This window comes from Scleropages formosus, chromosome 8 (genome assembly GCF_900964775.1).
Source record: "Scleropages formosus chromosome 8, fSclFor1.1, whole genome shotgun sequence".
NCBI lineage: Eukaryota > Metazoa > Chordata > Actinopteri > Osteoglossiformes > Osteoglossidae > Scleropages > Scleropages formosus.
The window spans coordinates 16977121-17120010 of record NC_041813.1 but is presented as its reverse complement, the minus strand read 5'-3'; the positions used below and the strand labels follow the sequence as shown (position 1 = coordinate 17120010).

The 142890-nt window shown below is 42.8% G+C and overlaps 9 protein-coding genes across 12 annotated transcripts in view; 6 read left to right on the top strand and 3 right to left on the bottom strand.

Annotated features, from left to right (window-relative positions):
- The window catches only part of LOC108935741 (antigen WC1.1-like), a 5735-nt gene extending 3276 nt beyond the window's left edge, over positions 1–2459 (top strand). Inside the window, exons 4-7 of the mRNA XM_029254123.1 lie at positions 582–731; positions 872–1168; positions 1702–2022; positions 2131–2459. Of these exons, the coding sequence (XP_029109956.1) occupies positions 582–731; positions 872–1168; positions 1702–2022; positions 2131–2459 (1097 nt within the window). The remainder of the gene's footprint in view (positions 1–581; positions 732–871; positions 1169–1701; positions 2023–2130) is intronic.
- Positions 2460–14040: 11581 nt separating this feature from the next.
- Positions 14041–17836, bottom strand: atp5pd (ATP synthase peripheral stalk subunit d). Of its 2 annotated transcripts, none has more exons than XM_029254355.1 (6): positions 17759–17836; positions 15582–15714; positions 15111–15207; positions 14561–14632; positions 14374–14436; positions 14041–14244 (listed from the first exon to the last, which is right to left on the bottom strand). In XM_029254355.1, the coding sequence occupies exons 2-6, from the start codon at positions 15701–15703 to the stop codon at positions 14113–14115; spliced, it is 486 nt and encodes a 161-aa protein (XP_029110188.1). In that variant the 5' UTR covers positions 15704–15714; positions 17759–17836; the 3' UTR covers positions 14041–14112. The 2 variants fall into 2 exon arrangements, with proteins under 2 accessions (XP_029110188.1, XP_029110187.1); XM_029254354.1 differs by lacking the exon at positions 17759–17836 and adding an exon at positions 16737–16815.
- Positions 17837–18468: 632 nt separating this feature from the next.
- Positions 18469–23372, top strand: kctd2 (potassium channel tetramerization domain containing 2). Its single transcript, XM_029254449.1, has 6 exons — positions 18469–18887; positions 19929–20037; positions 20145–20236; positions 20420–20515; positions 20619–20744; positions 21727–23372. Exons 1-6 carry the CDS (start codon positions 18558–18560, stop codon positions 21754–21756), a joined length of 783 nt encoding a protein of 260 aa, XP_029110282.1. The 5' UTR covers positions 18469–18557; the 3' UTR covers positions 21757–23372.
- A 9729-nt stretch (positions 23373–33101) lies between these two features.
- Positions 33102–37168, top strand: LOC108935739 (monocarboxylate transporter 6-like). Its single transcript, XM_018754565.2, has 4 exons — positions 33102–33477; positions 35290–35433; positions 35873–36724; positions 36969–37168. Exons 1-4 carry the CDS (start codon positions 33102–33104, stop codon positions 37166–37168), a joined length of 1572 nt encoding a protein of 523 aa, XP_018610081.2.
- A 4739-nt stretch (positions 37169–41907) lies between these two features.
- acsf2 (acyl-CoA synthetase family member 2) lies at positions 41908–54470 on the top strand. Its single transcript, XM_018754548.2, has 16 exons — positions 41908–42404; positions 44246–44441; positions 45701–45829; positions 46116–46169; positions 46512–46630; positions 46862–47024; positions 47339–47434; positions 47741–47892; positions 48199–48290; positions 48501–48577; positions 49063–49170; positions 49250–49401; positions 50397–50538; positions 50739–50849; positions 50985–51053; positions 53847–54470. Exons 1-16 carry the CDS (start codon positions 42295–42297, stop codon positions 53895–53897), a joined length of 1821 nt encoding a protein of 606 aa, XP_018610064.1. The 5' UTR covers positions 41908–42294; the 3' UTR covers positions 53898–54470.
- A 1359-nt stretch (positions 54471–55829) lies between these two features.
- Positions 55830–67736, bottom strand: LOC108935718 (nuclear distribution protein nudE-like 1-B). The gene is made up of 9 exons (XM_018754545.2): positions 67625–67736; positions 63541–63637; positions 61872–62025; positions 60311–60459; positions 58112–58248; positions 57593–57766; positions 57295–57386; positions 57020–57159; positions 55830–56604 (listed from the first exon to the last, which is right to left on the bottom strand). Exons 2-9 carry the CDS (start codon positions 63624–63626, stop codon positions 56511–56513), a joined length of 1026 nt encoding a protein of 341 aa, XP_018610061.1. The 5' UTR covers positions 63627–63637; positions 67625–67736; the 3' UTR covers positions 55830–56510.
- Positions 67737–69052: 1316 nt separating this feature from the next.
- LOC108935819 (RING finger protein 222) lies at positions 69053–70411 on the top strand. The gene has a single exon (XM_018754699.2). It carries the CDS (start codon positions 69415–69417, stop codon positions 70078–70080), a length of 666 nt encoding a protein of 221 aa, XP_018610215.1. The 5' UTR covers positions 69053–69414; the 3' UTR covers positions 70081–70411.
- A 6806-nt stretch (positions 70412–77217) lies between these two features.
- Positions 77218–112179, bottom strand: arhgap44a (Rho GTPase activating protein 44a). Of its 3 annotated transcripts, XM_029254282.1 has the most exons (23): positions 111872–112179; positions 97565–97604; positions 97096–97215; positions 96916–96992; positions 96668–96779; positions 96143–96219; positions 95435–95552; positions 95229–95297; positions 94927–95008; positions 94539–94666; positions 94303–94414; positions 94039–94120; positions 93728–93808; positions 93406–93519; positions 92625–92716; positions 91787–91967; positions 90354–90371; positions 89526–89702; positions 87581–88111; positions 85574–85719; positions 84880–85251; positions 82768–82819; positions 80974–81051 (listed from the first exon to the last, which is right to left on the bottom strand). In XM_029254282.1, the coding sequence occupies exons 1-22, from the start codon at positions 111922–111924 to the stop codon at positions 82812–82814; spliced, it is 2790 nt and encodes a 929-aa protein (XP_029110115.1). In that variant the 5' UTR covers positions 111925–112179; the 3' UTR covers positions 80974–81051; positions 82768–82811. The 3 variants fall into 3 exon arrangements, with proteins under 3 accessions (XP_029110113.1, XP_029110114.1, XP_029110115.1); XM_029254280.1 differs by lacking the exon at positions 82768–82819 and having other exon boundaries at positions 77218–81051; XM_029254281.1 differs by lacking the exons at positions 82768–82819; positions 90354–90371 and having other exon boundaries at positions 77218–81051.
- A 20164-nt stretch (positions 112180–132343) lies between these two features.
- Positions 132344–134853, top strand: LOC108935737 (zinc-binding protein A33-like). The gene is made up of 6 exons (XM_029254122.1): positions 132344–132742; positions 133195–133290; positions 133381–133611; positions 133868–133890; positions 133989–134101; positions 134309–134853. Exons 1-6 carry the CDS (start codon positions 132344–132346, stop codon positions 134851–134853), a joined length of 1407 nt encoding a protein of 468 aa, XP_029109955.1.
- Positions 134854–142890: the final 8037 nt, after the last annotated feature.

Here is a 142890-nt window from a genome sequence, read left to right as displayed (position 1 = left end):
CATGGAAAGATCTGGGGAACAGTGTGTGATGCTGACTTCGACTGGCAGGATGCTGAGGTGGTCTGTAGGTCCCTGGACTGTGGGGAACCTGCAGAAGTGGTGGGAACATCCAGGTTTGGTCCAGGAGAGGGACAAGTGTGGGCCGAGGAGTTTCAGTGTCGGGGAAACGAGTCTCATCTTGTTTTTTGTCCAAAGGCAGCACACAATCAGAGTTGTGCCCATGACAAAGATGTTGGACTGGTGTGTTCTGGTAAGAGTGTGCTGTTCTGACATCCTAGCAATCTAAGATTTTAGACCAAGTTAACAAATTTAATACAGTCTATATTATGTTAGTAACTGAGAGTTCAACAATGTTGCTTTAAATACAAATGTAGAAGTTGAAAGATGTAACTGCATTTAATTCTGTTTCTTCGTGCTGTGCCAAGGATACACAGGGGTCAGACTATCAGGTGGCTCCAACCACTGCTCTGGTAAAGTGGAACTGAGATACAATGGAAAATGGGGGACTGTTTGTGATACTTCATGGGATGTAAGAGCCTCAGCTGTCCTCTGTCATCAACTGAAGTGTGGTCATGCTGTAGGACAGGCCTGGTTTGGGGAAGGAAGTGGTCCCATCTGGCCTGATGTATTTCAGTGCCATGGGAACGAGACACAACTCTCCCAGTGTGCTGTGTCCCCATGGAGTCGGGCAGCCTGCTCTCATGGACAGGATGTAGGAGTCATCTGCTCTGGTAAGGGACCAGCATATAGACTAAGACTTGGACACATGAAGTCTCTTTTCACTGAAATCATAAAAGCATTTATAGACCGTGTCAAAAAATTGAGCGATGCCATCTTCATGTGTTTACAGGCTCATCTCTGTCCCTTTCAGTTGGGGGAGTCAGGCTGCTGTCAGGGGGGAGTGACTGTGAGGGCTGGGTGGAGGTTTTCTATAACCAGACATGGTGGAGGATCCATAAGAAGTCCTGGAGCTTCACAGATAGTTCCGTGGTCTGCAGACAGCTCGGCTGTGGCTCTGCAGCGAAGGTCCGTCCATCTGGGGCAGGTGAAGGTGACAGGTGTGTGACGGGATTCCAGTGTTCAGGAACGGAGGCTCATCTGGGGACCTGCAGCTCTCCACAAATACTCACCTGCAAACCCAGAGACCAGGTGTTCATAATCTGCACCAGTGAGTGCTCCCAATGAGATCTGATTTCTGTATTGTCATTTAACAGATCATATTCAAACCACACACACACACACACACACACACACACACACACACACACACACACACACACACACACACACACACACACACACACACACACACACACACACACACACACACACACACACACACACACACACACACACACATTTTCAGAACCGCTTGTCCCATACGGGGTCACGGGGAACCAAAGCCCACCCGGCAACACAGGGCGTAAGGCTGGAGAGAGGGAGGGGACACACCCAGGACGGGACGCCAGTCCGTCGCAAGGCACCCCAAGCGGGACTTGAACCCCAGACCCACCGGAGAGCAGGACTGCGGTCCAACCCACTGCGCCACCGCGCCCCTCATATTCAAACCAGACCAGTACAATTTAATGTCAGTTTACTGTGATCTAGGAAAGCTGCTGTTCTGATTAGTTGCTATTTTTACAATCCTAAAATAATTTAGCTGAAGTCAAGTTAGTTTCCTCACACTGTCTGTTCTTCCAGACCACAGGTCTCTCCGCCTAGTTGGGGGTGGTGGAGAGTGTGCTGGGAGGCTGGAGGTTTTCCACAGGGGCTCTTGGGGGACGGTGTGTGATGACTTCTGGGGTCTGGCAGAAGCTCAGGTTACCTGCAGACAGCTGCGATGTGGGACAGCCCTCAGAGGGCAGAACCCGGTACCAGCCTACTTTGGCCCAGGATCTGGACCCATCTGGCTTGGGCGACTGGGCTGTACAGGAAGCGAGTCGTCCCTGTGGGACTGTCCCTCAGCACGGTTTGAACAGCAAGATTGTGGTCACAAGGAGGACGTGGGGGTTGTGTGCTCAGGTACAGGATAGGAGAGATTTTATTTTCTTTATCCTCATCTTATCTACTGGATAAGCCCATGATGACAATATTCCTGGTTCAGCCTTCTCTTCTCCCTTTCATGCTCAGAGCACAAGCTTCTGCGTTTGTCTGAGGGCTGCTCTGGCCATACAGAGGTCTACTACAATGGAAGCTGGAGAAGTTTGTGCTTCAATCACATGGAAAAGACTACGGCAGCAGTGATCTGTCGTCAGCTCGGCTGTGGAGACAAGGGGACAGTCGATGAGACAATCTCCAGGCTCAGTCCTGAACCTACAGGAAATGATGGTCTCAAATGTCGCCCCCATGACTCCTCACCGTGGCAGTGTCCATTCTCACTATGGGGACAGAATACTTGTACTGATACCAAGGTGGCTAAGATCTACTGCTCAGGTGAAGTTTACACTCAGTCAACATAAAGCAGCATGTACAATAGGTGTATTTGTTGATACGTTATGTATAAATTGTAATTTTCCTACCTTGCTTCCATTTTCAGAAGGAAAGCATCACATCCCTTTTGACGTCAGTGATTGTGGATCTTCCAACTATCAGAGCTTATGTTCAGGTAAGTTTTGAGAAGGAAAATCACTACTTGTGATTTTTATGGCAAAGTAATGTTTCCATGGTTTAACAGATTTTAATAAACCCTTGCTTGTTATTTTATTTACCTCAAATTTTTTTTAACACAGATGGAAGTTACAGACTTCTATATGTGCACACATTTATCATAAAAATAAAAATTTGTGATCCCATCCACATGAAAAGAGTGCAGTCAGTTCTAGTATAGCACCCATTTAAATTATGCAATTTAAATATATGGAGGTGGATGAAAGGAAACATTACAGAAATTGATGTTATAAAGCACTTTGAAAGAAAAGAAGAAAACATCACAAACTGCATTTTTTGTCACTATTTGGTGTTTTGTATTTTATTTACAGTACATTATTTTGGCAAGTTATTAAATGTTTTTAAGAATTTTAGTAAGTCATACCCCTAATGAAATTTCAATAGTTAACCTTTGTGCTGATTGACATAATATCATCATTATGCTCTTATACAATATCAGATCATAGCAGAACTGACTGTCTCTACAGAAAGTGTTGTATAAATGTGATCCACTCATTAATGCAAGCCTCTCTCACCCTGGTAGGTCATTTGCCCCTGAGACTCATGGGGGGCACAGACCCCTGCTCTGGCAGGGTAGAGGTGTACCATAATGGCTCCTGGGGAACTATATGCAATGATTTTTGGGACCTAAATGATGCTGCAGTGGTGTGCAGGCAGCTTGGCTGCGGACCGGCCCTCAAGACAGAAACGGGTAGAAGTTTTAGGAGAGAAGATGGCCCCATCTGGGTGGATGAGGTTAACTGCAGGGGCAGTGAGCTCTACCTGTGGCACTGTTCTTTTTCAGTGCAGCAGAGCAGCTGCTCACACAAACAGGATGCTGGGGTTACCTGTGCAGGTAAATATCTAAAGGACACTTACACCTAACTGACAAACTGACTTTAATAATACCATTGATGCTGCTTGATATATTGACTTTTTTGTTTCGTTATTCTCCAAAAAATTTGTCCAATCCTCCAATCAAGGTGCGACTACTCCAGACAGAAGTGAACCTCCCAAAGCTACAAAGCCCACAACCAACTATTCTGTCCCAGCAGTGCCTTCTGTGGTGCTTTGGTCCTTAGTCTCTCTTCTTCTGTTGCTGGTTGCCGGACTGGCTTACAAGAACCGCATGCTAAGAAAAGGTAGGAGGTTAACATATAAGGTTTGTTAAAAAATAAATCAATATGTGCTATGAAACGCATGAGGTTTGGACTTGACAAAATTAAACAAGTACAGCTATATGTGGCCAGTTGTGGGGCAGAGGCAGCCACATGGGCAGGGTTCAAGGGCACTACCACAGGTTTTCCCCAATACAAGTTTCATTTTTAAACCAAAGTAACAGTTACAGGTAAAACAGCAACAAACCCAAAAACACTCCTGAAGCAGTACTCCCTCTTTGGTCTTCAGACCAGTTGACTCTCAAGTCCTGGCTGATTGCCCCTGATGTCGCAGCAGCTGGTCTTCATTAAGCCTTTGCGGCAAGTCAGAGGCAGGCAGCGGGGCACCGTTCATCACCTGAACCCTGTCCCTACCAGGGTAGTACTGACCATCAGCTCATATATGCATTACACCAAATTCAAGCAAGATAAGAGGGGGTAACAAATTTGCATTTATTTTTGCATGGCCAAAGCTGTTTCTCATAGCTCTTCTCTTGTTCTATGCCCTCTGTAGAACTCACAAAGAGTGAACACGACCGACTGTATCCAGCCATCTATGAGGAACTTAATTATGAGTTCAACAGATACACAATTGAAGGAAGTGAGAAAGGTGAGTTTAAATAAAAATTTTAACTATGAATAACTATGATGACACATTCCAGTGACCACACAACAAAAATATTCAAGTTGATTATCATAAAAACAATTTAACTGCAGGAACTGGTACAGGTATTTGCAAATGTAGCCTTCAAGAGGGAGGAAGTATACAGTGCCTTCAGAAAGTATTCAGAGCTCTGCACTTTTACCACACTTTGTTGTTTTTTTACACTTATTTCAAAATTGATAAAATTGTTTTATTTTTATCAGCTGACACACAGGACCCCATAATGACAAACGGAAAAAGTTTCAGAATTTTTTGCAAATGTATTAGAAATAAAAAACTGAAATCCTTAATTCACCTAAGTATGCAGACCCTTTACAATGACACTCCAAATTGAGCTCAGACACATCCTATTTCTGTGAAACTCTTTTGAGTTTTCTCAAGAGCTTGATAGTAATCCATCTGTTGCAAATTCACTACACTGGGCTTGATTTAGAAAGGTACACACCGTACCGTGCATGGCAGAGTGAAAACTAATGGCAGTGTGATATCAGGAGGTCGGAGATTTCAGATTTGGAGAGCATGACTTTGCAGGGAGGTCCAGTATGAAACAGGCAGGGTGATGCTGAGAACTTGTCCATGATCGCATTGACTTTGTCTCTGAAAAACGAAGCAAGTCATCGGCAGTGAGAGAAGAAGGAGGAGGGCGATGGAGGACACAGAAGGGATGAGAAGGTAGCAAAGAGTTTGTGTGGTTTTTTAGGTGCAGATTGTATTTTGTTGTGGAAGAAGGTAGTTTTAGCTGAGGAGACAGCAGAGTGAAAAGTAGGTAAGAGTAGTTTGTAGGTATCCAGGTCTGAGTGAGTCTTGGATTTTCACCATCTTCGCTTTGCAGACTGGAGTTTGGTCCTGTTAGCATGTAACGTATCAGTCAGCCATGGGATGGCACTTGTGCTGGTCTGGAAGATAGGGGACAGAGAGAGTCAAGGGAGGAAAATAGAGCCCAGAGGAAAATGTAAGTGGCATTGTTTGTTAATACATCTGAGATGGGTGCAGCAGAAGGGAGAGTGGACAGTGTGGAAGAGGTAAGGCAGGAAGGTGAGAGAGATTTTAAAATGTTTTCACTTTGCCATTATGGGATGCCTTTGTGTCAACAGGATTGCAAAACAAGAATGAATTCAATCCATCTTGAAGTCTTTCTACAACATGATAAAGTGTAGACAAAGTGGAGGCGAAAGTGGAGTCCAAATACTTTTACAGGGCATTGTACGTGTCTCTGTAAAACCTTGCCTTGTCCTCATTAAGTTATTCCATTTCAGTTACAAGAGTCACTGGTGACTTTAGATGTTTAATAATCAAATGTTTTGTTGATTAAAACATTTTTGTGATGCAAATAGTAAGGTAATTAAGCAAAAGTTGAGTCTCAGAAGTAGCTCCAGGTTGTCTGAATACCTATTTACTCTTTATTTATCATTATTCTTTTCTTAATGCTATTATTACTATTGTTATCCAAAGAATCAATTCAGATTAACTACTGTACCATTATGCATAACAGACAAAAGCTTAATTGAACTAATTCCTTTTCTGATGATATGTGACCTCCTAGGTCAGCTACCGTCAGGTAATGAAGAGGTGGAGGAAACTGAAGGAGACCATCTGTCAGGCAAGTGATGACTGTTTTAGACATTTCACATTTATGAAATAGGTATATCCTTCAGCTTTCATTAGATTTTAAAAGGGGGGAAGTCAGAACATAAAAAAGGTTAAGAATCTCTGGTTTAGATTGTTTCCATTTTTTCAAATGCTGTGAAAATCAGAACCTTTTTTTCTTGATAAATACAGTGGAGTACTACCATGAATCCATTCCACATTGGACTCTTGAATATGATGATGTCGCTGTACACCAGACCATTGATTATGATGATGTTGCTGTGGGGCAAAGTCAAAACTCTCAGTTGGGTAAGTTGGTGTAATGTATATGGTCTTCTATGGTTATTCATCTTGCTCAGGAAATTCTATTATGCAAACCACTGTTGCAGTTAAAGCCATATGAATCTCTGACAGATTTCCATCCAAGTAATCCTATGGGAGACACATCTATTCCAACATCACTCATCCATGATGGAAAATTCCCTGAAGCTGACGACAGTGACTATGATGATGTAGGAGAAGAGCTTCTTTAAGTTAGCAGGATATTAAAATAACTGCTGACATGCTTGCCTTATAAAATGTTATTGCTTCTGAAGTGTGAATATTTGATACCTTTTATTTTCATAATTCTGTCAAAACTGAATCTTGCTATAGCTATTTCACCTAACTTCTCAAAGAAAATTGGAAAAGATTTGTGTAACTTTAGAGAACTTAATGATCATTTAATAATTTCTCAATAAATGAATTAAATTTTTTCCTTCCACTTTTGGGTCTGAGAACATTTACTCATCAAATTAAAGCTTGTGAAGATAACATACACATGTCCAGTATTCTGTTCTAAATCTTTTCACTGAAACAATTTACTAAAGGAACCTAAATGTGCATGTGAAAATGAACAGCTAAATGTGAGGCACTGTAATTCCAAGAGTCTAGAGATATACTGAGGTAAATCATGCAGCTTTGAAGGAGGCAGGGTAAAAAAAGGATAACTGGTAGCACACTGGCTAGAGCCGATACCTTTCGACTCAAAGGTCACAGGTTTGAATTCCATTTTCAGCTGTAGCACCCTTTAGCACAGTATTTACAATAAAATAATTCCAAAAAAGTTAGAAACAGCTAGATAATTGTAAGATGCTTTGCAACTAAATGAATATACGTAAATTCAGTATTTACAGCGAGCAACTGAAGATTTTATATCTCACCTAGCTATAGAATGTGGACACAGGCATAAAAACAAAATTCCCAGAGCTGAAGGTATTAAGAAGTATACTTTTTGTTAGCAGTCATTTTTCAAAGTGGCTGTCTGGCCTGTCTTAGTTTATAGTTATTCCATTTGGGTTACATAAGGCAGGGATATCATTACATTTAGTCAAGTTCTTGATAAAGGCATTTATGAGGAAACAAGAAGTTAAGACAAATCAGTGAGTCACTTTATCTGTATACTGAGACAAAATTAATCAAATTACCACTTAGTTAAACTGTGTTTTATAACATTGAAAATAAAGGTTAGCACAATGCAGGCAATGTAATTAGAGTCACTGTGTGAGAAAAGCACTCTATAAAAAATTGAATAATTAAAGTTCAGGGTTGTGTTAGTGTGTTACGGAAAGGTGATGCCAAGCATCATAGAAATATTGTTGCAACGCGAGGGAATATCCGGTTCAAGCAGTTACAAGGCATTGAGTGTATTTAAGTCACACTATATATCGCTTTAGAGAAAAGCGTCAGCTAAATGTAATGAAATGTAATATTGAATAATAATTCTCATTTCACTTCTATGTATTAAGGGGAAAAAATTCACACATAAAAATGAGTGGCAAAGACACACCCCAAAACAGGAGAAACAAAATAATGTAAAAACAACACAACAAATGAACATTAACCAACTACCATAAACTGAAAATGCTAACATCAGAAATCAATATAAAATCTACAATAACATGCACAACCAGCACCAAAACTCTCAACATTTCTATTCTTCAGCCTCATCTTCTCTTTAGTAGTGTTTTTTAATTAGTTTCACTGGGCCAACCTGGTGCTCATTTGTTTGTTCATAGTAAGTCCACCCCAGGAGCTGCATCAATCTGGGAGTTAGAGGTGTGGCCAAGACTGTTGCCTATAACAGTCATGAAAGCATTACAATTTAATGAATTTGCTTAAATTTTAGAATACTTTTAAGAAGTTTAATGACTTTGAAAGTTGATTGTGATTACCGTTCGTTTACTTTGATGAGGTCGTTGCACATGAAGAAGATTATGTCACTGACAACTGGATCATTGACTGTAATCCTATAATTTTAAGATGGGTAAATTGAGCTAAAAAAAGAAATTATTCACCATTATGCTATGAATTTGGGTTTTTCTTGAATTGTTTGATGTTGCCCAAGCATTTCTATGTTAATATGAATTAATATTACTTGTGAAGCCTATGTAGGGGGGGCGCGGTGGCGCAGTGGGTTGGACTGGGTCCTGCTCTCTGGTGGGTCTGGGGTTTGAGTCCCGCTTGGGGTGCCTTGCAATGGACTGGCGTCCCATCCTGGGTGTGTCCCCTCCCCCTCCGGCCTTACGCCCTGTGTTGCCGGGTAGGCTTCGGTTCCCCGCAACCCCATATGGGACAAGCGGTTCAGAAAATGTGTGTGAAGCCTATATGCATGTCTGCCACATCACCTGAATGACTGCATTTGACATAGAATTGTACCTTTACTCAAACAAGACATTGATTTTGGCATCATTGATTCAATAGTGCAAGAAGGAATTGCTATGAAAAGGTAGGACAAAAAACAGACAAACAGGATGCAAATGACTGCTAACAAGTGTGTATGAGATGGTCTTTATGGCTTTTAAAATATGTCAGTATTTCTGTATCAGCTAATGACTTTGAATGCATATGTGAAGATAAAAGGTAAAAAAGTGAGCTGCCATACTTCCAAGAGCCTGGCGATGAAATAGTGAGATAATGAATCGTGCATCATGCAGCTGTGATATGAAAGGAATGGGGGAGATGTTGTACCAGTCAGAAGCATGAGATTGTGCAGTGAGATACATGGGATGGAAGGTAAATAATTTTTTTGTAGCACTGCATTAGACGATGTGACACTTAAGGTTCCTGATCTGTGATTGTGTTTGGCTTATTGATTCAGGGATTTCTGGAAAGTTTGGGAGAATGCATAGAAACACCTTAGGTGTTGGTTCAGTTTGCTAGTGTATCAGACAGAGGCAAAGAAAACTGAGTAAAATGAAAACTTCTATACATTTCCCTACAGTTTTTAAATATTATGTGTTTTTCATTTGCACAATCTCTATTTAATAGTTTGGTTACATTCAGATCACACTTCACAGCCCATTCCCTATTCCCTCCATTCTCTTACCGTTATCTTGTCTCTGTCATAGTCGTTTCTATCTCTTTTGATCTGTCTGTTTCCACGGTATCAGGTCTGTAGGACTTATGCGTTATCGATATATATGGCAAACTCAACAATAGTCCTTCTCATTAGCTGTTAAACCTGTTTGAGGCTTTACAGAATTTCCTGTCCTGTGTCTAATAATGTAAAACTCAGTGTGATTGGTTGTGTTGGGCTTGGTGGAGGGCTGTGTCTTCACTTGGGTGCTGGAACATTGAGTAACAACTCAGTTTCTCTAAGAGCTCTAGGTGAAGGTTAGTGTCTCCGCATAACACAGAATAGTGTTTGTCTATTCTAATAAATATGGGGAACTCTTTGCTTCTCATCTTCCTCTCTTTGCCATTTCTGCTCTTCTCAGCAGGTAAGGCCAATATTTGTGTTTGGAATCAAATATAGGTATGAATCAAAAACAAGGGTCAAAGTAAACAATATGTCATCATTTTATATGAAAGTTATATGAAAGTTACCATGTTTCAGATTTTATCTTTAACTGTGGATTTGTTGTGCTTTTGCTTGTTAAAGGCACTTAAGCAAAACTCTTCTATCTTGCAAATTAATTACAATATGTCAGACAACAAGCACTCCCACAGCTTTTTTGTATACATCAGATGTTTTCGTGTTGTCTGAACTGTTGACAGGCTGAAATCATTCCTCTGACAGATAGATAGATAGATAGATAGATAGATAGATAGATAGATAGATAGATAGATTAGAACCTTTTGGATTTTTAGAAGATTTAATAGATTTAATAAAATGTCTTTCTTTTAGGGGGGGTGCGGTGGTGCAGTGGGTTGGACCGGGTCCTGCTCTCTAGTGGGTCTGGGGTTCGAGTCCTGCTTGGGGTGCCTTGTGATGGACTGGCATCCTGTCCTGGGTGTGTCCCCTCCCCCTCCGGCCCTACGCCCTGTGTTACTGGGTAGGCTCCAGTTCCCCGTGACCGTATGGGACAAGCGGTTCTGAAAATGTGTGTGTGTCTTTCTTCTAAAAATATGGGAAAAAAAGGTTTTCTATTATTAATTCACACTTGTTTATGCAATATTTTGCTAGTAAAAGTATAAGGTTGGTTATACAGTACATACCGTACTTTCAGGTATGGCCATAAATTAATACGTTTGAAAGAAAAATGGAAACAAATGCAAATTTTTGCTGAGTGAGGAGAAAAATTGTGTTCACCGCATCCTGCTTGTTGACTCGTTTTGTCACTTTAATAATTTGAAATGTATTTCTGTTACTAGAAGAAATATTATTATAAGTACGCTTCGCAAATACAGCCAGTTAAAAGAGGTGTTCTCTAAAGCTTCAGGTTTGTGTCTTTCTATATTTATTTTAAGCAACAAACAGCAATGATGCAGAACATGATACAACCATATCAAGAAGAGAAAAGAACAACATTGGAGGTACATATTATTACACAAACACAATATGAAAAATTGTAAACAGAGTAAAGAAGGATGAGGTATGCCTCATTTTCATGTTTATACAGTTTGAAATGACTTACAAATAGACTTTTACATTTATTTTAGTGTTCAACTCTTCCCTGGTCATTTTACTTTTTGTATGTAGTAAAGTTCCAATACGATAATTAAGTCAGTTACCAAAGATTTTTTTAATTATCTTCAATGGAACTAAAGTTTATCATCACATTCATTTCTTTAATATTTTTATCAATGTTTTTCTCTTTTTTAATAAGACTGCAGTTCAGTCCAAAGAGTTTTTACCAGTGGTCATAACCAAAATAATTGTTACATGGTTTCAGGGCTACTTTCACAAAAAGGGCATTTATTAGCTGTATTCATCTTAAATTGTTGCACAGCAACGGTCTTTACCAGGTAGATTGGATGGAGTAACTTTTATGAAATCTTAAGCTTATTAGTTATACATTATCTATTGATTTATTGATACTCCTTGTGGACGAATCTGTTCCTAGTCCTTCAGAAATAATAACAGCTTTCTCTTTCTTTCAGCATGAGGTTGTCACCACACCTTATGTTACTGCTTATTGGAATAACTTTGTTTGGAACATCCCTTGGAAAAACGTTTGGCTGCTGCCTCACAAATACTTTGTAGAAAATAAGGTTAAGTAAATCACCTTTATAATTAGAAATAAAATGTATTCTGCAAAACATTTTCTCTGAAAATTCAAGAATGGTATAGGTGCAAATTGTTCTTTTTTGTCAGGTGCAGCAGAGACTGTGCCCCACCTTTCCTGGCACTGTTCTTACGCTAAAAAGCCGTGGTAAAATGAAACTGAGTTCATTGTTAATAAACAGTATAAGGATTTTTTTCTTTGCTTTATGAATATGTGCCGTTCGGATTCCTACGTTATGATCGAAGCAATGTGAAACAGGCATGTATCAACAATTATCTCAGCCAAACATTATATACAAAGGTTCAAATTTGCTTACAAAACCCCTCTTCTCTGTTTTAAAAGAATTTGAACAGTACATAAAAACCATCTTCATTCTGTTCCCCTCCGGCGCGGCAGGTGGCGCTCTATCATTTCCCAACTTAACTGTCTCCTCCTAATTTGCCGAAGAAGAAGGTGGTCGACGAAGCAATATCAGACGTTAAAAGTATTACAGATGTCAATAAATTTGACAAAAGATATTGGCGCTGTGAACTCCAGTATAAGAACATTATTTTAAGCCTCGTCAGATAATAATATGCTACAGTTATTCGATATGCAGGTCTATTACATTTCATTTCAATTGAATTGAATTGAACACTTGTCATTGCTGCAGTGCAATATAACGAAATTATTTACTAAGTTCTTCACACAGCCATATAAAACAACAATATAAAACGCAAACATTTAAGTATAAAAATCGAAAATTAAACAATTTACATTTATTCATTTAGGAGACACTTTTCGCCAGTGACTACATCTCAGAGAAAACTTATAAATTCAAAAATCACAAAACAAAACACAAAAAAAAAACAAGATAATACACTAGACCAGTAAGACAGTAGGAGAAAACAACATTATGAAACACAAACACTTAAGTGTAAAAATAGAAAATTAAATAATTTAAACAAAATAATGCAGCAGAACAGTGAGACAGTAGGACAGACAATAAAGACAAAGAAATAAAAGACAGACCATAAAGTGCGTGTGTAGTTGCATGTTTATGCATGTATTTGGGGGGTAAAATCTGGCAGTATTCAGCTGTTGTATTGCTCTAGGGAAGAAGCTGTTTTTTATACTAGTGGTATGCGGGTGAACTATCCTGTATCACCTGCCAGACAGGAGCAGTTTAAAGAGGTGGTGTGTAGGGTGAGTGGAGTCCCTGATAATTTTGGAGACTCTGCTGTGACATCTGGACAGATGAACGTCTTCGACTGCTGGTAATACAGCAATACTATACTGCCAGAAGGTTAAAAAAAAAAAACTCTGAAATCTTCCAGAGGTGACTCAGGTAGGATAACCCAGATGTTTTTCAAGAGTGAATTCCTGTGCTGGAATTGGACTGTCAGCATGAGAGATTCTTCACTATACCACACTACCAACTGTACTGTGGTGTGAGCAGGTAAACGATGCAACATTGTAGTTTTTCTTCCAGTATTTCCACATGCTGAGTGAGACACCAAAGCATTAAAATACCTTGCATTTCTCACCTTATATGCCTTTAATACTGTGTGATTGAGACATAGGTGGTCCAAGGAGGGGAAAACCTTACCTTCACATCATCTAAATTTGACAGGTGTTTTCTTCCATCTTAATAAAAATCAGGATTGGGTATGTTTTTGTAATTTAACAGTTATACTTGGTAACTGCCATATTTGATATAATGTGGTAGTACAATTGTTTGCTGGTTCACTTTTTGTCACAGAAGCAAACATCTTCTTCAGGAAGTTCTAATGAATTATGGATTTGCGGTTGTCAGTACAACTTGTAAACTTCCAACTAACTGTTCCCAATATGATTGAACCCCTCAATGACATCCAGTCCAAAAACAGGTCATTGTTTCCCAGCTCTCTGCCATGTATGGCTGCTGGTGACTTGACATATGCTCAAGAACTGGGTGTCAGGAAAGATAGGAAGAAATTTGTTTATCATCAATAACCACTTGTCCATTGTCCTAGTGGTCCAGAGCCTATCTCAGAAACATAAGTTGTAAAGTAGGTAGACCTTGCATGGGACGCCACTCCACCATACAGCAATCAAAATGCACTTAATCACTTACATATACTAGGAAATTTAGTTACCAGTTCACCTGAAAACACTTTTTGGCTGTGGAGAACCTGAGCATCCCCGACTGAACAGAGGGAGAAAAAAAATCCAGACTGGATTTGAACCCACACATAAGAGCTGTGACATACTAGCGCTACCCCCCCCCCCCCCATGTCAAACTGGGATGACATAGTTGAACGCTAAAGTATAGAATGCCGAGTATAACAAAAGCACTAAAAATAAAGCTGGCAACTTGGAATTTTGTAACTGTTGTAAGCTACATAAAGCTGCATGTTTTCCACAGCTGCTCCTGTATTTCCTCTATAACCTCTGTAAGAGGCTGTTAATGGTGAACAAATCTGACAACATTCAGCCATCTTTGAGGAAACTAATTTCCAACAGATTACACAAGAAAGACTGTACAATAACTTTATTGAGAAACGTGATGTAGACAGATCAATATGTTGGGCAGCTAAGATTCAGCCAATTACAGCTCAGAAATGGGCCTGTGCGGCCAGTATGGGTATTTCTCTTTGTCCAGCTTGGTCTCAGGGAACAATTCATTCATATCGTCGATAGTCATCTGGTCATAGGGAATCATGTTCTTGAACTTCTCGAGCTAGAGCCATAAATAGAGGGAAGAAGTTAGTTTACAACCATTTTCAACAATCAACATACAACTTATCGCAATCTTGTTAACATGTATCACAACAGGTGTATGTTTTTGTGAGACTAAATGCAGGGTTACCTCCTTCTCGTACTGGGTGATACGAGCCTTGGAGGCCTCCACGTGGGCTGCAGCACTTTTGTTCTTGGAAAAAACAAAAGTAAGAACAATTGAACAGCTATTCGGAGTCTGTCCACGTCCACAGGGACTGCAGTAGTCACATTTCAACCGATAATCAGGTTGAACAAAGAGGGTCTCATCCACTCACTGCTTCCTGCTCCTGGAGGTCGATACTGGCCGTCTGCGTGTCCACAGGCTGGGGCACTTTTAAGGCGTTAAACTAAGGGGAGAATGAAGGTATGTCACTTGAGACATTTGTGGCAGTGGTCAGAGGCCTGCTGAAGACTGACAGAGCATGAATGCACAAAAAGACAGCACCAAGGTCAAAACAGCATACCTATACATGTACACACACAACTCTAATGGCGTAAACTTGGCCAAGAATCACTGCATTTGATCACTTCTAGCAGAAGACCTCTAACAGGGACAGATGGCAGAACAGCATTAACAAGAGTCCCAACCTCTCTCCCCACTCCTGCCATAGTATACTTGAATAAAGTAATTACTCCTTATACTTCTAGTTAAAATATCCAGCTGGATAAATGGGTCAAAAAAAAAAAAAAAAACAAATCACTTCAGATAAATAAATTAATAATAAACAATGTGTTGCACTTTAAAAAGTGTTACAAGTACATATAAGACTGAAAACAAAACAAAGGGCTGGACACATGGACAATTAATCAGGACTCAGACCTTACCTTCTTCTCAAACTCATCCACCATTCCTGCCTTGGCCACCGCACTCCTGTAGTAGCTCCAGTCGATCGAAGGGGGCTTCTCGGGCAATGAAGCGAGCCTGTGAAATCAAAATCCATTCCATTTATTTCTATTCCAAAGGTCTTAGAAAACCACAACCAGATGCTGAGTTTTCAGAATTGCTAGTATTTTCTGCTGGCTTCTGCTCTGGAATTTAAACACATTAGCAAAATCTATCTTTGTTTGGTCCAGTAATTATGTCAGGTTCTTTCTGCATTATATTCTCACAGCAATTACAACACCTCATCAGTACAACTTCACCTGATGAACTCAGTGTATCTGTCAGCTAGTTATTTGAATTCACATGTATTAAGCAGAAGAGCACTGTTTCTCCTGACTGGACTTCCTCCACTCTTGGAGTGACAGCCTGTTCCAGAAATTGACATTTTTCTTAAAAATAGACAGAGAACTCACTTGGCAGCAATGGCATCACTACGTGTCTTCAGGTTATTGAACATGTTCCTCTGGTTGGGTGGCACCCTCTCAGCAAAGGCCATCCAGTCAATGGCCTTCAGGGCTGCGCGGCGACCTGCCATCTTTCTTGGTGCTGTCAAGAGAAAGAGGGTGAGGCAGGGAAAAAAAAAATAAAAAATACATTACCAAACAGCCTTTTTTTCTATACAAACACAAAGAATACTAATACAAAATTAGCACTGAACAAAACACATATAAAGCACAACAAATATGAAACATATCAACAAACAATACTATAGCTTCAAGAGTGTCATTTTAGTTTTGACAAATTAACAGTAAAGGACATGGAAATGTAAACAAATGTTGTTGGTTCAAGCCCCTGTTAGCCTTTATCAATGACAATGTACCATACTTAACAGTACATTGCAGTAAAATAACCCAGCTATACAAATACCCAGACAAGCCAAGGCCAAGGGAGTCAAGGTTATTTCACCCCTTGTAATCTGGTTCTCACCCTTCAAGATTTTGAATAGAAATGGGCTGAACTGCACGGGTCCATTTTATAAGACTTCTAACACTTAAGCATATTTTAGGCATTTCGAATTTTCAATGAATGTCCAGTTTTTCTGTACAGGAAATCAATCAGCAAGTGAAAGACTACTGGAAGTCAGTGCATAAGTTTTTGGCAGTTGAATATCAATGGTCCTTTTAATAATATGCAAAATGTGCAGCTTTAAAAAAAATCATACAGTTAGAGAACGAGCAGTTTTGCTGTCGAACATGATTAACAACCTCTGACAACCGGGAATGGGAAGGCCTCGACGGTACAAAACTCGAATAGCTCGTTTGCCTCAGCACATCTTTACTGAAAAATACGCATGCGCTAATCATGTAGCTACTGAGCTCAAAGAGATCATCTAAGAACGGTATTGCGTGAATAGTTACAATAAAAGCCAGTGGACCGCTCGTCACGAAGCCGGTTTTTAGGGTTTAACACAAGGTCAGACTCAGATTGAGTCAAGAAGAGTTTCCATTCTAATTAGCGAATGCAAATTAACTGTAGTAGTAAAAAAAATAAGCAGCGCAAACTATGAATAATTCAACAGAAATACCTTATAAATCCATATCATAAAAGAGAGCCAAAGAACCACTTACTTCTGTATGATTCCGCTTAAGCTAGACAGAAGGACGTTGACGAAAAGTAACCGACAAATAGGGTGCACGAAATATATTCTGCCACCTGGTGTACAGGAGTGTAAATGCACTTTTGACCGTTTCTAGCCGGAAACGGAAGTTTCTACTACTGTAAATTCTTTGGGAAATGTAGTGCTCCTACACTGTAACGCTTTGGTGAAAACTTCAGAAGTTAAACTATGAAAATAGTCGTGTTTACAAGTCATTCTTACTGTGGTGCTATTATGCGTATTGGTGTCTCGATTGCTGCAAGGAGGACAACAAACAAGTTTGCTTAATTTCATTTCTTATTGTTAGCCAAATTTCTGACTAAAGCAATCTAATTAGAAGTCAGGCTTTACAACATTTTCAAATGAAATAAAATACTGCATTATTACTCTCAAGGACTCATTTACATTACATTTATTCACTTAGCAGACGCTTTTCTCCGAAGTAACTTACAGTGGATGCTATTAGTAATAGTGTTACTATCCCACACACCTAGGTGACTTAACACTGTTAGATACGCTACTTATGGGTCACCCATCCCACAGCAGTGGAACACACTCTTTCTGTCACTCTTATACTTTGGGGGAACCTGAATAACATGTCTTTGGATTGTGAGAGAAAACCCACGCAGACAGCGGAAGAACATGCAAACTCCACACAGACTGAGCTCGAACCTACGTTCTCTCGCACCAGCCAGGCGCTCTAAGATAACGTTGCTCCTCGCTGTGCCACCGTCCCGCCCGCCTGATTAAGCTCAACTCAACTCAACTAATTAAAGCTGTTACACTCTAACTCATTCAATATTTTCATTTAAATTGCAACCGGTTTTTTTTTTTTTTTTTTTTTTTTTTTTTAACTGTTCTCTTCTTGTTTTTGGTCATTTGTTTCATTGCCTCAGAGCAGGGGTGGCGCGGCGAGCTTGGCCAGGTTCCGCTCTCTGTTGAGTCTGAGGTTCAGTCCCGCTTGGGATGCCCTGTAACGGAGTGGCGTCCTACCCTGCGTGCACCCCCCGCGCTACCAAGCCAGGCTCCGGCTCACCGCGACCCCTCTTGGGACAGGCGTATGTTGTATTGTATTTTTTTAAGAAAAAAAAAGAGTGATTAGAGTTCAGGACACGTAGATGCTGCCCCCTGGTGTACTAATGGGGAGTCAATTTTGACACTTTAAACCGGAAATGGAGATTGTAGCGCCCCGTATAAACATGGTGTAATGAAGCCCAAAAAGAGGGAAACAAACGAATGAAATATTTCATCTACTTTTATTTATTAATGTTACAATGGAGACGGCTTATAGTACACGCATAATATAAATAGTTTTAGACATCCATCTGTGTTGAAGATAAGAATTTTCAGAAAGTGATAATATTGCAGTTACTGAAAATATGAGATATTTGGAACACCGGCATAGCATTACAAACAGCCACCGGTATAAACATGTCAATGTAAAGTGACCCTCCTGCTCACGCGGGTGACCCGGAAGTTCCGCCTCTCCACTGTTTGTGTTTTATTAGTTAGCTAGGCGGCTAAAGCAGGCGGACCCCACGGCGCGGGAGCGACTCCTCGTTTCGCGGAATGAAAGCCTTCGGCGGGTCGGCTCGCGCTGGGGCGCTGCGTGCGTAGCTGCGCGGCTGCATTGCCGTTCGCAGTCGGAGTCGGCGCGATCTAGGAGTCCGGAGAGGCGCGAGGTGTCCTCTGCGCTGCTGCGCTGCTTGCGAGCGGCCGATCCAGTGTGCTGGGGGTCGCTGCTCGGGGGAGGCGCGCGGACGCGCATTTGAGCGCCACAGCAGGCATCGTCATGGCCGAGCTGCACATAGAGCCGAGCGGCACGGGCCCCATGGATCAGACTGAGGCCCGATCGCTGCGCCACGCGTCGCCCACCCTCGCGGTGCCCCCGCGGAGCGCCGTGTCCATCCCCGGGCTGGTGGCGCGGCCGACGTTCGGCTTCCCCGCGCGCGGCGGCAGCGCGAGCTCTCCGCCCGAGGCGCCGGAGAAGCCGGGCTCGCGCTGGGTCCGCCTCAACGTGGGCGGCACCTACTTCGTGACCACAAAGCAGACGTTATGCAGGGACCCCAAGTCGTTCCTGTACCGGCTGTGCCAGGACGACCCGGACCTGGACTCAGACAAGGTGCGCTGAGACTCGGACCCGGCGGGGACACACAGTCCGAACATGTTTGCGGAGAGTGTGGATATCATGACATTTAGACAAACACTCCGGTCCGGAGTAACCGATACGTCGTCAGAGAGAGAGAGTGATGCAGTGCGAGGTCGCGGTGGTCCACTGCCTTTCCCGCCCGGTAGCATAGGGTGTGTGTGGCAGGGGCTACACTCCATCGCAGGCCTCTCTCTCTTTCTCTCACACACATACAGTGTTGGTGTTATTTCAATGAATCATTGTTCAAGTGTACTACACAGCAATAGGTGGGATGCAAATTTGAATGGTGGTTCTTTGTTACTTTCTCATTTGATAAAAACTGCTTTAGACTAGCGGTTCTGAAAATGTGTGTGTGTGTGTGTGTGTGTGTGTGTGCGCTTTAGAGAAAATTTGGTTACTTAGCTATTTATCAGTCTCTGCAGCTGGAGAGCTTTTGTATTAATTCAGAGAAAGTACCTTACTCGAGGGTAGTACGGTAGAAGTGGGAGTCGAACCCAGGTCCTTCGGGTGGAAGGCAACACCCTAACCACTGTGCCACTAGTAAGTATTATTAACTGATATTTTGCTGACGCTTTTACCCCGGGTCACAAAGTGCAAGATACACCACGCTAAACTTCATACAATCGTATATGTACAACACACACACACACACACACACGTCTTTGGGCTGTGGGAGGAAAATCACAAACATGAAGAGAATGTGCAAACTGTAGAGAGGGAGAATGGGAATCAAACCCACATCCTTTTGCAGAGAGATGCCAGCACTAACCACTATGCCACCTGCTGCCATGATTAATTATCTTTCTGCATTGTTTGAATCATGCAGTGTGGAGGGTTCTGTTTGCATGTCTTATGAATCATTTTTTACCTGGCCAGAGGCACCACAGATGATGAATATAAATGCTGTACTTTTTGGTCGCCAGATGGGATTTATGTGCCACTGCACAAAGAGATCTGCCATGCCTTTGTCTTCCCTGACCCCAGGCATCTAAATGATCTGCCCTTGTATTGCAGGATGAAACGGGCGCTTACCTGATCGACAGGGACCCCACCTACTTTGGCCCAATCCTGAACTACTTGCGCCATGGCAAGCTGATCATAAATAAAGATCTGGCTGAGGAGGGTAAGGAAGGTGGAGTTGGGGGCATGTCAGCTGTCATGGGGGAATATGGCCTCTGTGCCCTAGCTGCCACCAGGCCCCTTTCTCACTAGTCTGATGATGTGTTGCAGGCGTGTTAGAAGAGGCGGAATTCTACAATATCGCCACGCTGGTGCGGTTGGTCAAGGAGAGGATTCGAGACAATGAGAACCGAACATCACAGGTGAGCAAGACGACCACGAGGTTACCATGTTCTCAGCGAGGTTCAGCTAGAGGAAAGTGAGGACAGTAGCAGGTCCTGTAGCATGAAGATTGCAGATACCCTGGGTATATGTGTGCTCTTTAATTACTGGTATAGTCAGCTGTAGACACACAATAGCACTCAAGTGCGTGTTGTGCCCTACAGGGTCCGGTGAAACATGTATATCGAGTGCTGCAGTGCCAGGAGGAGGAGCTCACCCAGATGGTCTCCACCATGTCTGACGGCTGGAAGTTTGAGCAGGTTAGCCCTTACTCCCCATCAGTGTTTCTCTGAAAGACTGTCTGTTTAGTAGGATTTTCTTTTTATTATAATTAACCTGTAAAATCTTTTCCTCAAACCTCAGCTCATTAGCATCGGCTCCTCCTATAACTATGGTAACGAGGACCAGGCAGAGTTCCTGTGCGTGGTGTCCCGGGAGCTCAACAACTCCACCAATGGCCTTGTGATTGAGCCCACTGAGAAAGCCAAGGTGAGATACTCACTTTTTTCGTTGAAACCGCAGAACTAAATCCAATTGAGGGTGAACAAAAGTGCATTTCAGAACAAAGAGATTTGAATACAGTTTCAAACTTTTCAGAGCACAGAGTTCTCTCTGATAGCACAATTTTTAAAGATATACATTGGCAATACAAAGATGATCACAAAAGATAAAGTGAAATAATGTATGTAGGTATTAAGAGATCAGCATAGATAGGGTGTGATAGATTTGGGTATGAGACTCCCCTTGAACGAAGGGAAGGATTCAGCAACCCTAAGGGGCAGAGGGAGCTCTTTCCATCACATCAGGGCCAAAACCACGGCCACACAAACTTTCAGTTTTGGACCCACTCAGAGTGGTGAATCGAGTGATCAGTGATGTTTGCTATCCTTCAGTAAAATATTTTTGTTTATGTTTAAGGAATTTTTAAAAAAAAAATATATAGTTCCCACAATGCGGTGGTGCAGTGGGTTGGACCGGGTCCCGCTCTCTGGTGGGTCTGGGGTTCAAGTCCCGCTTGGGGTGCTTTGTGACGGACTGGCGTCCCGTCCTGGGTGTGTCCCCTTCCCCTCCAGCCTTATGCCCTGTGTTGCCGGGTTAGGCTCCAGCTCCCCGCGACCCTGTATGGGACTAGCGGTTCAGACGGTGCGTGCGTGCGTGCGTGCGTGCGTGCGTGCGTGCGTGCGTGCGTGCGTGCATGTGTGTGGTTCCCACAAGCTGCCAAATGGGGGGTGCGGTGGTGCAGCAAGTTTGGCCAGGGCCTGCTCTCCGGTGGGTCTGGGGTTCAAGTCCTGCTCGGGGTGCCTTGTGACAGACTGGCATCCCGTCCTGGGTGTGTTCCCTGCCCCTCCAGCCCTACGTCGTGCGTTGCAGGGTTAGGCTCCGGCTCGCCACAACCCTGCTTGGGACAAGTGGCTTCAGCCTGTGTGTGTGTGCCTTTCGCTCTTCTGACGTGTACTTTTGACTCTCCCAGATTCTGCAAGAACGAGGGTCACGGATGTGAAGAGGTTTACAGTTTGGAGCTTCCCAGCACACGCGCACACTCACACTCCCCATCTCCCTCCGCAGAGGCGGAGGCGCCGTCATCACAGCACCACCCCCACTTTCGGAGACTTGCATAACAAGTCCCAACCACAACCCCGTCACTCCTTGTGCTTACAGGTGTTCAGTGCAGCCTCTTGAGATGCCGTTTTTCATCTTCAGTATTTGTAACTACTTCAGCAAGATGGCCAACAGGAAAAAAGGATGTCGTTAAATGGGTTCCTGATTTTGGGGGAACAAGATGTTTTGGCGCTGCGTTTGGTACTAATGGCGCCGATCACTTAACGAAGACGCAATGCAAAGAAGAAGCTTTTGGTCTCTGTTCTCCCTGGACCTCCCAAACTTTCCAGTGCCCCGTGCCTTTTCAGGCTCTCACGAGGAGGAGGCGCTACATTCTCAGTCACTGTCGTGGCTGGAACAGACAAAGGAGGAAACAAAGTAAAATCAGAGTTATGGTTCAACAGTGTCAAGCCCAGGCTCTGTTCTCTTCTCCACCGGTTGGCTTGTGGTCCCCTCTCGGGAGAGAATAACACGACTCGGACCATGACCTGGTTTGACCCTCTCCACCCACCCACGACGACAACTCGGTCACCCTCCCCAACCCTCTTACAGGAGCTTCTCACACTCTTCTTCGTGGTCACAGATTGAAACCATCAGGTATTGATGGATGTCTGAATACAGACTGGAATTTTAAGTAACATACATACTGTATGTATTTGGTGTATTTGTGTGTGCCCCTATGTTTCAGATCCACATTATGCAGAAAGTATGTGGGCACAGAGTGTCATAAGGAGCTTGTTTGTTCGCATCTACATTTTATTTCACAGAAAAGCATTTTCTTCCAGCGCACTTGAGGAATACGTTTTCCCCCATTTGAGTATCACAGCTAAACATTGATATGATAGCTTCCAGTAAGGAGATACAGCAGGCATTGTGTTTAAGTGTTCTTGTTTGTTTTTTAATTGTGGATTTTATTGCTGATCACTGTCATGTGAGATATTAGTTTGTTTTGCGCAGGCCATATTTCATGAAGTGTCTTAACGAGACGTATCTCTAAGAGTTGCCAGAGATTAATTTACTTCTGTGATGCTTGCAGCATCGGTACATATGATGTAATTTGTGCCCTCTGAACTCATTATGTCACCGAGGTTTAAACAACTAGAGATGCAATGTGATCAAAATGTCAAAAGTATATTCTCTTTTGCTGCTAGTCTCAGAAGTTCGAGGTGGTCAGCAAGGGCAGGTCAGGGTCTGGAGGGTTGGCAGCGCGTGCGTGACTGCCATCACAAGAGCAGTTCGAAAACCCACATCTATGTATAATTCCTGCCTTCCAATTGTATAATTACATGCTCATGTTGAATGCATCCTCAGTTTACCTAAATGGGGACATTTTTTTTTTTTTTTTTTTTTTCCCCTGTTGTAATCCTTACCTTTTGTCTTTTGCATTTCAACATGTTAGTAGACATATTTTCATAGGAGTGTTTTGTTCCAAAGGCTCGGTCGTTACTGTGCACTCCCAGGGTTATGTACTATACATGCCACAGGTAGCTGGCAGCTTCGTGGTTTTTCATGTTGGGAAGTGGGGTTTTTTTTTTTTTTTTGGGTTCCCTTTTTTAAGTAAAAATGTACCACTTGTAACTGTGGTATAAGTTATAGCATGAATACATAGAATGCATTATATGAGAAAGTTAGAATTTGGTTGGTTATTAGCTAACAGCAAAGCCACTGGTTCAGCAAAAATGTTATTTCTCCAAGCACTTAATGTTGGTTCTGGAGCTCCTAGAATGCACTTTATGACAGTGCAGCACTGATCCGCCATGTTCTGGCTGTGCTGTTGATGTGCTAGGACTGTTGTGGAGATCCTACGGCTTGCTCTGTTTTCAGATGACATTGTCCGTTCTGTGTGTCTCGGTGACTGCCTGCTGCTCCTGCCTCCAGCAAAGCTTGAAGAGAATGGGTGTGGACCGAAGACCACAAAATTTGGCCATTCTTACCCAGAGTACTTACGATTTTTTGGGGCGGGGCATTTTATACTGTTAATTGGTTGTCACCCTTGAACACTTGCAGTGTTGGGTGTTATAATATTCTGCCTTGCCATTTTGATCTTTTATATCTCCATGGTGCCTGTAGCCCACCGTGTGTTTTGGCCATATTTTGGCCCAATTTTCACCACAGCTGGCAATGCATTCGGTAAGCTGTGGTCTTGTACATCACCATCCATCTTCATTAGTAGTGTCCCGCAGGCAGTACGCTGCTCCGACTTCACCCATACACACCTGGGTCAGGTCAGAAATTTTGCAGTGTCATGTGGGCGTATGTCTTTTATAGAATTGTTACTCTTTTAGATTCATGGGTGAGGATTTGGCATCCTTTCTCACTCTGTTTTCCCCCATTTTATGAAATGATTTAGAGATATTTTAATCCTTAGTATTGACTTATTGCCTTTCATTGTGCCAGCACTCAGTGTTTGACCTTGTTTTCCATGGCAGCCATAAACCATGATGGTTGAACTCATCTTCACACTTACACTGTTACCCTTCCTGAAGAGCCTTAGCATCATCACGTTGTCCCTGTTGTAATTAAGTTATGTATTATATTTCAGCCCAGTCTCTGTCATTGGTCCAATACTGTACCAGGTAGGGAAGTTTAGAAAATGGGGGGGGGGGGGATGGTGACAGATGGAAATATGATGGAAAAAGCACAGCAGCACCAAAAATGAAGGAACTGTCTCCTTGTCATTTCCAGGAAAATGGGTAAAACTTTTCCCATTACCAGACAGAGTATAGAGTTCAGTCTTTGCCAACTTGGACACCTTTCTAAGAATCTGTCTCCATTTAAAAGAATGACTGGCTTTGAAAATACATATTGGAACAAACCGTTACAAACTCGTGTGAAATCAGTTCATTCTGAGAATTTATTTACAGCAAATGTGAGTGCATTGTTAGTAGAAACTTAAAACCAAAATATGCAGAATATATTTTGAAGTGTATATCAAACTGTGTCAAATTTAAGTGTATTTGTTGGTATTGATATTTGCAATTGTGAGCATATATAGTAGTATATATATTTATTTTGAGTTATATTCCTATTGGATTTTCATAATATCTTCATGTATTTTAATTAAAACGATGGACAGTGAAGGTTCTTGATGCATTTCCCTGAAGGCCATTGCCTCTATCGTGCATGAACTTACCTGTGTTGTCTTGAGTGGATGTCAGGTTTCTTTATTCTCCAAAAAATGGGGACAAAGACCAGTAGGTGACCAAATGTTTAACAGCGGTTTGAGGAAAAACGATGCACTCAGTCATAGTCAGCACTAGGTACACGGGTTTTTCAGGCAGAGAGTGACTGAACACCCTTCCCTCAAGGTACTGCAGACGCTCATACCACAAAACGTTTAGGTCTGTAAGTGTGTGTCTTGCTAGACCAATTGCAGCATGAAAGAATGCAGTTTGCGATTACAACTTAAGCACTTATGCTACAGGTGGTCCTCGACTTATCACAAAATGCAATTTATGACCACCTGAAATTACGATATCTGTTCCGTCAGCCTTATTTTCAAGTCCTGACATTTGATCATTGAGTCTAACACCAACCACTCCGTCTACTGTACAATAACGTTGCATGGTTGCATTTCGAAAAAGCACCATATTTACTGACTTCATGTGTCTGCTAGCAATTCCGTTTCATCTACAAAAATTTAATTTGCAGAATATTTTGACTCCAAGTTACTTTTATTTAAAATGGCTTGCAAGTAAAAACTAGTGTTCTAGTGGTGCAAAAAAAAGCTAAACAGATTTAGAAATAAAAATGAAAATAGTGCAGCATGAAAATAATTCTGTATTTGTATTTTTATTTTAACACGAATGTGTGAAATTAGTGAAAATATAACAAAGACCTGTTGTACAGCGTAGCATTCATACATGTTAGTTTGTATATCCTTATGGTTTATATAATACAGTGTAAGGGGATTTGTGACTTAAGGGGTTGTCAGAAGGGAACCCCATCATAAGTTAGGGACAACCTGTAACTCAAGATTTTGGGCTTGTTCTTATCAACTAACATCCTCGAACCCACGGACAACCAGCAGACGTTCTCCTTAACAGGCCAATTCTCTGTCTCTGTACTTAGAGTAGATTTAGTATTGCACACATGCATGCAAGGATATACTGTCAAAATAGATGGTTCAATCATGGTCAAAGGACTTTTATGTAAAAATGTCAAAACTGCCAACACTGAAGAAGTCAGTCCCCCTACCCCACCCCAAGGAATATTAAGATGTGCAACTTGAATATTAAGATGTGGACACTAATCATAGGGAAAGGGTCTGATGGGAAATGTAGTCCTGAGTGCACCAAGTATATTTCACAAGTTCACATGCTGGACTTCACCTTCTGTCACCCTCACTGCCAAATATTTTGCAGTTCTCTCCACTGGGTTCAGGTGAAGGACCTTTGCAGAAAGCAGAGAGCTGTCAGCAGGAAAAGTGAAAGCAGGCTACGCAAACACTGGCTCTCGCACCCATTCCGCTGCATGTCAAACATTACCACATGCATGCCGCACTCACACATCCATCACACAGTTTAACACGTGCAAAAACTCTAGCCTCTTTGTAACAACTGTTTGAAATTCAACTCTTTCTTCTCTGTGTTTACGTCATCGGGTCGGTGTTCTTGCACTGAACCGACTAAGTCTGAACATCCTATTACTTGTACTGATTTTCTTCTTAAGTCAATCTACTGATGCAGTTTTTGTAACATGTTCAGTGTATAGATTTAAACTGAAATGTGCATTTTTAATATAAAATGTGATGCTGTGTTTAAAAATGACATGTTCTACTCTTGTCTCTGTCCACCTCATGGAAAAGTTGTGAAATAGGGAAATGGGTCCGCCCAAAATTACCTAATCTGGTATACAATGTCTGCTAACCAAGCCGTATAACTGAATCGTCAGATTTATCCAGGGTTTTAATAGAACCCCAACTCTATCACACTATTTCATTAGCACACCCATTAAAAAATTAAACATTTACAGAAATTTTCAACACCGTAGTTGCCACATACCTACATTTCATCCATTTCTTCATATAGCATCCTTAAATTCATGTTGAATTATGTACCAAGGATTTTTCTTATTAGCTGGAGGATAAACAGTGGGCGAAGTTTTAATATGTAGCCAAAGTTCTAGACTCAATAAGAGAAAACTGGATCAGAATTGCATATTTAAACATACATGGATTAGGAATTGGGGGGTGCGGTGGCACAGTGGGTTTGGCCTGTGCCTGCTCTCTGGTGGGTCTGGGGTTCGAGTTCCACTTGGGGTGCCTTGTGATGGACTAGCGGCCTGTCCTGGGTGTGTCCCCTCCCCCTCCAGCTCTGCGCCATGTGCTGCCGGGTTAGGCTCCAGTTCACCGTGACCCTGCTCGGGACAAGGGGTTTCAGACTGTGTGTGTGTGTGTGTGTGTGTGTGTGGAATAAGAATTTTGAAACAAATTTAAGAGCAGAATCCATATTCTTGTGGGACTAATTCATTCTTCAGAGCTGAGTGACCTTAACTTTGAATGATTGTTCTATAGATTTTGAATTCAGATTTCGTATCAAAAGCTCACCTGCAATTTTAGAAAAAAGTCACAAATAAATTCTGCAATTTCAAAGAACCGAAAACCTGACTTAAATGCTCCTGAGGCCCAGCAAGAACAGATTTTGCATGCATTTCTATAATTTTTAGGAAATTTGCGTGATCATTTAAATGTCCTCTATAACGTGCATTATAGCATCTACAGTTTTTATTTATATATATATGCTTTAGATTTTCATGTAGTCTTTATTTTTAAAAAATCCATAGTCACCAGCATTAAAATATTGTAGCTCAAAAAATGCTGGTTTTCTGATACCACCCTTAGTGATATTTTAATTATGGGAGGCATCACACTTTTACTGTCCATATTTACTTCATTAGTATAGAGCGGTATGGATATTATTTAGAAACAATAAGATACATATAAATCCAGAATCGAGGCCTTCTTTTCCACATTTTGATATCCCCGCCAAAACTCATGAGATGTTAAGTTACCAAAAAAAATAACTCATACCCATAGACTACTGCTGCATTATGACCTGTTCATCTGTGGTTTAACAGAGCTACCAACTGTTGGTCATTTTAATCTATTTTAAAGATAATTTCTTCCTAAACACTGATAATACACATGCTTTTAATTGGTATGTTTCATTATGATTAAAAGGACTGCAATATGTACACAAGACATGGTGCCAGTTCTGTACTATGTGTGTGGTCATTTCACATGCGTGTCCGAAGAACTGAGTGAAATCAGAAATTTCTGACTGAGTCAAATTCAAAGTGAAGCAAGTTCACTCATCGATCCAAACAGGCAAGGACCAGACACTCTCCCAAAGTGAATTTAACACGGACAGTTTTTCTGTGTATAACAGACATTTCATATATAAAGGTGCCAATGAAAGGTATGGTAAAAAATAAAGCTTAATATTTCACAAGTCTTACTTGCAAATTCTTCCTTTTTGATATAAAGATCAACTGGATATTTTTTCCCCCTCTACCAAATATTGAAATCTGTCTGATTGCTCAATAGCAACATGTTCTATAATTAATACCTATTTCTATTGATTCAGAACTGATATTTGGTGAAATATTCTAGTTTTTATGCGTCTTGTTAGTTATTCTTAGAAAACTTCCGCTGTTCTTTGGTTGTTCTTTGCTGTCAGCAATTTTATTTTGAAACATAATTGCTTAAAATGTATGAATTGTTTCAAGCACAGGACCTGCTACCAATTTCACAGCAGTATTAAAAACTGAATTACCCACATTTTGTAAGTATGAAATTTAAGCATTTTGACATGACTTTCCACTTGTTTTTGGGCAAGGCCACAAGAACTCTTATAATGTTGTTTGCATCAGCTGTGTGCAAGTAAAATATTTCTTTATAGTTTGGCAGGTGTTCATGAATGTTTAGTAGGAAAAGTATTATGACATCTTGCCGAGTGATCAAGCATTCATTATACAATTATGCTCCCATGTGTGATTCTCTTCTAGAAAAGTGGCAACTTTAAAAAGAATAAAAATAATCTCACACGCTATGAGAAAGTGGTAAATGTAACTTACTGCAAAAGCATTTTTACTGGTGAAACACTCTGAAGGAACAATTGAGGGTTAAGAGGTTGTGAATGTGTAACTTTATTTTTCATTAGCACCCTAACACACACACACACAGTACACACCAGCTAGTTAACACTAAAACCGGACAGTTCCTTTAGGAAGCCCCGGTACTCAAAGATCAAAAACAAAAAAGCCATGAATCAATGCAGACTAATGTTCTTTGTTGGATCCGTTTGATCAAAATGTTCAAACTCTATGACAGGAAATCTTATCTTCTCAGACGCAGAACACAGTACTATGGCCATCACGATGGCACCTAATTCTTGGCGGTTTCCGAACTGGGCCTACAGGTGACAGGTAGGAAATGTGAGGAGTCAGTCATCTTGGGCAGATACATCCTGCATAATATCCGCAGGAGCCGTCCTTACCTCACAAGCCACTCTGCCCAACTACTTTTCCAGGCCGTGGTGACATCCCGTCTGGATTACTTCCACTCTCTCTCGTGTGGCCTTCCCGCTACTGCCATCAGACCTCTGCAGCTGACGCAGAATGCTGCTGCATGAGTTGTGTTTGACTTGCCAAAGCGTTTCCACGTATCTCCTCTACTCGTTTCTCTGCACTGGCATCCCATAGCTGCCCGGATCAAATTTAAGACCCTGGTTATTGCCTACAAATGCATCAATAGAACTGTTCCTAGCTATGTACAAGACTTGATAAACTGCTACACCCCAACCAGACCCCTTCGCTCGTCTACTTCTGCTCGCTTGGTGGTCCTGCGCGCAAAAAGCACGGACGTTCTCGGGTCTGGCTTCGTCGTGGTGGAATGACCTCCCCCTCTTACTCAGAACTGCTGAATTTCTGTCTACATTCAAGAAGGGTCTGAAAACTCACCTTTTCCGGACCCATTTCACCCAAGATCTCTCAAGCTCGTGTATGGCGTAAATGTTCATGTACCGTAACTTTATGATCATGTCCAGATAAGCCTTTATACAGCCCCTCCTCCTGTATTGCATGTAAATGTTTATGTACCTTTTTAACAAAAAAAATTGTAGGAAGGTGATCAGGATTAGTCTATGCTGAGTTTTGCACACCTACTCGTGCGATGAGCATTGGTGCATAGTGGAAAGAAACAAACTAGGTTTACTTAAGAATCACATGTCTGCAACTATGTCTCTAATGCACAAATTGTGTTTTCTCTGAGATGTACATCGCTTTGGAGAAAAGCGTCTGCTAAATCAATAAATGTAATGTAAATGTATGCAGTGTGTCACTGAGTCCAGAAACCCGCCAGAAGCTTCTTTTTTCCAGGTACTTTAAGTAAAGGTCAAGGGTAAAACGCCCAAACCGAAAACTACCCGATAAATTGCAATTCAAGTACAGTGTAACAATGTAACAATTAAACAATGATTGTTTAAGTAGGAAGCACTTGCTACAAACTTGCATCGCTAACTCCCATGACTTACATTATTCTAAATATTTGCTGAATTAAAGAGATTCACACTCTTGATGACTCGCGATCTTGTTAAAGTAGAGAAGCAGCGGTCGAAGCACAGACCTGCCTGTGAGCCAACTCGCCCGTTTGATTATTCACCTTCAGAGCGAATGATTGACTAAGTGGCCAAAATGGTCATGCCATCTATCCAATCCCAGTAAGCGTTTGCTCTGATCAGGGTGACCGTGGTCTGCAGCCTGTCGGATTCACTGTGTGTAAGGCTAATGTTTTATTCTGCCTCATCAGTAAAGACAGACAATTCCATTCTAAAGTGACTGTTTAATAAACTCAGAACACTGCACTTATGCACTCACATTGTCTGGGTTAGTTTTCTTCCAGTGCCCTCTCAAAACTGGCACTTACTGCAACAGCATATGCAACAATACTTCTCATTGTTACAGCTAGGGGGTTATAGTTTATATAACCTATATATATATATAAAATCAATTAACTTCACTTAGATGGATTCCCTGCAGCCACAAGCAGAGCTCCCTAATATGGTACATAAGTGATTGCCTAGAAGCCCGCGACCACCAGTGCGCCTCAAACTAACTCATTCCTCAATGGAGCTTGCTCAGTGTTCATATGGAGAGACATAATTACACCCATTTTGTTAATAGATATAGTACTTCTATTAATTCTGGTCAAGATTTTATTGGAATTAATGTGATTCCTAAGGAAATGTTGACACTGTTAAAAAACTGCAGTAGTAACCTTGGAAAAATTTACAGCCTATATGAGACCTGTGCAGTGATTTAAGATGAATGTAGATGATAACTGTGAAAGTAGCTCTGAAGCTATTCAACATTTATTTTTTATATGTACCATAGTAAAAAATTTTGTATCGGCTTTCAAACACATTAAATAGAGGACAATACTGATATTACTTTTAAAGAAATGGATGTCATGATACATTTTGATTATCATGTGACAAAAAGAACATACCTGTCAGGAATGGAGAAAGGAAATAAAATAAAAGAGGAGGGAAGAAATTCTGCTTAGGGCCCTCAGAAAGTATGGGCCACCCCTACCTATAGCACCTACTATCTTAGGAACATTTCTACAGAGCCACCTAGAAACAGCTGCATTATTTAATGATGCCAAACCCTAAATTAATAAAAATATATATCTGAAGTTTTCAATGTATGCTTTATATAAAAAACATCTAATGACCACTGCAACTCTTAGTTATAAACCTGTGCAGCCATAAAGTGCAACTATGAAAACTATTACATGTTAATGACAACTAAAGATAATTGTGTTGCCTTCCCTTACTAGCGCTCATGTCCGGGAACCCAAATGTGTCAGACTTTAGTTTAGAAAGTGAAAACTAGAGTCTAGTGAAAGTCGATAAACCACCTGAACACTCTCCTTTGTGGGACAGATATTGGGGCATGGCAGAGGATAAGAAGAAGCTTGGAGGACATGGGAAACTTGTAATGATGCTTGGAAGTGTCACAAATTCTACAGTAAATATGCTGTTAGAGCTGTTCACCTCATATACACACACACACACACATATTTTCAGAACCGCTTGTCCCATACGGGGTCACGGGGAACCGGAGCCTACCCGGTAACACAGGGCGTAAGGCTGGAGGGGGAGGGGACACACCCAGGACGGGACGCCAGTCCATCACAAGGCACCCCAAGCAGGACTCAAACCCCAGACCCACTGGAGAGCAGGACTGTGGTTCAACCCACTGCGCCACCACACCCCCCCTCACCTCATATAGCGCAGCTAAAATGTCAATAGAATTTGTTTTGGCTTTACATCTTGTATTCATGTTTTATCCTAATTGACCATTTGGGTAATTAATTTACAAATGTGGGTGGTGCGGTGGTGCAGTGCCTGGACTGTTTGGGCATTGGTTTGAATGCGGCTCAGTCCATGTGTAGTTTTCATGTTCTCCACGTGTCTGCATGGGTTTCCTCCAAAATTCCAAAGGCATGCAGTTCAGGTCAGTTGCTGAAGCTAAACTGGGTGTGCATGGCTACCCTGGAATAGAGGCTACCCTGTAAAGTTATTAGCATCACTTAAAGACTGGTCCAGATATGCTTCAATACTAGTTTACTTTGTTTCCATAAGTTTCATAGATGATCACATAACTGAAATTTTTGCTGACGTGTGTATTTGTGCTGTGAATATATTGGCTTGTCCTCCATAAGCAGTGAAGAGCTGATGTCCAAAAGTTTTGCAGACAGCATTTATCTTCGCAGATCTTGGTAGTTGGTAGGTATTTCAATAAATATTACACACACACATACACACAGTCTGAAACTGCTTGTCCCAAGTGAGGTCGCAGCAAACCGGAGCCTAACCCAGCAACACAGGGTGTAAGGCTGGAGGGGGAGGGGACACACCCAGGACAGGATGCCAGTCCATTGCAAGGCACCCCAAGCAGGACTCAAACCGCAGACCCACCACATAGCAGGACCCAGCCAAGCCCGCTGCGCCACCATGCCCCCCTTCTATGAATATTAAAACTACAAAAATCATTTTCAAAAGAACAAGAGTGCAACCTGTTGTAAAAAGTTAAAAACAGACCAGCTGATACCAGATCAAGAGCCTAGCAGTAGTAATTTGGATAAATTTTAGCTTAAGGTCCCTCCCCCTGACTAGTCATAAGACAAAGCACCACAGTTGGACAGATTTAGCAGGCAGCCCAAAACTTCAGAGGGTGGAGATGGCAAATGGCAGTGAATATGTGTGGACACAAGCTGGGATTTCTCTGCAGTCAAGCCACACTGAGCACCTGGCCAAAGGAGCCCAAGACCACAACTCAGAAGAGCATGATGAAGAGAAGCAAGATCAACATCATGGTATCCATCAGAACGATGAGGCGAGGACAATGGACCCAGCGCCCAGCACCCAGCAAGTGGCACCCGATGGAGGTTGGGGCTGGGTGGTGCTCATGGCCAACATACTTGTGCTGGCCCTGACAGTAAATTTCCCAGCCTGCCTCAGCATTTTCTTCAAGGACCTTCAGAAGGAGTTCAATACCAGCAATTCAGAGACCTACTGGGTGCCCTCTATCATGACAGCAATGCGACATGCTGGAGGTATCAGGTTTGATGCTTAAATAATTTGTATTATTTTAAGAAAGCAGAACCATATACATGACTTTGTGCATGAGACACACACACACACACACACACACACACACACACACACACACACACACACACACACACACACACACACACACATTTTCTGAACTGCTTATCCCATTCAGGGGTCACAGGGAGTCAGAGCCTAACCTGGCAACACAGGGTGTAAGGCTGGAGGGGGAGGGGACACACCCAGAGCAGGACACCAGTCTGTTGCAAGGCACCCCAAGGGGGACTCGAACCCTAGACCCCCCCGAGAACAGGACCCGGTCCAACCCACTGCACCACCACACCCCCTGTGCATGAGACATTTTTTGTTAATACTCACATCTATATGCACATAAATACACTATATGTACTGAAAATATACCAAAAGGAGTTGTCATGTTTGGGAAGTCTGTTTACTCATTTCAATTTTCATCCACATGCAAAGCACAAGGGGAGATTATTTAACTGGTTAATGAGTTATGCTTGGGTCAAGCCATGGCTCAAGGTTAGTAACTGTATGACTTAAGCTTGACTCAACATTGCAAAGACATGTGAAAAACATCTTTCCAATAATGACTTTACAGACCTGTAATGGAGCAACTTCTGTGAAAGAAAGAAGTGATGCAGCGTTGACGACATGTAGTCAATGCAGGAAAGCAATGGCACATTTCCGCTTCTCCTGATCTCTCATCACTTTTCCGAAAAGAATCGAAAGTAATTGAAGTTTCGGGGAGTGAAATAACTCAGCATGCCGTTCAGTGGACTTTGATAGCGCCCAGGCTCAGTGAAATGCTTTTGAACCCTATTGCTGCAAACCTTATAAGTGAGCAGGGTGTCCAGCAAAACTAGCATAGTAACATGGAAATTAAACCATTTCAAGTTATTCTTTGAGCATTCAATTGTTTATAATCGAGAAAGGTGTGCAGTGTGGTGGGGATCTAAAAAGCTATGTGTCTGTGCATACACAAAATATGGATATATTTGTATAATGTTGGGCAGGGGGTGCGGTGGCGCAGTGGGTTGGACCGCAGTCCTGCTGTCCGGTGGGTCTGGGGTTCGAGTCCCACTTGGGGTGCCTTGCGACGGACTGGCGTCCCGTCCTGGGTGTGTCCCCTTCCCCCTCCGGCCTTACGCCCTGTGTTGCCGGGTAGGCTCCAGTTCCCTGTGACCCCGTAAGGGACACGCGGTTCTGAAAATGTGTGTGTGTGTATAATGTTGTATAAGGTGCTTTCAGAAGGTGTACAGATAGTGCTTGATGTACCACAGTGTCCCATTCAAACAGCATTACATACACCATAGCGATATATATAAACAATTAACACGCACGAAAGCTACACTGTATAAGGCTTTGTTATGTTTTTCCACACATTCATATTAAAATAATACTAATACAGAATAATAACAAATAATATTATCTTTCTTTTCATTTCTAAATGTTTCCATCACTTTTTCTTTCCGAAACTACAATTTGAGTCGTTTTTTTCCTTGCTAGTCATTGTAAAATTATCCTGAATGTAATCATTAACAAAAAATTTTGTAAAGAATACAAATTTACTGTTAGACACCAAAACACTGATTAAGACCCAAACATTGAAAAATATGGGTTTCTTGCAGCAACACAACCAACCGGTGTTATTGTACAACAGGTAGAGCGGTTGACGTTACTTTAAACTGATATAATAAGGTTTACGGTATGGCTGCTCACCGCACATTGCATATGTCGTAAGTCGAGGACTTCCTGTATGTCTAATCCATGTTCTGTCTGTACTCCTACAGGTCCCCTGTGCAGTGTGTTGGTGGAGCGGTATGGTTGCCGCGTAACAATAATGATAGGCGGAGCCTTTAGCGGGCTGGGCATGGTGGTCAGCTCCTTAGTATATGATGTAACAGACCTTTACATTACTGCCGGCTTTGTCACAGGTCAGATGTCAACCATCACATGTCCATCTCATTTGTTTACACAGCAGTGCTGTATTAATGACTATACTGTGGTGCAGCTTCTGCACGTTTGATTGCCACCAGTGGACAATAGGTCTACCATCTGCTATTGCTTTGGTTTTATCCAATTCTTTAATCTTGGAGTTACGCAATTCTTTAAACTAAGTAAAAAGGTAAATGATGTACTTCTTGAAAAACTGTCTAACTACTTTCTTAACATAGGGTTGCATCTTATGGCTCTGGGAAGTAACAAAGTCCAATAGCGGCAATGAACCCTCATAGACGAGCCCATTCTTGAGCCTGAAATGCAGAACAAAACCTGGAAAATCGAGGTCAAGCTAAAGGATGTAGAGACCTACTGTGATTGTGAAACTGTCAAGTCTGTTGTTCTGACCATTGAAAGCATCTGGTATCTCTTCAGGACTGGGATTCTGCTTCACTTTCCAACCAACAGTGACAATGATTGGCTACTACTTTGTGCGCCGCCGTGCATTCGCCAACGCTATGTCATCCGTGGGTAGCGCCATTGGGATGACCATCCTTCCACTGCTGGGAGACTACTTACTCAACCAACTGGGATGGAGAGGGAGTTTCCTTGTGCTGGGCGGGATGCTACTCAACTGCTCTGTGTGTGGAGCTGTGATGAGGCCTGTTGGGCAGACCCTGGGCAAGCAGAAGGGCTCAGGGCAATCTCATCACAGTAACCATAGTCCTACACAGCTGGAGGCAGCAGGGACGCAAAGGAGAATGAGGATCAACTTGAGCATTATTGTGGACTTCCTGCGCAGGCATCTGGCTTTTGACCTGTTCTGCAACAATCTACGGTACCGGATGTTCTGTATTGGTGCTACCTGGAACATGCTGGGTTTTACGGTGCCTCTGATGTACCTGGTTCCCTATGCCACCAGCCAAGGCATGCCTCCCAGTAAGGCAGCTGCTTTGCTTTCCATTCTGGGGATTGTCAGCATCTTTGCTCGCCCTCTAGCTGGTGTGGTCTTCAGTTTGAACTGGTTCCAGAAACGTTGCATCTTTCTGTATGTGTGCACTGGTTCCCTAATCATCAACGGACTCAGCAACTGCATCTGCTGCTTGTCAGCCAGTTTCCCTGTGCTGCTGATCTACATACTGACCTCCGGCCTGTCCATCAGCATAGTGGGATGCCTGGTCTTCACCGTGCTGATGGAAATTGTGGAGATGAGCCGATTCCCTGCCGCCCTTGGCCTGATCACCATCATGCAGAGTGTTATGGTCTTATTAGGACCACCTCTTGCAGGTATACCCTCCTACCCTGGCATTTTTCTGTGTGTGTGTGTGTATGTGTGTGAAAATGTAAATGCATTCTTTGCTGCCTGTCAAATCCTGGTCTTGTTCTCAGCATTACCGGGGAAACTGGGGAAAATTTCTTGTCTTCTGGGTAAAGGTAACAGAAATATCGTGGCTTGGAGATTACTTTTCACAGGCATTTGATACCTGTTGTTGTGCAGCTTTACTCAGCTTTACTCTCTGTTTGGTTTCAGGGCTGCTTTTGGATAAAACGGGTCAGTACACCTACATTTTCTATGCCTGTGCTGCCTGTGTGTCCTCATCTGGTCTCTTCATCATGGGCTCCTTCTACTGGTTGAACAGACGAGATGAAGCAGCAAAAGGCCAACACTGTCAGCATCCCACACGACCCCTTGATCCCAGTGTTGTGCCTGCAACTGGATACATTGCCTAAGAGACAAACCTTTAGAATATGACCAGTGTGAATGGTCTGGAGGCACATGCACACACATACAGAGGTAATATAATTCCAGTATTTTAACATTTACACAGGGGGTGCGGTGGCGCAGTGGGTTGGACCACGGTCCTGCTGTCCGGTGGGTCTGGGGTTCGAGTCCCGCTTGGGGTGCCTTGTGACGGACTGGCGTCCCGTCCTGGGTGTGTCCCCTCCCCCTCCGGCCCTACGCCCTGTGTTACCGGGTAGGCTCCGGTTCCCCGTGACCCCGTCTGGGACAAGCGGTTCTGAAAATGTGTGTGTGTGTGTATTTTAACATTTATTGAACATTATGGAAGTGGTACACACAAAAGCAAACTGTAATGTTACATATGAAGCTGTGGCTCAGTCTATTCTAACTGTGATCTGTGCTTGAAGGATAAAAATTTAAAGATATATCAGGGAAAATGTTATATGAATGATATTGATAGGTGGTATATAACACAACTGAGCAACATTTTAAAAATTGTTTAAACATTTTTGACAGTTACTGTAGTAAAGGTTTTCAAATGAATACGTTCAACATTTTAAGAACTAAATAAATTACAAAGGTTTGCAAAGTACCAGTTCAAAGGTCTGTATTATCTGCACTTGTTTTTTTTCTCAAACAGGTTGGCCACAAAGTCATGCCAATTAAACTTTATCAGAAACTGGTGCAATGGCACAGTGGGTTGGACTGGGTCCTGCTCTCCGGTGGGTCTGGGGTTTGAGTCCTGCTTGGGGTGCCTTGCGACAGACTGGTGTCCTGTCCTAGGTGTCTCCCCTTACACCCTGTGTTACCGGGTTAGGTTCTGGCTCCCTGTTCCCCTGAATGGGACGTGTGTGTGTGTGTGTGTGTGTGTGTGTGTGTGTGTGTGTGTGTGTGTGTGTGTGTGTGTGTGTGTGTGTGTGTGTGTGTTTTTTTGTTCTTCTGGGCATCTTCTTCCACGAAACAAATGGAACATAAACAAATGATTTACAAAGGACACTCATGCATAGGGATTTTGTGGCCACTCTATAGGATGTGTACATACAATATGGTCCTGTAAAACATAAAACCACTAGAACCAAAAGGTTTAGGGTGTGTGGAAAACTTATGCCAAAGCTGCAGGACCATATGTGCTTCACTATTACATAAACGTGGGACTACAGTGGGAATGTTTTACACCTGCATATAAACTTTTTTTTCGTCACGAGGGGCCGTGACGCCATGCGCCACCCCGTCCCCTCCCTCCACTAGGTATACATAGCACTGGATCCCCATGCTGGACCTTGCAGGTGGTGGGCCCACATGGCCCCCCCACGATGACTTTTCAGGCTGAGCCCGGCCGGGCTACGTGGGCTGCCCGGCCACCAGGCGCTCGCCTAGGAACACTACCCCCAGGCCTGGCTCCAGGGGTAAGTCCCGTTGACCCTATTCCAGGCAGGGTAAACATTCTCTTGTTTACTTTTTTCATGGGGGTTTTTGGATCGTGTTAGTCTGGATCTTCACTCCAGACCTGTTCGCCTTGGGAGACCCTACCAGGAGCATAATGCTCCCGATGACATAGCTCTGGAGATCCCTAGATCACGCAAGCCCTTCCGCCACGCCAATGCCCTGATCCAGGAAGGGTAGAGTTCCACGTGCAATACTAGCTTGACTTACTGCTGCAACACCTTCCTCCGAAATACTGAACCTTTCCTCACCATTATCCGGGTTCTCTTCACACATGACACATTTCATGGCCACTTCCAGGTTTTCAGATGGGACAACATCCCTATTGTTTACTCCGTAACAGAGTACGGAGAAATTAATTCCTGATGGAAGCATCTGATTTGTTATACTTATGAAACAAAAGAGAGCATTTAAATTTCCTACCAGTAGGCATACTTATAGCTCTATAAAAGCATTATATTATGATAGTATGTAGTCAGCTGTCTTCTTATTTGTTTGTTCTGATGTATTTGTTTTTCTTGCCTTATGCCTGTGTTAAAACGCTCTGCGTGAGAAGAGTGCTGTAATTTAAAAAAAAAAAAAAAAGAAATCACAGTTACACTTGTTTAAAGAAGCTACAATAGATGTCTCCAGTAGGTACTAGACAAGGTGTGACCAGTATGATTGAACTCCAAGCAGAATAAGAATTTTAATGTTGTTTAGCATTAGAAAAATCCTTTGTAACACATGCTTTTGAAACTGGATGTAGGAAATTACATTACCCTTTGTACTCTTCTAAAACAAGGTGTGTGAAAGTACGACGACAGAGTGTGACAACAAGGTAGCCTTTTGTAATCATGTTGACATTGTAGAAAATATTTGACAACATCTAAGAGTCCTGTGGGGTTATATTCCTACCAATTTGTAATACATTTACAGGGTCTGAAGCGAATAGTTAGAGACAGATGATGTCAAAAAGTTGATTGCTGGTCATATCAGATTTATACTCATTAGTTGCTTTTCTTAGGGGGATTTTGGGAAACTTTATATTTTTATAACATTTATGACCCATAGAACAAAAAAATTACACATGCACACACAGTCTGAAACCGTTTGTCCCATGTAGGGTTGTGGGGAGCCGGAGCCTAACCCGGCAGCACAGGGCATAAGGCTGGAGGGGGAGGGGACACACCCAGGACAGGACACCAGTCCATCACAAGGCACCCCAAGCAGGACTCGAACCCCAGACCCACCAGAGAGCAGGACCAAGTCAAACCCATTGCACCACCGCACCCCCCACCAAGAAAAAACCTTCTGTTACAATTTGGTCTAGGTCCATTCCTATGAATGAGATACCCATTCCAAGGAGCTGACAGAGAAAAGTTAGGTACAGGCTTACCCCCGGTTGTCCAACTAATTTAAACAGCTCTCCAAATTACATCCCTCTATAGATCAGTAGTTTACCATTAAATTATCTTGAAACAGATTTATGTAAATCTGTGATCCATACCAAGTAATTTGGAGAGTTGAACTAAAACATCAATGCCATGCCAGTTTAATTCAGACATGGATTGAACACAGAGGACGTTTTGCAAAACACTGTTGAACATGAGGATGGAGACTCAGTCTGTCCATAATGGCAACATCCGTCCCTAGCGAGCGACTATTTTCCAAAGCCTGTGAACTTATATAAAAACACTCGCTTGCCTGAATAGCTCCAATGTCAAACCTATAATGTTCTTGCATTTTAATTTGTAATTCCATTAAAGCAGCCGTGATAGACTGTTGGTGAGAACAGAGAATAATTTTGACCTGTGTGCCAGATAGTTTGGTGGTCATAGTCCTGTTCTTAAGGACAGTGTGCTGCACAATAAACAGAGATAAGTTGAACAGTTCTGCAGTATCCTTAAATGTTCTTTATTAAACTACACGTCTATGATGAGGTATTCAGTATGTAATGTATAGAATTCTGGGGTATATGTTTACAGCAGTACAAGTTATACATTTGATTTACTCAAACAAAAGTGTCAAGTCAAGATCCCTTCATTCACAATACTGAATTGTTTGTTTTACAATACCGCTTTCCCCCTCATTTTCAAGTTTTTGGAATCGACTGAAATTGAATCGGTGGAGTCGCTAACTGTAATTTAGTGTAAGTAACTCTTCTAAGGCTAAGTGACTTCGTAACAGGCTTTCAGTGTTTCTAATTCATGCGAGACTAGCTGTGCAGCTACTCAGCGAATGAAAAATGCATATAAAAGTCCACGCTCTACAACAATTTCTCATATCCGCTCATGTGAAGCAGTTGCAGTAAGAGAAAACTTATTTCGACTAGAACACTGGGTATTAAATCAGTGCAGGTTACTCACTAATACGAACGTCCGTTGCTTTTTTTCGAGTCACTGTGCGCTTCAGTTCTTACAGACCATTGGCTTCCGTGACTGTGGTGTCTTTTCCTTGACCAATAAGAAAAAAAATGGCCAAAGCGCGTAGTAACAAACACTGACCGTTAGATGTCGCTGCTGCAAAATAAAAGCAGATGTTGACTTTAGATAAATTGGGTGTGTCGCTATTTACTGTATGTATATAAAAAGCATTTGATTGCTCGAAGTGGACAGAGTTGTAACGCTAACTTTTTTATTTCAAGTGGAAATTCAAGATGAAACCAGTTAATCTGGTTGATCCGAACCAGAATCGTAACAAGTTGTCAAATATTGCGAAAACCAAAAACATTTGCTATAGTTCTTGGAGTTTTATACTAGCGAGTTAAGGCTTGCTTGCCAGAGGGACATGCCCCCTCGTTACACCTATGATTGGAAGTGATAAGATCTTGTGACTTCAGACTTGTCTGTAATACTCACTCACTGTACTACTCAGATGTGTTATACTGTGTACACAGACTTCTAAAACAACTCCGGGACAGATCAGTTCAGTTGCATAAGTATCTGTTTTAGGCCGCTACAAAATCCTCAGTGATTTTTCTAATTGTCTTTTCGGGTGCATTTCATCATATTTCTTTGCAAATCTGCAGATTTTCCGGCGGCTAAGAAGGAAAATTCTGAAATGTTATAGAGTCACTTTCTTCACTTTAGACGCCACCCCTCCTTCCCTTCAAAAAAAAAAAAAAAAACAGAAGATGGCTAAAAATCTTGGAACAAAGTTACGTCGTAAAAGCGCTTACTTTAATCGTGCGCTACTTATCTCACCACACCATGTCATTAATGTTGATTCTAGTGCGGTTTCATTATTAACTCGTCTGTTTTTTGTTCACTATGTCAGAGAGTGAAACAACGGGCTACTCGCATCGCCTAGCGCGTAAGCAAACCTAGCGTTCTCGCTCTGAAAAAATTATGAAACCAACCACGGAACTTGGGGGCTGTGCAACACAACACGGGTCTCCCATCTGGCTGCTCCTCCAATAAGACGCGGGAACCACACAGCCTTCCTACACGTGTCATACAAGGAAAAACATTCCTCCGATCGCCCCACAGGCGACTCGGAGCGCACGAAGTATATAAACCGCGCACGAGATCTTTGGGCGGCAGCGCAACTCCTATCGCTGATTGACGGCTTTTTTTATCCGAATTCCTGCGCGGCAGCCAAGGCTTTGTGTGTGGTTTGCACAAATTGCTTTCCTTCCATTCATCCTGCGTGTAGTGAAAAAAAAGTGCACATACACGATACGAGCGCGCAGATGTCAGGGAGCCTCGCAGTGAGATACTCCCAGTGCTGGAGCGCGCTGCTGAAGCGCACAGAAGCGCTGCGGAGACGTTGGAAGAGCGCGCCTTCCTGCCTGGGCTCTCGGTAAGAACTCGGTACCGCGCACAACTCGCAGCCCAACAGCAAGTTCTTATCTCGAGTGGGATCGTTTCCCCGGAGTGAACTCGGGCCTATATATATATATATATATATACACATCGAAATGCATTCTTAAGGGAAATATTGTTTTCTTCTCGACGACGTAGGAGGATAAGGAGACTAGGGGTATGTTTGCAAATCATGGCAACTTCATGAAACATGATTATGATCATTAACCCTAATTTGCACTCAGCTGCAAAGAGACTCTACGCAGAAAAACACTTGGGAGCCGCTTCTATAATCCATTATTCTTCTTCTTCTTCCTATTATTATTATTATTATTATTATTATGTAATAAGGAAGCAAACATAACCAGAAGCTTTAAATGATGTGCACTGGATTTTCTACTTCCTAGCCTGCGGTTCCACATCCATGAAATGCGTGTGGTGTTACTATTATAATTAGAATTATACTAACTTCTAGTACGTAATGATTAGTAATGTTACGTAAATGTTTGTGTACCTTTAAAAAAAAAAATCGGTGCATAAAGTGGAAAGAAACAAACTAACCGTACTTAAGAATCACATGTCTGCAGCTATATCTCTCTTTCTCTTAATGTAATGCACAAATTGTATTTTCTCTGGGATGTACGTCGCTTTGGAGAAAAGTGTCTGCTAAATGAATAAATGTAAATGTAGGGTAGGTGGTAGTAGTTACATTGCCTTGCAGTCAAATAACTAGGTTCGAATCCCATGCTTGTTGCACCCTTGAATGATCAGGGCCTTTGCAATTGCAGAGCCCAACTTGAACCACTTTGGCGGGGCCTCCTGAATTTAAGATTGCCAAACACACACACTCTGAAACCCATTCACACCCTAGGCATTTTAGCATCACCAGTCCACCTGGACTGCATGATCATGGACTGTGAGAGAGTACCTTGCTCAAGGTTAATACAGCTGCAGGTGGGAAACCCACACGGACAAGGGGAGAACATGCAAACTCCGCACAGATTGAGTGGCGATCGAACCCACGTTCTCCCTCACCAGTGCTGCCCGCTGCGCCATCGTGTCACCCCAGTATCTATTTGTATTCATCATATTTATATAAACAAAATATCTGCCGCCCCACATATCCCCAGGTTCTTATGTAAGGCGGTCCTTAATTTTCAAGGCTGGAGATGGCAAACCTGTTGTTGGGCCCCTGTGGGTCAAATACTTTCCACTGGCCTGAGGCCAGACCTGCCCTTGATTAATAGCTGCAATACCAGCTCACGTGTATGAATGGGTAGATATTATGTAGCTTAGTGTACAAACATAGCACTTGTCACAGCCTTGGAGAAAGGTGGCATGTAATGGTTAAATAATTTGCAGTTCCATCCATTGCTGGGTAGATTTACAGTATTTGATTACAGAAATCGGGGGGTGGTGGTGCAGTGAGTTTGGCCCGAGCCTGCTCTCTGGTGGGTCTGGGGTTCGACTCCTGCTAGGGGTGCCTTGCGATGGACTGGCGTCCCGTCCTGGGTGCGTCCCCTCCCCCTCCAGCCTTGCCCCCTGTGTTGCCGGGTTAGGCTCCGGCTCGCCGTGACCCTGCTCGGGACAAGGGGTTTCAGTGTGTGTGTGATTACAGAAAGTATGAATTTTCAGATTTTTGTCTCCGAAGTTTTGACAATTACATCCCTGGAGGAACTTGAACTGCAAGGTTTCATGCATCTTTCCCACTTTTTTCAACACCTGTGTGTTCATGCAGAAGAAAGGAGACTTTCACAAATAACTGCATATAAACAAAGAAGGCTGCAAAGGCCCACATGAGGGCTGAACAATTCTGTGCCACTTTCCCTTGCATCACAGTGCCATCCATGTGGACAGTCCGCCTTGCATACCCACGATCACCACCAGCTATGTCCATGGCACCTCCTCCGTCTCCCTTCTCTCCTGTACCATGGCTCAGGCCCTGCACTCAACCGTCGAGCGCTGGCCTGACCGAGAAGCAGTGGTATTCCTTCAGGATGGCATTCGGAAGACCTTCTCACAGTTTCAGCAGGATGTGAGTCTCTGGTACCCCGTGACCCCTTCCTCACTTCTATCCTTAAATACCTTTGCTATTATTTTTTTTTTTTTCTCGCTATATCAGAATCAGAATGAGTTTTACTGGCCAAGTGTGCTGATGCACACAAAGAATTTGCTGTGGTTCTAGATGCCTCTAGTATTTACAGAGAAATGAACAGCTGACACAGAATAACATAAATAAATAATGTAAGGAATATACAAGCACAAGAGTATAAATAGTAGTAAATATACTAAAAAAGTAAATAAGAAGTAAATTACAAAAAGTGGTTGGATAATGTTGCACTGATAGGTGACTCCCATCACTTTTGTAATTTACTTCTTGTATATTTACGTTTTTTGTATTCCATATTTACGGGTAAAATTCCACATCGCCACCATTCCTGCAATATCTGCTCTTTAGGCTGGTGTCATTCAACTAACCTAAGGAATCTTCAGGATGACCAAGTATATTAATGTATAGAAAATTGAAGTCTTCATTACCCAACAAATATATCATGTATTAAAATCTACTGATTAAACAACAAAAAATTCTTGTTAACAAGACTTCATTTTTTTTGTGGGTTTCCATCATGTCTTGTGCAATGGTTCAAAGATCTTTAAACCGTTTGGCTGCAGTTCAGTATCAGTGGCATATCCTGAAGCTTGTGTTTATGAGGAAGAGGACTGATGTCCTGAGACCCAGCTATTCATTTTTGTCACCTACAAATGACACGTTCAAGCGTTTCAGCCGCAATGCTTGTGCTATAATGCCGAGTCCTAATAAAATTTGTAGAAAACATGCAATGCTTTTGAATGAAACCACATGTTTGGGGGTGGAGCTCGGACAAATTCCCACAAATCCTGTAAATATATCCAGCAACCGTTTTTTTCCTAGGTCTCCAACAATAGAGCAGAAACCAGCACCTAGACTTGCTCTTGGTCTTCGGCCATATTAGGAAGAGAGTTGCATTTTTAAAATTGTGCTTTTGAGTTAAAAGTTCTCACCTTCTTTCATGTGAGTGTAAGAATGAATATGCAGCAAACCACCTGTGCAGTTGATCAAGATTGTCATTGTTGATCCCTCTTGTGATATTTATCGGTTGCTGCTCTGCTGCAAGTGTCTGCTACGTACAAACATGCCGTAACACGTAGGCTACATGAAGTGACTTGTGCTGACGTGGATAAGACCCTGAGAGCTTTTGTCCTCTGCTTGGTAACATAAAAGGAGATGCAGCTGAGATCTGTGGGCCATTGCAGGTAGACCAGACTGCTGCAGGCCTCCTGGCCCTGGGGCTGAAGAAGGGAGACAGGCTGGGTATATGGGGGCCCAATACTTACGAGTGGGTCCTATTCCAGTATGCCACGGCAAAGGCTGGAATCATACTGGTGAGTTCTCACAATCTTGGCCACTAGAAAAGTAATACAATAGGCGGAAGAGGATAATCTTTAGAAGAGGTTTAAGGTCACGTTCCCAAGATTTCCTGAATGAAATATGAGTTGCCCTTCAGAGTTACCAGAGTACTTGAGGTTTATTTGAATTACATCAGAACAATTTAGGGAGTAGAAGTATAGGGTTTACTGACAGTTCTGAGGTACAAAAGAGTGTGAGAAACACACGCATATACTCAAGACACACTGTTAGGACCATACCTTTAATTGTTGCTCTGTCTAGGTATGTGTGAACCCAGCGTATCAGCTGCAAGAATTGGAGTTTGCACTGAGGAAGGTGAGCGTGGGCTTGATGGGGAGCTGAGATAAAGCATGTGTCAGTGAAAATGTAAAAGGATTTCTGCTTTAGTACCTGTAACAGGTGTTACACGACCAGAAACTACCATATAAATTCTTGTATTCTTGTAGTAATGACTTTCTTTTCCTGCGTATGGTGCCCGCAAGGAGAGTTACTTACTTTGCCCAGATGGCCAGATACCAGCTCATCATTGCACTTTTAGTTAAACATAAACTTGTGCATAATTTTCCCCTTCTTTCACTCACTCTTAGGTCTCATGAAGCACCATAAAATTCCCTTCTGTTATCTAAAATGTGCGCCCTCATGACACTGTGGCTTTAGGTGCAGTGCAACGCTGTGGTATGCCCAACCAAGTTTAAGACCCAGAAGTTCTATGAGATGCTGAAGCAGATCTGCCCGGAGATGGAGACATCTGTGGCAGGAATGTTTAAGAGTGCCCGGTAAAGCAGCTCCGACGCTCATTTCATCCAACAGAACTATCAGCACTGTAGAAGTGCACTGACACAGCAGAAGTGACATGCAGCAAGCAGCAAATATTTATACACTTGATAAGAGTTGCAGAAACTCTCAGGCATAGGGCCAAATATGCAGCCCAACAGACTAAATGAGAGACAAACCAAGGCAGTGCTGTGAAATCTGGAGCAAAAAATGAATGTGCCCCCTGTCCTCAGGCTGCCAGACTTACGCATGGTAGCCCTGACCGACAGCCGCCAGCACGGAGCGCTCCACGTAGACGATGTGCTTCAGGCCGGGGGCAGCCAGCACCAGAAGGAGCTGGAAGATCTACAGAAAAAATTGTCCTTCGACGATCCCATTAACATCCAGTTCACGTCGGTAACTCATCTGCTTTAAATTTTAAAAGCTCGAGGTATAAATGAGTAAGTACTCGGTCCTTATGCATTTGGAGAATTTTCAATCTACATGTATATGAACATCAGCTTTATTATATTGCAGCCTCCACCAGGCACACTCTCAGTTGTGCAAATATTTTACATGTACATATATAGTTAGATGTTCACGTTCACACTATTAGACGCTAGTGTATTTTCCACAAAGCCGTACTGATCGTCAGAGTCGTTTTTAATACGGTGTGGTATTCGTCCTCTTTCACTGATTCCATCTGGCCTTGCTGCCATTTGTACCTACAGGGAACGACAGGGAGTCCAAAAGGTGCCACTTTGTCCCACCACAACATTGTCAATAATTCCTATTTTATTGGATTGCGCCTTGGCTTTCACTGGAGGGTGAGGCAATCACATTTGTGTGCATATATACATACACAATTTCATTGCTGCAAACAGTCATCATTTGTCTCACCTTTTTAATTTGCTCGTGTTAAACATGTTAGGGTTTAGGCCCACAAAACACCAATAGCTGCTGCCCAAACATCCAGGCTCAAAGTCTAACTGTTCTGTATGCTCTAAGGATCCTCAAACATGTGACAGCAAACATTTTTCAGCACAGACACTACAACTCGGTCGTTAAATGAAACAAAAATTTTACAGCGCAGCAGAGAATCCCATGTGGACCCGTTTGCCTTTGATCTCCAGCCACAGGTTCGAGTGTGCCTGCCAGTACCTTTGTACCATACATTTGGGTCTGTTGGAGGAGGGGTGGCCATGGGAGTGCATGGTGCAACATTGATCTTCCCGTCGACCGGATACGATAGTCGGGCCAACCTTGAGGCCATTCAGAAAGAGAGGTACAGTTCCTCACAGCCACCTCTTACCTTAGACAAAACCACATTGTGCTGAGGTAGAGAAAGCCTCTTTATCATTAATTCAGTGTTTAAGCAATTGGTTTCTAAAGCTGAATAGTGAGGCATTAACAGCAGTGTGGCCTCTGACACCTCCCTTGAGTTACTCCGCACTCTTTTTTTTTTTTAAGATAGTCGATGTTCTTCCTTATTCATATAACCTGGGTTGCTGTCTGTGTTTTGTGTCACTGGATGTTTTTTTTTTTTGGTACCCTGCTTTCTGAACAATGTGCATCTTCGCTGTCAACTCAGGTGCACCTTTATCTACGGCACCCCTACAATGTATATAGATATGCTAGGCCAACATGACCTCCAGAAGTTTGACCTGTCATCATTAGAATCAGGTAAGGGAATGGAATAATTTTCAACTTTAAACATTGCTTTTTCTAAGAATAAATTAATACAGCTAAGTCGAAAAGGGCAATTAGCAGTAGACCCACTGGTTCTACATTGTTGCAGGTATAGGCCCTGAACAACTTTTGATAAAAATTTGCATAACTGCCCTTTTATTTGCACATTGAGAGTAAGTGTGTATATCCATGTGTGATTCTCAGGAATCATGGCTGGATCTCCATGCCCAGCTGAAGTCGTGAGGAAGGTTATATCAGTCATGAAAGTCAAAGAGATGGTGGTGAGTTCACTCATAAAAGCAAGGTCATATCACTTAAAAACAAGATGGATGTGTAGATAGTTACATTCTTGGCTAGTTCTGAACTTTTCTGTTGATTTATAGAGTATAGTTTGCCAATAACAGAACGCATCTGGGTTATTCAGCTACAGTCCTGGAAGTTAGAGTCTGCAATATTTTCTGTGCCAGCCAAGTAATGAACAACCCATTATAAAACATTATTCCAGTTGACCCTATTCAGCTGCATATTGAACTCAAACCTGAAGAACCTTAGCTGAATGTCACTTTTCTTAATCCACAGCCTGCCAGAAAGATTACTTTTGATACAAAACATGTCAAAGCAGATCTTCATAAGCCTTTCAATTTGATATGAGCACAGAACATGACATGAAAACTTAGTTTCACTGCGCATGAGATGTACATGACATAGGCTTTAACAATGAAGAGTCAGAGTGTGTGTGAGGTATCATCCTCATCTTGTATGTCAGATTGCATATGGCACCACAGAAAACAGCCCAGTGACATTCGTTGGCTTCCCACTGGACAACATGGCGCTAAAGACGGAGACTGTAGGCTGCATTACACATCACATCGAGGTGAGTCCACTGCTGTCTATCGTTCACTTATGCAGACACCATCCCGTCAATGGTTTGAGTACTGTGGCTCTGTTGCCAGGCAAAAGTTGTAGACCCCTCAACTGGTGAGATCATGCCCCTTGGGGCCTCTGGAGAGCTGATGATCAGAGGCTACTGTGTGATGTTGGAGTACTGGGATGAACCGGCCAGGACACAGGAGTGTATCAGCAGAGACCGTTGGTACAAGACCGGGTGAGTTGTTACAAGTGGTTAAATACCAGAAGGCTGTAATCTCCATCAGAGTCACAGTGGGTCCATTATGATACTGAAACAGAACTGCTGGCCTTTTTCACTCTGCAGCAAAGAAATTTTAGAAATTGGAAACGTTTGTATCTTTGAAAATTTAAGCTGGATGCAGCAGCAACTACAACTGTATTTTTTGAGTCTTGATATTTGGTCATAATATCTAACTACCACTTCATCTGCTGTCTAACATCAGCTGGCTGAGTGGCTGAAAGGTACCCCTATTTCTTACTGACTCAGTGTGTCTATTTTATGTACAAAAAATGGAGACAAAGACCAGTGGGTGACCAAAATGTTTAACAGAGGTTTGAGGGAAAACGATGCAGTCAGTCATAGTCAACGCTAGTTACCCAGGTTTTTCAAAACGGAGAGGGACTAAATATCCCTGCCTGAAGGTACTGTGGATGCTCTTACCACAAAAGATTTAGTTCTCTGTTTCTTCCCCTAGGCCAAATAAACCATGCAGTATGTGATTAAAAAGTTGTAATCACGCATTCTAGACCTTATCTACTGTATGATAATATTGGTTGGCTGTACTTCCAAAATGCACCATTATTTGTTACTGACTGCATCTCTAAGTTAAAAGATTTTGTAAATAGAATGAAATTGTTGGCAGAGCGTTTTGTTTATGAACCCGTTTAAGTTTTTTTTTTTTTTCTTTTTTTTTACAATGGCTAGCAAGCAAAAAAATTTTCTGGTGGTGCAGAAAAGGAAAAAATTTCAGTGAAAATCATGCAGCATGAAAACACTTGTATTCATATTATTTTAAAATGTGAAATTGAAGTTGGTGATCTACAACAAAGCTATTACACAATATAGCATTAATCCATGTTGTTTATCTGTAAGATTTATATGACACTGGTATATGATATTTGTACAGCAAAAACCTGGATATTAAGAGATGCCACTACCTGACCAAATATTCCTTCCCCCTCACAACATAGTGACATTGCAAGTCTGAATGCCTTGGGGTATTGCCGCATCGAGGGTCGTATCAAGGACTTAATCATCCGAGGAGGAGAGAACATCTACCCAGCCGAGATCGAGCAGTTTCTGCACACCCACCCCAAAATTCAAGAGGCACAGGTAGTGCTGAGAATAAGCTGCCAGCTTTGTCATACTTTTACATGCAGACCAGTGCTGATAGGGGCGATATATTGTGGGAGCAGTATGTGAGCACTGAGGGACTAAAACTCAAGTATGTAGTATGAGCTTAGTTGAATGTCTCAGTGATGTAACTTTAGTGACATACTACAATGCAGAGGTAACTCTTCCTTCATCTGCAGGTCATTGGGGTAAAAGATTCAAGAATGGGGGAGGAGGTATGTGCATGTATCAAACTCAAACAGGGAGTGGACTGCACTGTAGAAGAGATAAAAGCTTTTTGCAAGGGTCAGGTGAGTTAAGTTGTTTGCAAAAAGGTATTTTGACTGAGCAATCAGAAGCCAGTGAACTGCTGATACCTAATAGAAGGGAAATTACTTTGTTATACACTAGGATAAAGGTCTGTGTGTGTGGTTCTGTTCCTGCAGATGGCACATTTTAAGATCCCTCACTACGTGGTGTTTGTGCAAGAATATCCTCTTACTGTTTCAGGAAAGGTAACATTTTTAAATTTTGCTAATTTTTTTTTGGTGTGCAAAGGAAAATAGTAAAATATCCAGCTGTTTAAATGGCTCAAACTTTAACTAACTCTTCCTCTCTTCCTGCACCCATTGTCACCTTTTGCCGCAACTTAAAATCTCACCTTCCTGCTTTGCCTCTGCTACTCTGGCCACTCTCCCCTCTGCTCCGTAATTCTCAGATCTATCTACAGATGATGCCACTAACGGTTTCCTCTCTGCCTTATCTTCCTCCCTTGACTCTCTCTGTCCTGTCTTCTAGACCAGCACGCCCCATTGCTACCCCATGGCTGTCTGATACGTTACGTGCTAACGACCAAACTGCAGGCTGCAGAGCGAAGATGGCATAAATCCAAAATTCCATCGGACCTGGATGCTTACCAGTCACTCTTGGCTGCTTTTCAGTCTGCTGTCTCTTCAGCTAAAACCTCCTTCTCCCACAACAAAATACAGTCTGCATCCAAAAAAAAAACCACACACTCTTTGCCACCTTCTCATCCCTTCTGTGTCCCCTGCCACCTCCTCCTCCCTCTTCTCTCACTGCTGAAGACTTTGTTTTTCAGAGACAAAGTCAAAGCAATCACTGATAAATTCTCACCATCAACCTTCCCAGTTTGCACTGGACCTCCCTGCAAAGCTATCCTCTCCAACTTCAAGCTGCTCTCCAAATCTGAAATCGCTGACCACCTGATATTGCGCAGAGCCACGACCTGCTCGCTTGGTCCGATCATATCATCACTCCTTCAGAACATTTCCCTGCAGCTCTCCTCCCTCATCTCTTTTATCGTCAACTCCTCACTCTCCTCTGGCTGTTTCCCAGCTGCCTTCAAAACCCCTCTAATTTCACCTGATTTAAAAAAAAAAAAAAAAAAAAAATCCTCCCTGGACCCCAATCTGGTTGAAAATTACAGACCGATCTCTCTCCTCTCCTTCCTGTCCAAAACCCTTGAGCGGGCAGCCTGTGATCAACTGTCTGATTTCCTCACCTGGAACCATCTCCTTGATGGTTAGTCTGGTTTCAAAGTTGGTCACTCCACTGAGACCGCCCTGCTGGCAGTATCTGACACTCTCCAAGCTGCTAGAGCTGCCTCCCTCTCCTCGGTCCTCATCCTCCTCGATCTGTCTGCAGCATTCGACACTGTCAATCACTGGATTCTACTTTCCTCTCTTAACCAGCTTGGGATCAAAGGTGCGGCACTAAGATGGTTTGAGCCCTACCTCTCTGAGAGATCCTATCAAGTGGTCTGGTGGAGCTCTCATTCTTCTCCTCTACCTCTCTCAACCGGTGTTCCACAGGGCTCAGTATTGGGTCCTCTTCTTTTCTCCATATACACACCTCCTCCCTCGGTCCGGTCATTGCCTCCCATGGATTCAAATACCATTGCTATGCTGATGATACCCAGCTCTTCCTCTCCTTTCCACCTGGTGCATCAGACATCTCCGCAGGAATTGCTGCCTGCCTGTCGGACATCTCTTCATGGATGTATAATCACCACCTCCAACTCAACCTCTCCAAAACAGAGATTCTTTACCTCCCAGGAGGATAGGCCAGCTGTCACGACCTCTTGATCAATCTGGACAACTCACTCATTTTACCTAGTGCCTTCCCTAAGAGTCTGGGAGTAACAATTGATGCGAGTCTGTCATTCTCTCAACATATCGAAGCCACAACCCGGTCCTGCAGATACAGCCTGCATAATATTCGTAGGATCTGTCCCTACCCCACTACTGACTCTGCCCAACTACTTGTCCAGGCCATGGTGACTTCCCGTCTGGACTACTATAACTCTCTCCTGTGTGGCCTTCCTGCTAATGCCATCAAACCTCTGCAGCTTCTACAGAACGCTGCTGCACGAGTTGTGTTTGATTTGCCAAAGCGCTCCCATGTATCTCCTCAACTCATTTTTCTGCACTGGCTTCCTATAGCTGCCCGAATCAAATTCAAAACCCTGGTTTCTGTGTACAAATGCATCAGTAGAACTGCTCCCAGCTACTTATAACACTTAATCAACCGGTACACTCTAGTCAGGCCCCTTCGCTCATCTACTTCTGCTCGCTTGGTGGTCCTGCGCACGAAAGGCAAAGCTCAGAGGTTCTCTGTTCTGGGTCCGTTGTGGTGGAATGACCTTCCCCTGTCACTCAGAACTGCAGAAACGGTCTATTTTCAAGAAGGGTCTGAAAACCCACCTTTTCCCGATCCACTTCGCACAAGATCTCTCCAGCTCATTTATGGTGTAACTGTTCACGCATCGTTAACTCCATAAGCATCCCCAGATACAACCTTTATTCAGCCATTACTCTGGAATTGTACTTGCTCAATTTGTGTATCTTATATTTATTAAAAAAATCGGTGGAGGGGTATCGGGATTTGTTTGTCCTGTGACTTATGCACCTACTCGAACGATGAACCTCGGTGCAGCAAGTGGTAGGGAACAAACTAAGTTTGCTTGAAACTTTCATGTCTGCAGCTATGTCTCCTCTTAATGTAATGCGTAAATTGTACTTTCGCTGAGATGTACGTCACTTTGGACAAAAGCATCTGCTAAATGAATAAATGTAAATTTACCATTGAAATAAGCATCAGCTGAACAATGAAATGGAACCATAAAGTGTATTGAAATATTCCAGTTTAATAATGCAGATTTTCTAAGTGTAGCAGACAAAGCAGCTATTATACAAGTGCAGCACCTGGGGTAATAATACAAGACATTATTAAAATCACTTGGTTAATACCATAATAAATTAAGGGAAAATTCTCATTGCTTTCCTCAGATTCGTAAGAATGTCCTGCGTGAGCAGATGGAGAAGACTCTAGAACTCTAATAAGATGAAATCAACTGATAATGTATATTGGAGAAGAGAATAAAGGAGAAACTTTTTTTTTTTTTTAATAAACCACCATTAAACTGAATATGGACATGTGGGGGAACCACCTGCATCCTAGGAAGGTTTGACAATTCTATGAAGCGATCACAATATAATTCTTCACCCCATTCATGGGGACAGACTATTTACTACTATAGATGCTTGATCTGGTTGTTACAAAATAAATTTAACCGATCACAAAATATACATGTGCTTTGAAGAAAAAAAAATGTCACTTCTCTTATTACTAACTTTACCTACTCTTCAACTGTTTACATTTATCTTTTACTAATTATTCACGCAACAACTGAAAACAATCCCAATACAATATGGCACAGAAAATAGTTTGCCCGTAGAACTGTGGAAGGGAAACCTATTACCTCAGCTCTATGTTTCACTGCAGTACTTTTAATGGGTTGTTTTGTATTCACAGGCCCTTATGTATATATAGGTCAGTACTCACATATTTAGAATTGTGATTTTGTAATGTTGATATTTTAAATATACCAAAATAAATGTGATAAGCAAGCAGACTGAATTGCCTGTCCCACAAAAGGTAGTACCTGAAATGCTGAAGCTGTCAGTACAGTTGTCTCATGTTGCCATGATAGCATCTGAAGAGAGCCCATGTTTTGCTTTAGCAGGGTATCCGTCACATCTCCCTTGTGTGGTAAGGAACTCATTCTGCTAAAGGAAAACCACTTTGACTTTGCATTTGTAATCAGCCTTAAAACAGAAGAACAGAATTAATCCAACAAGCACTCTAGTAAAAGTTTTTAAAGTTCTATGGCTTATGCTGCAAAAGTAAGCAAGGCACTCACGTTCATGCTAGCTTTATTCTATAGCCTCGCAGTGGGAATATGGTACATTAATATTGCTCTTAAAAAAAAAAAAAATCAGTTTAGCAAGCAACTGATACCTGATGTCTAACTGTTGTAGTTAAAACAATTAATGGGTTAGAGGGAGAACTTGGAAATTACTTTTAATACCTTTATTAACAGACAAACAATTTTACATCTGACAAGATCTTAATGTATAATTTACAGTATAAACTCTCATATCAGTACATGCCATAAAGTATCTCAAATAAATAAAGGTCTAGAGCTCAAGTTCATATATACAAATGGTTTAAAGTGAACTCACTATACTTACAAACTGTATACAAACCAAAAAATAAAGGAGCAACATTATGTTCTAGGTGTCAGAAATATGCTGGATATTATTTAAAATAACAGCGGACACAGATGTTTCTAACTGTATGACCAAAATAAGAAAACAGATCACCATTAAAATATCATGTAAATTAACTGGGTTAACAATGGGGTTCAAAAAATGTCCAGATTTATACACTACTGCAGGGAAGCAATGTGGAACTGGTTGTTTACACAAATGGGACAAGTGCATGGACTATCTGGATTGTATGTTTAAGCTACAGGAAGTCTGAAGGAACAAGCCTAAATTTTCTTTTTAAGTCACAATGAGAGTGGAAAAGCGGGTCTGGAAATGCATTTAGTTTGGAACCTGCATAGAATCACAATCTATTTTTGGCCAACCATGTAATGCAAATAAATGGAAAGAAAAATTAGCTTGAATAATTATTCAGAAAAAGAGGCACATAGCAAAGACTGACCTTACATCTGCACAATAAGGACTTCAGCACACATGAACTGAGGGCAAAAACATTGTCATTAAATTGGTCAAAAGAAACTTTTGTGGGATAAAAACACATATACACAAACAACTTTTGACCACACTCAAATGAGTTGAATTACTCCAAACAATGGTGCTGAAATTCTTAGAAACTGCCTTACTGATAATGTCTTCAAGTATGAGCTGATTTCTTGCTGTTAAGTGTATTGTACCAGACCGGTAGTGAAAAGAATTAATGGGGGGGGGGGGGGGGGAATTGTATAATGTTTTCAAATAGTAGCAAAAAGTAAATCTGTGTAGCTTTCAGTATTTATGACCGTGCTACAAGGTGACTTGTGATGCACATGATATCTTACCAGGGAGTTCATTCGATATATTTAACACTGACACCAAAGTCACCACTCAAGGTCTACTATCTGCCAGGATGTTACAGAGTGCAGAACTGACAGCTAATGCTGGGCTGCGAGGTGTGTCTGTTCACAGGACGGACTTTTGTTTTGCACATAGACGTGCGCACACACAGACCCTTAGTCGGTAACGGAAAGAAAAAGAAAAAAAAAAAAACCTAATCAGACATAACACAATTTTCATTAAATCTACTGTGAACAGTGTCCAAATATCAATTGTGCAAATATGTGGAAACAAACAGGCCGCTGCCAGCTGCTTGTCTGACTACTTGCAAAAAAAACTGACACAGGGATTGTGCACTGTGTGTATATATGGAGGGAGGCTCTTGAAAGTGGATCATTGCTGGTCCCGTCTTGTCACACAAGCACGCATACACAGGCACCAAGCTGCATGCATGGGCACGCACACACACACACAAATAAATACATATTATGTACATATATTCAGCGCTGCCTGACCACCTTACACTGGTCCATGTCATTTCAAAGAGGTTGTGGTCAAGGCAAGGATCTGTCACACACTCAGTGGCAGTAGACCAGGTGGTGACGCTGTTCTTGGGGCAGAGGTGATGGTTGCCAGCGTGGTAGGATCCAGCCCGTTCACCGCCCTGAGTTACACATAAGACCCCAAGAAGACACCCATAAATGAAAAATAAATCCATTTTGTTACATTAAAAATAAATTTCATGACATGCTCATGATAAACATCAGCATCAACTCAATTCATTGCATCAACTGTTGGCCCACTACACAGAGAGGATTGTGTTTATGTATAACCAGCAAGTTGTGGACATGTTTTCCTAGTTAATCTATTTGTGTCTTGTAGAAAGCCAGGGAGGGATGTGCTGTAACATTGGACCCAGTCTACATACAGTGTTGAAACTCTCAACCACATGAGTCCAGAGCAAACAAGACCCTAATTTTCCTCATCTTGCACGTTTAAGTATGGTCACAGTTTTTCACGAGCGGACATTTGTCCCGCACACTAGCAGCATCTCAGTAGCCTGCAGAGGATACACTCACGCTTTGTCAAAGTAAGTGGTGTGGAGCGAATGGGAGAACTTGGCAGCATTGCTGTTGATCAGGCTCCCATTGCCATAAGTCTTCCTCGCTGCCTGGTCCTTAGTAAAGTTCCTGTAGGCCGCCAGTTTGGACTCCAAAGCCTTGGGTACAGAAAAACATCAAACATTAACCACTGGAATGTATAGAAAAGTATCCCTACTGGGAACATGCATCCTGGAACAGCACTATATGAAACCTGCCAGCAAACCCAAGTGAGTCCACGTTCGCACACTTACCCCAACTTTTCTCAGAAGGTCACTAACAATATTGAGGGCTGAGATTCTTGCTGATGGTGTCAGAGGGGAGTTGCCAAAGCCATTGGAGAGAGCTGTGAAATGAAACATGAACACATATGTACTATCAGGACCATATGACATTTAAACAGCCATACTATTACAGGAACAACTTGATCTTTCTCATCACAGCAAACTGACTGTAGGTTATCATTCATGCATTTGTGTGCATGAAGTGGGGTATAATGTGAAAGAGGGAGAGAAAATTGATATTTTGTTTTACAAGGAAAAAAGGGACCACCTTTTGAACTGGCAAAGGCATTCTCAATGTTCTTGCCAACAGGTGTCGCTGGGAGGGAGAGTGATGCTTGCACAGCGGAGTCTATCTTGTCAATGTCCAGGGTGGGTGAACTTGGTGCTGACATTCGGGTAATGTCTGCATTTCGCTCCCGGACAGCCAGTTCCTGCCGCAGATCTGAAGGACAGAAAAGGAGATAGCACTCATACCAGCAACTGCAGCTTTAACTCACACTTTTTGTTCCTGCTCAATAAGTCCCCCTGATACCTTCTGTAACTTAGTTTTTACTGCTAGTTTCTGTCTTCAGCAGCCAAAGAAAGACATTATCTGTGGTCTGTAAACGTATTTAGCAGGAGTGAGAAACCTCCTCACATTTATATTGACTGTGGTGAAACATCAAGCAAAAGTCTACTTCACAGACCATTAGCTTGCAAGGACACACTTTTCTTAACATCAATGCACAGCAACAAATCTCAAACATTTGATTTTCAGTGAAGGGAATGAAGGGTAGTCAATATGAACCTCTAGCTTCATCCTTTAGCCTCTGCACTGAAACCAGGAGAGACTCCTTCTCATCCAGCTCACTCTCCAAGAAGGCGTTCCTCTCAATAGCTTGGTTCAGACGCTGTTCAAAATCTTCCAAGGATACTATTGTTGCTCTGTAGAAGCAGATACAGACATGGGACAATGAGGTGGTGGTATCACAACACAAAATAGAGCAAAAGTAGAGAACCATTTTCCACCTATCTTCAGTTTCTCATTCAGGAATGTCTTGGATCAAAGCCAAACACAATAAATTGTACATCCTACACAAAGACAAGATGCGGAACATAGCCATGCTGCTCAAATGTTCTAAGACAGCATAGTCAGCTAAAAAGCATAATCGGCTATAAATAAAAAGCTGAAAAACCCTCCACTTAGTAAACACTCCTGGGCATTAGAAAACAGATTAAAGAGAAGAAACTTTTTGGATTGACTTCAGGTAAACTACAGGACCTTTGGGAGGCATTCAAGTACCTGATGACACTACTAAAACTTTCACTAATGACATTTTTGCCCGTTACGTAGTTATTTTACTTCCACTATGGGCATTTCTACAATGATGAATGAATCCTCTACAACGGCTGGTATCAGAGGTTTTTGGACAGATATATATATATACCAGGTATCTAAAACCAAAAAGTTTTTGTCCCTCAGTGGTATCAACCTGACTACATCATCCCAGAAACAATGAGGATCACAATTCTTCCACAACAAAACCAACTATATATTTCTTACTTCTTTTCACATGGGCAGTCTGAGCCAATCACAACCATTATTTCAGGTTAGGATAAACTACAACTGAAAAAGAACCAATACTATTACATTTAGCTAATGCTTTTCTCCAGACCAACTTACAATATTAAGAAACTACCCATTCATATAGCAGGAAAAAATTTTTACTGAAGCAATTCTGCTGAAAGTTACCACAGTTGGAGCTGGATTCAAACCAGTACTTTAACACATAAATTATGAACCTATAACTATTATCTGAATATCTATTGCATCAATAGAACTGCTCCCAGCTATTTACAAGACTTGATCAACCGCTACACCCCAGCTAGACCTCTGCTCGCTTGGTGGTGCCGCGCACGAAAGGTAAAGTGCAGAGGTTCTCGGTTCTGGCTTCGTTGTGGTGGAATGACCTTCCCCTCTCACTCAGAACTACAAAAACACTGTCTACATTCAAGAAGGGTCTGAAAACTCACCTTTTCCAGACCCATTTCACCCAAAATCTTTCCAGCTCATGTACGGTGTAAATGTTCATGCACCGTAACTTCATGAGCATCACCACATAAAGCCTTTATTCAGCCACTACTCTAGCATTGTTTTTGCTTGCTTGTGTATCTAATTATTTAAAAAAAAATTTGTAGGAGGGTATCAGGATTTGTCTTTGTATGCACCTACTTAAACGATGAACCTCGGTGCAGCAAGTGGTAGGCAACAAACCAGGTTTACCTGAGTCACATGTCTGCAGCTATGTCTCTTTCTCTTAAAGTAATGCATAAATTGTAATTTTGCTGAGATGTACACCACTTTTGACAAAAGCGTCCGCTAAATGTATAAATGTAAATGAATAATATAAACATCTTAAAAGACAAATCCTTAGTAGAGTAAATTGTTAATTTTACAATCAAATGTAAACCTAGCATTAAATATTTGTCAATTCTACAAAATCCTTCTAATCACAATGTCTCAATGCATTGCAAAATGAAAGACAGACTATACTCTTTTTAAGCATAAACATCTGTGAGCTAAATTATTAGTCTCCAAGAAGGGTGATATACCTTGTACCCTATTCTTTCTGGATAGGCTCTAGACCTCTGCAGCCTTGCACCGGACAAGCAGTTAATTATTCAAAACTGATGAATGAAAAAAATGTAAAATTAAAAGGCAATCTGGAATTAATGTTTGTTGTTACAAATATTAAATAAGTTGGTGTTACTATTGTCGGTCATAAAAATATATTTTATTTTGGTATTTAAATAAATTTTAGGCAATATTTTTTGTCCTGAAACCAAATACCATTAGAAATAAAGGTAATTTGACACTCTCACAACAGGAATTTGCCTAAAGCTGTGATTTTACTGAATGAATTAAAAACATTATGTGAGGAATTTGTGTACTTGCATTGTCTATGTTGTTATAGCTGCTAATTTCTAATTCTTGGTTTGTGCTCACCTCTTAGCCCGCTCCAAGTCATCGTTGGCTTGCTCCAGCTCCCGAACATATTTGTGGAGTTGCTCTTTGATGCTTCTTGTCTGGCCCAAGTCATCCTCCAGCATAGCTATCTGCTTGTAGCTCTGGGCATACTGCTGCTCCAGCTTCTCCTGAAGGGCCATGTGAATGAGCAAGAAATCACAAGTAATCACCATCCTGGAAGAAAACTTCACATTCCCTTATTCTCAGTGAGGAAGAAGAAACTAGCATTCCTTAACTCCTTTGTCAAGAACTGAAATTACTAGATACATGTGAATCAGAGTGGGGGGTCAAGTGTAACCAAACACAGATTTCTCATTGCTCCTTAGTCAATAAACCAATGACATGGAAGTGCTTCCTGGGAAACAGTGACTAACTGCTTAAGAGGCTGGAAAAGAGGTCACAACTACACAGACAATCCAAAAACGTGAACCACTTTTTCTGTCTCTACATCAAGCCTACAGCAACCTCAAAGTGCCTATTTACAACTGATCCCCAGAGATACAACAGGAAAAAAAATCTCTCACAGAGGAATGAAGACCTTGCCAACAACCAGATACAACATTTAAGGAAATACTGACAGGATACACAACCTGTACAAAAATTTACTGGGTTAATTAATAAAAAAACTGAAGAAATATTCATCCTTTCTAATGTAACATCTTCATGCATTGCTATTCAATAATGTTCAAGATATCTTTGGAAACAAAGTGACTGAGTAGCACTTCCCTCAAAAATTAATCAGGTTATTATGGGGACCCACCTGCAGATTTGCACTCTAACTTACAAAATTATATAACTTGCATGTTTTAAATCCTGTAACACCTGAAAATGCCTTCTGGTACATACAAGAGTTCAAGCAGAGAAAATACCACAAGTGTGTGGCATATCAGACAATTTGTGAAATTGCCTGAGAGAACAACTCCAAATGCTGTCTGGAGAACAGATATAGAATGTTCTGCTGAAGGGGCCTTACCAGGCCTTCTGAACTGTTGCCAAATGAGAATGGAATGAGTAAGATGGGAACGGGGTTAAAAAGGCCACCGAGACAATGTAGCTTAAGTAAATGACGTAGGCACTGATAGTGAAGATACCAAGATCCTACCAAGGGTCCCACACTCCAGACAGTTGTATGATGATCAACGTGAGGGGTCCCAAAGGGGGAGGAAAACTTTCAGTCTCAGCACTAGGTGGTTTCATAATGATCCAAGAATAGCAAAATCATCTATTTCTGTTCCTTGATCTTGGCATCCTATTACAGAAGCTCTCAAGAGATTAGGGTGTAACTCACACAGCCTGCTGTCTGCACTGTGATGTGTTAGGTAATAAGGTAATCCAAAGTGTACCATTCACAAAAATTCTAATTAGTTACTCTACTGCTGAGAAATTTGTTCTCTGCAACTCTTCATTAGCAGGACTGAAATTTTAAAATAATGGAAAAACAATAATTTAACCCCTCTAGGTCTGGGAAAAGACATCTGGCCTGGTGAGGTGGGTTGTCTTCCACACCCATCCACTCCATTCTTCACCACATATTTCATACCTTCAGTACCTCCACCTCGCTCTTCAGCCGTTGATTATCCGCCTGGAGGTCTCGGATCCTGTTCTCTGCATGCCCCAGCTGAGTTTCCAGCTCTGCCTCGAGCTCACGGCTGCCTTCCTGGAACTCCAAGAGCTCTTCATGGGCCTCCTGATAACTGGGGAGGTGGGGAAGATAGGGGGAAGTTAAAAACCAGTCATGTAAACACTGCATCTGAAGTTGCAGAGTCATGAATCTCAACTAAGGGACAATCTACCTGATCTTTAAGGATTTGAATTTTAGTGAGACAATTTCTAGGAGTATGTTTGCTTGGTGTTTTGAAAGACACAGGGCAATTTTAAAAAACAGTGAACAAACGATTGTTGCCAAAAAGAAAAAGTCAAAATTGTTTTCAGTTTTTGTATACACAAATTTGAATGCACACTTCAAAACCTGAAAAACAGTTGTCAGAGTCTATTAACGTTAGGCACACTGAACCACAACACCAAATATCTTACACAGAGAATTGTGACTGTTGCAATAACTAGAGAACAGTGCACAAACATATTAAACAGGAATCACCAATGAACACCATAAAATATGCCAACCTTAAACACTGGCAACACATTCAAAATATACAGGACAAGATGTTACACCCCATGCGTATATTACAATGGCTGTACACAAGGACCCAATCCAACAGATTTCACCATGAAGCCACAGAGAAAAACATCCAACATTGCCATCAGACATCTCCATGACTCAAACCTAACTGGTCTAACTTCTCCAATATGTAAATGCAACACACTAAAGAAGTCTCACGGTCACTTTATTTTCAACAACAAATCCATAATCACCTTGACCACCATATATTAAACAAGCGCTCACAGTCATCTACAACGTTACTTTACCTCGCCTTGTACTGGATTGTAAGGGCTTTCCAGTAATTGATTTCTTCATCTTTAGAAGTAAATTTTGGAGACATTCTGTTCCTTTGAAGCTGTGGCTTCAGCGATGTGTCCCAAGCAATCTTCCAAGCTCAGACAGCTCAAAAGCTTGAATAATTAAGTTAAAATAATCTCCCTCTCATTCACCAATAATCTTAACTTTAAAATTTACTCATTATAACAAAAAGACTGTTCAAGTGCTACCGTAAGGAAATGATGGCCTCAATGGACCAAGATAAAGTGCTTTGAGCTGTACTGCGTCTACTGGTTGTGTAACTTGCATGCCTTCTTAAGCCTGTTTTCTCTTTGGCTGGGAAAGCAAAGTGAAAAGCCCCTTAGCACCAGCCAGTCCACACCATCTTACCACCATTCACAACACGGGATACACGTCATTTGTCCTTAGAATATGGACTAAGAAACACAAAAGGTATTACTATATAAGAACAAAATATGAAAAAAAAGTCATGTGTCTCACCACTGGTATGTGGCAGAACCATAGATCAGAGACTGCAATTTAGGACATACAAGGGAGACAGACTCACAGGAAATTAAAGTCAGGCTATTTGCTGTCTTCAGGAAGACTTACAACATTTAGGTAGCAGAAAGGTGTTTACTTATACTAAAGCTACATTTTTGAAGGCGTATTACAGACCTTGCTGAGACAAGCATTTCTCAAGGTAGGGAAAGAAAACTTTCACAATCAGAAAATGCAGTGTAACAGCAAGGATGCCACTGGAAGACGGTACCTCTTCTTGTACTTGAGAGACAAGGACTTCCAGTAGTCAATCTCCTCATCTTTTGAAGAGAATTTTGGTGACATTTCTGTTTCCATGGCAAATAAACCTGTAAGGAAAGTAGAGGTGAAGTTTTAAAGCACTACTGGCAACATGCTGACTGGTCAGAAACAAAAACTCACACAACAAATATCCTCAGAAACATACATAAAGACAGCTGAAACTGTCAGAGTCCTTTGACTAAGAAACATCTTGATTTACTCCACCACTTTACTAAACATTTTGATGTAAACAAGCTCATGAATGCATATAGCTCATTCCTTAAATCCCACCTTTAGCAGTAGTACTGTACTACCTTAGTAGTACCTTAACTTACCCTAAATTGCTGAAGTAAAATTGCCCAGGAGTATAAAAGGGTAAATAATTATTGATAGTTGACTTTACAAGTTGCATCAACTAAATGAATATCTGTAAATCCTGTAACTATGTCACTTATCTTCCATTTAATGGAGCATTTAGTGCAAAAAGCAAGTATTATAGCATGACAAAGGCAAAAATAGGACTAACAGTCAAATTCTAGTTTCATTTTTGGAAAATTTATATGATAAATAAAATCTTATGACTATAAGCAGCCCGGGGGTGGGTGCAATGGCACAGCAGGTTTTGCCTGTGCCTGCTCCCTGGTAAGTCTGGGGTTCAAGTCCCGCTTGAGGTGCCTTGTGACAGACTGGCGTCCTGTCCTGGGTGTGTCCCCACCACCTCCAGCCCTACGCCCTGTGTTACAGGGTTAGGCTCCGGCTCGCCGCGGCCCCATTTGGGATAAGGGGTTTCAGTCAATGTGTGTGTGTAAGCAGCCCTGATATGTGGTTATAGTACTGAATCAAGAAAAATGTCAAACAAAAAGGACTCTTTTCAAAGAATGTCCTTGAGCAACCCAGTGAACTCCAGTTCAGCATATTGAACGCCAGTCTTTACAGCCCAAGTACTCTTTCCCCACCTCAAAGGCACAGATGTCCTTGTTTGCCCCTTACTCCCAGGAGAGGAACAAATAAATACATCTGAATAAGTATTGTGCATTGGTGCAAGTTGCCATGGGTCATTCATATCAGTGACTTCAACCTCTTCACCTATTAAAAGGTCACTCAGCACAATGTCAGCAGTCACACTGTCTGACCCCACAGTAGTTTAGCTTTACCCCATAAACTAATTTTGGTCTGGAGGACTTAGTTTCTTTGCACCCAAAACATGGAACAGTTGTGGTACTTTTAAACCAAAATAAATAGTTAAATGAAGAGAGTATCATCACCCAACAGAACTTGAATTGTAATACTGTAGTCTGTAGTATAAATACTGTATTCTCGGATGTACACTGCTTTGGAGAAAAGCATCTGCTAAATGAATAAATGTAAATACAGAAAATCAGGTTTCTTCATTACAGTTTGACAATTTAAAAAGACAAAGTCTAATTCGTCACCGAGCTGTAATCTACACAGCTGTAGCATTTTCATCCAGAGAGGAGCCAGACAAAGGTACTGGACTTAACCAGGCTCTGTGGATCTAAAGGGGCTCTTGAAGTATCATACTCACCAAGAAGTCACTACACAACAATTTCCTTCAGATTTTAACACTGCATTATGGCAGCAAGAAACAAATACCACCATCTTCAATCTGTATGACCAGAATGTGTCATGGACCCTGCACGAAAGGACAACAGACTCCAATGGTATATTTGAATGGCCCAACAGGAATGACCCTAGGATCTAGAGAGGCCCTCTTTAAACTGGGTGGGGTCATGTGAGCAGCCCTAGTAGCTCAGAATGGTGGTCTTTATAGGATGTTATGGCTGTACAGAAAAGACTGGCAGTACCCAGGCAACTGTGGAATAGTCTGTGGGTGTATTTAGGGGATAGGAGTGGGATGGTTAATGTTACTATGTATACAGCTAAAGGTACACAGACTAATTTACAGATATGTTTAGTCCACTTATGTGCTATGATGAGAAGTTACTGTCTTTTAGGAAGCAGGACACTGAAAGCATGAAAAAAGTGCAAACATTTCTGTAACTGTGGGTGGTAAAACTTAATAATATGCCTTGGCACCACTGCATCTCCAAAAAATGAAACACTGCTAGACTCCCAGTCCTCACTGCATAACCATACAAATAATTTCAAAAAATTCCACTGAAATGAGCAGGTATCTCATTGAAAAAAGGACATCAACCTCATGTGCAAAGTCAACCAAAGCCACACACAGTGAGCACGCAACCCATGCCCATCCCCACCTTGTCTCAGGTGGCACACCTGAACCTGTGAGCAAGCAAATAGTGACAGAGAATGCATTGTTGCCATGGAAACCAATTAGTCCTGTCGTTGCTTTCAGGGCAACGCGTTTCCAAGCTAGAGAGCATGTGAGCAGCAGATGGGCAAGCCGGAGGTGTCCATTCACAAAGAAAACAGTACAGGATTACAAATGCTGCACCCCTAAAAGCAGGATTGAAGAAGGGGTGGAGGCAGAGGCAGCAATGTACGTGTGTAACCCAACTGCATATGAGGTTGCTTTTCGAGCCAGATGACGAGTGAGGAGTACAGCGATCAGCACACCTCCAAGAACAGGATGAACACCGCTTTCTATGTGATGGGGCCACAGCTATTGGCAGAGGTGTGGTGTAGTTGCCAGGGACATACCAGGAGAAAGCTATGCCAGGAAAAAAAAAAAAAAAAAGCCACCAACCCCAAAGCCATCTGGATAGCTGCTACATCTCCTACCAGTGGCACAGATGGGGCAGGTTCCCAACTCGCTGGTTGAGAGACAAGTAAGTGACTAAAGTTATTCTTTCTCGATGAGAATCTCTTCGGTAAAAAAAAAAAAAAAAAAAAAAAAAAATTTAAAAAGCCTCTCATGCATCTGACTCACAGCAGATATTTCCTCCAGGCATGGATGAGCAACCCTGAACACCACTGACCTCAGCTCTTCCTCAAATTAAAAGCAATATTCAAAGAGAAGGTGTGGGAGGTGGCTACAGTCCCACAAAGCCCACTGGTACACCTTAGCCTTAAGGGAGCAATTACTACACAGACTGAACAAGAACTTCGGGTAGCAGGTAGCACGTTAGAGATGCTGTCTTCAACCTGAAGGACCTAAATTCAAATTCCACATCCACTGTAGAGGGAGGGTACTTAGGCTGGACTGATAAAGTAAAACTCGCCCAGCAGCTGTATAAATGAGTAAATCATTTTAAGCAGAATACTACACATATTAACATTTTAAAACAATCTGGAGAAAAAACAAAAGCTAAGATATACCTTTCACATGACAGGACTACTGGAGTACATGACGAGTGCTGACTGCCCAGGCATTTGAAAATGGACAGAAAGTGACACACAGGGTGACAGGCAACACAGGAAGGGAGAACAACCAAAAAACGCGACACTCGGCTCTGTACCTGGACCCCTTGTCTTATGACTCGTACAAGATTAACAAAAAAAAAACCATACTGAAGCTGCACCAATTGAATATCTTATCACCGGCTAAATAAGTTACGATGCCATTTTAGCAGAATACTCATATACTGCTCAAGCAGTTTCAATCCTTTAAAAAATGGACTCATCTCTTCTTGACACGCGCGCCTAGCGATAACGTCAACCTTTCCTAACAACGGGGCTGCAGTAAATGAAATAAAACACGAGCAGTAAGTGAGTCAGTATGAATACATGTTTAAATACACGGATGGATCACTGACACTGCCCACTGACTGGCACACCGACTCGGAGAGGAGGAGATGCCTCGCCAGACTCAGGCCAGGCTGACACGATAACATTTGGGAATTTAAACACCGGCTCACTGCTGTCGAGGACAATAGTCTCTTTCATGAAAATAAAGCTCGTAGTTGCCTTTAACCCCATTGTCGTTTACCACAGCACCGCCCGTGACACGCGGGCACTGAAAACGCCTCAGAAAAAACGGCGCCTCGAGTCAGAATCCATCGTCGCCGCGTCCCCTCCCGAATCAACACTTTTTTTAATTAAAAACCTCTCGCCGACATTCATAGGTTATCTTTTTACCAAACGAACACGAAAATTACTCATTTGCTTCATACCTGAACATCTCCAGCGCGTTTGTGTCCGTCAGGATTTTAGCGCATCATCATTGCCGTTGTTCCTTCTCCCGTCGCCCCTTCAGAAAACGCCAACGCGACTCCGGGATGTTACGAGCACGGCGGAAGTCGGGCGCACGCGCACGCATGCACGCACGCTAAAATGTATTGACGTCATTACGTGCATCTAAGGGGGGGAGGAGAAAAACGTGGAAGACTGATATCCATAAGTCTGTTGCTGTGCATAAATCTTACACAATGGCTTATTTTTCCTATTCTCCCTGAAACATTTACCTTTTAGAAGATTTTCTTCACTTATCTTCCTTACTTCCTGATTGTGAATGCTTTTGTCCTTCTCCTTGAGGGAAATTCCCACGGTCTCTTCAGAACTCTATATGACAATGATATTTCGTACACAAAACTCATCCGGGCCTTATTCGGTCTGCAACTGACATCTCTTATGTCAGGGTGCTCAATCAAGTGGCCTAAAATTATGAATTAATTTCAATACGTTTAATATCATAACATTGTATCCAAGATGCAAAATTAATTATGTACGCTGAAACATGAGTTAATTTCTATATACTCGTGCCTAAAGTGAGAACTAGATTTCTTTTCCAATAGCATTTAGCCGACTATTCTATATCATTTCTAACCCTAATCATGGATCATTTTTGTAAATGTACTGGAATAAGTGTCAAATACATACAGTATATATACACACACACACAGTCTGAAACTGCTTATACCGAGCAGGGTCGCGGCGAACCGTAACCTAAACCGGCAGCACAGGGAGCAAGGCTAGAGGGGGAGGGGGAGACACCCAGGACAGGACACCAGTCCATCGCAAAGCACGCCAGGCAGGACTCGAACCCCAGACCCACCTCACAGCGGGACCCGGCCAAGCCCTCTGCGCCGCCCTCATAAATATATATTACACTGAAAATGTAATTGCTTTGATGTAGACATTATTTCGTATAACCATAAATATTTAAAAATACAAATTTAACCGGTTCATTAAAATTTATTTCATCAGTGTCAGTACTGACCAAATGGGACGTCTCATCTGACAATTCCAGCAGATGGCAGCCTTTCACCAAAACGCTCCAAACTGACTGACGGTTGGGTATCAGGTGGCGCACCTGCTCTCACACACACACACAGGTAATAACAACGCTCGGTATCCGCAGCAAAAAAACAATGTTTTAGGCAATTATTTCATTTGCACGAATACATAGCTTTGTAAGTGTTGATCTATATTCACTTAGTTTGTATAAAAATAAGTTTCCGAAGAGATTTTATTTTAAACAATGTACCCGAGTATGGCTATTTTATGAGACAAGTTTCTTAACCAGCTCAACGAACAAATATAAGTGCTTGCGTCGTCGAATTAGTGAATGTAACATTTTTGTGTACATTAACATTGTTGCTGTTTAAAACTGCATGCAGGCAAAAAATTTCCCAGGTGCTACCGCGTTGGAGAGGCGAAAAACCTAAGCTTTACAAATATGCTGTGCATGCCGATACTTCCTTTTCAAGGGAAAATCCAGTTTGGCAACTTTTCCAACGACATCAAGGAGACGGGAGGAGAATGTGCAGCCCCGATGGAGCCTCGGGCGCGCGGGTAGCGTTATAAAGCAATGCCGTGACGGGCAGTGTTTCAGAGCAAACTAAGCTAGAGCGGAGACGCACATTCCCGATCGGACACTGTCCTAAACGCCCGGGATCTCCTGAAAAATGACTCGTAGGACGACCGGGTGTTAAATCAACTGGGACACGCGGCTACAGGTGGGATGGACGCGCGCGCGGGCCACGCGACGGAGTGCGACCTGCGGGACCTCGAGTGCCCCGTGTGCTACGAGGTCTTCACGGGCTCCGAGAGGACGCTGAGCTGCGGACACATCTTCTGCCACGACTGCCTGGTGAAGACGCTGGTGATCGCGAGCCGGGACGGCCGCGTCGCGCGGGAGAGCATCATCTGCCCAGTGTGCCGCCACGTGACCTTCATCATCAAGGGGCTGCCGCTGGGGGTGACCACCGGCAAAGGCCCCGAGGTCGCGCAGACCCTCGAGGTCCCTGTGTGTCCCGCGGGTCAGGCGGCTCCGTCTGGGACCCACGTCACGACGGAGCGTAACTTCGTGCGCTCCGCGAGCTCAGCGTTGAGCCGAATTTGCGGAGCTCTGCGGCACTTCTCGCGGGTGTCGAACGGAGTGACCTCGCCGCAGCCGGGCACTCAGAGCCATGACTCTCAGATCTTCATCATCAGCAACATGGGCCGACCCATGACTGAGGATGATGCGGCGAGCGCGGTGATGACCACTGCGAGCGAGCCCACGGCGCGCCCACACAGCAGAATTAACGCCGGGTGCACCACGGCGCGCTTTCTGCTCATACTGCTGCTCTTCTTCACCGTGTTGGCCCTGATCGCGGCCACACTGCCCTGGGTGCTGCTGAGTTAGGACACATCACCTCAAAATATTAATTTACCGTGATCCTTTAATTTAATTGACTTAATGTGATTAATTTGTTCTCCGGAGACTCCTTGTTAGCACACGCAACATTGACTTTGTTAATTTATTAATTTAATAACTGATCTGTTACCTGTATTGTAAAATATCGTCTTGCAATGGTTATGTTGATTGACGAGAAATGTAATCAGTTTAAAATGCATTTCATTATGACTGATTAATTGGTGTTTACAAGAAAATATAAATTAAAGCACCAGTTTAGGGGTTTGTTTTGTATTCATAATATAGAAAAGTGACGTGATTGAACTGCTCCCCCCCCCCCCCACATGACTCTTTTATCATCATCTTCATCGCTTTTTGTTTGTGTGCAATATGCGTGTGAAAGTGACGTCACGGGGCTCGCTGTCAGATACGGATCATCAGGCACGCGGAGATAGGAGCAGAAGGACGTCCTAGTGTTTATAGCCAAGACTTCAGCAGATGCGGGCTCAGACCTCCATGTACAAAGAAACGTGTGTCTGAGCAATTTGATTGTCAAAACAGTGACGCTGACAGCTGGAGGAACGTCAGCTCCGGTGTAGAGGCGCTGCGCGTGGAACTCGTGACTCAGCAGAATAACACGTGGCTCCTCACAAGAGCACGGGAAATGATGCTCAGCAGAGAGGGGAGTGGAGGGGTTCGATTGCTGGATAATCGTAAACGGCTTCGATCATTTACGAACATGTATAATAATAATAAAACCCTGTTAACAGCAGGAAAAACTAGTTTCTCTTCTGCGGTCATATAATTACTGTCAATTCATACCCATCCGTCTTTCGCGCACATTGACAGCACAGTCTGTACATCCATCCTTTAAAGCTCCTTTTCTGCGTGAGGATACACTTTCTGTTCTGTCCCAGGAGTTTGTGGTCAAGATATTTGATATTTTACATTTATTTATTTTGCAGATGCGCACTCACACATCATCTAAAACTGCTTGTCCTATGCGGGGAGTTGAAGCCTAACCCGGCAGCACAGGGCATAAAGCTAGAGGGGGAGGGGACACACCCAGGACGGGACACCAGTCCATTGGAGGGCACCCCCAGCGGGACTCGAAACCCAGAACCACCACAGAGCAGAACCCAGTCAAACCCCCTGTGCTACCACACCCCCCTGTTCAGCATACACTTTTCTCCAAAGCAACTATCAATGAGCTCTATGTAGTGTTATCAGCCCACACACCTTTTTCACCATGGTGACTTACACTGCAAGATACACTACTTAAAAAGGGTCACTCATCCATCAATCAGTGGAACACTCTCTCTCTCTTACACACTATGGGGGAACCTGAAGAGCATGTCTTTGGACTGTGGGAGGAAACCAGAGCACCCAGAAGAAACCCACACAGACACTGGGAGAATATGAAAACTCCACATAGACTGAGCGGGGATCAAACCCATATTCTTTCACACCACCCAGGCACTGCAAGATAGCAGCGCTACTCACTGTACTACTATCTCATCCAATGGATTTTAAACTATTTTTTGCATGCAGTTGGTTATTGTTTAGATAATATACAGCTAAGCTGCATGTGGGGTGCCTTCAAACCCAAAGAATATGTTTACATTTATGTATGATTGGTAAGACAGAGTATTCACCTACATATCTCATGTTGAAACTAAATTTGTATAATAAGGTCTATGTGGGTGTAGCAAGAGAGGGGCCGGCACAACAGGTAAGGTGCGGTGAAGTGGTTTTATTTTGTAGTGGACGATACACAGGGATCAGTGAGGGGAGGGAACGGAGGTGTAGGGAATAGATGCAGGTCAGGGTCGCAGGGGGAAGGGTGCGGAGAACAGGGCTGTAGACGCTCTCGACTTGGGTCGGCGGCAGAGGTGGTCGGGCCCAGAACGTCCGTAGGCTCTCTTTCTTCACTGTTGGCGGCCGGGGAAGAAATAGGGGAGGTGATTAGTTCCAGCTGTTCCAGCTCCGCCCCAATTCGGACCGCCCCGGCGTGCTACACTGGGCCAAATATTTAATTAGACAGTTCTGCACAGTACATGTTAAAAACAGATGATATTTGTTGAAAGTAGAGATTTTGATCCAGTCAGTAGTTCTCTGGACTTAGACAGGTTAATCTAGTTGGGCTGCAGCAACCTGCATGTGCTGTTATCACAACAGCAATAACGTATCGCTGAAAGCCTAAGTGGAAGCAGAGTGGCAAAAGCAATGGACAAAGACTGGCGACTCATGGCTACACAGATTTACCCCAGTGCCATCCTCTGAACCGCCTGGAAGCCAGCTACACCGACACTCCTATGACCGCTTAAACCGATTACACACCAGGCACAGCCAATTCAGGAAACACATATACAAAATGGGAATAGGAGACAGCCCTGGATGCCCATGTGGAGAGCAGCAACAAACAGTAAAACATGTGCTGGGTCACTGCTCCACGCACGCACCCACACCAGTGGATTTGACAAACATCGACAATACAGATGTTAAACTTTGGCTACGTGAAGCCAGTTTTACAGCTTGCCCTGTGCTGCAAAAGATCTGATTTCTTATCATACAATAAATAAATAACAACCCAGCAAAAGTCAAAGGACACAGGTGAGTTGACAAGGAGTTCAAAGTCACCAAGCCCCGCTGTGTTACATATACATTCACAGGTGCTAATTATCCACTGTCACAGTTGAGATATAAAACACTGTTTATATTGTACTGTGTTCAGAACTTGGTACTGCTGTGACCTCCTTGCAGCAAAGAGTAAACAACTTATTTTTCCCTCTGAAGACTTTTTATTCCAGTTAAAATAATATGTCTGATATTCCACTCCTGCTGTCATACCACTGAGCAAGGTATTTACTCCAGATTGCCCCAGTAAAAATTGCCCTATCTATAAATTGGTAAACTATTCTTTGTATCTTATTACAGCAAATAATTTTAATTTTTTTAAAGAAAGGTGTCAGCTAAATTATCATTATTATTATTATTATTATTATTACACACACACACACACACACATTTTCAGAACCGCTTGTCCCTTACAGGGTCACGGGGAACCGGAGCCTACCCGGCAACACAGGGCGTAAGGCCGGAGAGGGAAGGGGACACACCCAGGACGGGACGCCAGTCCGTCACAAGGCACCCCAAGCGGGACTTGAACCCCAGACCCACCGGAGAGTAGGACTGCGGTCCAACCCACTGCGCCACCGCACCCCCTATTATTATTATTATTATTATTATTATTATTATTATTATTATTATTATTATTATTACCACCCAGCGTGTCATTGCAAATTATTATATTATTATTAGTGTATTATCATTATTATTATTATTATTATTATTATTATTATTATTATTATTATTATTAGTATTATTATTATTATTTAATAATAATAACAACAACAACAACAACTGTCATGGCACCTAAATTGAAATTCTTCTGGATTTATGGGACTGGACTCTTTGGGATTAAGGAAAAGGTATACTGTCAAACATGACAGAATGTAAATGTTTGAATGTGTTCCCAGTCTCCCCTCCCCAGATAGAGTGATTATGCTGCTTTGGGCAGATTAATCTTCTGCGGGGGCCTATCAAGCAGCTCTGATACAGCATGGACTGTCAGGTGGCATCGACTTGCAAACTTTGTGTTGGGATCATGTGTAGCAATGACTGGGCCATTGTTTCCTGAAAACTAAAACACACACACACACACACACACACACACACACACACACACACACACACACACTTTCAGAACCGCTTGTCCCATACAGGGTCACGGGGAACCAGAGCCTACCCGATAACACAGGGCATAAGGCCAGAGGGGGAGGGGACACACCCAGGACAGGACACCAGTCCATCACAAGGCACCCCAAGTAGGACTCAAACCCCAGACCCACCAGAGAGCAGGACTGCAGTCCAACCCACTGCGCCACTGCACCCCTAACTAAAAAACAATTTGGGTATATTTGTTGGCAGTCATTCAGATGAAAACACAGGACACAAAAATATTTTGCTTTAGTGAACAGTAAAGGGGGTTTTGTCTACTTGACACCTTTATGCTCTCTTGGTTGTTATCTGGGTAATGTCACTGTACCTGGTTACTATCTCGGATGGCTAAAGTGACTTCACCTGCCACTCAGACAATTTCAAATGCTGCAAGGCTAATTCGGTAAAAATATTCAAAGTCAATTTAAAATCTGTATATGAAGTCCCATGGCACACATTCTGCAATGCAATCAAACAAAAATGCCCCAATAAATATCCATCTGTGTTTTGACAGCCAAATGCCACCCCAAGGTAAGATTACAATGTCAAGACCTCCTGGAAAGAGTCTCTGTGCCAAATCAATGAATAATGTAATGTAAACCGTTTAAAACTGTTTCAGAGGAGCAAGACCTGTCTGCGAAGATAAGCTGGATCAGCCAGCAAAACAGGAGAGAACGGAGAGGTTTAGGGTTACAGAGAGGGTGCATGGAGAGGAAGAAGGGTTTGTGCTCATGCATGTGTCAGTGTGAATGATTGGACAGCGTGCTCCGTTTTCCCGCCTGCGTTCACACCTGCTTGCTTCCTTCACCATGCTCCTCCCCTGGTGCTCTAGAAGATCCTGCCCTGCTGGTTGATCAGCCACTGCGGGAAGACCACACGGATAAGTGATAGGAAGAAAGGGGAGCCTTGCCAGCCGTTAGAGATGTGGCAAGGCTGCAAGTAAGTAATACAGGAAATAGTAGGAGTAATTTACATTTATCACATTTCCTTCATCCAGAATGGAGCAGCATGAAACAAAAGAATTTCAGGGAAAAGCTTGGTTTAACAAGTCAGCTCAACAAGCTCTAACAGTTTTGGGTTTGAGTCCCTGCCAAAAGGCTGTTGTTGTCCCATGCACCATTGGACATGGATCACTGAACCCAGAAGATGAAATTAAGCACTGTCTGTGTTCCATGCCCCATGTAGCCTGACAAAATAAAAATGATTGGCTGGGGTTTAGGTGGGTAATCTAAAGTAATTTATTTGTGTGTGGTGTCTGTAGAAAGCAAAATGTGGCAAAGAGTGTGACACATATTTATTTCTCAGGCATGGTTTCTGATATCAACTTGTAGTTTCTTTACAGAATTCTTAAACAGAACCATTTGCAGGTCATGAAATATGATGTTAAGGCTGATGAGTGTTCTCTTTATATATATCATAGACATCAAGAAACACAGTTTTCTGTGCTTTCAAACCCACGCCTTCTTGCGGCTCAGTTCAGTGCCTACTCGGCTATCAACTAATATGAAACTCACCATTCAACTGGTATTCATTCCAATTTAAAAATGAAAAAAAATCAGCATTTGCTTTTCTATCAACACAGCAGTTCTACAAAAACCCACACCATCGCTCGCATTCCCTGTTGCCATGGTCACAGGAGTCTCTACTATCACATTTCCAGTAGGACACCAGTGGGTCACACTTGCAGATTTGCATAACTGACAAGCGATCCATCCAATGGAAGGTAGGGGACTGGAGAGAACAGCAAACTGTCACCCATCTCCTTTCCCTAGGGTAGGGAAACAGATGTCTGTATTATTGTAAAGCAAATTAGATGCCTGATCATTGTTGTTCTACAACAAAACTATACCATGCATGGCTCTGGGAGGATTTTGTGACATGTGTTTTCCTTATTTACTTTACTGAGCCTGTTTAAGTCCCCTTCTTAGGGGCTTAAGTGGGAAAAATAGCTGGACTTGTCAAAGCCTCTGAATGTTTTTCATTATCATAAAAATGGGAAATGAATAATGCTCTTTAAAAACAACTGTTTGAATTATATTTCTACATTTCCTGTCCAGATTAATTGTTTTCATTTTTATATTATTTACTGTGCTTGTCAAAGCCATCTCTGGACTCCTGAAAATAGCTTGCACTCCTTTGACACAATCTCTGTTGAATTCATCACTTTGTTTACACAATGTCAGACTGTGGTGTGGAAGAGAAGTGGCACTAATTTGAGGGGTTATATGTCACTTACTGCTGGCAATCAGCAACATATAGGTGCTGGAGTGGTGCAGTAGTCAGGCAGACTCCATGGCTAGTTTACACCCTCTCCCATGGAAGGAACCAGTGATGATCCGCTGCTATACAAACATTCAGTTGCAACGGCTCAAATCACATTGTGACTAACATAGCAGTTTGCTCACAAAAAAAGCACCTCTTCACTGCCTCAGTTGTATGGGAAGGGGGTCATGAAAGGGTATTTTATTTTCCTTTCTATTTAGCATTAAGCTCAGTCATCAGGCTTGTGAACATTGTGTAAGGATTTAGAAAGAAAATGATACTGACCTTTTGTTCAGGGAAAACACCTCTGCCAAGTCACCTTCATCTAACAAAACTTTTTTTTTTTTTTTTTTCCTGAAAATGGCATGACATCAACTCCGTATCCCATTACAGTTGTCCTGCTGGGTCAAGCAGAGCTGGTTTAAAATTTGAGGACGTAGGGTAACAATTTCATATGAATGACTTCTGCAACTGCATTGTGAACACACATCTGCCTTCCTTCAATGCCTGCCCGGTTCACAATGCAGCTCAGATTGGACAATGGAGCCTCATGTTCTGGATACTGTTGGAACGGCCCAGTGTGCCTTCTCAGCTGAGCAGAATCAGACCAGTATTGTTTGAGGACAAGGGCAAGAAGTCCTCAGCTGTAGACTGACAAATGTAGACAACTCGCGTGGCATGGGGGCACAGTGGGTAGTGCTGCTGTCTCACAGTGTCTGGGTGGTGCGAGAGGACTTGGGTTCGATCCCTGCTCAATCTGTGTGGAGTCTGCATGTTCTCCCCGTGTCTGCGTGGGTTTCCTCTGGGTGCTCCGGTTCCTTCCCTAAGTCCAAAGACATGCTGTTCAGGTTCCCCCATAGTGTGTGAATGGCAGAGAGAGTGTGTTCCACTGATGTATAGATGAGTGACCCATTGTAAGTAGTGTATCTAGCAGTGTAAGTCACCTTGGTGAATAAGGTAATAAGGTGTATGGGCTGATAACATTACATTGTATCCATTGCTTTGGAGAAAAGTGTCTGCTAAATAAATGCAAATTTCCCAAACACACACAAAGAAACATAGGCACTTGCGAGTGGGAAAAAAAACAAACCAATCAATAAAAATTTAGTGTTTAATAGTTTTTCAGTTGACATTCTGTTAAGGATTCCTGTAGGTCTCACAGCACATACTGTGTTAAGGTAACACACATGGCAAGGTAGGCAAAAGAGCATTAGGACAGGTGTTGGAGGGCCAGAGACAGAGAGCGGTGGAGGGTAGAAGCTCATTCTGTACCCAGGGAAAATCATTACCTGGATCCACACAAAGTCCAGCAAAGTCTAAGACCTACGTATAGACAAGCTAATAGTTCTGTTTTTCAAGGCCCCATCCTCTATCCATAAGTTAAATCCTACCCCAAAAGGCAAACGGAAGATCCTGAATCCCTGGATTATCAAACAGTATTATCTGAGCATGCAGGAGTGTAACAAAGAATTTAAAATACAGAGAGCAGGTCAAGTTTGAGAACTGTCTTTGCAAATTGTCAGGGTGCAGATTAGTTGGGGAGGACCTGCAGTTTCAAGTCTGAAGTCAGATTTTCAGGAGGCTGGGGACTCCCTGTCTGTCAGACATTCTTGGCACTAGCCAAGTGATGCAGACCTCAGAAACTCACTCGCCTGACCCAACTGGTCCATGTCACACGCTATATTTGGAGGGCCCAGCCCTGAAAGTGACCAACTGACACCACCTGGTGGCAGCGCTGGAGTCACAGCAGTCGGTGATCGTAGTGCCCGCTTCTTTTCCCTTTGGGTTCACAGCGTGTGGCGTTCCAGAATTCCGAAACATTCCACGGGCAGGTTGATCCAAGGTGCAACACTGCCACAAACTGTCTTCTTACACTTTGACTGATTGTATTAATTAAGACGTTAAGAATTAACCTGATGCGTTGCTCTGGGATAATATTAAGGTGAATTTGGGGAAAGTTGAGAAGATGAGGCATAACTCTTGTGAAATAATTAATGGGCACAAGTTGCTGATATGCTAGTCTATCCCCAGCTACGTTTGTCCGTAATGATGGTGACCTTCTCCTCGTTCAGCTCGTAATGGCATCAGAAAGACATCAGGTTTTTCCTCAGATGGCTGAGTTCACCAGAGGTTAAATCCAAATGTACATTAATACATTCCATTAAAAAAAAAAAAAAAAAAAAAAAAAAAAAAAACATATACTTTCTACTTCCCATCAACAAACATTCAGAAAAATAATCAATACATCTTCCGTAGCACAAGACTCCAAAGTATTTCTAATAAAAATGTTTCATTCGATGGTTTTTGTACACAACCACTCACACGCCGACATTCATCAAGCCAATCACATCTAAGAGGTCAAAGACATTCTTAAATGATGATTACCATCAGGACATCCATCACCAGCTTAGTAATACTCAACACTTTTACCAGTTAATTGATACCATCAATACTGTTCTTGTACAGCGTTTCAATCTTCATGCACTGAGAAGCCATACTGAAGTATTATATTTGAAATTTCAAACGCACAATGTCGTCATATTCAGAGAAAGAACAAACAGCAAAATGAACCTGATCAACGGAAAGCACAGACATGGAAACAAATGGTGGAGATTATGGTCAGGGGGCGAGGGGTTTTATCACCCTTTGCTCTTCTCTGAGGTTCACAAGTTCACAAGTAGCATAATTGCACTTCGATCCACAAATTATCTCATTTAACTCTAGGTGCTTTTTGGGCAGGTCGCTGTCTGTTTGAACTGAGTCTAGCTTTATTGCTCTGTGAGGAGACCGCGATCCCGAAAAAGCCCAAGGGGAAAGAAGGAACATTTTTGCGCCGGAGCCATAAAGAAGTCTGTCCGCATTCACACCTGCTCACGCCGCATACTGCCACATGGATTTCATCCATTTAAAATAAACGCACCGGAGCAAACACACCGAAATTCCAGCAAGACCAAAGAAAAGGCATCACTTCATCCAGAGGCAAAGAGTACATGACTCAAACAAAGCCAGAAACACAAGTGAAAGCAATGCTCACACAGTTAACAGCGCACACCGCAAAGGCCTGCTCTCTTGTACCTTCTCACACTCTCCTCAGTAAGAACATACGTCCACGAAGCGTTCACATCTTCACAGCCGGATATGTACAGGCAATCACCTTCAGTTCTTTATGCACGCAGGTACAGCTATTTAGCTCACAATTATTAGCCTGGCAAAGCTTAAATCAGGACAAAATAACTCCACCATTATACTTATATATATATATATTCAGATTTATCTTTATATATACACATTTTCTTTATATATAAATTATACGTACTTATATACATGCGTCTATGTACAGCTTTTTTATTTACAAGCGATTTGTGGGTTCCAAGCACTTGAAATGAGTGAGAGCTGAAGCAGCATTAACATTAGTACGGTCAGAAAGTTCCATTAGAGTCCGGATCACTTTTGGAAGACCACTCTTTAGTGTTATTCATCAGAACCGTTGCAATCAAATGTCTTTCCCAATTTCATGGGGAAAACCAAGTGGGCTTTCACTGGAAGGCCCATCTGTGGTGTTTCGTCAGGTATAAAGGTTGGATTTAGATCCCTGTGGGATTCTTCGGATGTTTGTTTCAGTAGTTGGATTTCTGTGGCCTGGATTGGAATATGAAGTTGTGACACACTTATTTTAATAATCTAGTCCCCAGTCCTTTCTAGTGAGGTTTAAAATTTTTACCGTGGTACTAATCCAACCAGAGTGTTAGGTTCTGTGTGGTCTATAGTGTATCAGACACAGACTAAACAGAAACATCTATCATTTATCATGCATCCTCTTTCAACTCCCTGGTAAGTACCATTTATTTCTGACATACCCTATCTGAATCCCCAAAAGTACCAATACTATTCTGTTTATGATCTCTGTAAGTCTCCGTTACTAACGACTGTGACTCACTGTGGTTAAACAGCCAAACAAAACAGTTATACTGCTACAGTTGAGAGGCAAAAGTCACCAAACACCATTCAGACATTGTAGATTTTCAGTTCAGCAAGATACCCAACAAGAAAATACAAAACTATAGAATTTATGATTCCTTTATGCTAACTGTGAATGACCATCTCCCTGGGTTATAGCACCAGCGGCTTTCGAAATTTCTAGATGGAGCATGAGCTCATCCGACCAGGCGAAGCCCTCTTGATGGACACTTTATTCGGGGTAAAATCTGAGATTTGACGCTGGCTCCTTGTAGTTATGCCAGTGAGCCTCAGTGGTGAGGCCCCAGGTCCCTGTGAACCGGCTTCAGCTCAACGTAGCACCTACATCTCGTCCACTTTACTCACCTGAACATTTCAGATGGGTCCTTTGCTAACGGAGCAAAATCATTAATATTCTCACTCAACCAACTGGCTGTTTCTTGGAGGTAAAGGCAACAGGCAAAATAAGGCAAAGAAAAGAAAATGTGCAAGGAAAAAATGTAAAATACACATATAAAAAGATTACCACAGTAACCATAACAATAAACTAAACAAAATCCCCAAAACATATAATCCAACACTCTGTATTCATTTCAATATATTTCTACCACCATCTCCTAGGGCATCTGGTGTACTTAAAATCGTTTATGACTGATGTACACGATACACTGGAACGATTTCCAGTCAAGTTATGTATGGAGGATTCACTACATCCTTTTCTGCTTCCAAGTAGATCAGGTTTTGTCCTTGATTTGTGTCATTGTCTCTTATGTATAGCAGAATAAGGGTTTGGGTGTCATAATGAGGAGCTCTCAGATGCCTCCTTTGACTCAGCCTCAGCCGCCAATGAATCCATCACTCTCAAGGAGCTCCTACAGGGGGTGGCAGCAAGCTCATCAAGGAGGCCTTCAAGTTCAATACTGATGATGGGCATTTCCAGACTAAAGAGATCCGATGGAGATGCTGTGTCAGAAAGGATAACTGTGGCACACAGGGAAAAAAAAAAAAAAAGGTAGAAAGGAAAAAAAGACAAGGAGAAGAAAATTACAGTCAGCGCTCAGCGGAAGAAAGATCACAAACACATTGTTTCTTGTCGCATTGCATTGCAGGAAGCCGGTGAAACGTGACTGCAACTGAAAGATTTTATTTGTAAGATGGCATCACACCAAATACTGGTCCATTTGTAGTTGTTCAGGTCAGAATTACTGCAATACAATGATACAGAACTCTGATCCAAACATGTTTTAAAGGGTACACACTACTTTACACTACAGTAATCAGTAATCATCTGAATATGTATTTAATTTCTAATACAGTCATTGCCTGGTTAATGTCAGGGTTAGCTTGAAATGCTCTGCTGGTAATGCACTTGTCCACTAACTGCACAACCAGGTTAAATGCCCTCTCCTATGAGGTCCTAATACTAGTAACCTTTTAGGTAAACAGTTGGGAAATGGCAATATGAGGTTGTTTTAGCATAAATTTCTTGAAACGAGACATTACAGATTAAAAATAAGCACCAGTGTTACAAAATGAATTTTTTTAAAAAAAACCTAACAAGTATTTATGGCACATAAGAGTGTGGCCATGTCCTTGAGTTTTGGCCACACCTGAACATCATAATATTTAATTTACTGATGGAGGACAGGAGTCACTGCACTGCACAGCTGTGACTGGTGTTGATGCAGTTGCTACCAAAAGTTTCTGTTTTGTGTTTCTTATGTGTGTTCCACGATTTGTTTTGTGCTTAAATAAAACACTCTGTGAGCAACGCACATGCATGAGATGTGCCACCTGTGCAGAGGTAAATATCGGTAGGTGGCGCAGTTTGGGTCAAAGATGGGGGTTTTAATTTTAAAAAAATACTTATGGATGCAGTCACTACAGTGCACATCTGTGAACATGGTCCAAAAATGCTACGGTCATAGAAGTGTGTACTCAATCAATCACAGAATGCGATGTCATCAGGACAATGACTGTATTTCTATCATGGTGTTTGCAATGTCTCATTGTTGTATGAAACACCTATGTTTCTTGTAGGTGTTACAGCATTTCTGAAAAGAAATCTAGAGAGATACCATGTAACTGGGCAGGAACATTATAGTAAACAAGCTCAGCATGAGAGGACAACAAATGGTGAACAGAGCTTTGGTAAGGAGACCACATCTCACCCCTGAAGCTAAAAGAGTAGTGAATTCCTGTTTAAAGAGAAGCACATGTTGATTTGGGGTTTGTGCCAATCTGTGTGCTGTGGACCACTTTGGTGGGATGACATCCCCTCTGCAGCAGTGAAATGGAGAAGGGGGGGCTTTTCTTTGTGAGGGGTGATGGGGACAGGTGGATCTTGGGAAGTTGTTTCTTAAAAGCGACAAGGTTGCTGAAGTGTGTAAAGGGACGGGGAGTGGGGGTGTAGGGGGCTACATGGGACCACCCACGTGACGTGTTTCGAGATGGGGGTGGGGGTGTTTGGAGTGGATCAAGGGCAGCGTCGCCCGGCGTGCCCATCGGACGCTCGTCCACAAGCCATGCATCGCTTGGCTGCGCCTTCGCATGCGCAAGCGCAACTGCCAGAAATGGGTTAGCGGCGGGCAGGGCACGGCCGGCAGATGGTCCACAGGTAAAGGTGGGCGCACACACAGCGGGGAGCTCCGGAGCTAGCCAGCATTAGCAAGGCTCCGTGCGGGAGGTGTATCTTACCCTAAAAGTCCCCCTCACACTTAGCCCAAACTCAATCCCTGGCCTCACACCGCTGTGAAGTACACAACAAGAACAATCGACAAAAGCGAAACAGAAAGATCAACACGATAACAAAAATAATAATATTAAATAAAAATGAAAACGAAGACCTCCAAATAGCACAAAGGGCTTTTAACCCTCTCCCTGCGTTTGCTGGGGTCCCCATGACTATTTATTGGATTACCTTGTGTCACCATGAATATGATTGCCCAGATGGTGCTGGGTGGTGAACACAAGGTAAAAAAAAAAAAAAAAAGAAAATCATGGCTTTTCATTATTACATGGCTTTTACTTTTATAGAGAGAAAACACTTGACACTATTTATTGTACAGTAGCAGCTGGTATGGGAAGGGACGGGAGGATGAACCGCTGTAAAATTTCAAGGAAAAAATTTTTTTTTACAATGCACGGTATAAAATTAATTAAACAAAACAGCTGTCCAATCACTGAACTATTTTATGCAGTTACTGAAAGAAGCGAAGCTATGAATTCCTGTGGTGTATTATTTCATCCAAAAAGATATGGTCCAAGAACAGCCACCACACAACGAGAGAACAAGTTATTACTTCTTCAGATCTATTTCCTCACGCAATATGGAGTTATTATAATAGTTTCTGCACAGTGATAAATCGGCTTTGTACTGTACATATTTAAGAGATACTAATAACAGTTTCAATATTACAGTTCACTGAAGTACAGTTTGTTTATATGTCAAGATTCCTAGGTGTTTATGTAATTAAATTTGTTCAGCATGCAGCAGCAGTTTCCAGTGAGGATACAAGGATCCAGGACATTTGAGGAAGGTGACCCCAGGGGTCCTTGAAAAAAGAGGGATGTGCAAAAAAATATGATTTACAGGGTGGTCAGTCTCTACCTTAGGAATGTTTCAAGCTGTCTGACCTGAAGGTTGTCATTCAATGCCAAGAAAATATCCTTGTCACCTTGTTGAAGCTGCAATATTGAAGCATTTCAATCCATAAAGCAAAGGCTGTTTCTCAGCTATACTTACTACTTTTTAGGGGAAAAACAGCAATCATTTCACTTAAGCAGGGTTGTTTTGCCTTCTCACAATATGTTACAATATTCCTCCATAACCAATGTCGTTCATCTATTCTGCAAATTAGCTGCACATTATGTTATGTCCACATATCACTACTGCTGTCTTGCACAAACCCATCTCATCTCCCTCCCTGCTTCTCAGATGCACCAGCTGCCACTGATTTGGAAATATTAAGGTGACAATCATTAATTAAACGTTAACATTTTCAGTTAAAAGTTTAAAACTAACTTTAATTTCCTCAAATGTTAAATTTTACGCTACATTTCACTACAATTTATTAAATACATTCATAATTCTCATATTCATAATTCAATCCATCGTGTCTCACGTGTCATTCAGGAAAGGATTGTCCCTAACCTTACTCAAATGTTATTTGCAATTCTCATACCATGCAAATAATAATTTAAAACAAGGACCTGAGACAAAAACAAACAAACAACAACAACAAAAAAAAACAGCTTGCAAGGCAGTTCTCTGACCTCTGAAAGTAGGTCAGGGAAAGGGTTAAAGTGCTGCTTATTAAAACAGACCAACAGAAGCAGACCCCCCAGAGAGAGGAGGGAATCTGCTGAGTGACACCTACTGCAGTCATTTTCAACAGCATTTAGGGGAAAGGGAACTTTTCTGAGAACATCTACCCATCATCACCAACATGACCTCAAGACGGTAACAACACTCCAGTATGAAAACAAACACACACATATCAGTCTTCTTTGAACTGAAAAGGAGATTTCAAACGTACTATGTGCACTAAGGCGTAACATTTCCATATATTCATTATCATTAAAGTGAGATGCACATTCGGAAGGGATAGAAAAAGAGAAAGCAGGATCCTGCGGGCAGCAGTACACTTGTATATTCAGGATGAGGACATCCCTTCCCCTCCCCCTATTTCCGCCAGCAGAGGGCACTCTAAACTACCACACTGGTCCCAGTGGAAGAGAGCGAGACAGAGAGTGAGGGTCGGTGTTCTGCAGGTGAGCCATGGGAGGGCACCATGGGGGCATGTTTACCTGTCGACACGCTTTCCTCAGGGGACATGCTGTCCAACAGGCCGTGCTCCAGGGCCTGGGGGCCGGGGCCCGGGCCTGACCCCAGGGCCACGGGCGGCTGGGGTGGGGGCAGGGTGGGCCTCTGCCGGGGCTTGGGTGTGGGCCTGGACTTGGTGAGCGTGCCCGTCAGGGAGGGTGGCGACGAGAGGGCGTGGGGGGCCCCCGGGGGTCCCTGTCCGGGTGACGACATTGGGCCGTGTCCGTATGGGGAAGGGGTGCTGGGGGGCGTGGGGGACAGGCTCACCGGAGACGGCTGACCTGTCGACTGGTCCGACATTCCACCTGACTGGCCATATGGCACCTTGGGTGGAATGGGAGCTAGCTTCCTGGAAGCTGGGAGAGAGAGACAGAATTAGGGAAGCAGAGATCCTTTGTAGGTGAAAATGCATCGCGCGGTTCCATTAGCACATATTCTGACTACATTTACACTAAGGCTTCTTGTAAGGTTGTTAGCACAATGCGGTCAAAAAAGAGATACTGCTGCAAATAATACTGTCAAATTTGTCATTGATCTCTTCTCGTTTTATTAACAAAAGAAGTGACAGTAGATCAATGAGAAATTGAAACCAGTGTTGATTGCTGCTAAATGTGTTGTATTGACTAAGCTGAGTCCTAGGCAGAAAGGGATGGGACCAGAGAAGGGACTTTGGGGTACCTTTGCGCAGGGCGTGAGGGCTCTGCTCAGTGGCGAGCTGCGCCGGGGTGCTACCCTGTAGTCCACAGCCAGAGGGCACTAGGGGACCCGACACCTGCACCGCCTTGTGTCCGATCACAGGGGATGGCTCTTTGCTCTTCAGGGAACTGAGGGAATAAGGAAAGCTGCAGCAGTCATGACTTTCCTGTTTGCACAGAGGCCCGAAAGTGCAGCACAGCTGTAAAGAGCATCCCAGAGCGCTGACGGTGGACCAACGTGCCTCACACAAATTCAGACTGTTCAAAAAAAAAACCATTTAGACTGAAATGGCCCAGAATCAGTGTGTAACTCAGTTTCTTCAAGCTGCTCAGCGGGTGGTGTACTCCATAGTTATTCTTTTTTTTTTGTTGTCTTCAGAACTGTATGCATGAGTCAGAGAGTGATATTGCATTTCTTGTCTGTCGGCAGTGTTTTCTGGAAAGTTTCCCTCCTTTCAATTGGAACACAGGGGCAGAGTGCTGCAGGTGGTCCGTGGAATGAGACAAACCCAAACAATGCCGGTGGGATGAAACCTGACTCCAACGTTTATTTGCGGTGAGCATCAGACGCAAGGCTACGGAGAGCCTTCCGTTGACTGAACACGCTTTTTCCGAAGGCATCGCAACCTCAAAGCTACTATTTTCTACAACGCCCTTCCTTCTACACTCCCATGTCAACTTCGTTACCAGTCGTGCACAGACACCACAGCCACTACGGATGTCGCACATAGCCATCACCGCCACCATAGCAACTATAGTGAAAGCAGGTATCATAGCAACCGCAGCTACTATGACTGCCAGAGCTACGATCCATTGCGTAACCAAAATTAGCTTAACACAGCTAACTTAGTCTGCACAGCGAACACAGCCAGCACAGTCAACACGGCAACCAAAGACAACACAGCTAGGCGAAGCATAACGTTAGCTATAGCTATGTAGCTACAATAGCTAACATAGCTACATTTCTACATTATGTACCATTCCTTCCAATGCCACTACACATACTCAGTATGGCCACAGCTTAACTGTATTCAGACATGAATACGTGACACTGACAGTATGGAATCTATCTTCTGCTTGGTTCTCAGCACTTCTGATTATCAGTATACAGTCACAGAGAATGTAATGGATGCGACCAGCATTTCTTTAGGAAACGCATCTGTACAACCATTCACACGCATACCCATCACCCAACACACAACTGTCTACCCATAAACCCCTCTAGAAGAATGCCAGAGCAGCTAACAACATGGAACAGACTGGGCACCACATCACTTCAGATCAACGAGGAGCTGGGAAGTCCTTATGTGACATTTGATGCTTGAAATTCGGCCATTTGAAATTGTCCTGCTTTCTGTCCTTCAGCAGATCTCAACTGATGTTGCCGATGGCACGTAGCAGCACCTGTCCCTGAGGTCCACTAAAACATACTGCTTCCTCACACAGTTACAGATGGTCATTACACAAATAATAGCTTCAAATGAATACAAATGATAATGTACAGCGATGTAATGAATCGAAATGTACCCGTCACACACCCACCGGTGTGAATACACATAACAAAACACGGCATGATTTATGCATTTATTTACCTCTTCCTAATGGCACTCTTCAATCTCTCCAAAAGCCAGTAACAAATCTCGGTAAGGACTTCAGCAACGATGGAGCACGTTACTTTTTGAAGACTGAATCGCAGATATTGAGAAACAGAAGTGGCGACACATGTACACACACACTCACCAAAAAAAAAAAAAAAAAAAAAAAAATCAGCTCTGATGTCATTATAATAAGCAAACCATTTCCACGGGGCAGGAAATGATGTCAGCCAGAATCTGAGATACATCGCTGGAGAAAAGCAAAAGGAAATGAAATAAAATAAATAAAACGAGGAATGGGCAGACATGTGCGTACTACGGAGGAAGCCTCTCTCTGTGTGTGGACGGCCAGGTCGGCCAGTGTGGCGAGAGACCGACTCGGGTGTGGTAGTTACCTAGTCTGCCTGGGTCCTCTCTCTCCGACACAGCCACAGGGGACCCACGGCGGCAGGCCAGAGGGGACGGACGGGGGGGCGCTAAGGGCGGTGCCAACAGATGGGTCGTGTCTAGTCAAGACCAGGGGGGTTTTGATGTAGAGCGGGAAGGTGTTAGTTTCAGGAGGGTTGCCATGCGAAGCGTCGCAGGGCATGCCCTGCTTGGGGAGGTGCAAGCAGCTGGGTTTGGGGTTCGAGTTGATGTCAAGCTGCTGGGTGGTGGCGGAAGTGGGCGTGAAGGCGGAAGAGGAGGATGAGGAAGAGGGAGGCGGGAGAGGAGGGCTGTAGCCAGACCAGCGGAGGAGGGGAGGGGAGCCCCCGGGGGGCACCGATTCGGGACCAGGTGCAACGGGCCGCGCGCAGGGCTGGGGTCGCTGATAGACATGGAATGAGGTGGGGTAGCTGGTGGGGTAAGGAGGAGGGGGCCTGGCCTCCCCTGGGGGTGGGTAGGTGGAACAGGAATCCGACCGATTGGACGACACGTCATCCGAGCTGCAAATGTTAAAAATAGAGAATACAAGAAAGAAAGAAAAGAAAGAAAAAAGAAAAAACAATGACTGCACAGGGATACGAGCTGAGGCCCAGTATCAGCGGGTCGCAATAAAGCATCGCTCATCATTGCGACTTATTTAAAAATAAAAAATTAAAAAAAAAGGAAAAGCTGAATTGCATTTTGGTTAGAGGTCTGTGCTCAGTGAAGTGTTTCTCATGGGGGGGAGTAAACGAGCGAAAACCAAGCGAAACACAGTGCCGCGGGTGGTCCGGGGGGGGGGTGGGGGTGGGCATAGGGGAAGGTGCGGCTGTGAAGAAACGGAAAAGGCCGAAAGAAAAGAAAGCATTTCAGATTCCCAAAAGGAGCGTGTGGGAGGACATGCAAGTGGCGGCGCCTCCAGGCTCACTTCATGTCGCGCAGCACAGAGAACAGGCCTGTGTCTGCGCACTGCGCTGGAGGCAACATGTGCAACGCTACTGGACAGGACTGTCCACCTGTCTTCAGCCGCTATTTTTCGCTACCTGAAAAACTAGTCATCTGACGCTCGAGCGTGTTATCACAAGTCTCAAAAAAGTCAAGGAGCCAGGATCGGGCCTTTTACCGCAGAGCAGTGCGAGTCAGACACAAAACCCAGTTCCTTACCGGCAAGGAAAATACCCAAATGTACAAGGCAGCATTCACACAACCCTGATGTGACGTGGAAGCAACAGAAAGGCATGAGTTGGTACACATTTTCTGGTGGCTGTCAAGGAATCTTCAGCACTTCTCTTGGGCTTTTTTGGCTCTCAGCAGGAATGAGAGCCAAAAAAAGAATAATTTAAATTCTCATCCCTGCTGCTGTGCATCTCTCTTGTACCCACGTTCATGGAAGACCAAAATGTACACAGACGTTGACAAGGGCAGGAGGCAGCCACGTAGGGCAGTAAGTAGCACGGTGGATAAAGCCACCACCTTTGGACTCAAAGGATCCAGGGTGAAACCAAACCTCCTGCCGCAGTATCCTTGCTCCGCTCCAGGTACTTACCCAGAACTGATGCAGTAAAATATGCCCATCTATGTAAACTGGTAAATAACTAAGTAGATTAACATTGTGGGTTGCTCAGGAGAACAGCGGCAGCTAAATGAACAAATGTAAACGCTGTTCACCTCCATTCAAATGAAAAAAAAAGCGTGCTGAAATGGCGTCAGTGACAACAAATGGCAGTAAAAGCTCAAGCAGACAGAAACGAGTGCTTCACGGCACAAGTGAGGGAAGCGGCGGAGAGGGGAAAGAGTGAAAATAACGGAAAGCTGGAGAGATAATTAAGGAAGGAGGGAACATACAGAAGTAATGAGAGTGAGAGAAGAGGAGGGCTGTAGGGAGGAGGGATGGGAGAAATGAAGAGAAGGAAGAGGTTACGGTGCCCCCCTTACCTCGCTCGTTCTCCGGTGGCAGGGCTGGGGGAAGGGACCAGGGCTGGCTCGCTGAGCTGTTCGGGGGCCAGTGAATCAGGGGCCTGTGCACCCGGGGGGGTGGCCGATGCCTTGCGGGCAAATGTGGACGAGCCCCTGCGTGACACCCACGATGTATCCATCACCCGGACTCCCATGCTGCAGTGGGAAAGACACACGGGACCAGTCCGGCACTGCTGTAGACAATATGCTGCTTTGTTCGTTAAATTAAATTAAGCAGCTGAGCAACCGAAGCTTATAGACACACACACACCTTTTTTTTCTATCATTTCACATTCACTCTGACGCCATAAATGTTTGCCATCACCTAAACAAAACCTGAAAACACGGGAAAGGCTACAGCAAATTATTATTATTATTTTTCTGACGGAGCTGAATAGCTTTTTTGGAAAAAGGGTGTTTTGTTTGGTGGGTATATCCCTGTGACATATGTTTTTCAGGGTTTACTACCCTTGTGAGAACATTTTCTTGAAAAATGTATCCTCAAGGGTAGCAAAGCACAGTTTCTCTGCATTAGTCGCACCAGACAAGAAGCATCAGACAAGGCGCTCGGTGAACGGTGGGCAGAGAGACGAGAACATCTAATGAGAAAGTGATAATTAGTCACGGCATTTAGTGTTGCCCAGCAGACTGAGCGATAGCAGCCATCATGTCAATTTAACTGGGGAGACTAGACAGGCCAGACGCGCTGGGTAGGGCCGCGGGTGTGCAGCTCACACACTGTAACACTGAGACAGAGTGAGAGAAGCAGATGAAGGAGGACAGACAGGTGGACAGGCTATACTGTACCTTTGGATCTTCCTTATGCTGCGTTGACAGGACAGAAAGATCAGAATAAAGAGCGATGAACTGCAAGGTTTTTCTTTGTTTTCAGCATATTTTTCATGACAGGAACCCAGAAAACTGAGAGACTCAGACCAAAGATAGAGAGTAGGGTTGGGTTGGGGGTGGGGCTGTGAGACTGAGTAGGGCAGGTTGGTCCGCCCCAGCGGTGATGATGTTCTCCTTCTGCAGCAAACAATGGCCCCTACATTTAGTTTGATTAAGGAAAAATCACACCTGGGACCCAGGGTGTGAGGCTCAAACAAAATACAGATGCAAACAACTGCGTGAGCCTGTGCCATGAACAAACATGGCCCGCGAGAAGCACGGCCTGCTGCTGTAATTATGAGTGGGTATAATGGGTGATGGGTAATGCTTAACAACAGCGATGTGAGTAAGGGGATGGCGGCATTGTGCCTGCATTAGAGGGGGGTGGCCCCGGCACTCCTGCACACACGGCGGTAATTTTCCGCTCTGCACTGCAGCGAACTGTAGGATGCAGTGGGCGTGCTTCCCGCCTGCCTCCAGCCGAAGAAATCTCCGCAGGCGAGCGATGAGCAAAGTGCACACCTCTCCCCCCCACAGCCTCGTTGCTACGGATACTGCTCTATACGGTGAAACCACAATGAGTCTCGTGTACATCCCAAGGGACGCCACACTGCTGGGGTTCTGCTATGCGGGAGGGCAGGGAGAGAGTGTAGAAATGGACCCCACAGCCTGCTGGAAAAGGTGAGCCCTGTTCTCAACATGAGGTGGGACTCCACATAAATTGGATTACAAACATGCAGAAGCACAGACCCTCTCTCCATCTCTCTCTCTCTCACACACACACACACACACACAAATGGTGGCATGTGCGACTGGGTCTTTCCAACTCGCAAGGAAGAGTAATGAGGCCGGCAGCGATGCTATAAATGTCGAGAGACTGGGTTCCAGCGATATTTTATTCCCAGCGGCTCTACCACAGAAGAAAACAGAACGGTGATTCATTTTAGCTTTCATTTCTTATTCCTATGCAGCTTTGTGTTATTCTTCTGTTGAAAGTTTGACTTCTATTAAGTTTCCTAAACTCCACACAATGATAAAATAATAAAATGCTGTAATTTTTTGGATGTAATAGAGTCTCATCTAATCAGGCTGAAAAGGACCCATGTTAAATAAATGCCAGGGTGTGTATGACAGTGTTTATGAGATGGATCCTAGAAAATCTCAGGACAAACGGAATTAATGGAAAATACAGTACCATGGTGAGCTCATGCAGTATTCCACATTGCCACAAATTTCCAAGCAACACACACTGCAGCAAAGTACTGCTGTGATGCAAAATCACAAACTGTTACTGCAGAGATGGTATGGCATCTTAGAAAAGCCCAGCAGCACAGGAGAGCAGAAGCTCCTACCCGTCCTTCTTGTAGAACTCCAGCATCATGTTGTCGGTGGCAACGCTCAGTGGGCGCCGGCCCTGGTCATGCTGCTTGCGGTCAGAATGGTCCATGTCGGGTGAGGGCATGGAGCTGTAATTGGAGTTGTGGTTGGTGTGGATGGGGCTGCCGTAGCTTCCTGTCAAGTTGAACTCAATCTCTGGACAAAGACAGAAGTGATGAGCGACTGACTGTGGTGTATAAAAGTCACAAGACACTAGTGGAGCCTCATGCAATCATCTGGAACGCTGATCTGAAGGCAATATCTGTACGATCATCTTAATTTTCTTATTCAAATGATGTTTTTCTCTGAATCTACTTACAGTGATTTACCCATTTAAGCAGCTGGGTATTTTTTAACTGAGAAATTCAGGGTATACAACTTCCTGAAGGGTACGACAGCAGAAGGAGAGATTCAAATGTGGGTCCTTTTAAAGCAAAGGTAATAGATCTGATAACTATGCTACCTGTCTAGACTGGTTAGGACAGAGTTGCATGGAGTCATTGTTTTCCTTAACTAAAACATGTTTCGAGGACATAATAAATGTCAACAGTCTGTTAACAGCCAAATTAGCAACAGCTCATTAATACCAGGGGTGTACTAATTATAATTAATATCAAAGGTATAATTTAGTATTATTACTGAGCTGTGTCTCAGCTGTCCTTGTGTTAAGCGTTTCGACATGTGCCTGTTGACGATGGTCACAACTGCGTGACTGAGGTGTGTTTATCAGAAATGTATCAGGGAATTTTCCTGTCCCTAAGTATTTAAAATCTATTGGACCAGTTTGTACATGTGTTTCAACGACCACCCTACCTCCGGGGAAGAACCAGTCGGCATGCTGGATGATCGGCTCAATGATGCCCACGATCTGGAGGGACACGGTGGTCATCATCTCTGTGATGTTCCTGAGGGGGAATGAGTGCAGACAGAAGCAATCTCTTCAATTCATTTTCTCTCAGTGGCCACATTTAAGCTTAAATGAAGATGGATAGAAGACAGGAGTAATCTATATCTATCATTTACTTTACATGTTTTAAACACTCAGAAACAATGGACAGGATCAAATTAATTTAATATATTATATTTCAATATTACCATATAAGTAACTACACTAAATAGAAAAATAAAGCACCAATATTCAAAATACTTGGGCATTAAAAATGTTACATTTATGCCATAATATCAGACTCTCTAGTAAAGATGCAGTAGATGGTGGAGTGGTTAAGGTATGCCTAAAAGGATGAATGCTCTTATCAAGGGAGGAGCACCGTTGCTGTATTCCAAAGCAGAGCACTTATCCTAAAGCACTTCATTAATTCCAAACAGATAAATGTAACCTTCAAAAATTTATCTCTGTGCAATAATTGGATAGCTGCATCACTGTCATTGGTTCATCAGCAATCTGTTTATTTATGGTCTTAAATTACAGCTTGCAAGGACCTCAAACATCATACCCCCCCAAAGGTTAGGAAATCCATGTGGTAACCCTGGAACTGGCCAAGCTCTGTGTGGCCGAGGGACCCACTCTCGAGTGATTCCCTAGACTCCACAAAGTCCACAAATGATGACCGTAGAGCTAAAATGGCCTTCCTACCCTTCCGTCTGTGGCCACAGCAAGTTGGGCCCCAGTACAATGGCGATATTTCCCGGAGTCATCTTATTGACATCCTGGTACTCTGTCAGTTTGGCCAAAAATTTAATCAGGTATCTGCAGGAGAACAGAAATGGAGGGATAATATTTCAGCGTGGATGGGGCCCAATAGGCTTTGAAACCCACATGATGCAATCCCTGCCATACACAGTGATATCAAAGACAAATATGCATATCCCTCAACTAAAACATACTTGATCTGATTCCACTGGTCCAGTGTAGATATTAATCTGTTAGAATCAGGAAATAAAGACAAGGAGTCCACCTGAAGTTGTTGCTGTTATCGGGGGGTAACTTCTCACAAGCTGCCAGCAAGGCCTGCAGTCTCTGGTCTTGATCCTGAATACTGGAAGAGAGCAGTGTAAGTCAGCGAGAACAGAGATGAGCTCAGAAATACCCACAATGTGCCTCGTTGGGAGGGGAAGGTCCTACACTGCATGTGAGACTATCAATATGTTGGATCTTATAGGTGGTGTATAAAAAGCTAAAGACCCAGGTAAGTTGTTGCAATACTGAAGAAGAACTATGTTTGGCCAGTTGTCTTGGACATAACCAAAGGGCTTCAATTTATCATACTTGGAAGCATGGATCCACTCTTCGTAGAGTTCATAGGTCATGAGCGGCTCTGGGAGCTCTCTCAAATAGGATTTCAGTGCCCCTAGGAGACAAGAAATACAGGAAAATACAGAAAAAAAAGTGTGAAAAGAGAACCTTTTTGCATATTCAAATGTTATTTAATTTGTTTTCACCACATTCTATAGCAGCAGTTTAGAGGTTAGGTGAGGTTCATCACTATGGTAACAAGATGGTGAGGGCAGTATGTGTGTGGGCTTGACTGACCTGCGATGGCGTGTGGGTCCATTGAGTACTCCTGCACATCCAGCACACCACAGTCTAATGATGCCTTCAGCTTCTTCAGCTTGGAGGCTGAGGGAGCCACTCTAAACAGGCCCTAGGGGCAGCAAGTGACCAGACATGGCCATGGAAATCAGAAGGCCCCCCAAAGAATGCCTCAAGCGAGTACAATCATAGGTGAGGGTTTTTGGAAGGGTGGACTGATGGTCTTTGCAATTCACCTCCTCCTGAAGGCCACATTCCAGCAGCATGGTGACACAGGCCTCAATGGGGAAGGCAATCTCCCTCCCACTGAGGGACAGGTGTTCCTCCAGAGGCTTACCGAAGGATGGCTTCTCAACCCAGGCCTCTGTCAGTCAACACACAGTCAAGTGGGGGCGTCACACAATGCCCCAAAACACGCACAACAAAGCAGAATCAAGACTGCACTGCAACATTTATTATTATTATTTCCAGAGGTGGGAAGACACAAAGACACTTCTAGTGTGGCATTTTCAGAACACATTGCTGGTCAACAGAGAGACCTGGACTGTGCTGCCAGGCAGATCAACAGGAAACAGTTGGGCATCCTGACAGGAAATAGGCTTAATGAGCAGCAGTGTTTCTCACCCTGGTGTGCTTTGATCTGGGGCAAAACACTCTGGAGAACCTCAAGAGATTTCCTGTGGTACTCCGCCTGCAGTTCTATTAGCTGCAAAGTCAACAGGAGGAGGATGGAGGTGAGAACATGAGGGAGGAAGGGGGGAAAAAAAAGAATCGAATAAACGTAGGGAAAGAAAGGAGGAGAAAAGGGGTGAAATGAGAGAATCAGATAAATGCGGCTGCAATAAATGAAACTGAGAATATAGTCTTATGTGAAATCTGCAGCTGAGGTTGTGTGAAGTTATGAACTTGAGGAGAGGTTTGCTTACCGTCTGAAAGTAGTTTGCATAGTCTATTTCTTTGGCCACAAAGTTGTACATGTCTGCTGATACCTGATCCTAAAGGGCAGGAAATCAAAGAACCTTAAATGAACTTCATACACACACACGACGGATGTGTGTCCCTGTAATTAGCAAAGTTTTGAGCAGATGGAAATAACAGAGGTGTATAAGAGGCAGAAGAGAGGGAGACTCACCCTACAGATCTCCATACGATTGGCTGCCTCCTCCATTTCCTCTCGGAGGGCATCGGCCTTGGCTCCGCCTGGCTGAAGGTTGCCCGGGTGACCCGAAGATTTGGAGGACTGCTGCCACCTGTAGGAGGGCAGGGGGACAGCACTCAGTCATGGGCAAAGACAATGAATCAACATGCTCTGGAAAACGATGCTGTGGCTTTAAAAAGCTGTGTCAGCACATTAATGTGGGATGCATACACATGCACGCACACACACACACAGAGGCAGAAACCGCGCATTCCGGAGCCTAACCCGGTAACACAGGGCGTAAGGCTGGAGGGGGAGGGGACACACCCAGGACAGGACGCCAGCTCATCACAAGGCATCCCAGTCAGGACTCAAACCCCAGACCCCCCAGAGAGCAGGACCCGACCAAACCCGCTGCGTCACCGCGTCCCCCTGATAAGTGCATATATCACTCTATAATTCAGTGGGACACTAATACTAGCTAAATTAGTAACTCAAGAAATGTAGTTTTTGTTTAATATCATTTGTCATTCTTAGAGGAGTACCACCAACATTTATCAGCATTCAACAGCCTATACTTCCAGAACGTTCCTCCAACATTCTCTACATCCGACGCAGAAGAGCCATGGCGTTGTCTTATTTCAATACATAGAGTTTACATTGCGATGAGTATAAAACAACCCTTTCAAATCTTGATCTTACCTTGTCCGGGCAGAATCCATGTCCAGAACGAGTTTAGCCAAGTGCTTTCTTTGCTTCTGAATGTTGGGAATTTCCACCTGATGTAAAAGCACACAGAGGAGAGGCAAACTTTCTATCTTGGTTATTGGTAAACAGCAATGACCCCCCTTTAAATCTTCTATGTTTGAGACTGGTTGAAATAAACCCGAAAAACTGAAAAATCCCAAAAAATGTTAAAAATCTGTATTGCATCGGGAAATGTGTTAATAAAAAGGAACAATGCACAGGACAGGTTCTTTGAATGGCATTACATTCTCCAGAAATGACTATTCTACCAAATTCAGAAGGACTCTATTATACACTGGACAGGCAGGATATGTGGGAGGTGGTAATTCCTCTGGTGTGAGATTTAACAGAGAAATTGGAAGCGAGATGTTGGTTTAGTACAGTTTAGTCCCGCATAAAAGCAGCCCTACAGCATGTATGCCCATCAGAACGTGCGGGTGGTGCAAAGTAACAACCACCCCCTCAATGATCCCTGCTAACCTCTGCCAGCATGTAAAGAGGCTCCACAACGTCCCGCTCGATTTGTAACTCGAACACGAGGAGCTCTTGGGCCAGCCTGTCCTCCGTATCTCCACACAGCTTCAGCATCTTCCTGCAATGAAGAGTCAGTGAGAGCAGGGTCTCAGCTAAAGGGTTGCACCTTCACTGGGGTCAGGTCTGGTTTATACGTAGGTGGATATTTTTTTTGTGCATGTTTGTGTGTGCATGTGCGTACAGGAGAAACACACCCCAGGAGAGACTCGTCTCCAAGTACCGCAGCACCCTCCACCAGACACTGAGCCAGAGATGTCAGAGGCAATTTTTTCTGGCCAGAGACAAGAGAGAGATTATTAAACATCATCACCATGTCCAACAACCATCTGGTGACTGGAGACACGCTGTGTGGGTGCTGTTCAGAGCGCACGTACCGAGGGAGACTTGACGGACCTCTTGTCCACATCCTGACCCTGCTGTCCTTGCAGGCAGGCAGTCAGCTTCTTGTGGGTGCTGTGGGACACCTGCTTGACCAGCTCCAGCCGCTTCTCCACCTGGCCCAACACACACAGTGACCTCTCACAAACATGGACATTGTTCCCGGCATGGAGCACAACAGGAACGCTGTCTGGTCTCACAGGGTCGGGTCGAAAAGGCAAACGGTCACATGCAAAATTTCCAGTCGAACACACACACACAATAGTCATAGACCAACAGCCACGGTCTTTCCAGGGTTGCTTCAAACCTCAGTTTGTTTGTGCATCAAATTTTAATGAACATTACAAAGTTCTCTTTACTTAAACTTTGCCAGCATGCAGCCATGTCAAAAAGGAAATAATCATAAATCATTTTGCCAGTCATTCATTTCGCTCTCCTTATTCTAAGGAAAATTTAATTCTTTACCTGCAACAGGTCTTCACTAAGCACTTCTGTTTTCTCTGCCCTGAAAGTGTAGAAGAGAAGTGGTTGGGGCTTTAAAATAAATATTTTAAATTGATTTCCAGAAATAGCTACATCCAATGAATGCAGCCATTACGATGCATGTGGAGATATTTCATGAAATTTTTAGGTCACCTTGAGCTTTTCGGATGTGTATATTGGATCGGTTCTCTTCCAGCAGTCAGGTGTGAAAAGTGGTAAAACGCAATTTAGGTTTGATTAGACAACATTAAAATAAACCAAGAGCGTTGATGCTGCTAGGTCTGCAACTGTGCCAGCACAAGATCTGCACCCACAGATTGTATTCCACCCACGTAACGTGAGTACAGCACATTCTCTGACAGGGGCTGGAGAGCTTCATAAAGCAGTCCATGCGAGGCACGGTCTGATCAAGAGACGCGAGTCAATTTACAGGGAGATGTGGGGTTTTCAGTCTTCACTTCCACATTGTAGATGGGACTTGACTAAGAGTGTGTGTGTGTGTGTGTGTGTGTGTGTGTGTGTCTTACCCAACAGGTTTTGAAAGATTTTGAGCTATACAAGAGCAAGTAGGGTGTTAACATGAGAACCGCCCTGCTGAGTTTAGAACCTGCTTTCAGTGTACCACAGCAAAATCCCTTCTTGATGCCCCACACACCAGTTCCATTCATTTCCCCTACCCTTCCTCTTTTGCCATCTCCCTAACCCATTTCCCCAGCCTCACCCCATACTTCTCTGAACGTTTCAGACGTCCAAATATGAAAAGCAACAGCAAGGAGCTGTTATCATTCATCTCCATTAGACCACAAAGGGCTCAATGGAAGGAAATTCTTGGACAGTCAGTCAGAAAAATGGCCCCCTTTAACTCCAGAAAATCTCCGGGATTGCTCAGGGACATGACTCAGCAATGCAGGTCTGTTTTCCCAGAAACACTCCAAAACAATTTGACCGCTGGTGTTAAAGACTCAGACTCACACACACATTTTCGGAACCGCTTGTCCCATACAGGGTCAGGGGGAACCAGAGCTTACCCGGTAACACAGGGCGTAAGGCCGGAGGGGGAGGGGACACACCCAGGACGGGACGCCAGTCCGTCACAAGGCACCCCAAGCGGGACTCAAACCCCAGACCCACCGGAGAGCAGGACCCGGTCCAACCCACTGCGCCACCGCGCCCCCCCTAGACTCAGACTCACCATTCAAATTTATTCATAGTCAGCCAGACTGAAGAAAACAAAAAAATAAATCCACCTCATGGTCTCTGGTGTGTCCATCACACAATCAGAAATCAGAGACTTGAAGCCGTTGCCGTTGCTCCTGCTCCCTACCAAGGCTGGCCACCCCTACTGGGGCTGTGATGTGACCTCCACTGGTCTCCTGCAGGTCTCATCCTGAGGAAATGGGAAACACTGCAGCATGGCAATGGAGGGAATCCAGTTCATTCAACTGCATTCCGACGGAGGGACCATCTGCTACCGGCCAACCGGAATGGACTGCCTCTCAATCCACTGATCCGCACACGGAAAATATATTTACATATTTGAAAATTTCTCATAAAATAATGACATATGTTATGGTATACAGTACATAACAAAATGTTTTATTCTGTATTGTTGCACGCAAATATTGCTCCAAATAAATGAGTAATAACACTACAGGTATTCTGTGGGCATTTTCGATTATTTACATTAATTTGTTCAGTATCAACAACTACTTAGTGCAAGGTTGCAGTGGTCTGGAGCCCTTCTTGGAAGCAAAGAGCGTGAGATAAGGCACACCCTGAACAGGATGCTAGTCTACTGGAGGGAAAAAATTTATATATGTTCCAAAAATGTATATTGAAGACAGAACAAAATACAGTCCCTCTTAGACAATGATGTAAAAATACATTTGGCAGACAGCATAATGCCACAAAACAACAAGATGGTGGGGGGCAGCAGAGAAGTGGCAATTTTGGTTTAGTATAGTGTATATTTTAGCGTAGTTTGATAAAACCTACATTTGAGCAAGTGCTCAAATTAATTCTGTTAATTTGCCTTTCTTAGACTTACAGCTTGCATTATTGCTGCAAAACCATGCCTAGTACATGTCATCGTTACAAATAAATTAATAATGTTATTGAGGCATTCTGTACAAACAGTACTACGCATTTACCAATTAACCTCCTAACCATAAGGGCAGCACGATAGCACAGCGAGTAGCGCTGCTGTCTCACAGCACCTGGGTGGTGTGAGAGGACATGGGTTTGATCCCTGCTTGGTCTGTGTGGAGTTTGCATGTTCTCCCCATGTCTGTGTGGGTTCCTCTGGGTGCTCTGGTTTCCTCCCACAATCCAAAGATATGCTGTTCAGGTTGCCCCATAGTGTGTAAGTAACAGAGAGAGTGTGTTCCACTGATGTATGGATGAGTGACCCAGCGTAAGCAGTGTATCTGGCAGTGTAAATCACCTTGGTGAATAAGGTGTGTGGGCTGGTAACACTACATACAGTTCATTGGAAGTCACTTTGGACAAAAGCATCTGCTAAATAAGTAAATGTATTCTACAGAGTAGAAGAAGTTACAGCTGACTCAGCGGAGAACAGTTCAATGTGGATTGAAAAGAGGAGGGAGAGCTTTTAGGATTGTGTGTCCCCCATTATCCTTGTTCCAGGTGAATTGGGAATACCCTCCAAGGAATTTCCAACATCCCTTGCTTGAGGAGCCCCTCAGGGACAGGATGCCAGTTACCATGGCAGCCCGCTCTCCTGCAAAGCCGGGATGAACAAAAATCCTCTGTACCACGCAGTGCTTTTCATCTGCCATGCAGCAGGGATCGCAGGCTGCCGTAAAAAAGTAGTTTGCTGTCGTAGCTGGAAAAAATGTATCTGGAATTTGAATCCTGTTTGAATGACATTAGACCAGGCATGTTTTTCACAGGCATATGAGAAAAGCATTTTCTGGAAAGAGAAGGGCAGGGAACAAGACCAGTGGTATCAGTTATTATAAAACCGGGGCATAACTCCCCTGCACTGGGCCAAGGGGGGGGGGGGGGGGGGTTGTGTGGTCTCAGGTCTGTAAATCAGGGTTATACACAACATGATGTACGTGTCTGTGAAATTCTGTATGTATGGATGTGTGAGAGTTTGCGTGCGCCTGTTACATTGTGTGCGCATTCGTGTGTGTGCTTCTTTCCCACAGCCATCTGCTGCTGGACTCATGCGTTTCACCGATTTGCCAAAATGAAACTTGAATGAATTAATTAAACAGCAGCAATCATGGGCATGTTTTACAGTCTAGACCACATGGTCCTGATGTCAAACCCAAGGGAATCAAGCCGACTAAAAACAGATGCAGAAACAAGCGGGAGATGCTGTCTGTCCAGTAGCCAACCCTTTCCACACACACACACACACACACACACACACACACACCTCCCCCACAACTCCACCTTGGAGATGCTCCAGCTGGGGTCCTCTCAGCACACACCGCTGAGCTACCGGCCTCCCTGGAAAGAGGGAGCGGATTCCAAGTCTGACTGGATTCCATCCGGGGAGAGGGACCACGGCTTTGGCTCCAGAACGCAGCCAAGCAGCCAGTTCCCCCGTCCTGCTTGGCAGCAGCTCAGCGACCCCACCCCGCTGAGTCACAGCTGGACCTGAGACCGATGGCATCGTAGTGCACAGCCGCAGAGCTGGCAACCTGAGCCACACACTCAGTCCCGGCTCTTAGAAAGCGATTTGCCATGGTGCTCGGTCCTGGGGGCCTGGACTGTGAGAGCAGAAGTAGCTGAGCTGGGGGATGTGGGAGAGTCTGAATTGTACCAAACCCAAGTGCCGACAGCAAGCCTTATGTGTTTGTGCCCACATTTTCTCATCAATCAACATTTTAAAAAATTAGGTAACCCCGATACACCAGAACTCCGATCAGCCTCCATTAACCCTTTATAAACAGGGATCACTTTTTGCCTTTTTATAACTTCATTCATTTTTATTTTTAAAACATGCATTGTCTACTCAAATTAGCAAAGATGGTCACATTCCAGGTGCACTGAGTAGACGAAATGTCAAGTTCACATCTTGGGGCATGAGTGCTTAGTGTGGGTCCCACAATTTCTTGTATCGCAGTATGACTCAACCTTAGACTGAGGGGAGTCTAGCAGCCTCACTTTCCCTGTGCTTGTGATAAGTAGCTTACATTACAGTGTCGTGAAAAAGTATTTACCGCCCCCCCCAATCCTGATTTACATTTTGTTTATTTAGCAGACACTTTTCTTCAAAGCGACTTCCAATGAACTCTGTTTTTGTGTATACCTCCAACTAAATAGTTTCAAAAATTAAAACAAAATCTAACATAAAACAAATGCAACCCGAGTAAACACAAAATACAGTTTTTAAAAGATAATGTTATTTATTGAACCAAAAAAGTTATCTAAAAAGTTATCTAATACCAACTGGGCCTGTGTGAAAGTGTACTTGCCCCCATAGTAGATTTCCCCAAATCTATGAAAGTGCATTCATAATGGGGTTCAGCTGGACTAGACGCAACCAGACCTGGTTACTGCAAGCCCCATTCAATCATATCAACATTGAAACAGAACTTTTTCAACAGCATGAAGTTGGGTAAAAGGTCTTACCCAGTAACACACTATGCCAAAATTGAAATAAATTCCAGAAACAATAAGGAAGAAGGTGATTGAAATACATCAGTCTGGGAAGGGTTACAAAGCTATTTAAAAGGCTCTGGGACTCCAAAGAACCACAGTGAGAGCCATTATCTCCAAATGGAAAAAACTTGGCACAGTGAACCTTCCCATAAGTGGCCGACCTTCCAAAATTCCACCAAGAGCACAGCGACAACTCATCCAGGAAGTCACAAAAGAGCCAAGAACAACATTGAAGGAACTACAGGTCTATTTTGCATCAATAAAGGTCACTGTTCAGGACTCCACAATCACAAAGACATTGGGCAAAAATGGCATCCATAAAAGAATGGCGAGGTGAAAACCACTGGTAACCCACAAGAACATTAAGGCTCATCTGAACGTTGCCAAAACACACCTCGATGATCCTCACACCTTTTCGGAGAATGTTCTGTGGACTGATGAGTCAAAAGTGGGACTGTTTGGAAGTCAGGGTCCTGTTACATCTGACGTAAACCAAACACCAAATTCCACAAAAAGAACATCATACCTACGGTCAAGCATGGTGGTGACAGTGTGATGGAGTGGGGGTGCTTTGCAGCTACGGGGCATGGGCAATTTGCAATAACTGAGAGAAATGTGAATTCTGCTCTCTACCAGAAAATCCTAAAGGAGAATGTCTGATCTTCAGTCCATCAGTTGAAACTCAAGCACAACTGGATTATGCAGCAAGACAATTATCCAAAGCATAGGAGTAAGTCCACCTCTGAACGGCTCAAACAAAGCAAAATTAAATTTTTGGAGTGGCCTAGTCAAAGTCCTGACTTCAACCCAAATGAGATGCCATGGCAGGACCTTAAATGGGCAGTTCATGCTCAAAAACCCTCCAATGTGACTAAACTAAAGCAGTTCTGTAAAAAAGAGTGGGCCAAAATTCCACCACAGCGCTGTGAAAGACTGATCTCTAGTTGTCAGAAGCGTTTCGTTGCAGTTCCTGCTGCTAAAGGTGGCACAACCAGATTTTAAATTTAGGGGGGCAATCACTTTTTCACACGGGGGATAGGTGTTGGATAACTTTTTTTGCTTCAAAAAAGAAAAATAAAAATTCAAAACTGTATTCTGTTTATCAGGCTACCTTTGTTTTATATTGCATTTTGTTTGAAGATCTAAAACTGTTTATTATGAGATATACACAAAAACAGATAAAATCAGGATGGGGGCAAATACTTTTTTCACAGCACCGTACATTTGACTGATTACTAAAATGTGTTCTGCCCGCGGGGACCATGGTGGCGAAGCAGGTTTGGCCTGTGCCTGCTCTCCGGCCGGTCTGGGCTCAAGTCCTGCTTGGGGTGCCTTGTGACGGACTAGCGTTCCGTCCTGGGTGTGTTCCCAGCCCTGCGCCCTGTGTTGCCGGGTTAGGCTCTGGCTCGCCACGACCCCTCTCGGGACAAGCGGTTTCAGACTCTGTGTGTGTGTGTATATTCTGCCTGCCTGTTCTATTTCTGTCCTTAACCCACAAAGTATTGTATTTGAGCGCAAAATAGCCGGAAAGGGTAAAGACAGCGCCCTTTTGATTCTACTCTGTTCTATCAGGTATCAGAGCATTCTGTAGGCTCTGGCTAAAATGCAAGGGTTTCAGCCAATCATGGTGCAAGACAAAGCAAGCACTTCCTGTCTTGACTGGCTGGAAACAAGGGGTCTGAGTTATAACAGAATCAAGGGTTAGCACCACACCCCCTCAACCATCGTGGAGCCCATTCACCCTCAGCACTTCCTCCCAGTCTGTACCAAGGCACTTCCAGGCATTGTGATCCAACAAGGTCCCCATCAACAAAGAAGAGATCAGCAATATACATCTATTCAAAGTTAAAATAAGACTAAGACGTCAGCTAAAAGAAAAAAAAAAAAAAAAAAATTACCATTCTCGCTGTGATAACCCATAACAACACATGCCAGTCTCCTTCTCACCCACTTCCTCGCTGCCATGAGTCTGAGTCTCAGCAAGTTCCTGATAAATCGACTTTAGATAGCCTTTTTCAAGACTTTAAAATCTTAACATTGAGTCCACAATCTCTGCATGACTCCCTAGCATTGTACACGTGATCAAACAGATGTTCCTGGGAGTAAACGGCTATAGCCAAGGCTGATAGGCATGTGTTAGGAGTCAAGGACTTAACTTGACAAGCAGTCACTCTGCTCTTAACTTCTACCATCTGCACATTAATCTACATAAACAGCCACACTACAGGAAGACCTCGTGGAGGAGGTGGTGCTGGGGGTGGGGTGTGATGGTGCCCGAGGGACAAGAAAATGAGTATCATTCTTTTCTGTTTCTCCACAGCTTGTTAAGCACTGAAAAGAGGGCAGCACACTGTCCAAACATGGGAGGCTGCTCTAGGCTTTAATAAATATTCATTGCTAGAAGATCTGGTAGTGGATTTTGGAAGGTCTGGAGGTGTGGAATGAAAATGCCAGAGGCAAGTTTCTCAGTTGTCTTTGGAAGACAGTAATGTAGCCTTGAGCTTCAAGCCTTCCCACACCAGAATTCTGTGGGTTCAAGACCCAGCTTATTTGTGCCACAGACCTTAGAACTGGTTCCTACTATGCTTCCTCCTACCTCTGCTTCCAAGCATCAAGGAAAGGCCTCCCCTGGACCTTCCAGCACATCCTTCATATCCAAGGAAGGTTCAAGCTTACACAGAATGATCAGCTGAGCAGTCCCGCCCAGGCGAGCACTAGACTCAACGTCCATGAAAACGCTGATCTCAATTACCAACGAAGCTAATGTGCATCCAGCAAGTTATGTGAATTAGGTCATGCCGTGTAAAACGGGTTTAATCAAAACCAGCTTGTCTGTAAACTGAGCTCAAGGCCATGGAACAGAAGAGGAATGAAGCAGTGGAGAGCTGGAAAGAGATAGCCAAAATCTTATCAAATATAGAACCCATAAATAATGTTGAAGTAATTGCTTAGAGATCTGGATGCGATCAATAAAAAGTTTGTTTATTCAAGTCCTGACAATGAATCTCATGTTGTACCCTGAAGAAAGGTACTCATCTGTTAAGATGGTTGGAGTGAATTTTCTGCAGTAGATACCACTGCTGTATAAAGTGAGCAAAATGAAAAGCTATGTTAGTTGCACAAGATTATGGCATCCATTATGCAGCAGCACAAAGCAGTGATAATAAAATATCTGACAGTAGGCTGTACATAGCAAGCGATGGACAGCCAAATTATAGCATATCTTTCTTCCAGGCAGGCATTCAAACAGCAGCAGTGAAAACAGGGTGTATCTCGTGCTGAACTGTAGTGAAGCAGGTGGTGGGCAGCTTTCACACAACCCGTTTCCCAAAGCACATCCAGCTGTCAGTCTCGGCTCTTCTCGAGACACGCACACAGCCGTCCTGCTCCCCTGCCTCCGTCCACCCCTTGGCTCCACCACTCTGCCACTATCCTTGAAACAGCGACACAGCATTCCTGTTTTGGAATGCGGCCTCTTCGCTCCCTGTGGGCTAGGTGCTGCGCTGCAGGTGGCAAAAAAATGAGGGACAACGGTGACCTCTATGACTGCTCTCCCTTTTGATCCCACTCCTCACACCAGTGACGGTAACAGTGGATCCATAGAAGCGAATAAATTACTTCTACTGTAGTTGTGAGAAAAGAAATAACCTCATAATACAGCGCTTTGCAAATGAGCCATAATTTATATTACCCACACTGTTCACCAGCAACGTGCACCTAACTCAAGACTGAATGCAAAGTCCTTTGAACTCAGAGAAAGCAAGAACAGCAGAATACCATTTCCAGTAAAACCCTTCAATTTGTTTCAGGTGTGAACTTCGTGTGAGCCATGTCAGTTTATGTAACTTCACTTTTCACCCTGACAAAATGTCTTTTCCATAGCAGTGGACACGATTTTAAAATTCAGTGTATCTGGCATAGGAACTGAATAAATTATCTCACAGATTTAACATTTTGGCGTTCTCTAAAATGGGCTTTGCTGTGATGGAGCAGCTTGTAGTGGAAGACAAACACTGCCAAGCTCCTTATGTCCCCGTACGCCTGTCTGCTGGGACATTACAGATCATACATTGATGACTCCAGTGTCCCCATCCTACTTTATTTTTAGACCATGGAATTTCCTCAGGATTTGGGCTAATCTTTTCATCAAGGAATGAGATAAAACATAGTATAGCAGGCTTGGAAAATAGGGATCCTAGACAACAAAATACCACCAACGCATTTTCAGTAGTGATGTATTCTGGGGAAGTGACATGGAAGAGGACTGCAGAGGTTGTGCCAAAATTAAGTACTGGGTGTTTTCTAATCTACAGATTCTGGTCCCATGACAAAGGTCATATTTAGATGTATGAAGTCAGGATCTTTGTGTCAAGGTCTTTTGAGTGTAGATCATTTGTGCAAACAGGACTGTGTATGAAAGTGCAAGGCTTTGTGAAGAAGTGTGAGTATTTCTGTGTAGGTGTGTACCTTTGGGTGGAGGCATGTCTTTGTGTGTGGGTACAGAACTTTATGAACAGTTGAGGTAACTGCGTGTGTATCTGTGAATGGGTGTGGATCTTTGTCCTTGCAGGTCCAGGTCTTCATGTGTGGCACATCTGGGAATTACCACAAAAAGAGAAATCCCAGAGCTTACCGAAGTATGGACGATACCACACTGGATGGGGTCCACTTCACACTGTCCATGTCAAAACAATTTTCTCTAACAGACTGCAGGGGAGTATCCATTAGCAGCAATCTATAGTAATCAGTTCCTACCTTTAGCTTCCAGGAATACACACTAAGAGCTCCACACAAAAACATAACACACAAAAAAGCTTAATGGTGGAAGCTTCTGCACAGGATTAGCGATACTCAGATAGTTCCATGCAAAAGTTAGATTTACATTTACAAAGCGATGTACATCTCAGAAAACAATATAAAAAGTGCGTTACAACAGAAGGAGGTTGTATTGAATTCTAGAAAATAATAGCAAAAAATAGCAAAACATTTCAGTCCAAACCCCACAGCCCCCCACCTCCCAACTCTTAAATGCTGAGCCTGAATGGTGGGGAAACATCAAGAAAATTCCGATGGATGGGACCAAAGGCTGGTGAGCCAAGAGTTAGGGGAAAAGGTTACCAAAACAAACAAACTCCCTTAGATGCTCTGCAAATTAGGTCAGAGCTTTGTGAGACATGGTTTAAAAAAAAAAGAAAATGCGAAAAACAAAGAACAACAAGCACAAATGCTCTATCTCCTCATATACACAGTCAAGAGTTCCAGGCAGGGACCCTGATACATGTCTTGTGTTGATCCACTAGCTGGGAGTACACTTGTGTTATAAGTTACTCGGTAAGAGAATGAGAGGATATTCCCAGCATTCTCACTCCAAGGAGGTGGTCACATACGTTCAGCCTCTGTGACAGAGCTGGAGAGGAAGCAGAGGTAATGTGAGTTCATGTCTGGGAATATGTGTCACCCCCAAAAGACAGGAAGAAGGCATAGCAGGCAAATGAACCCTAATTACACTGTTCAGATAACAAAAAAACTCCACAACTCAGCCTAAGGCACACATTCTACCCAGGAGGTTTACCCCACTGGTATTCAGTCCTGTCTTTAACTCTGAAATGTGTTTTGTATTGCTTAATTAAATTAAAGAAAACAGCTCTGAACTTGATATTACACTCCAGGCTCTCTCTTAAATGAAACAAGCACAGTTTTGGGATATAATGTCTCAGCCTTTACTACGAAATTACACTGCAGTTCTGCCCAGCAAGCTTTTGCCTCCCGAATGTTACCCAACTTTAGAAAATTTCACACCAAAGGCCACCTGTCTGTGACATTTTACTAGTGCCCAATAAACATCCAAAGCACACGGCAACGAAAACACGTGTGCATCGGCACACAGGCACACACGCACGCATTCAATACATCCTTTCAGAATGAATACTGTAATCAATCAGACATATTTACAGCGCTGGAATGAAATACAAACTCTACATGTATTCCAAATAAAAACAAACTGCTTGTGTAACATCACATCGTCTTCCACCACTGCAATTTAACTGTAAAACTCAGAGAAACATTTCACATCCATGAAGCGACGTGAACATCTTTACGAACTCATGCCTTTTGGATTGGGTGTCTGTCTGGTGAGTGGACCAAAGCCGAACAGTCATACCTCCTACTTGCTGACAAGACAGGAGGGGGAAATGGCAGTTTTGTGACAAACAGCATGCCTGTGTGTGTGTCTGCATTTAGGTAGTCTGCGTTTAGACTACCAATGGTAACTCAATCCTTAACTGGCAACAGCAAATGCTACATATCTGAGGGCACAGACTTTTACACAGACCCCAGACTGGAAGACAGCTGGACCATGTATGTAAGGAAGGAATCTGAATACCAGCACTGAGACTTGGCTCATGGGTCCTCTTTTGAGGGGGAATACAGGATAGTGAAGCCCAAACTGCAATGAATTCAAAGAGCGGTATGCAAGGTCTTCCAAGACAGAGTGAAATTTTGTGTCTTTCTTACCCAACCACCTCCAGGCTAGGCAGCTGGTGAGAAGGTCTGTCATACAGATCGACTTTCGTGGCCTATACCCTCTTCGTCACCATCCCACACCTCAAACCACCGACCACTGGGTCAGAGGCCCCAATTTCCCTTGAGCCATTTCTTTGGACCTTTGATAACACTTCTTTGACACATCTGACAGCACAACATGGAGCCTCCCCACTTACAGCAAAACTATGCTAAAGCTATGTGCACTCAGTGTTGAATTCTGCATTGTGGTAACAGTGGTAATAACGGATCTGGCCTGGGTAGTTGTCACAGAAATAGGCAATTTACAAAATAGCTTTGATCGCAGGGTCAGGCTACAAATAAGACTGTCAGAAAAACGTGAAACGTTTGGGACCTAAATTTTCCGCTTCCCTTGACTGACACTGCCTTCTGAACTCTCTGCATTATACTTGCGTGCTTTGTGTGTCAACAACGCAAGAAAATGGAGAAAAGCTCAAGGGCTCAGTTACCAACCTCAAGATCTCAGGTTTCTTCAGCTATGTTACAAACAAACGTGCGCTATTTTCAGTCTTTAAGTGGACACATAGTCTAACAATGAAAACTACAACTCCCACATTTTATCTTCTTGTTGAAAACTACAATACGTTTAAGGCAGGACCCAAGGCTATATTTAGTCAATTAGGTGATGCTTTGTACAAAACAATTTGCAATGATTTGCCTATTTATACTGCTGGGTAGTTTGAGTTAAGTACCTTGATCAAGAATACTACAGCAGGAAATGTGATATCCACCTGGGTCCTTTGAGTCCAAAGGCTGCAGCTCTAACCACTGGTCTACCTCCCGCCCCCAATTACCTCAAATTCCCAAATAGTGGGGACAATAAAAACATAATTGATCTACATCTGATTTAGGTCATAGTGATGTAGGCTAAAATATAAATAAACTGATAAAACATTCATTAATTTAGCTGATGCTGTTCTCCAAGGCAACTTACAGTGTTAAGCTAACTACAATTATTTACCCATTTATACAGCTGGGTGACTTCACTGGAGCTTTAGGGTAAGCACTTTGCTCAAGGGTACTGCAGCTGGATGTGGGATTTTACCCTGTGACCTTTAGATGCAAAGGCAGCAGCTTTAACCACTATGACACCCCTGCTCTTCACAGTCTAGCAGCAAGGTTGTTGGGAGAACATCAAGAAAAGGGGTGGATGGGAATTTCCAGACTGTGTCAAGTTCATGATTTGGGGGGGGGAAAAAATCCTTATTTATTTTTAAACACAGTGTCTGCCTTCAGAAGTATATGTGGAACGTCGGTGGAGTGTTTGTGAGCCGGTGACTCCCTCCTCTATTTGTGGAATTCCCAGCTGGAGTTACACAGCAGCCCTGGACCACAGGGACTTGCAATCTTTCTGTCAGTAGGTTGAACGCACCCTTCGGCTGGCATTTCAGTCCTGCGTGCCGGACCTTGGGCAGGGGAACGGGAATGTTCACGATTAGCGTGTCGTGAGCGTGATGTACAGCGGCGCAGCTCCTTGACCGGCAAATGTTATTAATTACTCTGGCAGGGCAAAGCTTGGATGACAACAACAAACAAGTACTCATTACGTGTCCCTGGGGCCACATGAGTCATACTAGAGTAATAATAAATTACACACACCTAGTGCAGTCTGCATATACGTGATATTGCTAGCTTCGCTTTAACACTGTGCTTTTTTAAAACTTTATCTACCGTTACACATAAAATGATGAAAGTGACCTTCGTCTCATTAACGCAACTGAATGTGGCCTCCACCTCAAATGGCAAGATGTGGATGACATTCACCAGTGAATAAGGAAAGAATTCTGACCAAAAACGTGCAGCTAATCACAGTTTAGTCGATCTTAATTCCCAGCTGCCCTTATCGTACTGAAATAACCACCGATACCGAGCGATGGGGTCACGGCACAGGCGGTCATTGCCGCCCTCCGGCTCACGCGGCGCCGGAAGCGACGATCAGTCAGCGCGCGGACTGCAGAGCGCCGAGGCTCGTGCCTCACGCCACATCCTTAACGCGTGACCAGCCGTTCCCATCGCGAGCTCAGAGAAAAAGGACGCAGCTCAGGCGCTGTTATGAGAGCGCACCTAAAAGTATTAAGGTTTTTTCTCATTTTTTTAATAAAAAGAATTATTATGCGTAATGCCATGCATGCATATGTGCAGTGCAGCGCCCTTCTCAAACATGTAACACACATCGATATACCCTAAAGGTGTTAATTCAAGAAGTTACTTGCCTCCCATAGCATAGCACTAATAACGATCAGCAGAAGAAATGCATCCTTCAAGTTCAAGCGGCAATAAATAAACGCCGGCGAGGTCTCCTTTCTGCGCCTGAGACGAGTTGAGCGTGGAAACATTGGATTGCGGATGCGCGCGCCCTCGGAGGTGTCGATGCGCAGGTATTGCAGTAGCCCGTGGTGTTCCCCCTTTGGCGCAAGATCGCGGTATCAACCCAGAAACAACAAGGCGCAAAATGCGACAGACGACCTTCAGGAGAAGGCAGTGTGAGCGAAACCTTCACGATTCACCCCACACCTGCCCTGGTTGTGCCAGATCCGCGAGCTCTGGTGCAGCCGCGCGGCTCCCCTCTCGCTGTTAATAATTGCGCGCAATTGTATCCTTTTCCTGCTGAGTGTTTCTTTAAACACAGCCCTACGCACGCATTCGCTTTGCATTCCCTTGAAAAGACCTTGCAATGCGAGAACACGCCGAAACGCTGCTTATACGTGTTCCTGAAATAAACTCGCAGTTGTTAATATATTTGAGGTCTTTATTCGCACACCCCAGTTTTTTCCCAGCCTTCTGGGGATAACGCACCTCGGTGGCTCCACTGCAGTGATCCAGTAACCATCACAAACAGGAACAGCACTCCTCCATATGACTACAGGTCTCCCGTCTTCTCCAAACTGGATCATTAAGTTTTTAGTAAAAGCATTAAAAAATAGTGCTCTTTCAACCACTTGCACTGATCCCTGGAATGGGAACAGATTTCCTCTCTGACACACCAATCATGTGTCGTCATTCAAACTCTCACTTAAATAAATCCCCCACGGATTCATCTTTATTATATCATTTCATTTGTTCCCAGTATTTGTTCGTTTTCCAACTTACCTGCCCACTGTCTGGTTGGCGAGCTGTCGCATTCGGTTGAATTGCTTCTTCATCTTGTATTTATTTATTTTTAATTTTTGCGGATTTCTAACACCATGGGGAGGAAAGCGCTCCGCATGTCTTACTGATCACAGCCCGCAAGACGGGAAGAAAATCCACCCTGTTGGCATCATCGGCTTCGTCGCAGTGGGAGCCACTGTTACGGACATAGAAATAGAAATAAAAGGGAATTTCAGAGCATTTTACGGCCCCCTTTTCCTCATTCTCCCCATGCAGAGATGCTGGAGCGATTTGCTTCTGTGGGCAGAATGACAGCTCCCAGGACAAGCAGAGCCTTCCAGTGCACTCTGGGAAAGGTAGTTTTATTTCACCCGGATCATTATTCAGTGCCCCTCATCATACTCAAACTGCAATGTGAAATTTTCAGCTGAGCTCACTGCAATCATATTTATCCTCATTCACATGTTCCAGTAAAATGTTGCTTCAGTGATAGCTTACCTGTTTGTTTATTTTTTTGCTTTGATTACAAGTGAATATTTTATCACTGCAATAAATGCATGTCAGAAAAGCTTACCCTTAATGTCATAGTTGAGTTTAATCTTGGACAGAATGTTGAATATGTTATTAAAAGGTGTGAAATTAAACACAACCCAGAACTCAAGCCGAGATAAACATCGCAGACTGCTTTCAATACACTAACGCTGATGTTCTCAATTGAAAAAACACTATACTTATATATTTTTTCAGTGTTGAAGCAACATTATACTCATTATTATGCATCATGATACACATTATTCATCCATCCAATTTCAATAACCACTTGTCCTGAGCAGGATCACGGTGAACCAGAGCCTATCCCAGAAGCACTGGCCACAAGGCTGAGGATGGGTACACACTGTATAGGACACCAGTCCATCGCAGGATGATACAGATTATATTATTATAGTATAGGAAGTTTTTTATCAGCAGATCCTTGGCATAAAATATTCCATTTATTCATTTAGTTTACACTTTTCTCCAAAGCAACTTAAAATTATTTATCCATTCATATTGCTGGGTAATTTTACTGGAGCAATTTAGTTTAAGTACCTTGCTCAAGGGTACTGCATCTCAAGGTGGGATTCAAACCTACAACCTTTGGGTCCAAAGACAGCAGAGTTAACTACTACACTACCAGCTGTCCCAGAAGCCCTTTGTCAAAAGCACAGGAAAGGATGACTCATCATATCAAACCAAAGTATTTTTTTTTTACTCAGAGATCCATTACATTTACTCACTTAGCAGACACTTTTCTCCAAAGTAACTTACAATGGATACTACATAGTGTTACTAGCTCACACACCTTATTCACCAAGGTGACTTACACTGCTAGACTATACACTACTTACAATGGGTCACTCATCCATACATCAGTGAAACACACCCTCTCTGTGTCACTAACACACATCAGGGAGACCTCAACTGCATGTCTTTGAACTGTGAGAGGAAACCAGAGCACCAAGAGTAAACCCATACTGATACAGGGAGAACATGTAAACTTCACAGACTGAGCAGGGATTGAACCCATGTTCTCTCACACCACCCAAGCACTGTGAGACAGCAGCACTACTCACCGTGCCACCCATTCCCCTGCTTTGATAGTTTAGCCTGCAAATGAAGCCAGTCAGATGTAACTAAGAAAGCAGCTCGACAGGTTCTCCTCTGACCACTTTCACAAACACTCAGCTTCAAAATTTAAATAGAATTATCCCCAGTTTAGCCATCATAGCTTTGGAACATGTTTCTATCCTGCGCAGTGTGCTCTATGTCTCATACATCTGTGCTTCTGTCTGCTCTTAGACTTGCTGCTCTATTGTCCTATTTTATGTAATTGTTGTAATGCCTAGCACTGTTTGCACAAGTCTTGCACACGTGCACTTTATGTAGCACCATGGTCCTGGAGGAACGTTGTTTTGTTTCACTGTGTACTGTACCAGCTGTATATGGCTGAAATAACAATAAAGCCTCTCTTGCCTCTTGACTTTGTTAATGGTGTGTTTTCTTTCAGTTTCTAAGGCCTGACATGATTTCCAGGGCTGATAATCAAAGTTTCACTGTATAATTTTTAATTCCATATGTTATCTAGTGAGGGGGGTGCGGTGGCGCAGTGGGTTGGACCGCAGTCCTCCTCTGCGGTGGGTCTGGGGTTCGAGTCCCGCTTGGGGTGCCTTGCGACGGACTGGCGTCCCGTCCTGGGTGTGTCCCCTCCCCCTCCGGCCTTGCGCCCTGTGTTACCGGGTAGGCTCCAGTTCCCCGTGACTCCGTATGGGACAAGCGGTTCTGAAAATGTGTGTGTGTGTGTTATCTAGTGTGTATAAATGCAGAAGAAAACTGCTCAGAAAATACTCATCTTTCACCCCCACCAGTCTATATACTGAGACATCATACTTGTACAGTATATGCTCTGTGTAGCTCTCACATGCTGCTGTTTCCATTTTGTCCATTACTGCATAACTGCGGTCATATGTATTTCTCTACGGTTTTAGAAAAACACCTCCCCTGGGTGTAGAAAATGGTCCAGAAACATCTTTTCCATTTTAGCAACTGTGCTGACGTGAAGCAAGCCCTTTGCGGAGCAGATGAGTTCGACATGTTCTGAAACACATCCTTTAAAGGATTTCAAAGGGAGAAGGGCTGAGGTGCTGCTCTGCTTTTCTGCGTTGTTTCCAGATAATAAGATCTGATTTTTCGAAACCTGCTTTTGATGGCTGCTGTGAAGTAATATATGCTTGGCTACAAACCTTCTCATTATTTTAATGATTGATTAAACTGCCCAAGAACATGATTACTTCTCCTTTTGGGCCAAGCCTGCCACCGTGTGGCCATGTCGTGTTAGTGCAACACTAATGAGGCTGTCATCCAATAAGCCGGGGTTTCCCCAGACCTGGTCCTGAGGGACCCGTATGTACGCTGGTTTGAATTTCCTGGAAATCTCATAATTAATTAAACTTGATTAAGCTGTAACCAGACACAGAGCCACATGTCATATGCTGTGGTGTGGGACCACAAGCACTTTGTTAACAAGACAAGTATGGGGTGATACTATAAATCTTTTGTCAAACCGTATCACTACGTGACTGTTTTAAATGTTTATTTACTCTGAACTATAACTGTATTTTTAATAGCTAAAAACTAAAGTTGTTTGGTGTGCAGGAGCTATGCTTGTAAGTTTTTTTTTTTTTTTTTTTGCTTCCTGTGTGACGGTGAGGAAGCTGAAGGATATGTGTGTCCATGGTGAACGGAATAACACCTAAAAGCTGGCACGTTTATCCAAAAGCCAGGAGTCCAGGTGGTGGAAAGCAGGACACTCGGGTCAGCTCGCTGTTGTCTGCTCCACTCACAGGAGGGTCCCTTCTGATTCGGTCTCAGACCCACGTTTCCAAGCAATCTGGCACAAACCCGCTTCAGACGTGTCAAATTGTCTACCTGAATCTCTCTGCTGTTACTGTTTTTTCCACACACACACACATTTTCTGAACCGCTCGTCCCATACGGGGTCGCGGAGCCTACCCGGCAACACAGGGCGTAAGGCCGGAGGGGGAAGGGACACACCCAGGACGGGACGCCAGTCCGCCGCAAGGCACCCCAAGCGGGACTCAAACCCCAGACCCATCGGAGAGCAGGACCCGGTCCATCCCACTGCACCACCACACCCCCTTCTTGTTACTGTTTCTTCCTTTCGATTCCTTGCGTCCTTGTACTTTCCGTCAGACTTTGCAAGCCCCCTTGAGCCCTGCAGGGGGCAGTATTTCCTTTACAGTCTTTGCCAGTCATCTGAAAATCTGAGGACAGACTTTTTGGAGGCTGGTTTAATTGCTTCTGCTGCCACATAAATGATTGATCGCCGTTCACTGTGCGTTGTTCCAATATGTACATCAAGATCTATATTTCTCACCATTTGTTGAACCCAGTACTTATAACAGGTCACAGGATGGTTTTCAAAAAGCAGAAAACATCCTTGCTTTAGATAACTTGTCACAACCACACCGGCACCACAACCAGCAACCCCTACTCCAATTAAGCACCTGACAACAATCGGAGCAATCAGCTGTAAAAACCATCCCCAGCACCTTCCCACTTGTGGCATGTCTTTGAGACAACTGTCCCTCTCGTGATCATGGTGCTTCCACAGTGCTCTATTGGCTCTCCCCTGTCTACCTCCCTCCTTTGTCCTTTTCCTGTCTACTATGGCATCAACCCTCACAACGTCCACATCAACTGCATCCTCGGATTCTCCCCATGCACAACGTTCGCGCCTTGGATTCACCTTGGCTTCCCCTGACTACGAGTACTGCTTTGTTCCAAGAACCATCGCAACAAAGAATCCTGTGATTGGGTTCACACCCGGGTCCCTGGTCTACATGAAGTGACACAAGTACCATGGCAATAATATTGCTGATATTTTAGAGGAGCTCTGTGCCTTTAATATTTTATACCGAATTTTAGATTTTTAAAATAAAAATCGTTCTAACATCTCATACTGTGGAACAACTGATAGCCAGGAACACAAGGTTAATTTTGCTGATAAATATTAAATTCACTGCAATATAAAGTATATCTCTGCTGCATAGATATCAAATATGAAGAAATCTGTTCATTTCCTGAACTGGTACTTATAAAAAATCGAAATAATTAAGATTAAAGGCATTCCAGTATAAAGAGAGTCACTGCTGCGTGGATTTTATACATTGCCTTGTCTGGTGCATATAAATAATGTGCAATCCACAGTGACATGCTGTTGGCAGTTTCGTATGGCGGCTGCCGGATCCATTTTGGTGTGATGGATCTTAGCACGAAAGCTGAAGAAACATCTGGTGTGAGTTTGCATGGTTGGCTCAGAAAGAATTGCTCCACAGTCCTGACAAAATCCTGTCACACCACTTCTAGTATAACTTAAAACTAACCCCAAGAGGACCCCAGGAGAATCCTAACATAATATCAAAAAAATGTAGACATAGTCAACCATCATCCTAACACAACCTTTGCGGAAACCCAACACACTCTTAACACTGTTCCCACACAATAAAGCATAATTTGACTTTAACCTGGTACTAAATTGACCTTCAAGGTCATCATTTAATAGCTATCCAGGAATTTAAAAATAGGATCAAGTACTGGTCAGTAAATACACATTTTCTAAGGAAAAGCTATTGAATTAAGTAGTAAAAAGTTTTCAAACTGGTAAATTTATGTTTTGTGTGATTTAATTTTTTTAAAATCTGAAATTTTATGTGATGTTATTTTGGCCAGAATTAGGCATTTCAGACCTCGATGGGAATGTCCTGGCAAAATAAAGGTTAAACAAATGTGCTATAGAGTATAATACATACATAAGTTACATTGTTGGTCGGAGTTCATTCCTTCACCTGTCATACCTGAAACACTGAAGGAAATTAGTTCTGTCTTTCTAAGTGTCAGCAGACGTCCATAAGCTGTACTGAATTATTACACCTTGCAAGAGGCCCGTTGACTAATGTGGAGCTGACATAGAGTTCGAGACCACACATCCATTTACACAGCATTTAGTCTGTATTTATAGAATGTGTATCCTATGTTTATACTATCATTACCACTAATCTCCAGGCAAGACCTTTTTTTGAGCCAAAAAACCGATTAAATTGCAATGTTGGTCTTGATCTCAGAAGATTAAATTGCCATGAGTTATGAACTCTGCTTCAGGCAATTTTTCCTTTGGTTGCGGTCGAGTTTCAATGCAGTGTTATATGCAAATGAACCATGGACTTCAAATGTGTCAAACGGTGTTTCAATTGCTGTTTCCAGCCGGGTCTGCGGACATGTTATTGGACCTGTTTGCAATGTAGTGCTCTCGATGCCAGTATCTGCACATGTCGAGGTTTCGATGGAAAAGTCCTGATGCTCTTGGCAAAAAGGAAACAATTTAAACACTGGAACAGCCTTGCTGGAAATGCCAACCTTCATTTTAAATGTCGCCATTAAAAGCATTATTAACGGTGTGTCGTAAACGGTTAATAACTGTCAGATGACATAGTTGGCGTCAGAATTTATAAAATATGTAATAAAAGTCACAGAAGTGATTATTATTTTTTTTAAATCTGGGGCAAACAATTGTTTGTTACTGTGGTAAGAATTGACTGAGCTTCTTATTAAAGGAATAAGTAATTAGATCAGGAGCCCTCTGCTCTTTTTTCAGTTTTCAGTCAGTAGTTAAGTGTGGGCCTGCTGGTGAAGTCACTGACCACATGAACAAGGCTCCTTGGTAAGCTAAGGAGGGTCTTGCATCTGTGTGAGAGGTAAATGGGATGTTGTGGTCATGTAGAAATACCGTCATCTGTGGGACGAGCTGAAATGGGACAGCACTGTTTATTGTAAGGAAGACATCAAAAACTCTGGGGGGTGTCAAAATAAAGGCTTATTATGACTCTGTAGGGGGTCTCAAGATAAAAATATTATATATTGAACCTGAATTGCTTCAGTGCAGCACTCAACTATGTAAATGAAGGACATCATAAATTGGGTGGAGGTATGAGCAGAACAATGAAATGATTATAAAAGGAATAATAACATCAGTTTCTGCTTTGTTCTGTTTGGTAATCTGAAACAAGAAGAAATGAGCAGAGGAGATTAAATGTATCCAAATGTAATCTAAATCAAAATCCCAAAGGTTTTCAGGTCTGGCTCCAATGACCTCCCTTTTTCACTCACAACTGCTGAATCCCTCTCAATTTTTAAAATGTTCTTCAAAATACATCTCTTTGAGACTCCCTTTTCTCTCAATCCCATATCTAGTACACAAACCTTGACCACTATATCTGTTTGAAAGAAAAGAATTGTGCTGTCCACCAATTCTATATGTAGCTACTCTTGGAATGTATGCTGGTTTAAACAGTGACATCAGACAAACTGTACTTTTAGAATCTGTATCTGTGTCTCTTTACTGTTTGTGAAATGCACTTTTGCTTTCTCTGATTGTGCATCCCTTTGGAGAACAGTGTCTGCTAAATGAATAAATGTAAATGTATCCACATGGAAACCAGTCAGTGCTGTACCATGCTATGCTATGCTATGCCACGCCAGGATAAAATTTCCTTTCCATTTAAGCAGCTTCAGCAGCTGGAACTGACTGAAAGCAGCTTGATCAAATAAAACACAAGCAGGGTTTGCTGAATCCAGTGACAGAGCCAGACCAGCAATCTCACTGCCTCATTGCATTCTTGTAGTAACATCATGTGACGCATCCAAAACTTCAAACATTTAATTTCTGGAGCATGTCCTGAAGAAGGGGAGGGGACTAGCTCTTGATCCAAAATGTCCCCAAATCCCCTACACCCCTCTGAGTAATGTTCTGCCAAAATTGACCGGCACAGACCAGAGGGCTTTCCTAGGAGTCCCAACAGGTAGAAAAGACACTTTAAAGCTTGCTATTCAGCTTCCCGTACATGAAATCCCCAAGAGTAAAGCACTGTGAAAAATAGTCACCTTCGACCCCATTGCGTCTGGCACATTAATCTACTGCTACAATAGGGCATCTCAGGCTACTTCTGTGACACTTATAACCCTGGGGCTATTTATTTCTATCACTCCTAACCTGGGTGTTTACTCTATTCTCATGGCCAGGCTCAGTCGTCACAGAAAGCAGGCAATTTGCAGTGAAAACACCATAGGGGAGGCAGAACATAGTTAAATTTAACTTCAAAGAAATTTTTGTGTCTTAAAAATCACCATCTAATGTCATTGTTGACTTAAACCCACCTCTTAGATGAAGTAATGTCGTTCAAAAAGCCCTCCAGAACATATAAATCGTTGGATGAATAATGTGGTTATATGGATCCTGCACATTTCCTATCCGTTTCCTCAGAATACCTTGGTAGTTTATTTTACCTTTTCCGCTTAATCACTGCCTTGACTCCCTATCTTAATACACATATCCTCTAAATATACGCAATGAAAAATATAGATAAATTATCAAATTGTGTTCAATGTTATGAAATTGTAAAACAGTGAGACAAGTCCCTCAGGACACGATCCCTTGTGATTTGCTGATGCTCTTATAGGGCAACTGCCAATTACGTGGGTCGCAGCAGACACACAGTGAGACTAATGATGCCGTTTCCTGCAGGGCGATGGCCTCTGGTGACCTTTGCTCCCTAACGACATCTTTTCCTAGTAAGGAGATTGACAGGGGTGTTCTCGATGCCACAAGCTCTCTGTTACAGTACGTGCTGGATAGCAACCAGCTGGGACTCAAGGGAGTGGTGGATCGATAGGGACCCCAACGTCACCCATATTGTCTCCATCTGGTCGAAAGCACCACCATGCTGTCATAAATGAGAAGCAATGTCCATGCTGGCCGAGACCCAACCTGTGGGATTAGTAGTTCTCCACCTGTCGCAACACCAGTAGGTGTACAACTTTCAGTTGGGTTTCCATGGGCTTCATTCATACCTGGATTTTCCATGATAACCAGTTACCAGTTGCTGGTGTACCAGGTGTTGCTTTAGATTTTGGATCGCCGGAAAATTTCTATCAAAGACTGGCATATTCTGCTGTAAAAGTGTGTTCCAAGTTAGAATTAGTAAAAAAAAAAAAATCTTGGAACATTAAATCTCTCAGTGTTTTAATAATTGGCTCTTTCACAGAAAGATGAGACTGAAACTTTTGAACTGAAAATAACACCTTAAGTGGCAGTCCTGAAATAGCACGTTTGGATTATTTGCGCACAGCTTGACAACATCTGTTCTTATTTTCAGGTTCTGAAGAAACAGCGTCAACTTAAAAATTTTTTCTCCCAGACTTGGATTTTGCCTGTAATCTAAGTCATCTCTCTGACTTCACCAAGGACACGCAAGACTCGGCGCTCAAACACACACCCGGCAGATAGGGGGCAGAACCGACATGAACGTTCTCAGTCCACACAATCACATCTGTGTGTGTGCTGAGGTAGCAGGGCTGCTCCTGTCAAATTCAATCGCAATTAGTATCGCGGATTATAAATCTGCAGTAGACTGACACGTTCTGTTCGGTACCGTGGAAAGAGCAGTACTATTTCCTTTGGCTCATTGTGTTTGTCCCACAGAGTCTGTGTTTATTTTCTGTCTGTCACTCGGAGGGGGTCCCGGAGCTGCATGTCTTTTCATCCGCATCCGTAAAACACGCAAAAAAGACGGAGAATAAAGCTTTGTTTTGTTATGAGATTTCATAATTTACTTTCAGTACTGAATTCAAAGAATGGACAGAAAACAGGAAATTGTATCACGAATGTCTGCCAAACAATACATGAGAATTGTTTTATGACCTTAGACTTTCGTTGATTTATTTTCATCTCCTATTTGATTGTTCTGTATGGTGAACAGGAACCTAAGTAGCAGAGGGCCAGAACTGATTGGTGTCCAAAACATACACTTTAGGAATATCCTCGGCACTGATGCTTACCTCAGTTTCAGCCACATTTTGACTTCTGGGATTACAAGTCAGACTCTGGAAAGTGGGCATCTAGTTACAGTTCATAAACTTCTGTCTGACTCAATCTCATCTGTTTCCTCCAATCAGGAAAAGACAGCTAAATTCATGTAAAGAAATCACCCACTGACTGATGGTGGTGGTGCTGGTAGGGGGTGGTGTAGAGTTAGGGTTGTGTTTCCACAGCATGGTTACCAGACACACGGACTCTGATTTCTTTCCATAAAAGGTTCTTCGTCATTGCAGTGATATACTCTGCTCACATATGGATAGACAGACCGTTTCTGACCATGATCTAACAACACATTGTACTAGTGTATGATATTCACTTACCCACTCAGTCTCTCATTTCCCTTAACCACCTGTCCAAGTCAGGATGGCGGTGGTCCGGCACCCATCCAGGAACTATTCTGTCAGAAAACAGAAAAAAAGCCATTCCTTTCTATATGAAATCTGCTCTGACACTGTAGATTCAATTCAATTCTTCTCCGCGGTTAACGTTTTCCTTGATTCATACATAGCTGAGACCTTCTTATAAATTGGCTAGTAATGTTATTAATTTTAATGCATGTGTGAATTTGAAGCAGCATTAGAAACCATACAACGCTTTAACTACATGATAATTAAAATCAATTCTGGAATATCTATATTATGTGTCTGTATGTATTTGCAGTTTCTTGGTATACCGTTTCTGTCTCTGTGTTGTTATGACTCAGTCTAGTTCTGCAGTTATTTTTAAAAAATGCCCAGGTTATCAAGCAAAAAGAAACAAAACCATGCCATGTTGTACAGGTCTCATCAGGAACAATGGGTAGGAAACACATGAGAGTCCAATAAAAGTTTAAAGCCACTAAATCTGTGCAATTTGAAGGGACAGCTGAATAAAAAACTTTTTTGAACGACAGCTGAATGAAAATAAAAATTCATTGCTGAGGTTACTATTCGTCACTGTGATGTTTTTCTTCTCCAATGGCATTAACCACTCTATTATTGGGACAGAGAATGGCACTCCTTCTACCCACACTCTGTACACACCACATCCTGTTTGGTGACATTAGAACGGGGTTATTACTGCCCGCAGATGGAGACTTGAAGAAAACAAGGTGATAACTATAGCAGAAACATATTACAGGTTTAAGGTAGAGAGCATGTATCTTATCAGCGCTAAAGAGGCAGGAAGTGATGGTTATCTTAACACCTCCGAGGATTGCGATGTTAGTTTTCAGATGAGATGATGGACATGATAGCAGGCTGGAGTGCTAAAGCAGGGTATCATTTGGCCCCAAGGGTTTGTAGACAAGTCAGGACCTGAGCTCTGAATGACAGGAATCCTTAATGATTTGCAAGATAAAATGCCTCTAAAGATAGAAAACAACACATCTTGGTTATGAAACTGTTAAAACTGCTTTTTAAAACAGCAACAAAGCATCATTTTGTGAAAAGATGCTTCAAGGTCTGTTAAAACAATTTAGGAAAAATATGCACAAAAACAATTTCTTTTGTAGGCTTTTAACTTAGTAACGCACACACATTGCCAGAACTGCTTGTCCCATATGGGGTTGCGGGGAGCCGGAGACCAACCTGGCAACACAGGAGGGGACACACCTATGACGGGACGCCAGTCTGTCACAAGGCACCCGAAGCAGGACTTGAACCCCAGACCTACCGAAGAGCAGGACCTAGCCCAACCCATTGCACCACTGCACCACCACATCCCCCTAATCAATAACACACACACACACAGTTTCAGAACCACTTGTCCCATACGGGGTCACGGGGAACCAGAGCCTAACCCGGCAACTCAGAGCGTAAGGCTGGAGGGGGAGGGGACATACCCAGGATGGGACGCCAGTCCGTCGCAAGGCACCCCAAGCGGGACTCGAACCCCAGACCCACCGAAGAGCAGGACTGTGGTCCAGCCCACTGCGCCACCGCACCCCCTAATCAATAACACTTAAAATTAATATTTCACTATAATAATGTCCAAATTCAATAAACCAAGGCCATTGAAACTTTGAAGATGAGAATATTATATTGTGTGGTTTTATAGTTATCTGTGTTGTAGGGCTCATAGGAATCTTAGAAACAGTACTTTGAAGATGTTTGTTTGGCCTGGGTCCTAAACAAAACCATGCACTCTCTAACAGAACACTGAAACATTTCTCTGCTACTTCACTGTTGGTAAGATAGTAAATTGCATATGAGAAGAGTCCTCTTAATGGTGGTAGTCTTGGCATTGCCCAAATCTTCCTTTTGGTCAATAAGAAGATCACAAGAGGGGGCACTGTAAATGATCCATACGGATATTGTTTTCTAAGTCCACAATCTGGAACAGTCACACGTGAAGTGTACGTGCCAAACTTACTGCCGAAGGCCTGTACGTTTGATATGTAGCATTTTTCTCTTTTGTGCTTTTTTGTCCACAAGCTCCCAGAACCAGAATCAGGCTTGGAGATGAGGTTTGAGGAAAGATGAGAGAAATGATGAGAGAGATCACTAAAGCTTCATGGAGTTGAGGTGGTGGTAAGAGCAGGAATTTGTTCAGTCAGTATCAAGATTTACCATCCTCACCTTCCCACCCTGGAGCCACAACACAACCAAAAGCAACACTGCAAAATCCTCTTTTCAAAATGCTCGCGGCCAATGGTACCCATCTGAGAGAAATGTTTCAGATTCTTTATCATCAGTCCTGAGTTTTAAAAGCACCTGGGAAGGATTCTGTCTCAAATTACTGGCAACTCTTAATGCCAAAATCCAAAGTGTTCACAAATGTCACAGACTAGAAAGCACAGAGCTTTCTGGGGCATTGTGGTGCCATCCATCTGCTGGTCAGAGTGTCACATCCTCCATCCATTTTATTAGCTCCATGCCTTTGAAAAGCATTTTAATATATGCCTATAAGGACAGAGCTGAGAAATAATTTTTCAGTTGGGAGTTAAAGTGTCATGCCCGTAGCCGCGCGATCAGTCACCGCAGCTATAGGACATCAGGGCACACGGGTATAAAGAGGTGCGACTAGACCAGAGCAGATCATGGAACCCCCTTTGAGCAACTGTAACCAGTGTGTTGTGCCCTGTGTTGTTCTCACCTGCACTTCCTCTACCTCCTCCTCCTGTCCCCTTCTGATGACTCCCTTGGCTCCCTGACTTGTGGTTCATTTCTCAACCCTGATTTTTGCCTGCCCCTTTTCTGACAACAATTGCGAATTGCTTGGACCTCAACCGTTCCTGACCACTCTGTTGGATTGCCCTTGTAATAAAGGTGGTTGATCCCTCCCTCCCAGGAGCTACCCACCAACGGCACGGAGGCAATGCAGATCGGCCGGGGCTGGCTCCCAACAGAAGAAAGGATGCACAGACAGTGGGAGGGCCTGTGTCTGTACCACGAAGCCCACGGCCATTACTGGCAGGATTGCCCACAACGACCAGGCCCCAAACTACACCCAGCCCCACAGGTGAGTGCTGCCCATCAGTCTCTAAAACCTACCAGTGATACTTGCCTGGGAGGAGAAACAGGTCCACACACTGGTGATTTTGGGGCGGCGGGCTGCTTTATGGATGAGGGGTTTGCGCACCGACTGGAGGTTGTGGTAACGGCTAGTGAAGTTACGTTATGGGTCAGTGCGCTGCATGGCCAGCCCTTGGGGTCTGGAATATTGGACTCCATCACCGGAACCCTCCAGCTGACAGACGTGTGTTACCAGAAAGACCTGACCTTTTACCCAATCCAGTCTCCTGACACTCCGGTGATCTTAGGCTTTTCCTGGCTGGTACGACACGACCCCGTGTTATGTTAGAGTTCCGGAAAATTAGTGGCATGGGGGCCCCAGTATGGCCAGACCTGTCTAACCTGTCTAGGAGGCAGCCCTGGTGGTCATCCCTTCCCAATACCTCGACCTCAGTGAGATCTTCATCAAGGCGAAGGTGGCTCAGCTTCCCCCTCACCGTAGCTGGGATTGCGCAGTAGACCTTCTCCCGGGTATGACGCCTCCATGCGGGTATATATATCCCCTGTCCTTGCCGGAACAGAAGGCCGTGAAGGCATACATCACTAAGGCCCTTGCAGTGGGCATTATCCAACCCTCCACGTTGCCTGCTTCTGCTGCCTTCTTCTTTGTGGAGAAGAAGGCTGGAAGGCTGTAGCCTTGTATCGACTATAGGCGCCTCCCAGCAACTGAGTCTCCAGAGTCCATCTCCTAATTTCGGAATGACATAAAGTAACGTCTGAAGATTTTATTTGGCACAAAAGCACTAGAACTAAAGTGAAGTGTACATGCAGTTATATATATGTAATTATGTATAAACTTCTAGGTATAATCTGACCACCACTCACACTAATCCCAGTGTCCATGCGTTTGTGTTCCTTTCCATTGTGAACACTGCACCAGGAAGCCAGCTTTTTGTTGATTGCATGGTTCCTCATTGGTACAATACCCCTTTGGTGCTTCTGTCTTATGTGAAGCGGCAATAAATGAATAGGATCTTCTTGTGAGAGGCAATACACACAGTATTTAGCCCAGGAGCAGCGTCCCACTTTATTATGCATTCATCAATGATGGATCAAGAGCAGTGGAAAAAAGCCACCTGGATCAAACTCTGGCAGAATTATGAATAGACTGACAGGACATTCAGATGGGACCAGGGCGGAACCCGGGGGTGCGAGTCCACTCGAGGCGCCGTTAATGACCTGCATGGCTCCAGCAGATATGTTGCTTGGCTTAACTACTCCCCTCCTCAATCCAAGTCTCAGGCCACTTTTCACACAGGCTAACTGGAAAGGCACTTGCTGAACCGTCAGCATTGCATGTGAGTCCTCCATGACACACAGAGACATAGCCCAAGAACGCCATGCCTTGATGAAATGATCTTTGACAAATTATGGAAGGTTTTAATTAGCATTTCAAACATAAAAAAGGCTGTTGCCAGAAGAAGTATGTTTATTCCGTTCATTGTTCTGGCCCTTTGCTTTGAATATCCCATTAAAACAGCTTTACTCGTCCCTCTGTGATGCACAGAAGGGTTGCCAACTGAGTTGGTGTCTGGGCTCAGCAGAGACCCACCACTGGCGTCAGCCACTGCCATGGCTTTGTCCACTGCAAGGCGCCAATGCAGTCAGCCTCCTGGAGGTCAGACGATCACATTTAGACCACCGTCAAACTGAGAGGCAATGCCAACTTTTTTTGGTCAGGGGCATAAAAAACTAAAGGGACGGGTTTGCTTTTGATTCAGCCCCTGGGATTTATAATCGTGGCAGTGGTGAACAACATGTAAGAAAGCCAACCAGACTGAAGCACATGATGGGGTTGGGCTTGGTTGCCTACTCTGGGGCAAGGGGTTTTGGGTGACTACATTAGAGTGGACAAAGTGGGCACGGTAATATAATTTTAAGAGCATTCAAGACTAAAGCCTGCACATCAGAGTTCTGCTCTTTTGCCCTTCACTGAATGACTGTGTTTTCCTTCTTCAGATGAGCCAAACATTGCACTCTGATATCATCCTGGCCTTCCAAAATGTCTACACAAACTATGACAAAGGTTATAGTCCAGTTGCAGATATTCCATATATTTAAATGCATGTTTAACTGAAAAAATCTAAAAATAGTTAAGGTGTGCATTCTTCCGAAAGGACAACTGTAGCACGCCAGGGCAGTCTGAAGGGGGTGCGGAGCCAGGACAGCTGAGAATAATCGACACCTCTATTTCTTTCCCGGCCTCCAACAGTGAAGAGAGAGAGTCTGAGTCTTGAGGGCCACGACCTCGGGCAGCGACTGATGCCGAGTGCGACAGCGACCCCGTTCTCCACGTTCCTCACCAACCGCTCCTGATCTGCATGTGTTCCCTGCACCCTCGTTCCCTCCCCTCACTAGTCCCTGTGTGACAAACACTAAGACATAAAACCCCCCACCCGCCACTCACCAGACCGTGTCGGCCCCTTCTCTTGCTACAATGACGCTACAGCATGAGCAGGAGTTAAATTCTGCATAGTTCCTGCTAAATCAATGCTTCTCTTCCTATACAGCCATTTTCACAGCACCTGTCCTAGGAGTCTACTCCTTCAGGTTCACTGTATTTGGGGTGGGCTCCTTAATCAGTGTTGGTGCTGTCCTGTGTAGGAATGATCAAGAGATAATCACTGCGTTTAAGCCCAAAGGAGCTCAGGAAAATACAAATTCCTCCTTCAATGCAGTTAGTCTGCAGCTTATCAATGAAGACCAGAGCTATCTGCATCTCATGAAAGGTTTCCAAGTCTCAGATGCCAGATGTAACTACATCATCTTCAATGGATAGCTACTCATCACCTTTCAAGTGGGGCCTCAGTAACGGCATTGTCACAACTATGACCACACCTCAGATGCAAGCACCAGGTAGTAATCAGCAGAGCGGGGTATAAAGGGCACCACTCCACTGCTCCCAGGTTACGGAATCTTGTTGAGACAACTGTCCCCTCTGCACTCTGAAACCATCCACTTGACCTTACCTGTCCTGACCCTTGCATCTCCCTTCGTCGTTCCCCAGCCCAATTCCTCATCTCCCGTGGTTACAACCACCGTTTTGTTCCTTTGACCACGTCTCTGGATCATCCTTGCCATGACGTTCACCAGTTGATTTTGGACATTCGCCTGCTCCTGACCATGAGACCTGCTTCGCCTTTGCACCATAGAAATAAATGATCCTGCAGCTGAGTCCAATATCCTGTGTCCAGACAGTTGTATTACAGACATCTTGGTCTGTAATGAAGACATGTATGTTGCTTTCCAAACACAACATCACAGGTTGTGTTTTTGCTGGGACTTCATGCGTTATTGTAAGGATATATGACTCTGAGGACACCACAAAGTGCTTGGCCCTCTCTGCGAATCAAAATAAAACAAAGATCACCAAAAACAACAATACAGAACAAACTATTGTTTTATTTTTTACAAGACTTTTGTCCTCTTCAGTTGTTGTGTCCAGAAAATGAAAAAGACAGCATTTTTCAAGGGATTATTTGTATCCTCGTTTCTGCCCTTCAGTCAATGAATGCATAGAGAAATTAGTGATACAAGGAAATTGCAATATAAATCATAACGCTGAACACTGGACTATGATGCATTTAAATTAGGCAAAAGTGGAATAATGGGGACGTACCATTTAACAGTGAGAGTGTTATCCTGTGAAATGGTGGAAATGCTAAAATCACCATAAATTACTGTGGCAATTTAAATACCCATTGCATTATTCAGTGAGGATATCAAATAGTACAGGGCAAAAATAACTGCTCTTTCAGTTGGTGAGGCTGAACTCATACTTCTGACTTGTATTCTAACAATTCTATAAGCAGCTACACATGTAATGTATGTTGGTTAAACTGTGGTATTGGACTAACTGACTGCTGTTGTTTTCTCTGAGTTGAATGTTGCTTTGAAGAGAAGTGCCTGCTAAATTAATTAAAGCAAACAAATAAGTGTAAATGCAAGCAAGTACAGCGCATATCATATCTGCAGTAAATCTAGATGTTCTGCAATTTTTTTCATTGGTGGCATCAAAAAAAGCCTTTGCATGTCAACCACTTGTATGAAAGTTAACAATTTGTGATGATACATTTCACTTGGGGCTTTTGGGCTTATTGCTGTTGAGGATAAATTTACTTTCATAACAAAATGCAGAAAAAGTCCTAAATGGAATGGAAGAAGATCAAATACTCCAGTTCAGTCTGTCAGTGAGAAAAAAGAAAGTTGGTTATTACTCCATGTTATTGCAAAATTCAAAAACAATAGCCTAAACGGGTTTTTATTTCAGAAATACTTTGCGGATCATTTTCAATTCAAGTTTTTCTTGAATTTCACTGCCAATGACCTTTCTGACCTTTTAGCTACCACTGCTCTGTGTGATTTATTATTTTCTCCTTACTACCAGTAAAACCACAAATACTTTATGCTTTTATAGTTATAATGAACTTTATGAGCTTTGAATTGATCTGCCCTGTTTTGTTTTTTCTGTTTCTCTTTTGTTTTCTTTTTATGAAGCTTTAAGCTAAAGGAACGCAAATTAAGTTATCCTGCTCTGGATAGGATCTGGAGGATCCCAGAATTTAGCAAAGACCACTTCTAAATTACAGTACATACTATCTAAACCCATGGAGGTCAAAGAGTTTGGGAGCAAAGGCTAAGTGTCTTATTGATAATCACTTTTGATATGTACCACCACAGAGAGAGGAGTTTGCATTCTGATTTCCAATTTCTTATTGATAAAGTTCATGCAAACAGGAAGACCACAAACACAACTGTATGCAGCATATTTCTGGCATCACGTGCCTCATCTGGCAACAGATGCCTCATCTTTTGGCAATTGGACTCTCCCCATAATCTTACTTCCTCTTGCCATCCTAGAGTGACAAACAGGAAAGGATTAAAGTCTGGCCTGATATCAATCTGCAGCAATTTCCCACTCTCTCTGAACTGAACTTTTGAGAAATTCGAGCACGTATTTTATGTTCCATGAAAGACATGGTGCCACCTGCTATGGAGCAGAGTCTCAGGCCTCTTCCCAACATATCCCTGTGCAGCCTTTCATACGGCTTACAACTGGACACAGATAAAGGAGGGAGAATTGCCAACATACCAGTCACCACACCCCCTCCAGCCTATCAGACTGGTTGCTACATTCACAGATAATGGTATCAGTACTTCTGGCATTTACTCATGCACATTTTCAAAGAAGAAAATGTACTTTAACTCAATTACATCTCTCTCACCCTATTATCATTTCTTTAGAATTTTTGTCATTTAACATTTTACCTTTTTCTCCTTAAAATCAATCAAGTGAAATGTTAAAACCACTTCCCCATGCCCCTCTGCAACACATGGGTTCTAACTGTGCAAAACATCAAATCTTTAAGTCAGCAGTCTTCTTCCCTTTATGATTTTTAAATTAGTTTTATTAACAGCACAGCGTAGAAAATACAAAATATGGGTGGAGAAAATACACAAAGAAATTGCTTGTACGTCCACATACATAAAGTGAGGGCTCAAAGCCAAAAAAGTTACAATACATCACAGGTATGATCATGTAGCACTTTCGAATAACTTCCAGAGATGTGTTCAGACTTTCCAGAATTTATTGGTTATGCAAATAAAAATTCAGTTTTTCAAGTCGGAGAAATTTAAACTCTTCAGTCATCTGCATGTTTACTGAGGGAACTTCTGGTGTAGACCACAGCATTAAAATACGTTTTTTTGCCAAGAATGTAAGAGTTAGTCTGCATACCGTAACATCATCAAGAAAGAAATTTGGATTGTGATTTATCAATAAAATAAATGAAGCAAAATGATATTGTTACAGTTAATTTTTTTTGAATGGCTGCCTCAACTCTATTCCAGTAGACTTGCGTCTTATCACATTCACAGAATAAACGTTTTGTTGTGTCCAGAGAGGCTTTGTGTTTAGATTGTGTGAACGAGCTTGAAGTTTGCTCCTGATGGATAGGGAAGTGCCAGCAGGAAAGACTTTAGCACATATAGATGATCGTTTATAATCACTAAAAGACAAGTCAAAGTCCTCTTATAATTTCTTTCCCCTTTCTATTGTTTGTGCATGCTTCGTACAACAACTGTTATAATTTCTTTCCCCTTTCTATTGTTTGTGCATGCTTCGCACAACAACTGAACAATGCATGGTTTTGTTCATGCAGCATGTCATGAAGTCTTCATGTAATTAATTGAATAACAATTCTGGATAAGTTTTAAGTGCTGTTGCAGTTTTTCAAGAAAACTGATGGTTTTAGTCTGAAAAGGTCTGTCCAGGGCCTGTGCTTTTTAACATATTGGACCTCTACCATAATGCCATTTATCCCTTGTGCTCAGAACATCTCCCACAGTCTAATTTACTAATATGTCACTGTATTGTTACAGTTGGTCCTGATTACTCTTACCCAAAGAGGCCATGTGCAAACAAGGAAGTCATTCTTCATGGTTTACAGTTCCTGCCAAGCATATGTGTGCATTTAAATTTTGTGTGTGTCATGGTAATAACAAATTCCAAGCAAAAACAAGACAGAATGATGACCCATGTTAATACCCGGAGGCCTCACTATACAGGAAATTAGAACGAAATATGGCATTATGGCAAGAGTGTATTCATTTGTCACCAATAGGGTTTTTCCATTAAAAGAAAACCATATTCCATCCGTTTATTTTCAGTAACTGCTCATCCAGTTAAGGTTCTGGTCACGTGGAGCCAGTCCTGGGAAACAAAGGATGTAAAGCTGGGTTGCACCCTACATTTTTAAGTTTTGGGTTAAATAAACTATTTTGTTGCTTACTTTTACTGGAACATTTCCTTACTGTCATGTATAGTGTGTCCTTACAACAGGGGTGTGTAATGCCTCAGTGAGGAAATAGTTGATTTTACATGCCATGACAAGGGGACAGTTATCACAATTTAAGCTGTTATCATCCAAAAATTATGAAAAATTAATATAAAAACCTTGATTTTACAGGTAGGAGCAGAGGGTGTGTTCTGACCTCATTGACATTAATTCCATCCTCAGGTAGACTTTTGTCAAGTTTGGAATATCACCCTTACATTTCTATACAGTAAGACATAAATGTCAAGACTATATTTGTTGTCAGAATTTGCTATGTATTGACTATATTCACCAAATACAGACATTGTGAAGAATGTAGTAATTAATTTATTAAATGCAAGTCTTATGAAAGCGTGACTACACATACATTAGAAGTGTCAATCACAGCTTGAGTGCCAATCACTCTGGGATCCATGCCATTGCAAGTCATAAACCAGGGTGTGCGTTTTGGACTTTAACTCCTCATTTATTGGTGGCATGTGTCTGTTTCCTGGATTTTGCCTGACTTTGCTGTGTTAAAATAAATAAAGCATTATATGGTGGTATAAAGTACATCTACACCAATGAAGCACAGATGACAGTGAAAGTATACATGTGATTTACTCTAAATGCTGGATGAGACTCTATTCAGGAGCCTTTAGATTACGTAAAAATGGCTTCCAAACAGTCTACAACCGAGAACGAGCTCTCCTGTTCTATCTGTCATGAAATCTTCAAGGATCCAGTTTTCCTCTCTTGCAGCCATAGCTTCTGCAGAACTTGTATACAACTTTCTTGGCAGAACAATACAAGTCTCAGATGTCCTATTTGTAGGAGAAGATCTTCTAAGACTGATCCTCCCTCTAATCTAGTCCTGAAGAACCTGTGTGAAGTCTTTTTGCAGGAGGCCTGTCTGACAGATGAGGATCCTAAGTTGCTCTGCAGCCTACATGGTGAGAGACTCAAACTCTACTGCAAGAAGGACAAACACCCTATGTGCGTTGAATGTCTGATAAAGGAGCACAAGAATCACAAGATCTGCTCAATAACAGAGGCTGCTACACCTCACAGGGTAAGAAATTTAACCAGTGAGTTTATCTAATTTATATGTGTATTTTTTTTCCTTTGCATGTAAAGAGGGCCAGCTGATAACATAGTGGTTAGAGCTCTTGCCTTTGGATCTGAGAATAGCATGTTCAAATCTCACTTAATGTTGTAAGATCCTTGAGCAAGGTCCTTACCCTAACAATAGGTGCAGTACAAAGAGATTTCCTAGCTGTATGAATGTGGGATAACTGTAGGTGGCCTAATACTGTAAGTCACTTTGGAAAAAGAATCAGCTAAATTAATGAATTTGAGTGATTTCAGTCAGGTGTGCTATTTGTTTTGCTTCATCAGGTAACTATATCTGTCTCAAGTCTTGCTGGAATCAAAGATGATTATTATTTTTAAGTAATTCAAAAGCTTTAATATTATAACAAAGAGCCCAGTGCTCCAATATGAACAGTACGATTGTAATTCCAGATAACTCTGACGATCCTGCTGAATACACTAGAGGAGAAACAAAAGCTCTTCCATAAGTTTAACAAAATCTTTAATGAAACAAAGGAGTACATAAAGGTAAGCACAATCTCCAATGTTAAATGTACAATATCACTTTCAGGCAGGATAAATGGGATCAGTCAATAGACAATAATGCCTGAATTGTAGACACAAGCTCAGCAGACAGAAAAGCAGATAAAGAGGCAATTTGAGGAACTTCACCAGTTTCTACGAAATGAAGAGGCTACTAGAATTGTAGCACTGAGTAAGGAATTAGACCAGAAGAGTGCATTGATGAATGCGAAGATGGAGGAGATGACCAAGGAGATTTCATCTTTCTCAGACAGAATAAATGCCATAACAGAACTGATTGGCACAGATGACATTTCACTTCTGAAGGTAAAGACTTGACTTTTTATGTGGGAAAATTTAAAAAAAAAAGTCATGTTTACATTCTGTGCTCATTATATCCCAAATCTTATTTCTCCCATCATGATTCTTAAATGCATTGTCCTGTCATGGTTAGGGTGTATAACTGAAAAGTGATGTCTTTGACTTAACCGGGAATTCATCAATGACAAGATTTTAATCTCTGCTTGATCCCTTACTCCATCTGTTTATTCTTTTAAAAGGCTTTTCATTTGTCCCTTTCCAGAACTCTGTAACTACAGATACTGGGTATGTGACACTCTTTGCTCCTTTTAATTGTTCTCTCCTATTTTTTGAACCCCAGAGGCAATACATTAACCATCTACTGTGTATCATTGCCAAAACAGATCCATGCCCTTGGATCCCAGGATAGTTCCAGGGTCCCTGATCAATGTGGCCAGTCACCTGAGCTCTCTGAAATACAAAGTCTGGGAGAAGATGCTGGGGATTGTTCAATACAGTGAGTCCAGGGAGGGATGTCAGTCACAAGTAGTGGGTGGGAGGGAATTATTCCCTCAGTGGAGGGGTAAGGAAACAAGCTCTTATTTGAGTAAAAGGACTTATGAAAGAGATGTCATATTTTTTACTTTTCCCTTTTTTCTGTTAGTTTTAGCCTTTTCTCTTTTCTCTCTCCACCTACTCTTTTATCACATCTCTCCTGGAGCAGTTCCAGTGACTCTGGACCCTAACACTGCAGACATCAATCTCTTCATTTCAGAAGACCTGACCAGTGTGAAAGAGACTATTTATATACAGCCGTTTCCTGACAACCCAGAAAGGATTAATGCCTTTTCAGGTGTCCTGGGCTCTGAGGGTTTCAGCTCAGGGAAACACTACTGGGATGTTGCAGTTGGAAATGACAATGAATGGGTTGTAGGTGTAGCCAAGGAATCCATCAACAGGAAAAAGTATTGCATAGCTTCTCCTAAAGAAGGATTCTGGAGTATAGGGATGTCCCATGGTGAGTGCAAAGCATTAACGTCCCCACCAACAAAACTCCCAAACAAGAAATTCCATAAGATTAGAGTGCAGCTGGACTGTGATGAGGGTAAAGTGACATTCTTAGACCTCACAAACAACACAACTCTCTACACATTCAAACATAAATTCAACGAAAGAGTGTTTCCTTATTTTTTCATAAATGGAAATAACGCACTTATAATCCTGCCTGTTCAGCAATTGTCATTAAAGGTTCGTGCTCCTCAGGATTAACACCAGATCACTGCTCCACAACATGATAAGCAATTACTAACACTGCAGTGGGTCCCTAACTTACAGACTTTCAAGTAATGAACTTTTACCTTCACCTTTCACTCCTTTGATGAGCTTAAAGCTTACTATTTAGACAGATAGATGGTCATCAGAAATAATGAGTGCTACCTTAAATTTGTCAAAGGAGTGGAGAAGGTGGAAAAAAAGGAAATGGCAAGCTATACATAATAGCTAACAAGCTATACATAATCCTCTGCCTTCTATGTCTACTGGTTTTAAGCTAATCAGTGACAGTCAACAGATGAACAAATACAAACAAGTAATTTTTGATGTACGGGCAATTAGTCCAATACCACAATTTTTTTCTGGCATACATTACATTAATATTTGCATATAGAAATGATGAGGAGCACCTGGTTTTCTGTGTTATATTTGACTTATGCATTTTTTAAATATGAAAGTAACTCTCAATTCCAATTAATTTTCTAAGTAGGGGAAACATTCTATACTGAAAAGATGACCAGATGGATGGCAGGATTGTTCTATAAAGCATAAAAAATATTTTGTTACCCAACTGGCATGGTTGCACAGTGAATAGCACTGCTGTCTCACAGTGCCTGGGTGATGCAAGAGGACAGGGGTTTGATCCCTGCTCACTCTGTATAGAGTTTGTGCGTTCTCCCTGTGTCTGTGTGGGTTTCCTACTGCAGTCCAAAGACATTCTGTTCAGGTTCACCCATAGTGTGTGAGAGACAGAGTGAGTGTGTGCCATTGATGTATGGATGAATGATCCATTGTAAGTAGTGTATCTAGCATAGTAAGTTGCCTTGGTAAACAAGGTATGATAACTGAGAATGCTACAAGTCTGTGATTTCATATAACAAAATAGACTATGTAATTCAGAGGAGATGACAGATTTCTTCGCTGGGGTTATATCTGGTGCAACTTGTTTAATGAACTGACTCTAATTTGAATAGAGTTTATTCTATTTGGATTGTGCTGCACTCACCTTATTCGTAAAATATGTTTTGGATTTGAAAGTATTACACTGTGACTATGAATAGAGAAAATTTTGAGGCTGGAAGAGAGGTGTGGATGTGGTGGGTTTGCAGAAAGCATTGCTTGCCTGGGCTGAAAGGTTAGTGGGTGTTTATATATGTGTTGTATGTGATTGACAGCTGGGTGTGGCCAAGAGTTTTGTCTAATACCTCAGTCTAGAAATTTCACTTGTACAAACTCAAATTTTGTAAAGCATCTTATCTGTGAAAGGTTTGATTACTTATGGACAAGAGAAAAGAACATTTCTAGCCTGTGCCTGTGTAGCAACTCTGGCAGTCTGGGAAGAGAATACATACTGTGACAAGGACAATGTTCAAAAGTCCCACTAAAATGATTTGTTGACTGAACTGGAGATCCAAGTACGTACACCAAGGAAACAACTGAACTCAGAAGCAGAAATAGAAGTCACAACATGAAACTGGCTCCCCATAACTCTTGGGGATTGCTGACATCATTTGCCACTCACAGTTCTAAAAAAGCCTGGGAAGAACTAAGCCACTTCTTTCAGTTTCATTTCCCTGTGTTTAAAAGAATGGTTTGTGGGGAGGACACAGTGCGGATGGCTTGCAGACACCCATTTTCCAAAGAACAATCTCACCTGTCCCGTGTTCGACATCTTCAAGGATCCAGTTGTCTTGTCCTGCAGCCAAAGCATCTGCGAAGCCTGTCTGCAGCAACATTGGAACAATGGAATCCCAGGAATCCCCTGTTTGTAAGAGAAGGTCTTCAAGAAGTGATTTTTCTCAAAATCTTGCACTGAAGAACCTCTGCGAGGCTTTCTTACAGAATGCAAAGACCTATGGACCAAGAGGCACCCTATATGTTGCATAGAGAGAACTTCAAACTCATCTGCCTGGTGCACCAGTGGGTCATCTATGTTGACTGTTTGACAGAAACTACGGAGAATCACAAGTTCTGTTCAACAACTGAGGCTGTTAGCTCATGGTGAGAATTCAGGATTTGCTACTTATGTCTGAATTTACTGCTATCTCATCTCAGAATTTATCTCAGAGTTTACTGCAGTAAAAAAGTTGCTCATCTAAAATTCTGTCATGTAATACAATTTAAAAACAATAACAATAATCTTAAACTTCAATACAATATTGCTTCTAATAACATTTTTCTTTATTTTTTTTCCCCCGCTTCATTTTTTTCACGACAAAGTTGTTTGACCACTTTAGCGAAATTATGCATTTCAATTGCCCTCTAAAAGCAAAAATTAGAACTATTTAAAAACCAAGCATCTTGAACAATCTTCATCAGTTGCCGTTATTACATCTGCCATCGACATATTTTCATTAACCACTTACCCGGGTCAGGGTTGTGAAGACATTGAGCCTATCCCAGGATCGGTGGGCGCAAGACTGAGGAGGGGTTCACCCTGGATGGGATGCCAGTCCATTACAGATAATTACATTTATTGCATTTTTCATGTCACAGATGGTTTTCTCCAAATGTGACATACAACTCAAGAGAAAACACACACAAACACATCCCTTTAATGTGTCAGCCTACGAGTCGATACGCTGACGGTCTCCTCTGTATTGTTTCAGAACAACTTTAATGCCACTGGATCTACAGATGATTGGTCAATGTGGCCCACAACCTGGGCTCAGAAAAGTTTCTAAACAATTCACAGCAGGAAGGAACCTTTAATTTTTTCTTTTTTTTGGTGGGGGGCATCATTCTACAGTCCCCGTTTATTGTGCCTATAATGCCATGATTTTTTTTAATGTCTGGTTGATCTCATTATTAACTACATAATTGTTTGAATATGTTACAACCTTAGTCCGAGTTAAAGTCTATACACATGGGGTTTCTCCAGATTCAGTTTCTTCTGACTCTTTGACTACCGTTAACAGTTATTACTAGTTATAGTCATTATTTAACATAAAAAACATATGAAAGTTGAGCTATTTCTTTGCAATGCTTGAGAAAATTGAACTTAACACTGAACTCATGATCCTTAACCTAGTCCTAGATCACTTTGTTTGCAAATAACATCTCATTCAGCTGATTATTTTTAAACGCATGAAAATATATCAGTAGATTGCTTCAAAAATTGTTTATTTACATTTAAATTTTTTTTTTAATTTAATTTCTCATTGCATTCTCAAACAAAATGTATGCATCAACTAAGGTGAAAAAAGAGCAATACCAGAAGAAGAATGCAAATAAAATAAGTTCTTACAAGTGATTTCTTTGGGCTGCAGTCTTGTTATTGCCTTTCCTCTGTGTCTCTTCTCTAAGCAACAAATGGCAGAAATTAATGATACTAATGAAGATAATCTGACAGTTGATAGCAGATGTTAGTAGGTTTGGCCCATATCAGGATGACATTTACCATGAGAGGGTGATGGTAACTGGGTAATGGAGTGATTTCAGGAGGGTGGTCTCTGCTTCCAGTTTCTGATCATGTTGCTGCCGCTCCATCTTTAGCAACCCAATCTAAAATGGAGAATAATTCAGTAAAGAAGATGTTTCATCACACCCTCACCAACTCATAAATCAATGCTGAAAAGCTGCGTTTAAAGTATTGTACTATAAAAGAGGATGGATTAAAAATGATCGGGTGTATTTCATAGAACTGGAAATCTCAAGACAGCTCCAATTTCATTTAAACTCTAGACTCCAGAGCCTAGACTGAAAATATGTTCAGCAATGCACACTACTGTCCTTCCAATGAGGGTGGGGGAGTCTACTCTCAGCTGTCTCCAATGACAAGAGACGAGCACCCACTGGTCTAACATCCCTGTGGTAATTATTTAGTTCCACAGTACTGTTCCCCATCAAGCCCTTCTTTTTGTGGTATGGCCAGATGCTCTTCTGTTCTTCAGATCACATGAGGCTCTAGGATGAAAGGATTACCAACATGGTTTGAGAAGGAGGAGAAGGCACAGTAATAAATGTGAATGTGTCAAGAATTCATTATCCTGGTTGTTTAGTTGCCTGTCTCTTTCAGCAAGGTGTTTGGATGGGTTTGCTTTGCTCTGCCATAAATATTCCAGACTGTCTCTGACCAGTTAGCTGTAGCCACCTGGATTTACTTATTCAATTTCTCTTTAACACAAGAAAACAATTACCTAAATAAATTGCTCCTTCGCAGTCCACTTTCTGCAGCCAAGACAGCTTCCAGATAGAGGGGGAACTTCTCTGTCTGAAATCCTAGAATAGATGAGTAACAGCAGCCCACGTGCCTGCCAGACACACTATGACAAACAAACTGCTCTTCTTTGAATTAGTTATAAACAGTAAAAATTTTCCTCACACATCTGTTCCTGTTAGGGACTGTGAAGATTGTGAACTCAGGCCACTTTTTAGTCATACAGTCTTAATGGTCAGAGTTAACAGTGTGTAAAAAAATCTCTAGAAGCTCACAAACTCTTCAGCTTCAGGTGAACACATGACATGATACAACAAAATCTGCCATAAAAGTAAGACTTTTTTTACAAGTAACACTGCCAGAATGACACACAGTAAGCAAATATACAGAGTAAATGCTTTATCGGAAGTCAAAGTACTCAGTGAATTTTGTTATTGCTAAAGGCATTCATATTTTGTGACTTGTAATAAGTTTGATCAGTCTTCAGTAACTTTGTCAGACTTCTAGCTTCTCCACTATTACATTCTACATAGTGTCACAGGTAAAAGAGATCCTATCACCTTTATCAGATAAATGCCTGTGTTCAAGTTTGTTCTGAACAATGCAGCATGCTTCTTCAAGTGAGTTTAAATGGTCAAGTACTGGTAAGTTTTAGGAATTTAACGGTACTGTCTAGTTTTGATTTCCTCATCCTTTTAAAACTGTATCGAATGAGTGTTATATAAATAGCTGGACAGACGCTCCAGATTATGAAAAAAATTACGTATTGAACATTACATGAGGGGTATGGTGGTGTGTTGGGTTTGGCCAGTGCCTGCTGTGTGACGAGTCTGGGGTTCGAAAGCCTGTTTGGGGTGCTTTGTGATGGATGGGCATCCAGTCCTTGGTGTGCGCCCGCTCCCCTTTCAGCCTTGGGCCTTGTGTTGTGTTGGTACGGGTACGGCTCTGGCTTGCCGCAGCCCTGCTTGGGACAAGCTGTTGTTGACGATGGATGTTGCATGATGGAACGGTCCCAAACAAGAACTTAAGAATCTCCTTTGTCAGAAATGTTGGAAATCTTCATATTGTATGTTACTGATGAGAATCTCATCATACACAAGAACTTTTATGTTACACACAGTTAGCGTCACAAAAAGCTGGTTTAGTCTTGTTAGTTGAAAATATTCCATTTTTGGCAGACCCAATGGCAATAAAATCAGCACAAAGAATTGCAACATATTCATACATTCAAAAAAGCTATTGTGAATGGATTTAATAATGAGAGATACTAAATCGGCCAAATATAAAGGTGGGCTTTGAAATGGCCAGCAGGAGTCATTTTGGCAGTATCCTTTGGAAATTAATCTCAACATGCCTGAGCTAATTGCATGCAGCCCTGTGCACTTAACTACCATTGAGCAGATGAGTATCTCTGCATGGAAGGGAACTAGCAAATTAACAGTGTAGTGAATCACACTGAGATATAACTTATACTGCTGGAGACATCCATTCTGGCATTCAGGTCAGCCACAGAAACCCTGCGTTTAAAAAAAATGTTTTTCCCATGCAGCCCAACCAGTTACAGCCAGGCATACCAGGATGCAGGGTGGCCAGGCCTGAAATACATCCCTGCTAGGCATGGCCAAGCCTCCACGTCCTGGATGTAGCTACAACTTTCTAAGATCAGCCTAAATAAACATTCTCCTTGGCTCAAAAATTTACAAGAATAATGTTCCATTAAGTTATGAATGAGTGTGTGCATTTGAAACAGGGGCAAGACTTTCTTTTTGCCAGTTTAGTTCCTCAAACCCTCGGGTTAGTAGGTGTGTTATAAACAGAAATGACACACCATAGCTACCTTTGCTGCCAAAGATGCTTAATGGGTAGAACTCCAATAATAAGACTGGCAAAAACGAAGTGGCAAACAGCCAGAAAATAAGCTAGAAGATCCTTTATAGCTAAACAAATTCATTCCACATGTCATATATTGGCTTGAAACAGGGCTCATCTGGAAAGCAGTGCAGGAGAGAAAGCCACAGAAGGATACCTGTCAAACACAGTGCTTTCCACTCCAACAGGTCCCACTGCTTATGCACATGTAAATGGGGTATGATCCCCTCACTGAGAGCCAAGAGCTTTATTTTTCCCTTCCAACTCTTTATTGCTCTGGAATCACTAACTAACATGACATGTTTGCTTAGTTTGATTTTTGAAATTTTATACTTTTTAGGTAATTGCCCTAATGTTTATTAATACACTTGATTTCCCTTGGAAAACATACAGGCTCCCTATATTTCTAATGGAACCTTTCCTGGTAGCATAATTTACCTAAGGTGAACATATAGGTTAAATAAAGATTCCTACAAACCTTTTCAGATCAGAAATACACCTTAAATGAAAGAATATGAGTTAATGTGTCAGGACATAAATTATATATGTACACAAAAATAAGAATATATACCAGTTTAATGTAGTAAGCTATAATCCACATTTTATTGTCATGTGCTATACAGCATATATCTTATTACACACACACACATTTTCTGAACCGCTTGTCCCATACGGGGTCACGGGGAACCGGAGCCTACCTGGCAACGCAGGGCATAGGGCCGGAGGGGGGAGGGGACACACCCAGGATGGGACGCCAGTCCGTCACAAGGCACCCTAAGCGGGACTCGAACCCCAGACCCACTGGAGAGCAGGACCCGGTCCATCCCACTGCGCCACCGCACCCCCCATATCTTATTAAACATTTTAATTTTTACAATTACATTAATTATTATTCTTAAATGAATTGTTTAGTTTAATTGTTTCAGTAGTTATTATTAATTATTTTTACCAGTAAGCCACAAAATATATTGAGAAATACAGCCTGGAAGGATGCATTTAGAAGCACTTTAAAAATTAACCTTTCAAAACTAACATTTTAACATTTCCTGTAACGTTTTCATTCGGTTTGCATAACATAATTTGTTGATGTACACTTTATGCAAAGTTTTAATGCAAGTTTGTTTTGTGACTTATCATTTATTATGTCATTACAATAAAATGATCACTTACCTTGTTTGGAACAATAATGTGAAGTGCATTAATTATGTTCTGTGTTTCCTGATGTCGATGCAGTTAATTTGAACGGCTAGAAAGTTCTGGAATTTCACCTCAGAATGTCACAAACTTTGATATATGGCAGTCAAAAAGACTATGAATGGTTATGTCCAAACCACTCGGGGATATTTAATTTAAGGGAACGCTTAAGCTACATGTGTATGAAAAGAAATTCCTTTTGATATCACATATATCAGTCAGTTACGCTTTGAGAATTGCAGTGTTATAATCTTGTTTGACACTAACGTTTCAAATGGGAAAAAACTAACAGACTCTTAAAGACAAAAGATGCTGGAGTTTACCTGTGAAGATTCCAACGAAATTGTGAAGGCACTTTATTTTTCAGTACTACTCACTTCAAACTGTTGAAAATGGTGAAATATTTCAAGAACATGTGAGATAAACTGACTGAAGATGAGACTTTTCTCAGGTGTGAGAGGTGTGGGTAGCATAGTGGTTAGAGCTGCTCCCTTTAGACCCAAAGGTCCCAGGTTTAGATCTTGCTTCCAGCTGTTGTACCCATGAGCATCGTATTTACACTGAATTGCTCTTGTAAAATTACTAATTTTAAGTTGCTTTAGGGGAAAGTGTCCACCAGATTCTACCAAATGGAACTAGGTGGAAGGATGTGGTCTTGTGCAGAGATTTGCAGAGCCCAGGTAAGAAGTATCCTTGTTTAGAACTTTATCATCTCCACATAAGGCATATCTTGTTATATATGTATGTTCCCTGACCTTGAATTTATTATGTGCTTTGTTACTGGAAATATTTTCACCACAGCCCCTTTCCAA

Bases quoted from the DNA above. Each gene is read 5' to 3' on its own strand.
- atp5pd (XM_029254355.1), bottom strand. From the start codon at position 15,703: ATGGCAGGTCGCCGCGCAGCCCTGAAGGCCATTGACTGGATGGCCTTT. The intron at 14,437-14,560 runs GTGAGTGGATGA...GTTTTTTCCAAG, and splicing joins ACCTCCAGGAGCAGGAAGCA to AACAAAAGTGCTGCAGCCCA. The intron at 14,245-14,373 runs GTAACCCTGCAT...TTATGGCTCTAG, and splicing joins TCACCCAGTACGAGAAGGAG to CTCGAGAAGTTCAAGAACAT.
- kctd2 (XM_029254449.1), top strand. From the start codon at position 18,558: ATGGCCGAGCTGCACATAGAGCCGAGCGGCACGGGCCCCATGGATCAG. The intron at 18,888-19,928 runs GTGCGCTGAGAC...CTTGTATTGCAG, and splicing joins CGGACCTGGACTCAGACAAG to GATGAAACGGGCGCTTACCT. The intron at 20,516-20,618 runs GTTAGCCCTTAC...CTCAAACCTCAG, and splicing joins ACGGCTGGAAGTTTGAGCAG to CTCATTAGCATCGGCTCCTC.
- LOC108935739 (XM_018754565.2), top strand. From the start codon at position 33,102: ATGGCAAATGGCAGTGAATATGTGTGGACACAAGCTGGGATTTCTCTG. The intron at 33,478-35,289 runs GTATCAGGTTTG...GTACTCCTACAG, and splicing joins AGCAATGCGACATGCTGGAG to GTCCCCTGTGCAGTGTGTTG. The intron at 36,725-36,968 runs GTATACCCTCCT...GTTTGGTTTCAG, and splicing joins ATTAGGACCACCTCTTGCAG to GGCTGCTTTTGGATAAAACG.
- acsf2 (XM_018754548.2), top strand. From the start codon at position 42,295: ATGTCAGGGAGCCTCGCAGTGAGATACTCCCAGTGCTGGAGCGCGCTG. The intron at 48,291-48,500 runs GTAAGGGAATGG...TGTGATTCTCAG, and splicing joins CCTGTCATCATTAGAATCAG to GAATCATGGCTGGATCTCCA. The intron at 50,539-50,738 runs GTAGTGCTGAGA...CTTCATCTGCAG, and splicing joins CCAAAATTCAAGAGGCACAG to GTCATTGGGGTAAAAGATTC.
- LOC108935718 (XM_018754545.2), bottom strand. From the start codon at position 63,626: ATGGAAACAGAAATGTCACCAAAATTCTCTTCAAAAGATGAGGAGATT. The intron at 62,026-63,540 runs GTACCGTCTTCC...CCACCTCCCCAG, and splicing joins TCTCTCAAGTACAAGAAGAG to TTATCAGGAGGCCCATGAAG. The intron at 58,249-60,310 runs GTGAGCACAAAC...CTGCTTCTACAG, and splicing joins GACTTGGAGCGGGCTAAGAG to AGCAACAATAGTATCCTTGG.
- LOC108935819 (XM_018754699.2), top strand. From the start codon at position 69,415: ATGGACGCGCGCGCGGGCCACGCGACGGAGTGCGACCTGCGGGACCTC.
- arhgap44a (XM_029254280.1), bottom strand. From the start codon at position 111,924: ATGAAGAAGCAATTCAACCGAATGCGACAGCTCGCCAACCAGACAGTG. The intron at 93,809-94,038 runs GTATGATAAATT...GCTCTCTTCCAG, and splicing joins GAGTGGATCCATGCTTCCAA to TATTCAGGATCAAGACCAGA. The intron at 92,717-93,405 runs GTAGGAAGGCCA...ATTCCCCCTCAG, and splicing joins CTGTGGCCACAGACGGAAGG to GAACATCACAGAGATGATGA.
- LOC108935737 (XM_029254122.1), top strand. From the start codon at position 132,344: ATGGCTTCCAAACAGTCTACAACCGAGAACGAGCTCTCCTGTTCTATC. The intron at 132,743-133,194 runs GTAAGAAATTTA...TTGTAATTCCAG, and splicing joins AGGCTGCTACACCTCACAGG to ATAACTCTGACGATCCTGCT. The intron at 134,102-134,308 runs GTGAGTCCAGGG...CTCCTGGAGCAG, and splicing joins GCTGGGGATTGTTCAATACA to TTCCAGTGACTCTGGACCCT.